Genomic DNA, 115,142 nt, shown 5'->3' with positions numbered 1-115,142 from the left:
CCCCCCCCCCCCCCCCGCCTCCCGCGGAGCACCAGCCCCATGCAGGATCCCCTTCCCCCCACAATTTTCCAAGGAGATGAGGTGGGAATGGAGAGAGTGCTGAGTGTCTCTTATATGCTTCAGGTTCCTATGGCCCAGGCTACCCAGGGGAGGTGGAGGGGCTATGGACATTTGAAGCTGGAGAAAAAAGCCTCTGTTCTACTTGGGAGACCTCTTGGAAGGCTTCCTGGAGGAGGTGGCCTTTTAGACAAGCCCTGAAGGTTGGGAAGAAGCACAGATGCAGATTAGGAGGAAGGAAGCTGCCTGGGCTGAAGAGCCGATTTGGAGTCCAGTCGCAGCCGACTCCACCATTTACGTGCTGTGGCTTCAGCTGGGCGGCGCCTCTCTTGGGCAGTGGGGGGCCCCGGGGGCCCCTTCCCCCAATCTCACAGTACCTCAGTGAGAATCCAAAGTGCTACGTGGCCAAGGAGGGACCTGGGACACGAGGGTGGTCGGTCAGTAATGGGGGGTAGTCCCTTTATACGCATGACGCAGCCCCCTGGATAGGACCCTCCCCCGGGCACGACCCTCAATGATAAGGGGGTGGCCCCCAGGCTTGGGGCTTCCTGGCCTCTGGGGAAGAGTGGGGGCTCACCAGCCGCCGCCGTGAGTCTGTCTGTCGCCTCCACGCCTCCCCCCCTCCAGCGTCCCGCGCCTGCAGCTTTCCCCGAAGACATTTGGTGTCAGTATAAGGACGGCTTTGCCTCGCACGCGGCGCGGCTCGGTCTCGCCGCCGCCGCACGTCCCCGCACCGCTGGGCGCTCCGGCTCCTCCGCAGCCCCCGCCGCGCGCAGACCCCGCGCCTCGAGCCCGCGGCCGGAGGCGCCAGCCGAGCCGACCCCCGCGAGGGACCAGCCCCGACCCCGCGCCGCCGCCGCGCAGTCCTCCCCGGCCACTTGCCGGCTGCTCGGTGCCCGCAGCGCCCCCGCCCCCGGCCCCGGCCCCGGAGCGCCGCGCTCCCGCCCGCCCGCCGCCCGCCGCCCGCCGCGCGCTCCAACTCCGGCGCGGTCCGCGGCTCGTCCGCGCCGCCGGCACCTCGCCGCCCGCCCCAGCCTTGCCGACCGTCCGGCCGCCCGCCGTCTCCTCCCGCCATGGCCCGGGCCCCGGGGCCCGCCGCCCACCGCCCGCCGCCCCGCGCGCCCCAGGGGCTCAGCTGATCCTGAATTGGCGGGGGGTGGGGGTGCGGCTGGCGGGGCCGGGGGTCCCCTCGATTTCCGGCTTCGGGGGGCACGCGGCGTCCCCGCGGCTCTGACCCGGACGACCCCCTGCTGCCCTGCCAAGTCCATGCCAAGGTAGGTGGGGGTGGGGGGGGGAAGGGAGGGCTCCGCTCCGAGGCCAGTTTCTTAGCGCGTCGGGTGCTTTCTTTACCGAGGCGTTTATTTGTTTTTTTCTGGGGACCGGTCCCCCCGCCACCCCCACATGCGTGCCCAGCAGGTTGGGCCCCCATCCAGTGCTTTTGGGCAGGTGCCTTGGGGGGAAGGACGGGAAACTTTGACCGGTCCCTTCTCCAAGGCCACGAAAGTTCTCTCGGTGCCAATGCTGAAGCCGGCTGAGCCAGCGCTGCAGAAATTTATTCAACAAGTCGGGCTGCCGGCCGGGGGGGCCCAGTGTGTGTCTGTCTGTCCCGCGGCCCCTCCATTGCTGCGGCTTTGTGGCCAGCTGGACCAGCGCTGGTGTCAGTCTCCAGAGGGCTGAGCTGGGAGTACTTGCACAGGGAGAGGAGCGGTAGGGGGATAGAATGGGGGAATCCCAGGCAGCGGTAACTTTCCTGGAGGCAGAGGCGGTAGTGGGCCCCCTCCTGGGCCAGCCCCCCCGGGGTACTCAAGGCTTAGCTGCTTGAAGCCAGGCCAGGGGCTGGAGCTGGGACTCTGGGGGGTAAAAGGAATCCTCAGCAGGTTGGGGCTGGTTATATAATGAGTGTTTATGATGATTGGGTTTTAATTGTCTGCTAGGTGGTGTGTGGGGGGGATGTGGGGGGCAAAAGGCCTTGGCAGGCGGTGGGAAGGCCTCTGAGGGGGGGCATGGTGCTGGGGGAGGGGGCTTTTTGGATGGGTTCAGGCTGAAGCAGCAGTCAGTCCGTCTGCTTGTGTCTTTCTCCTTTCTTGGGTCCTGGGGGCTCTGAGCCGGGGATGAGACTGGCATGTGGGAAGACCCCCGAGCTACACTGTGGCCGTGCGAGTCTGTGTTCTGTGTCCAGGTGTGTGTGTGTGTGTGTGAGAGAGAGAGAGAGAGAGAGAGAGAGACAGAGAGAAAGCTTGCTTGCGTCTGTGCCCGTATGGTGTGATGGGGTCTGACACGCCATGTCAGGAACCACTGAGGACTGGAGGGCTCAGGTTGGCCTGAGCCGGGAGCCCGTCCATCCTTCTGTCTCTCACGCCCTGAGGATTCACCCAGCAGATCCCGGCACCACCCAGGAACTGGGGTGCTGGGCCCATAGGGATGTGGGTCCATGGGCTGGGCCCGTGGGAAAGGGTCTGGCCGAGCAGTTGGGGCCTGCTTCCCGAGGCTGCGAACCTCAGGCCCTGCCCACACTGTCAGGTCGCCTCTTGGATCAATATTTCCCCCTCGGCCCCACGGACTGGCTTTGGAAACTCTTGTCCACCCTTCAGGGTAAACTTTTTGTTCAGACTGCAGGACCTGGGCTGGGCTGGAGACGGTGGGGAGTCTAGCTACCTCCCTGTCCCCTTCCCGCCTCCACCCTTAGGGCTGAGCCAGAGGGAGGGGATGCCAGTGGGTGACAGGGTAGGGCGACACAGAGTGGGGACCAGTTCTGAGGCTGCAGTCGGGGGAGGAAGAGGAAGAGGGAGGAGCACATCCTGGGGCTTGGTGCTGAGCCAGTCTGGCACCAAATTCTCCAGCTCCAGGCACACACGCCCCAGAGGGCCTGGGCACCACACTGAAACCCTGCACTCTCTTCCTGGCTGCTCACAGCAGCCCGGCCTGCCCCCGGCACCCTGAGGGGCAGCCCTGGGGAGGGGCTACAAGCTTGGCAGAAGGCTCCTCCCAGTCCCTCCCCCCAACCCCCATTCCAGGTGCTTCTGAGAGGGCATCTTCTAGGCCCACCAGAAGGCACCAAGCAGCATTTCCCGAGTCCCTGAGCCCTGACTCCCCTTGACCTTGGGTGGGGAGGTGGGGACGGAGGTGGCCATGAGAGCGGCTTCTCTCTCACCCTCCATCACCAGCTCCAGACAGACTCCTCCGGAGAGCCCACAGCCAAGCTGGGAGCAGTTCGGGGGATGGCTGGGATTATAGCTCCTCTGTGCCCCGACCCAGAGCCACAAGGAGTACAGGGCATCGCCACCTGTGACTCTCTCAGTCCCCTTCCTCATGCCACCCTGCCCCCACTGCTGTCTCCACCACCCACACCCCATGTGGGACTCCCCTAGGTTTCAGCCCTCTCAGGAAAGGCGGTTTCTGGACGCCACTCGGTTCTCCCCCACCTTGGAAGAGCTCCCGCCCCCAGGCAGCTTGAGTTCTTTCCAAGGTAACAAAGCAGGCTCTCGTGGGGCTCCCGGATTCCTGTCTGTCTCCCTCTCCTCCAGCTTGTTCTCTGAGTTCCCCAGCTCCCAGCTCAGGGTGCTCTAACACTACGTCTAGAAAGATGGGATGCCAGGCTGGGGGTGGGACATACAGGGAGCCCCCCACCCCCACCCCCGCTGCAGGGAGAGCAGGGTCCTCCTTCCCTCTTCTCCATCCCTTTCTCTCCTCCCTGCTTCCTTTCTCAGTCCCTTCCCCACTGCTCCTTTCTGACCCCTTCTCTCCCCCCAGCTCTTTTCTGCAGAATGCTTCCTTCAAATACGTTCCCAGGATCTGCTCTTGCCTCGTGCCCTCAGCCCCTGTGCCCACAGTGAAGGGAGCTATGGGTGTACAGGTGGTGTCTGTGCTCCATGCTGCACGGTCTGTGGCTCTCTGGAACTGTGCGTGTGTGGGTCTGTGGGTCTGCAGACACATGGGTCTGAGGATCTATAAGTATGTGGGCGTACGTGTCTGTGGATCTGGGGACGTGTGGATATTGAGATCCACGGGCCAGTAGGTCCGTGGGCTTGTGGATCCTGATATCCAGGAAGATGTGGGCTGAGTCGCTCCCCTCATGACTACTAGCCTGGGGAAGGAAGAAAACACATCTGATTTCCTTTTCTCTCTCTTATATTTATTAAGCACCTACTATGTGCCAAGCTCTATTCTGGTTACTTGGGGACACAGAGGTGAACAAAAGGGAGCAGACCAGTTCTGCGCTGTTGGGGCTTCTGTGCCCCTGAGAGGGGGCCTGGGGCTCCCCCCTGCCGGGGGCTGTGTGGGCATACGGCTACAAGTCCTTGTTTTCTCCTGTGCCCTTGCCGGGGAGAATGGAGCTCTGTTGTGTATGTGGGCGGTGCAGATTGTGGAGGGCTTAAAAGGACCAGGTGTTTGGATGTCCTTGAACAAGTGTGAGGGGTTTGGGGGGCTCGTTGAGCAGGAGAGGATAAGAGGGAAGTGGTTTCTTCAGGATGGAAGCCATGGTCTTTCAGGGCTGGAAGTCAGCACAGACCCAGTCCTGCCTTCATCTCGGGGGCCCTGCCTCTGCCAGTTCCCCCTCTTCCTGGACTCTGGCCACAGTGGTCTCACTGATCATGCATTTCGAGAACAGTGTCAGGCTTTTCTCTGTCCTCCTTACTGACCGCTGGCCCTGATGAGCAGTGAGGGTCCCAGGCAGCTCTCTGCTGGTCCAGGGACTTACGCCTTCTCCCCGCACCACTCAGCTCTTGTCCCCAGGTGGGAAAGACATGAGCACGTTCACCGTCATGGGTATGGCCCAGGGAGGGAGGACACTTAGCCTCACGGGGGGACTCAGCTTCTTAAAGGATTTTTGTGAGGCTTAGACGTGTCTCTGCAGTGCCCAGCACAGGGCCTGGTACAGTGAATGGAAGCTGTTTCTCTTTCATGAAGGTACTTTCCAGTTCTTTCCCCCTGTCTGTTATCCCTTTGGGGAGGTGGCGAAGGGGTCCCGTTCTGCATTTTATACAAGAGGACATGAAGCTTGGGGAGACTGTATGTTGTGGTGAGTGCGGGCTGGGACCCGACCCTGGGCCCCGAGACTCCCGATCCAGTGCTCTCCCTTCCTTGCACAACTTTTCTCCCTCTAGGGACCGCATCCACTCTCATTTTTTAGCTGAAGTAAGACCGAGGGCCCTCATTACTGCAGAATGAGCAAAAAATGATCACCAGCGTCGCCTGCTGGGAAATGTTCAAACACACTGATAGAGATTCAGTTACAGTCTTGCTGGCTGGCACTAGTCGTGAGGCTGAGAGCTGGCAAACAGCGACAATGTCTAGTGACAGGCATGTGGACAGGTACCGGAGCACAGGTGGGCGGGCTACAGTATCCTGTCCACCGCCTGGATGGCCCTTCATATGGTAGCATGGATCAGGGCCTTCCAGAGCTGACCCGTAGCTCTTTCACCAAGCAGCCCTTGACCCTGGGAAAATCCCTTAGCCTCCCTGGGCCTCAGTTTCCTTACCTGTAAAGTGGAGAGAGCAAAAACACTTACGTTGCTGGATTGTAATGAGGTGCCTGGCCCACAAGAAGCACTCCGCTATTAATGTTGGCTGTGACTCTTGGTAGCCATCGTGGGAAGGGGTTCTGATTCCCTTCATTGAACGTTGCAAAGCAGGGAGGGCTGGCTGTTGGTTTTGGTGACAGAACCAAGATGCCTGTGGTGTATGCAGACCCGGCTGGGCAGACCAGATCAAGCTTTTCCTCAGGTCATGCATCTGGGGCCATCCTTGAGCACTCATCTTTAGGTTAGAGGAGACTTGCTTGGCTGCAGTTTCTCTGAAGAGGATCTGAGGGCACTAGTGGACCACATGCACCCTAGATGCTGCAGTCTGACTGAGTTGCCAGCCAGGTGCTGGGGCTCCCAGGCTGCTTCAAGAGACGGCCCCACTGCAGAATTAGGCACGTGACCTCCTGCTCTACTCTGGGTTATTCGGTGCCATTCAGGTCCTACTCTTGCAGGGGAGCATAGGCAAACTTGAGTATGACTGGGGACAGGTCCCGAGGAGTAGATGATCTGGAAATATCATCCTGGGAGGGGTTGAGGGAGCTGGCAACAAGAGGCCCGGGGCAGACGAGGCTCTGGGGCGGGCGGGCTGTCGTCATGCATCTGCAGGGCTGTCGTGCGGAAGAGGGAGCAGACAGAGGGTTCCAGGGGTTCTGGGATGCTGGCAGGAGGATTCTGGGAGGCACGTGTCCCCCAGCCTCACAAAGACTTTCCTGCAGGCTGCCAGATGCGGGCTCTGCCTTGGCATTGTGTGTTTGTGAGTGTGTGTCTATGCGAATCTGATGAGTATGTGAAGGGTGTGTTTGGGTTTGTGTGAGCAGACGCTGTGTGTGTGTGTGCGTGTGTGTGTGTGTCCATGCCCGGCTGTTTACATCTGTGAGTGTGTGGGTGTGTTTGTGTGGGTGGATGTGTGTGTGAGCGTGAGTATGCGTGTGAGTGCATGATCTCTGGGCTGACGAGCACATGGTGACCCACTGTGCCCCTTTGGAGACCCCATTCTTTTCAGAGACTCCCCGTGTGGAAATCTGGGGCCCACAGGAGTCGAAAACCAGGCACTGTGTCTCTGGGTCTCCAACGTGGCGGGATTCTGGAATTCCACAGCCAACGGCGCTCACGGGCGTGGGGGACGGTCACAGGCCCACTGTGCATTGGCCTGGTGTCTGTCTGGTGGTGCGGCCGGGGGCTGGTGGGTATCACCCCACTCCATCCTCCCGGCAGTCCTGCCACAGCGCAGTCGTCACCCTCCCTTTATAGTCAGAGTCACCATAGGCCACTGCTGGGCTGCGTGGGGCGCCGGGGGTAGTGATGCAGAGCTGGGACGGCACCTCAGGGCTTGGCTTGCAGCCTGGGCTCTGAAATGCCACATTATGGAAGTCCGAGGTTATTGTAGCTAATATGTCGGGCCTCTAAAGTTCTGGGTGATTCTAAGATGCTCTGATTCTGAGATTCCTAGATTCTAGTATTCCCAGAATGAATTTGTTGCTTATTCTCCTAGCTGTGACGTTAGTTGGTATGTGGTTGTTGGTAAAGGAATAAGCAGGTTGTCTGCTTGTGTTTGCTGGTGAATACACAAACACACATGTATGTATATGCATACACACACACACAAACACACACACTGACGCACTCACGCACTCGCGCACTCAAGCAGGGTCTGGGATGACCAGGAGAGCCCTCGTGTCTTTCTCCACCAACCAGGTTCTGAGCTCTGCAGACACAAGGCCTCTCCACACCATACTCCAAGGGCTCTGGAAGATTCTGGGAGGCAGATTTCCCCACAGACTCGCAGGGTCTTTGTCCACACTGGGGGTCTTGGTTGCATCAGCAGCTATGTTGGCACTGTCTGGGGATCCAGCTTGTGGGGGAAGGCCTGGTTCCAGGGCACCTTTCCCTGTCCCAAGCTGGTGTCTGTGAAGGTTTAGTGCTTAGGCTTGGGAGTGGCAGGCCTGAACTGGGACCTTGGCTTTGTCCTCTAATAGCAGAGTGACAATGGGCACTGCTGGACTTCTCTGGGCCCCAGTTTCTGTCTTCACAAAGCAGAAATAAGGATGGTTTGTACTTTAGAGGGTGATGGTAGAAATTGACATGTAAGTGATGCCTAGAAAGCCCTTTGCTTGTTACCTAGCACAGTCAGACTCAGAGCCTCTGTGATGCTGTGATGATGATGGTGGTGATGGTGGTGGTGATGATGATGATGATGATGATGATGATGGTGATGGTGGTGGTGATGATGATGATGATGGTGGTGGTGGTGATGGTGGTGATGGTGGTGATGATGGTGATAGTGGTAGTGTTGATGGTCATGATGGTGGTGGTGGTGGTGATGATGGTGGTGATGCTGGTGTTGATGGTGATGATGGTGTTGATAGTGATGATGGTGTTGATGATGATGATGATGATGGTGGTGGTGATGGTGGTGATAATGGTGGTGATGGTGATAGCAGTGATGGTGGTGGTGGTGGTGATGGTGGTGGTGATGATGATGATATTGGTAGTGGTGATGGTAGTGGTGGTAGTTATGGCAGAGGGAGGGCTGGGGTGCAGCGCCTGGGGATGGCACAGCTGGCCTCATGCATGTTTAGACATCTACCTTCATGAGTTTTAGAGAGCTTTCCCATCCACATGATGTGGGGCCTGCTGACATAGGCAGGAGGAGGCCTGAGCTTTACAGAGGGAAAGACCGAGGCTCCAAGAGGCCAGTGGAGTCAAGAGAGGGGGTGTGTGTTCCCAACACAGTGGGGTTCTGCTCCTGCCCCTGCACTTGCTCACAGAGGCCAGTCCAGTCACCACACCACTGCCTGGTGGCCCCATCCTGGGAGTGCTTAGAGGGAGGAGGTTCCAGGACGTGGAGGCAGCTCAGAGTCTGGGGCCAGATGGACCTGAGTTTGAATCCATCAGTGCTGTCACCTAAAGCCAGACCTCTCATCTCTGTGAGGCTCCATTTGGAGACAGGTTGGAGCCCAAGGGGCCCAGCTGCCAACACCTCAAGAGCTTCTAGCCCTAGGCAGTGGGGCAGCTGGGGACAGGAGCAGGGCTTTGGGCACAGGGCAGAGGGAATTTGGACTATGGGGAGCAGGTGAGAGGGTGGCACCCTGAGTGGGCACTGGGGAACAAGTGAGAGTTTGGAGGCTGGGTGGGCACTGGAGAGCAGGTCAGAGGGTGGAGGCTGCATGGGCACTGAGGAACAGGTCAGAGAGTGGAGGTTGGGTGGACACTGGAGAGCAGGTCAGAGGGTGGAGGCTGGGTGGGCATGGGGAGTGGGTTGGGGGTGGTGGTCTTGGCAATTGTGGTCTCTAGGAGTCCCACAGTGAGGCAGGAAAGCTGTGAGGACAAAGGACTACAGCCTTGTGACAGCCTTAAAGGGGACCAAGTGAGGCGAAAAGCAAGTTAGGATGGAGTGGGCGGAGCTGAGAGGGAGGAGAGGGGTGGTCTCGGACGGTTCCAGGGGCTGCGGCAGCTGCAGGAAGGGTTTTGGTGGCACCTGGTTGGGGTGCCATCGGGGCCAAGGTAGAGCCAGGCTTTTCCGCCCCTAAAACATGTCTCAAGTCCACCCCACTCTTCCTGCCTCCACTGGTATCCCAGGCCAGGCCAGCCCATCCTTCCCACCTCCTTTTGGCCTTCCCAGCCCCACCCCTGCCCCACATCTCACTCTCCCTTTAGTCCTTAGAGGACTGGCTTAAAAGCACAGACCAGAGCACACCACTTCCTGCCTAAAACCCTCCCGCGGATTCCTGTTGCACTTGGAATAAAAAGCAAACTCCTTCCCGGGCTCTCAGTGGGGCCTGCCAAGCACTCCACTCATCCCCTCCCTGCCCTCGGCTCGGCACACTGGCCTCGTTTCTCTTCCTTAAATGCACCGAGCTCGTTCCAGCCCCCCAGTCTCTACACATGCTGTTCCTTCTACCTGGAGAGCTCGTCCTACAGATCACGCATGGCTGGTGCCTTCTGCTTCCTATTTTTATCTTTGATGTCTCTTTCCTTCCACTAGGTGCCTTTCCGCCTTTCTCCCTTGTTTGTTTACTTCCCAGCACATTTTATTAATTTGTCCAATGTGGATTTGTTGAGCCCCTAAAATGTTGCAGGCACTGTTCTAGGCACTGGTGCGGGGGGGAATGCAGCGTGAAAGAAGCGCACAGTCCCTGCTCTCCTACAGCCTCCTTCCCGGTTGGGCAGACAGGCGCTAAATCATAAAGATATAAATACATAAATTATACGGTATGTGTGTTGGTGATAAGGGCTCTGGAACCCAGAGGGAGAGAAATTAATTGACTCGTGTGTCTCCCTCCCTTGCTTGGAGCATCAGCTGAAATGAGGGCTGGTGCCAAGCCTGCCTTCTTCACTGGCGGAGCCACTGTGCTGGCCCCGTGCCTGCACATAGTAGGTGCTCAGGAAATAGTTCCTGGACAAATGAATGCATCATCAAGCCTGGGGACCAGGGCGTGCGGCTGGAGAAGAGGGTGTTCTGGGGAGAGAGGAGGGTGTGAGCACAGGTCTAGAGAAGGCAGCTGGAGCTCTAGGACTGAGGGAGGTCCAGTGTGCTAGAAGCAAGGGGCCGGCAGAGGGACGGTGGGCTCAGAGGCTGGCCCTGTGGTGGGCAGGCCCGGAGCCACCCCAGGGAAGGTGTTTTTCAGCCCAGGGGTTGACACGTGGCAGGCCGAGTCGCCTACAAGCTTATGTAAGGCCCATGGCTGTTTTTCTGGAACCAAGAGCGAAGCCTGGAGCTTGGGAGAAAACTCTGCCTCCCTGACCAGCCGGGTAAAGTGGCAGGAGGTGCCAACTCCCGCCTGTTGCCCCCGGGAGCCAGAGAAATGTCCAAACGCATCAGCTCTGGGCAGCTCGGCAGCCGCGGGCAGCAGTCCGCGGAGCCCCGGGAGCTCGCGTTCTGTCTCCAACTCCCATTGCCCAGCCCAGCCCTGTCGGGATCCTAAGCCCTGGGAGACCCCACTGCGTGGCGATTTGGGGACGGGTGGCCTCTTGGATGAGGTGGGGAGGGGGCAGGCCCTGACAAGTGGCTGTCCTTCCTCCTTCACCGTTGGCTGTCTGTGCAGAGGGGGCTAGGCAAGGTCATGGCCAGCCATCACGGAATCTGGAGGGCCAGTGCTGGGGCTCTGGCATCGAAGCGTGCCCTAGTCTTGGTGCGCCACTTCCTTCCCTGGCTCTGATTGTCCATGCGCAGGGGAACGCTCCTGGGCTTGTTGGAATCATTAGAGAAGACCGGAATGTGGAAGTGCCCCCCGTGCTGAAGCCAGGAGCTTACCCTGTTTAGACTGTGTAACGTAATTTGCAGAGCTCGCTGCCGGATGGAAACGTGGGCCCCAGATCACAAACGATGAAGAATTTCAAGTTGGTGACAGCCGAGCGTTAAACCCAGAGCAGGGCCCTTCTGAGTGTGGAGCCCTGGGTGACCACGCTGGTCACACTCCTAAGAAGCCAGCCCTGGTAGCGTTCTCCCCTGCTGTTGCTGGACTGTGTGTCTGTCCTGTCTGTTCTCTGGGCCTCAGTTTCTCCAGCTGTAAAGCAAAGAGGTTGGTGTGTAAGGTCCTGAGTTCTCACCTTTGTGAGGTGGTGGGGGAGATCCCTGGGCTCACTGCCTCAGGGAAGCCTGCTCGGATTTCCTCCTGGCTTGCCCAGCTCCCTTGGTGTCCGGCTCCACAGCCCTCCAACCTCTCCTCTGTTAACGCCTGTCATCCTGGTAATGATGTCTGACTTGACAGTAACTTCCCTGTTTTCTTGCAAATTTTCTTGTCTTCAATGATATGGTAAATATACAACCGCGGTCTCATAAAAACAAAACCAAACCCAACTAATATCACAGCTACATTCTAGATAGGTCTTATTCTCACTCTTCATCTCCCCAAGCTGAGCCTGCGCGGAGTTGACCAGACTTGCCCCAGGACCCCTCCCTGGAAGTGGATTCCGACTCGGATGCATCGGGGGCCCTCGGCTTGCTCCTAACCGTTGTGGCAGAGTGAGAGCGAGGGGCTATGGGCTGTCTGGGCTGTGTCCCCTTGTTGGGGCAGGGGGGGTGCCAGGCAGCCCCAGCCACGTGCCACCCTTCTTCCTCCCCTAGGGCTCCTTGCGCGGCGCCGACATGGCTGAGAGCTCCCCGCCGCCCTCCTCCTCTGCCACTGCCGCTGCTGCCCCAGCAGCTGAGCCCGGAGTCACGGAGCAGCCGGGGCCCCAGAGCCCGCCTCCCTCCCCTCCAGGCCTGGAGGAGCCCCTGGATGGAGCCGATCCTGAAGTCCCTCACCCGGACCTGGCGCCCGTTGCCTTCTTCTGTCTGCGACAGACCACCAGCCCCCGGAACTGGTGCATCAAGATGGTGTGTAACCCATATCCTTTGTGTGGGGGGCAGGGGCAAGCTGTTCCCTGACTGAGCCCTGCCTGCCACACTGTCCTCTGGTTTGGAGGCCGTGGTGGCAGTGGTGGTGGTGGTCGAGCTCTGATTTGGGGTCTGGGGGAACACGGGGGCACGGAGAGAGCCGACTGATAAGGACCTGGTGTCCTGCTGACGTGAGCGTCATTGATGACTTTGAGGGTTGCCTCCTGCAGGGTCCCGTCAGGTGAGCAGGACGTGGGCCGAGCCTGTCTCTGCTGCCGGACCCCAGCCCCCCAGCACGAAGTCTGGCCATCCGCGCATGCTCCCTCAGTGCTCGCTGGGCACATATTGGCCATGTCGGAGCTGAGCCTCCAGTAATGAGCGGTGTTGGGGAGGGGGTACATCAGGAGCAAAGGCCTGGGGAAGAGAGGAACCGAGGGCAGTTTGTTGTGGCTGGAGTGGAAGAGGGAGGGCCAGTGTGGGGCTGGACAGGGAGAGGGAGGCTCGCGGGGCCGCGAGAGGAGCTGGCCTGTGTTCTCAGGGCAAGGCGACCAGGAGAAGTTTGCAGCTGGGATGTGATGTGCAGCCATCAGTGTTTTAGAAGGACCGATGGCTCAGTGCAGTGTGGAAATGGATCGTGGGCTGAGCTGAGGGCTGGGGGCTGGTGAGGAGGTGGCTTTGGGACCCAGACATGGTGGCCTCTGGGTTTGGGGGCTTGCCCAGCAGAACAGAGTCTCTGCCAGTGCTCAAGGCTACACAGGGTAGTACCTGAGCCCAGCTCTGGACACCTGGGCTAGCTGGGATGCTGGCTGGGGTGGCAAGGTGGCCCCCAGGAAGGCTGCGGGAGGCAGCCATGTGGAGCCCAGGGTGCTGGTCTCCCTGCTGGGGAGGGGGCTGGGTGATGACCTTGGAAACTGGAGGGTCTCTGCTGGCATGGGTGGAGTGTGGGTCTGGGTGCCCTTAGCTGGGTGGAGGGCCAAAAGTCAGGTGTTCCTTCTGTAGGACGGCTGGTTAGAGGGTCTGTTCAATAACTCTGTTCACCCAGGTCTCCCCGGCATCAGCCCCGGAATCATGGAGGACAGAGAAATATAGCTAGCTGCCCTGCCCTGAGAAGCTGCCAGGAATGGGGGGCGCAGACATAATCCATGGGAACGGTTTTAGTACAGTATTTTGGGGAAACCTTAGGGGCCTGTAGCATGTGAGCTGGGAGGTGGGCAGGCCAGGAAAAGGGGGAACCACAGGAGGTTTGAGGGAGAGAGAGGCTCGCTGGAAGACCAGGGACACAATGGAACCACGTCACGGGTACCTTGCCTGCACGGGACTAGGGTTGATTCTGGCTCTGCCATTTGGGTGCTGTGTGACCTTGGCAAAGTTACTTTACCTGTCTGAGCCTCATATGTCTGGACTGACAAGATCTGGGCTGGGCTGGAGGCAGAAGCATGGCTCAGATGGCCTTGGTCTGGGAGTGTGACTCAGCTTACCCTCTGACAGGCTCTGGCATGTCTGGCTGGGGAGAAGCATCCCTAAGCTGGTCCTGATGTCTTGGAAGCCCTTGGATAGAGAGCCATCTAGGGTAGACTCCTATCTACGGTAGAGTCCCACCTACCATAAACTAGATGTGTGACTTTGGGCAGCTCCTTCTCTCTGAGCCTCATAGCCTCTACCTAAAAACAAGGGCCTGGATAAGATGGCCTCCTCCAGCCCTGGGAGTCAGGGGTGCCCTCACCCCTGATCTCAGGCACTCTGGGCTCTGGTCACTGAGCAGCCCATAGAGACCCTTCCAGTTTGCCACATTTCTGGTGTGTTGGGGAAACTGAGTCCCTGGGATCCTCTGGCCTTAGTTCTCACCCTCCCTTCGCGCCTCCCCCCGACCCCGCCCAGGGCATGTGGGAGCCTGGGCTTGGAGCAACCGTGGGCCTGGCCCCTGGAGGGGAGGGAAAGTGTTCTGCTCCTGGACGAGCTGGGCTTGGTCCTCCTCTGTCTCAGGGAGAGTCCTGCGTCCAAGCGTGTGGAAGCTGCCCAGGGGAGGAGGGCTGCCAAATTCAGCCCCCGCCTTCGGGAGGGACTCCCCAACACTGGGAGCCGCTCAGAGCGTGTAGGGCTCCCCGGGCCCCGTGACAGAGGCTGCTGAGGCTGGGGCGCAGGTCTCTGTCTGAACTGGCTGCCTCGCTTCCAAGCTCCCTTCTGGACCAGAGATCCAGTGACTCTGGAGTGGAGCGGCTTTGCAAGTCAGGTCTGGGTCTCTCAACCTGGAAGCTTTTGGGATTGAGTCTCAGGGTTCAGAGTTTCGATGTAAGGCTAACTGACAATCTAATTCCAAGCCTCTGTGATTCACAGCCTGTAAAACTCGGTGTTTCAAAGAGGGCGTGAAGGGGCGCCTGGGTGGCTCAGTGGGTTAAAGCCTCTGCCTTTGGCTCGGGTCATGGTCTCGGGGTCCTGGGATCGAGCCCGCATCAGGCTCTCTGCTCAGCGGGGAGCCTGCTTCCTCCTCTCTCTCTCTCTCTCTCTGGCTGCCTCTCTGCCTACCTGTGATCTCTGTCTGTCAAATAAATAAATAAAATCTTTACAAAACAACCCAAAAAACCAAAGAGGGCTTGAATCAGGATCTGGCGGCCGCGATGGTATGTGTTTGGAAGTCCAGGGACCCGAGATTCCAGGTTCTGTGAATAGAATGGCTCATCGTTCAGATTCCATAGCCTGAGTCGGGCTCATGGGAGAGAGGTCAAGGCAGGTTTCTGCAAATGCAGGCCCAGGTGAACTTGGCTGGTGTCAGCAGGGGCCCCGGATCAGAGACTTGACCGTGGGCACGCTCAGGCCCAGCTTTAGAGTCTTGCTGTGTGTGTGTGTGTGGGGGGGGTGGTGTCTTTGATCAGGTGCTGAGGGCTCTAGGATTCTTCCCTGGCCAGAAACCTCCCTTCCCCCACCTCCTCCTTGGGAGGGAGGTCCTGGAAGGGGCAGTGCTCAAGCGAGTGCTCCTCAGTGGGGACATGGCTGGCATTTGGGGCGTGATGGTATTTGTGGTCTAGACTGTGTTGCATATTACATATTTGGTGTTCTTGGTCCCTAAATCTTAGGAGGTAGTGGCCCCTGATCTCTGTGGCAACCACAAATAACCTTTCTCATCTCTAGACTCTATACCATTCCGCTTCCCATCAAGAACCCAAAGTTATGATAGACGTGTTGGCATCTGAGTCAGACTTGTGGGAGCAGCTCTCAGGCCCGGCGGGCCCAGGGCTGGGGCAGGGAAGGATGGCAGGGTCTGCTCAGAAGGACTGTTCTGAGCGCTCGAGTCCCTGGGGTGTGAGGAGCCCTGGCTGGGAGCCTCTTGTCCTTTGAAGCCTGGTGATCCCTGACTCGGCTCCTCACCCAGCCCGGAGCTCAACCCTGCGTCGCCACCCGACTCCCCAACTCACCAGAGAGCCAGAAGAGGCTGCTGGGACCGAGTGGGGCTGGCACGCTGGGAGGGAGGGCCACACCACCTCCGGCCAGGCCTGGGCCTTGAGCAACGCACCGCCAGCCAGGGCTTCAGCGGGCAAGTCTCCGGGTCTGAAATGTCAGGGGACCGGTTGCGCGGGTTGACTCACGGGTAGGTGGCAAGTGGAAAATGCTGGGGCCCTGAGGCAGACCCAGGGGCTCATTCTGCCTTTTATTTGCTGTGTGATCATGGGCCAAGTTTTTTTTTTTTTTTTTAAGATTTTATTTATCTATTTGAGAAGAAAACAGAGGAGAAGAAGCGTATGAGAAGCGGGGAGGGGCAGAGGGAGAGGGAGAAGCAGACTCCCCGCTGAGCAGGGAACCCGATGCAGGTCTCGATCCCAGGATCCCGAGATCACGACCTGAGCTGAAGGCAGACGCTTCCCATCTGAGCCACCCAGGCGCCCCCATGGGGCAGTTTTTTATATCTCTCGGAGCCCCGTTCTCTCTGCTGTCAGATGGGGGTGGTAGTACCCCCTCTCAGGAGGCACTGAAGACCAAGCAACACACAGGGCGAGTGTGGACATGGGGTTCCGTAGATAGAGACCCCTGCGGTTCTCACTTACACCTGTGCTCACGGGTGAACAGGGCCTCATAGATAACCGAGCCAACGCTCTGCTCTGGGAGATGCAGTGAGACGGTAGGCATCAGGCCTGTAGAAAGTACATAACGCCCCCAGAGGACATTGTTTCCAGGGAAAATCAGATTCGATCTCCGTTACTTAGGGAAACCTGCGCCAGTTACGCCACCGGTCGTCACGCCCCCATCCACGCTCACGTTGTTGCCAGGCGGCCGCAGCACGACCCATCGGCCGGAAACCTACCTATTTTCTCCCCCGGCTTCGATGTGGGAGCCTTTCTGGGGAGCCAGCCCAGCTGCCTGGGGGAGAAGGGCCCATGCTGGGCTATCTGTGCCCTGGTTTTCCCGGCTCTGTAATGGACAATTACAGGTGATTGGAGATAACGACTTGGAAGCAGCCAGCAGTGTGTCGGCCCAGGGGAGGGGCTTGGGGTGATGATAAGGGCTGGCACTCCTGGCACTCAGCCCTCTGCTGCCTTGACACCTGTAGCCACCGCCCACCCCGGGGCTGTCCCACCCCATTGCACCCACAGGAAAACTGAGGCTCTGAGAGGTTGACTGACTTTTCCCCCCGCGCCGCGCACAGCCAGGGTGTAGTAGAGCTGGGATGAAAGCTTCAATTCCTCCGAATCCCCAGCTTCAGCTTGTATCCAGGACACTGCGGACACCTGCCGAGTTTGGAGAAGCGCCATGCTCCATCCGGTGCGGGGAGATTTGCTCCACGGTTCCAGGAGGCAGTGGGGAGGGTCTCCCTGGGTTCAGCACCTACATCGGACAGCCACCTCTGCGGCCCGCCTGGGGCCATCCCCTGAGGGGCATGCAGCCCCTTCCCTTTGGGCTTGCTGCTCCAGGGCTGCTGCCTCCCCCGCGCCAGCCAGTGGGGAGCCAGCACTTCTGCGGCGGGGAGAAGCAGCCACGCGTGGAGGGAAGCCAGTGGGCTGTGAAGGCGGCCTCTCTGCTGGGCATGGCTGGGAGGAAGGAGACTCCAGCTGCCAGTGACTTTGGATAGGTCACCACCACCCCGCCCCCTGACCCTCGGTCTCCCCGTCTGCAGGATGGGAGAGTTGGCCAGTGAGGTTGGGAAGGGGCTGGTGGGGGACCCACTTCTGGCCCTCTCAGAAGCATGTCAGTGGTGTCTTCGGGAAACCCCCCGGGCGCCGGGTTCCTTGTGGGTGGGCTCCCTTGCTCCGTGCTTGTGGCTGTGGTCCTTGCTCTCATCTGTCCCTCTGGGCCCCTTCTGTCTGCTTCCGGTCCCCTACGTGGCTCCGGCCCTCTGCTTCCTCTTGCTTCGAGGTCCAGCTGGCCAACACCCCCGCCGTACAGACCCTCTGACCTTGTCGGTCACCAGGCCCATGGTCTCATCATAGCTCAAGCCTTGTGCTATTCAATCTGGGGGTTCAGCATGTTTGTTGGAGGTGAATGGGCCCTCGTTTATCTCTCAGTCATTCACGAGATCATTTGACCCAATCATTCGACAGCTATGACCATTTTGTGCAAGGGAAGGTGACTCTGACTCCCCGGGAAAGATGTCGGTCGGAAGCCGCTCCAGGGAAGGCTCCTGTCGGGCGGTGATGAGAACTGATGATGGCCCTGGGGCACCGGCGGGGCCTGGAAAGGGGGGTTCAGGTGCTGGTGTTGGTGCCTTGGGGGTGATGTTGGGAGAGCGCTTTGGTGACCGCAGGGACTGTGGCTTATGTGAGTGTGAACGCAGACCTGCTCCTGGCTTCTTGGCCAAGAGGCCTTTGCCGTTGCTGAACCTCTGTTTGCTCATCTGAGAGGTGGGGCCACAGCAGCGGCTGGGGGAAAATGTCAGGTGTCAAGTGACAATCCCCAGGCCAGCGCTGGCTGGGCTCCTAGGTGGGTTAAGTGGCGAGCGGCAGCTGTGGGCACACTGGGGCCAATGGGGAAACTGTGGGGAGCCACCAAGAGTCCTGGAGTTGGCGGCAGCTGGGCCCCCAGTCTTTGATGATGGTTTGAGAAGCCTGTGGGCCAGGCTGCTCCTGGGGAGGGAGGGCATGAAGGGTGGGCAGTGGGAGGAGAAGAAATCCTGGGGAGCCCCAAATGGATTGAAGGAGAAAAGGGGGTGTCGCCTGCAGGAAGAAGACCCCCTCCCATCACCCTGTTATGCCTGATGCAATCACTTGGGCCACCCCCCATCTCTAGACCTGCTCCCTCTCAGTCTTACCACTCCAGACAGGGCATCTGACCCCCTAGATCAAGATCTCTAGGACCTATCCGAGGGTCTTTATCAGGAAGCCCTGCCTTAATCTAACCTCCACCCTTCCTGGGCTGAGCCCATCCCTGTGGCTGGGCTATTTGGAACATCTGAGTCTTTCCACCTCCTTCTGTCTAAACACACGGCTTCTGGATCTCACCTCAAATGTCCACTGACGAGGTGGGGTGCCCTCCCTCCCCGGCACGGTGAAGAGAGCACCCAGGATCCTGGAGCTGTGCAACATGGGCTGTCTCCTCTGCCTTGGACCCTGTCTCCCCCACCTCCACCCTCCCCAGCACGGGCTCCTGGGGCCCCCTTCATGGAAGGAGTTTGTCACCCACAGAGTGCTGCGTGCCCAGGAGAGGCTGTTGTCTCCCTCCCTGCCTGCCTCCTTTCATTTGTTTACTCATTCTTCCCTCACTCAGAAACCTCCCATGGCTCCCTGTCACCCCCAGAATAGTCTCACTTGGCCTGGATTTGGGTCCTTCTATGGTTCCCGCAACCGCCGCCCCCCACCCCACCCCACTGGCTGTCCTCCAGCCACCTTCCTGCACTTTCCCTTCATGCTTTCTGTTCTGAAGCCCAAACGACTGCTGATGTTTCCGGACGTGCCCTCCTCTCCTGCCTTGGCATCTGCTGGGTCTGCCCCCGGCCCCCAGAAGCCCTCTCCCTGCCTCCATGGCTACCAATCCTCCCGGCCCCCCAGGCCCAGCTGCCTGACCCCCACCTTCAGGGAGTGATCCTGGATCTCCAGCTTCTTCCTCTCTTGACCCTGTGGCTCTTTATCTTACAACTTTCTTCCTGCTTCAGGGGACTTGTCTGTGGTTGGCTTTGTCTCTATCTGGCTGAGGCCCCAGAGGGCACGGTGCTGCGGCTCTCACTGGACTGTGTGGCCCAACCTGGGCCTGGCGTGGATGGGTTCCTGCCTGGCTTTCCAGTTCCTTCGGTACTTCCCTGCCTGCCTTGGCCTCTCAGGTTCTCTCAGCACCTCCTGTGAGCTGGCAGGGCTGGGACTATGGTAACCTCCATTCTCCAGCTGGGGAGACTGAGGCCCAGGAAGGGGGCATGCGTTGCCCAGGGGCCCACATTGAGTCATCAGAAAGCCAGGGCAGACTGGAGCCTAGCATTCTAGACTCTGAGGGCTGTGCTGATGGCCTGCCTGTGGCTGGGGAAGGGGCTCTTTAGGGGAGAGTATCCCCTCCTCCTTCGGCCCGGGGCCAATGGGAATGCCCAGATGGGTGGCTAGTGTCGCTGGAAGAAACGACACATGTTGGGGAAATTGTCTGTTTCCCTCCATCTGGTGGAGAGGAGATTTGTTTTTCTCAAAAGTCAAAGTCAGCATTGAGCCGTGTCCTAGGGAGGCTTCTCGGGGCCAGAGTGGCTGTTGCACTCTCGACAGGTCAACAGGGTGGGCTTGACAGCCAGTTGGAGGAGTCCGGCTGGGCCAGAGAGGGCCTGATCCTCAGGGCAACCTCTGGTTTCATCACATGGAGATTTCTGTGTGAAGAGAGCTGTAGGTGAAGAAGCTGCCTCTGATCCAGCCTGGGAGCATTGTCAAAGCCTGCCTGGAGGAGGAGGCATTTGGTTTGGGTCTTGCTGTGTGAGTAGGAGTTTTGCAGAAGCACAGTGGCGGGATAGTGTTCCAGGCAGAGAGAGTCGTGTAGAGAACAGTGAGTTTAGTGTGGCTGGAACAGGGTGAGGCACGTTCCGGATAGCAGGTGTCGAATGCCTGTTGAGGGCTTGTTCTTGACCTTGGGGGCGGTGGGGAGCCATTGGAGGGTGTCCAGCAGAGATGGGATGTGAGTAAATTCCTTTGTTAGAATGGTCACTCCTGGAGCAGAATGGAGGATGCTTGAGGGAGAGAGAGGCCTGGAGACCAAGCTGTAGACTTCTGAAGCAAATATTGATTGGCGATTGTTGACTGATTGATGGATTGAACAAGTGTTGACTGCAGGGCAGCTTCGGAAGTGTTTTGGCCACTATTCCACGCTGGAGTGCGGTGCCCTCGGGCTGTTGAGCCATGGTGGGTGGAGCCTTGCAATACCAGGCCTGGATCCTCGGTTGTGACCCTGAGGAGGCCCTAGCCTGGTGGGTGAGGCAGGGCCAGACCCACATCACACACCTGTGAAGCAAAGCTGGGTACAGGCTGGGTGGAATGATCCTGATGGGGGGCCCGTGGCCACCAGGAGGATGGAGTGGTCAGTCTGTCTGGACTGGGGATGCCGCAGGAGCCTTCCGATGAAGAAGGAGGCTTCTTCAAGCCAGGGCAGCAGAGCATCTGATGGGTGAGAGGTGGGGGGAAGGGGGATGGCATCCCCACTGAGGTAAGTGCCTTTTCAAGGGCCCTGGGGTCACCCAGGATGCTGGTAATAGCCTGGCGTGGGGGCTGGGAGAAGAGCGGGGTGGGAGCTGAGCAGGGAAGGACAGTTGGGGTCTGGATTTGGAGGACAAAGCCGGAGACTGCACCGGGAGGGCACTGGCGTTCGCTAAGCACCACCTGTGTGCGGGGAGCATTCCATCTTCCCGCAGCTCAGACAGCTCTAGGGAGGCCCAGAGAGGTGGAGCGCTCGTCCAGGGCCACGGTGGCCAAGGGGGGCTTGGGCGGGAGCCCAGGGCGGGAGCCCAGGACGTGCACAGTCCCGGGAGAGCTGACCGCAAGGCTAGTTGTAATTGATAGTGAGCCGGAGAATTAGGAAGAGGGCTGTCTGGCTAATGAAGTGTCAGCCCCCTCCTGGGGCGTTTAAAACATGATTGGATTTTTATTCGTCCATCCTGCCCGGGCTTCTGCGTCTGTGTCAGAAGTCAGCTTTGACCTGCCACCTCCCTCGGATCTCCTCGCCATCCTGTTGGGAGACAAACAGCCCCGTTTGTTTCTCTCCGAGAGAAATCGATCCGTCTTTTTAATCAGCCAGAATGTCTCCCTGCTAATCTCTCTCCAGCTCTCCTGTGGGGCTGCCTTCCGCACTTCTGGCCCCGTCTGCCCTGTGGATCTGTGCTCTGGTCTCCCTCTTCTCTCCCCAAGTTCAAATCCTGATGTGGGTACTTCCTGCTGTGTGGTGCTGAGCACACAGCTCGACCTCTCTGGACAACAGTTTCTGTCTGTCTGAGAAAGCAGCAGGAGAAGGCTTGGCTAACTGTGAGGGGCTGTAGGAATGTGAGAGTGTGGGGTGCTGGCATGGAGAGTGCCAGGGTGGAGGTGAGGAGAGCGGGTGCCCAAGGTCTGCACCTGGATTCCCCCCAGAGAGTGGCAAGAGAGGCTCTCCACCGCACCCCTCCGTTGAATGAGGAGGTGATTGGGGATTGACTGTCCCCCAAGATCTGGTCTGGGTTCTGCTAAGTGCAAGTTTGTGAGCTCAGGCAGGTCGCTCCTCCTCTCTGGGTGTCAGCTGTCTCATCTATAAAATTGTGGGGTGGGGGAAGTTAGGCTGTATCAGTGATTTTCACTTGGGATGATTTTGCCCCTAGATTTGGCCATGTCTGGAGGCATTCTTGGTTGTCACAACTTGGGAGGGTGTTCTATTGGCTTCTAGTGGATAGAGCCCAAATATCCTACAATGCAGGAGACAGCATCCCGTGAGGAGACAGCATCCTGTGACAAAGAATTATCATGTCCTAAATGTCAATAGTGCTGAGGCCCAAAACCCCTGGCCTAGGTGGTTCCCGGGATCTCTTGAAGTTCTGAAAGTGTGAGCAAAGCATGGAGCCCATTGGGGCGAGGAGGGTAGGGACCGAGAGGGGGGATCTCTGGGGCAGGAAGAGGAGACAGTGCTGAGTCCCAACCTGAAGGTTTCCTGTGGTCAAATAAACTTGGGTTTGAACCCTGGAGCTGCCATTTATAAGAGCATCACGTTTTCAACGCTTTCCCATACACCTACGCATCCATCTCCCCATTCCCCATCTCCGTCCGTCTATCCATCCATCCATCCATCTTTCCATCTCTTCATCCATTCATATGCCCATCAACCCATCATCCGTCTACCTAACCTTTACATTCATGCATTCATTCCCCCCTCCCAGACCATGAAACCATTCATTCAACCATTGACCCAAGGCCCCACCCCCATGCTCCTATCTATCCATCTATCAACCCATCCACTCATCCATCCATTCACTTGTGTGGCAGATACTGGTTGATCAACACACCTGCCCCAGTCTCCCATCCACCCTGCCACCCACCTGTTCAATGTCCACTCAATCCCTCCTCTTATACATTGTTGACAAGGCTTTTTGTACCTGACTTGTTCTCCTCACCTTCTAGACTGTAGGCTCCATGTTCCATTCGTGCCTGTCTCTTCTTTAGGCCATGGCCCTCAGCCCTGCACATAGTAGGTGTGCAGCGAAGCTTTCAGTGACGTGCATCCTAGCAAGCGAGGTGGGAGGTGGAGGGTGTGTGGATAGAGATGAGGCTGACTGAGAGAACTTACACAAGGGGCCTTCAGTGTCAAGCCAAGGAGTTTGGAAACTGTCTGGAAGGCAGTGGGGAGCCACGGAAGGCTTTTGGTTCTGGAGGAACCCTCTGGCTGTGATTCAGATCAGGGGTGAGGGAGAACAGCCTGCCTGGGGCCGTGGAGGTGCAGAATTGCATCTGGAGGGGCGAGGTTTAGGTGGTGAAATGGACAGGTTTCTGAGAGGCACAAGGGGATGATGAGGAGGGAGCCTCTGGAAGGTTCTCCTGTGGGCAACGTCCAGCATTGGTGGTGGTTAGGGAACATCATTCACTGGGGTTGGGAAAGCAGAAAACTTGGTGTCTGGGGGAGAATAGGACGTACTCCATTATGATGAATTTGAGGGTCCCAGAGACATCCTAGAGGGTGTCTGTTTTGCTTGGCAGTGAGTGGGCCTGGGGCTGGGACAGATTTTTGGACCTGGTCGGCTTGCTGACCCTCATATGGGCAGAGTTGGGGCCGTGGGAGTAGGTGTGTGGTCAAGGAGAGGAGAGGAGAGACCAGAGGGTGGGGAGCATTTGAGGGACACAGCCAAGAAGTAGGAGGAGGACCTGCCTAGGTCCTTGTGCTGTCCTTGGGGCCCAAGAGGAAGAGAGTTTCTAGAATAAGGATCTTCACCTGGGGTTCTTGAACTTGGATGGGGACAGGTTGCATGTTTGTTTTCATGGGTGTCTGAGTGAAATTGAGCCTTTCTGTTGTGACGGAGGTGAGAGACCGCGGGTGAGTATGGGCAGCTCCTGTGACTCACTAGTGGTGATCGCCTGTCCCGCTGGGGTGGTTGTGGACTTCCTCGGGGCTCTAAGCTTGCACATATCTGACCAGCTGCTGGCTCTGGCTCTTTGTGTCGATAATGGATCTCGTGTGGTGCTCCATCCCTTTTTTTTTTTTTTTTAATGTTTTGACAACTATTTTAACATAACTGGCTTCCTTCCTTTCTAATTCTAGGCATTAAAAAAATGTATGCATTGAAAACGTGATTGTGAGAAGGGGCTCGTGAACTTCCCTAGGGGTCCAGAAAAGCCTCAGAACTGCTTTTGCAGGAGAGTGGCCTGGCCGTGCCCAGGGCTGCTGGCCAGATGGACAAAGAGGAGGGTGCCCGAAGGGCTGTGGCGCTCCGTGGGAGTGCATATGTGGGGCACGCCCGTGTGTGGTCACTGGCAGGCAGGGGAGACGTGTGGTGGAGGACAGGCCCCCAGGAGACCGAGCAAGAATGCCCGTGTCTCCACCAAGTGTCTGCTTGTGTTTCTGGAGGGCAGGGACTGTGTCTTCTTCATGTGGGGTTCCCAGAGCCACGGTGGGCCAGACCTGGGGGGTGGTCTCGGTGAGGGGGTGCAGAGTAAAGGGACAGGGAGTGATGGATGTTAAAAGGGAGAAGAGGTGGGTAAAGGGCAGGAAAAGAGGCTGTAAATCCCTCCAGTACAGAAATCCCTCCTTTGGCTCCTTGATACCTCCAGGTGATGGGGACCTCACTCCTTTCTGAGGCTGCTGTGCTCATGGGCAGCTGTTCCAGGTAGAGCTCTGGGCACAGAGAGGGATGGATACCCTCTGCCCTGAGACAGCACAGCCTGGTTGGTGGTGAGAAACCAGGACAGACCACGTTCAGTTCGATAGCTGATATAATGGGGAGGGTGACATCCGAGACATTGTGAGGGCTCGGGGGAGGCATCTGTACCTCCTGCCCAGGACTCCAGGAGGGTTTCTGGTGGCACATCTTCTTTGCAGGTGGGCTCTTGAGGCTGGATCAGCCCCCAGACCGTGGGATCCTGGGCCCCAACGGTCTGCCCCGCGTTCCCCTTTTCATCAGCGGGGGCTGAAGCCTCCTTGGCTGGAGTTCCCATCCCATGGACCGTCCGCCCTGGGTTTTCTTCCAAGCTGGCAGCCCCTGTTCCCTCGCCTCCCCCACTCCGGCTGTCTGCACTGGGCACCGAGGCCTGCTGGGCATCTGGGAATCAGAGACTTTGGCCAAATTCAATGCGTTCTCAAATTAAGGGGCCTCTAAGAAGTGGGATTGGGAGCAGGGAAGGAAGCGAGTGCTCACTCCCTCATCTGGACCCTGTAAGTGTTCTCAGCCCACCAAGACTCTAGCATATAAGCAGAACCAGTCCAGCCCAGGCAGGGCTGTGTGTCATGTGGGGAGCTCCCCACTGCTGGAGGCATGTAAGTAGAGAGGTCTAGGACCATCTGCCCAGCAAGTCTGTCCACTTTATGGAGGAGCTTTTTGTCCCAGCTCAACCAGTGTGTGACCTTGGGCAAACATCTGGCCCTTCATTTTTGTGTCTCTGAAGTGGGTGTAACAATGTTTGCCATGCCTAGCTCCCGAAGTTGCTATGGGCATGGGAGGAATGAATCTTTTTTTTTTTTTTTTTTTTTTTTTGAGAGGGAGAGAGAGAGTCCCAAGCAGGCTCCATGCCCAATGAGGAGCCCGAGGTGGGGCTCAATCTCGAAACTTTGAGATCATGACCTGAGCGGAAATCAAAGTTGGACGCTTACCTGACCCAACTACCCAGGCGCCCCAGGAGGAATGAATCCTTAAACAAACAAGAGACAGGAGATATGATGGTGGGAAGTTCAAATCCCTCACTAGCTTTGGCCTCGGCAAATCAGTCGCTCTCTCCTGTGCAGGGTTGTGATGAAGGTTGACATGGTGATGGGGGTGTGGTCTGTGACAGTGACCACCCCAGCAGGTGCTTGTGTGGTTTTCATTGTTGCATTTTATTTTTCCTTATAGCAATTGCCCTTCATCATGTTTTGTTGTCCCCACTCCCTTTCTTTTCTTTAAAAAACATTTTATTTATTTATTTGACAGGATCACAAGTAGGCAGAGAGGCAGGCAGAGAGAGAGAGAGAGGAGGAAGCAGGTTCCCTGCTGAGCAGAGAGCCCGATGCAGGACTCGATCCCAGGACACTGGGATCATGACCAGAGCAGAAGACAGAGGTTTTAACCCACTGAGCCTCCAAGGCGCCCCCCAACTCCCCTTTTTAAGTAGGCTCCACACACAGCCTGGAGCCCCACTTGGGACTCAAAATCATGCCCCTGAGATCAAGACCTGAACTGAGATCAAGGGTCGGGAGCTTAGCTGCTGAGCCAGCCAGGCGCCCCTTTGTTGCCCTTTTTAATCTTTGTGTCCAGCTCAGGGCATTTTCCCATAGCAATATACTCCAGTGACCGCACTCATGCCAATAAGAACTTCTCCAAAAGATGGAGGGCTCCCCGGAAGCTCCCTCACGCCCCACCCTGGAAGCTCCCTCACGCCCCGCCCCGGAAGGGCGCTCCCCCGGCGTCACCACTGCACTGAGCTCCATCACTGCCGGGTTTGCATTGCCTGATTTTCCACACGCTCTTTGCCCTTGCCCAGCTTCGGCTACCCAGCGTTAGGCCTGTGAGCTCCGTCTCTGCTGTTGTGCCTGTCGGTGGTTTGCTCTTTGTCATGGCTGGGGGATGTTCCACGAACGGCTGTGCCACTGGCTTTCTCGGTCCGCCTCGGCACTGCTGACCCGTGGGGCTGTGCATCGTAGGATGTCCATCAGCGTCTCTGGTCTCCACCCATTAGATGCCAGTGCCCTGCTTCCCCCTACTGGGGCCATCAAAAATGTCTCTAGACATGGCCACCTGTCCCCCAGGGGTCAGAATCATCCCTGGTTGAAATTTGCTGCCCGACTCATTCTCCCGATGACGTATACTTGGGCCATTACGGATGCTGTGAGCATTCTGCCACAGGCCTTTGTGTGGACTTCTGTCAGAATTTCTCCGGTGTGCGCACCCAGGAGTGGCCTAGCTGGCTCCTAACAGGGGCCTCTGCTTCACTTCAGTAGATGCCGGACAGCTTTCCAGAGTGGTTTTTGCTCATAAGACAGGTTAAATGAATCAATTCACGAATCTAGAGCATAGTCGTCATTCAGAATGGTAGCCACACACCGCAGCCAGGCCCTAGGACAAGGATGTGCTCTGGGGACCTCGAGGGCGGGTGTCAGCCTGGTTCATCTCAGAGCCCTGATGCACGGGCCAGGATACAGCAGGTGCTCCATGGAGGCCTGTGGACCTGGCCTTGGAGAAGCTGCCCTAAGAACTGGGATCTGGAACCTTAGGCCGCAGCATTTGAGGACTGGAGGACTGAGCTCCTATCCTGGGACACGCTGAGGACCAGTAAGGGAAGGACCCCCATGTCAGGGCTGGCTCACCTTCCCTGCCTCTCTGGTCTGGGATGATGCCGCTTCCAGCCTTTCCTTCCACTTGATTTATTTAGACAACTGAGGTGCACCCTGGGAAATGGATTAGATTTCAGATTTGACAAAAATAAAAACAAATTTGGCTGCCTCAGCCAAACCCAGCGCTCATGCCCCCACCCCCCCTCCCAGAGCCCTCCGAATTACAGAAACTGTGACTGTCATCTGGGCCTACGGGATGGAGGGTGGTGGTCACCATGGTAACCGTGCTGGCCTCCGGCTCTGGCTCCTGGAGAGGACACTGCCCCGAGGGGCCTGCTGGGGTGTCAGGCACTGTCCCTCTAGCCGGTCACTCTTCTCCCCAGGAAGTGGCAGGTTTGAGGAGGCCTTTGGCCTGGTGGGCTTCCCAGGTGACCCTGTCCCTCCAGTTTTTGAGACAGCGGCTGAGACATGGAGTGGAGTGATGACTGTGGTCCAGCTGGACTTCTCACTGACTGGGGACTTTGAGACCAGCACCCTCCCCTTACAGGCTTGCCCTCCCAGTAGCCCTGCCTCCCAGCCCTATGTGTCGTCCTTCCTGACTCCCAGCTCACCTGTGACCCTGGTCCAATTGGGAGGAGATGATGTGGGTGAGAATTAAAAAGCAAATATTCCACTGAGCACATGCCAGTCGAGGGCCTCTTGTGTTCCAGGCTCCATGTCTGGGGCGGGGGGGGGCAGGGCACAGGGCTGGGAATGCAGGATTAGGAGTCAGTGGGTGCGGGGGGGGGGGGGGGGGGGGGGGGGGGAGCAGATTCAAATCCCGCTGCTGTCACATGACAGCTGTGTGACCTTCAATGGCTGTGGCAGGAGCCCTTGGAGCCACAGCTCCTTCTCAACTTCCTCCTCTGTAAGATGGGGATAATGGCAGCACTTGCCAGTTCTAGGGGACTTTGCTGAAGTTTCAGTGGGGGGCAGCTCAGTGTTGCCTGGCCTGAACTGATTGATTCTTTTTAGAAGGCTGTTAGTGAAGATTCAGCTCTTGGGCGGCAGACACGGGTCCGAAAGTGACAGCTTCTCTTCTTCTTCACTCAAGATCATACTAGGTAGTCAGCAGGCAGGGAGAGCAGGGGATTTCGGTCCTCTGCTGGTGACTTGGCTTTCCCCTGCCACAAGCCAAAGGATGGGAGACCCTGGCCCCTGTTATGGGAGAGGCTGACAAAGAGGGCTTTCCGTGCCGTCCACCGCGTGACGAGCCCTGGGCCCGAGCCCACGGCTGCACAGGCTCTCTGTTTTGCGGCACGTGCTTGTTGGAGGGTTCAAATGAGATAGTGCGAGCTGTTTGGAAGGTGCTTTGGCAAACAGACATTGCAGCGCACTTGAGAAATGTTTCATCGCTGCTGCTGACCCAGGGCCAGCACACAGGAGACGCTCAGTATGTGCTCATCAATTCGCTGCTGGGCTCTGAGGACCACGGGAGGCGCGGCCAGCAGAGCAGGGGGAACAGGGTGGGGGCTGGCTGTAGGGGGAGCTGAGGCTTCTGCTGGGGCCGGAGGTGGGGTGGTGGTGCCTCTGCAGCCCCCAAGAACCCTTCGTTTCTTTTGAAGGGCTGCGAAGGATGAGTAGGAGTTTGCCCCCAGCCGGGGGGTGGGGGTCTGGGAAGGTTTTGTCTGCCAAGGAAGCTTCGTTGGGGCCATTGATCTGTCCCGTCATCCCTGTTCCTCTGAGGTGCCCATGGCTGCCCGTCTTGGGTCGAATCCCCTGGCTGAGCTGAGCAGGTGTGACACCTGCGAGCCTGGACCTTTGGGGAAACATGGGGTTTTGGTGTCTGTTTGAAATCCAGCCTTGGCTCAGGGACCCCCGCTGTTGTGTGAGGGTCCCTTTTGCTTCTGGCTTGCTGTGTTGCAAGGAAGGCTCTCTGTCTGTCCGCTTCCCATCTGCGCAGTGGGGGATTGGAGCAGCTCCTTCCTGCAGACCTTGGTGGGACTGTTCTGTGACAAGGTAGTCTGGCAGGCGCGGGGGTCTGGCCAATGAAGCAGGACAGGTGATGGGGTCCCTGCTGCAGGGTCTCAGGCGCTGTGTGGTGGCTTTGAGCCTCGCTGTGAGAGGCAGCGGGAGCCACGGAAGACTCTTGGCCCTCACGGAGCCAGCACTCAAGTCTTGGCCTGCCCTGTTACCTAGAAATCCTGACTGCCCTCTTGGGGCCTCTGTCCTCCCTCAAACGGCCCTGGAACCTCGGAGTTGTGCCAGTGTTATGTTCCTCACCGCTTATGACTGATGGTGGAAACATGAGGCATGGGGCCAGGCCACGGACTTCCTCAGCCTGGAGACCTTGACTCCCTCTGACAGTCCTCCTTCCCCATGCTGCGGGGTCTGGTTCGACTGCAAGGAGGGCTGGTGCCTTTGATCCCTGAGCCAGTGGGGAGCATGTCAGGAACTGTGGGCACCAATGCCAGCTCTGGCCTGACTTCTGAACCTCCCAACCTCTTGGAAAGGACCCAGGCTCCGCCATCTGGGATTTCCCCGAGTGCCTCAGGGCAGGGCTGGGACTGTCCACTTCTGAATGTCTGAGCTGAGCAAGCTAGAGGGGAAACCACTCCGTCTGCCTCCTCGAGAGACTGTGCGCAGCGGGCGGCACCAGAGGCAGCACCACACAGTGGCTCTGGGCACCACTGAGTCAGGTCCTTTGGGCTGCTTACTGGCTGTGTGACCTTGGGCAGGTCACTCCAGCTCTCCAGGCCTGTTTCCCCATCTGCCCCCAGTGAGAAGTGATGAGAGCCGGGGCCATGTCCCTAGGGACTTGGCACACAGTAGTCGTGGTTACTGCCAGGTTCATTACTGTGGTACAAGCTAGACCACGTGGATAGGGAGCACTTCCAGAGAGGAGGCTGAGCCACCACTCTGTGAATGGGGAAAGGTGCTTCAAGGGAAGTTTCAAGAAGAAGGGACAAATGAACAGGGCTGTGAAGGATGAGTAGGAGTTTGCCTGGTAGCGACAGTAGAAGGAAGTACATGCAAAGGGTATGTTTGGGGACAGCAAGAAGTTCAGTGCATGCCAAGGCCAATGGGTGGGAGGTAAGGCCAGAAGAACTCGCTGAGTTCAGGGTGTGGGCAGCCTTGGGTGTCAGGCTAAGGAGAGTGCAAGAGCTATGGAAGGTTTTGGAACCGCGGAAAGGCATAATCAGAGTTGGGCTTCAGGCAGATTAATCTGGTGGTGGCCCAATGGCCCGGGGGCAAGCAAAGCAGGTCCTGGTTCTGAATCTCAGCTCTGTTCTTTTCCAGGGGGTGACCTGGGGCAAATCAGGTTCCCCTTTGTGTCTCAGCCTCCTCATTTCTCAGTGGGACTTCCAACAGCACTCTGAGAATTAACTGAGACGATGCTTGCAAAGTGCTCAGATAGTACTGGACACACAGCACTCGCCTGGTGACCGTGTGGGGCAGATTGGAGGGGCAGAGATCAGAGCTGGAGGCTGGGAGGTTCGGGACAGGGCCCAGGCGAGAGACACTGGGGATGGTCCGAGACCTCAGGGGAGGGAGGGGGAAGTCACAGGCAGAGACAGACCATGTATCACAGAGGAGAGCCCTGGCTTGGAGTCCAGCAGGCCTGGGGTGAATCTCAGCTCTGGTACTTCCCAGCTGTGAGACCTAGGTGAGGCCCTTAGTTTCTCTGAGCCTCATTTCCCTCATCTGTACAATGGGCCTGCTGACCTCCATTACTCAGGGCCCCAGTGAGTAAGAAGTGGGGGTTCTGGGCTCTGGGGAGATACCTGCTAAGAGTCCTTTGAACTTGAAGCTGGCAGGGAGGGCAGAGGGAATCGAGAAGGCAGCTGGGAGGAGAGAAAGTGTGGCAGGCAAGGGGAAAAGCAAGGGGGAAGGGGGATGTTCACTGGTAATTAGAACGCTTGAACTTCAAAAAAGTTAATTAATGACGAGGCTGCTGTTCAGAGCAGTCTCAGGCTAGAAGGGGGCCCTGGCAGGGACTATGCTTAATTACAGGCTATGGCAGGAGAGTGGTGGTGGGATGGGGAGTGGGGGTAGGAAGGAGCAGGGGTGGGCCAGGAAGGTCTGAAGGAGAGGTAGGAAGGAAGGCAACATCCCAAGGTGAGCGAGGGCCCAGGGATGAGAGGGAGGCCATTGCCAGGGAAACCAGGTCCATTCTCCGTCAGGCAAGAAGAGGTGTTTACCCCTAGTGGGTGGGGTCTGGCTAGCGTGGCTACATCCCAGTTTAGAGCAAGGGGCCAGGGTTTTCATTTGGAGACACACAAGAATCACAGGATATCAGAATGGACTTATTCATGCAACGGACGTTTATGGAGCTCCTACTAGGTGCCTGTCGCTGTTAGAGGGATGAATGCAAAACCCTTGTCCCCTTGGAATGGAGGTTCTGGTTGGGGTAAAGACCACAAGCATGCCAACAAGACAACTTTAGACATAAAAGTGCCTCAGAGTCCCTGCCTAAAGCTGGTGGCTGCACGAGACTTTCTGCCTGGCCGGGCCTCTGGAGACTGAGTTCCATTCCTCTTGCTTCAGAAGCCGGTGAGGGCCTAGGCTCAGATATTCCAGAATCTAGTGATGAGTTCTAATCCCGGTCGTGGAAGAGGAGGGAAGGACGGGGGTGTCCACCGCATCCCAGCCACACTGCATAGGCCATCTATAGGCGCCAGCCTCAGCCCTGGGGCAGACTCGGAGGAGGCATAGGTCAGGGGAGGGGAGGGGTGGTCAGAGAAGAGAGGCAATGACGGTCAGAAGGAGGTGGTCAGAGATGGATAGGCAGGGATAGCCCAGAGATGGCCTGCCAACTGGGCCTCTCTGGATTTCTCATTTCCTGGCCCTAAAGGGAACACTCAGGCTGGGGCGAGGAAATGGGGGAGGGGTCCTCAAGAGTGGGGGCTTGGTAGGATTTGGGTCCTCTGGTGGGTCCCACACCGGCAGCCCTGTCTGTTGAGAGGTGGCTAGGCTGGGCTTGTCTCCAAGGGTTTTGCAAACTTGGGCATTGACCCACTCAGGGGAGGCATCTGGAGGGCACCGGGGTATGTGCCTGCATTTGTGGTGGGCGGGGTATTACACTCCAGGGAGCATTCAGCCCTCCCTTGGCTTCCGTCTTCCCGACTGTTTTGTCCTTGACTCGGTGTGTACATGGTTTGAATGTGTCAGCATGCTGGTGATCCTGCTGAACTGCGTGACACTTGGCATGTACCAGCCCTGCGACGACATGGACTGCCTGTCCGACCGCTGCAAGATCCTGCAGGTGAGGCGGCCCACTCGGCTAGGCTTGCTACGCCCCGCCCATGAGGCCCCGCCCAGCCCATGAGGCCCCGCCCCCAGCAGCCTTGCCCCGCCCGCCTGTCATACCCCGCCCACTAGCTCGGTGCACCACACCTCGCCCTACCTTCCATACCCCGCCCACCCGCCCCGCCCCGCCTCGTCCCATGTGCTATACTCCGCCCCTTCTGCCATACATTGCGTACTTGCCCCTGCCCCGCCCTGCCTGCAGACCTCCTGCCCACCACGTGGCCTGCTCTCGCTCAACTGGCTGTCCTCTTCATTGTTCTCAATTGGTCTTACCCATTCCCCTTCTTGATCCTTTCTCCCCTTCATGCCCTCTATATTTTGGAGCCTCTGCCCTAGGCTAGGGCCCCATCTTCCCAACCTAGATGCCTCCCCAAGCCTTCTCCTGGTCTCCCCAATCCCAGACTAACCATACTGTCCCATGCCACCGGAGTGCCAGTGACCCTGACACTCCTCTGCTCAAAGCCTGTCCTTAGCTCCTGGTGCTCTTGGAATGAAGGCTAAACTCTGTAATTTGCTGTCAGTTCCTGTCAGGAGCCAGCCTCCTGTATCTCTCCTGTTCTCATCTCCCAGGTCCAGGTGGGGTCCTAAACCTGGGTACCTACCATGACCCCATGCAGCGCTTGTCTACCTGTAGTGCAAGGTGTTAGGGTTATACCCATTTTACAGATGTGTATAAACATCCTCATCCCATGTCCTGTCCCTGGAAAAGCCAGATTCCTCCTGGGAGGAGTTGCCTTCTACGTCTTGTGTTTCCATGGGACTCAGGAGTTCTGAGCTGCCTTCAAGCAGCCCAGGGTCTCAGAATCACCCCCCGGGGCATTTGTTAAAGATGCAGACCTGGCCCATTTCAAATCTGCAGAATCAGAATCTCTGGGGTAGTAGTTCCTGGGTCTGAGAGGGTGACAAGCTCCTCATCCAGCTCCAGGCCCCTGAGGGGAGTTAGAACCGATTAGCCTCATTGGGTACCAGGCTGGCTTCCCAACCAGCTGGTGAATTCATCAAGGACTCCTTTCTATGTCAGTGACACCCAGCCTCCCTCCCAGCACACAGGAAGTGGGCCCATTTGTTGAATTGACCACAGCCCTCAATGATCTGGAAAGAGGAATTCCACCCAGGCCTTGTGCTCAGGAAATACCTACTCCCTTGAGCCCATACTTAGGGACGCATTTGGGGTCTTCTTTCTAAACAGAGGAAGGCAGCCCTGAAACCTGCCCACAGGGGCATCAGGTCTGTTTTGAGAAACCTCCTTCCACATGGGCTTTGGAATCAGACAGACCTGATTCTGCCACTTGTGTTCTGCAATATGTTCTTATGTTCTGGGGCAAGTTGCTTGACCTCTCTGAGTCTGTTTCTGCCCCTAAAATGGGGCTATCCATGGGGTTGCTGTGGGAATTAGGAAAGAGAATGCAGGTCAGATATCTAGCCCAGTGCTTGGCTGCTGTTATCAGGGAGAGCCCTTTGCCCTGCCCCTATCGGGGGCCCTTGTCAGTAGGCCTGACTTTCGGGAACAAAAGAATGGGCTGTATGACCTTAGGCCTGTTCCTTCCCCTGTCTCTTCATTTGTGAAATGACTCCACTGGACCAGGATCTCTGAGGTTCTCTTCCTGCCCAAGAGGGGATGTCTCCAGGTCTCTTCCAGGCCCTTCATGTCCATGCCTTTGTCCCCACCCCACACTGTGGCTCCAACCCTGTGGTTCTGCTCCAGAGCCTCATACTGTCCCTTGCTTCTTGCCTTCCTCCCGTCCCTGCAGGTCTTTGATGACTTCATCTTCGTCTTCTTTGCCATGGAGATGGTGCTCAAGATGGTGGCCCTGGGCATTTTTGGCAAGAAGTGCTACCTTGGGGACACATGGAATCGACTGGATTTCTTCATTGTCATGGCAGGGTAGGTAGTATATATCACAGGTCTTAGCGTCTGGTGCACACCAGACATAATGTAATTAATCTGTGGGGCTTCTTGGTGTTTATGAGGAGGTTGCATTGGGTAGGGCCTTCCTGGACTCCTGGGGTGGGAGGAATGATGGCCCTTTGCTGAATGGCCTAGACAGACATACCTTCCTCCCCTCTCTGGTAAGACATGTGTCCTCCTGCACTGTCTGCTGATACTGGGTCTGTTTCACACTAACTGTAGGACCTTGAGAAAGAAACTTAACCTGAGCCTCAGTTTCCTCATCTGTAAAATGGGGATAAGTATGGCTCTATCAAAATGAGCACCCAATCAATGTTAACTATTACCCTAAATCGCTCAGAAGGTCAGAGACAGCCCCAACTCAGGCACTGTGTGACTCCAAACTGTGGTTATTTCTGTCAAGACACAAACTACAGCCAGAGAGAAGCCAGGTTGCAGGTTAGCCCATTTGGAGCCTCTTGGACCCTGCTTTGTACCTTGTTCCTGCTTTCCTGGGTCAGACTGGGCTGGTGGCTACTCCTGCATTCATCTAACAGCCAAGGGTCGAATGAGCTCCTTCGAAGCACTGTCCTAGGCGTGGGGTAGGAAGAACAGCAAACACAGAAAGGCCTTGTCCTTCCCAGCTACTGTGCAGGGAGAGACATCCGCCAGTTATGGAGGCGAACGTGCCACACACACAGAGACAAGAGCTCTGGGAGAAGCTCTGTGGTTTTCTGAGAGCATCTCTGAGACAACATGGTGGCTTGGGGGCTTGAGGACTTTCCTGAGGAGGTGACACACAAGGGGGGGGAGGACAAGCAGGTGTTCATCATGCCCGGTAATGGGTCAACAGGGCAGAACTGAGCGGGGCAAGAGACAGAGGGGGAGAGGGAAAGGCTGGAGGCCTGCGGGTGTGCACACAAGTGTGCACGTGTGGGTGTCTGTGACAGTGCGAGTACTCACGTATGTGTGTCAGTGTGTGTGCATGTGTGCGTGCTTGCGTGCGAGGTGCCCCTGGGACAGGGTAAGGAGGGAGGACAGGCACCCAGCCGAGATGGGAAATCAGTACCACTAAGTGTATGCTGAAATGAAATGATTTGTCCACCAGTGTTTTAAAAAAAAAATTACACCTCTGCTCAGCAGGCTTTCCTGAGAACAGAGTTCAACTTCACCACCACCCTGTCAATTACTTGGACCTTGCTGGAAGCTGTGCTGGGTTCATACGGTTTCTTGTGAACTGTGCCCCTCCTGTGGTCAAGTCTTTCATTCTCCTTCTCATTTTGCTTTGGCTGGAGGCCATCCTTAAGTCGTTTGTTGTTGTTTTCAGGACAAGGTGTTTGGATAGTGTAATTTTTCAGAGTTGTCTCTCCAAACCTACATTCCTTTGATCTTCTTGTGCGAAGGACAGTTTTTGCCTGCTTCACTCTGGAATCATAATTTCTCTCCTCAGAGCCCTGCGTGTGGTCCCATTGAAATCCACAAGCTCGATTGCCGGTGAGTCCAGGACAGGTCTGACTCCTCTTCCTGGCTGTTTCCCTGCCAGATCCTTGTAGGGTTTTCTCCTCCCCTTCAGAATTCAGACAGTTCACTAGGGCAAGTTTAGGCATAGAACTGCTCCCCATGGAGCCTTTTAGAACTGGTATTTTCCTTCACATCAAAAAATATATATATTTCTTTTATTGGCTTTTTGGGTTTTGTCCATTCTTCTCTGCTGCCTGCTGGCAGTCCCATGAAGTGGATATTTCCCTCCTGTATCTGTTCTCTGCATTTACCCTCTTTTCCCTCAAAGGTTTCGTCCTTACTAGGGGAGAATTTGTTGACTTGTCTTCTGAGTCACCAACGATGTCCTTTCCTCTAGTTACTGCCCCTCCTGGAATCATTCGTCTCCCCTGTGTCTTGTTAATTCCCAAGATCATTTCTTGTTCCTGGGTTTCTCAGACCCATTCTTGTTTTATGGGTGTGATATTCATTCGACTCTCATCTTATGGATACGAAGTAGGCTTCTTAACAGTCCTTTCCTGACCTTGAAGTCAAAGCATAATCTCCAAAGAGTTAAAAAAAAAAAAATGACCTGCACACAAATCTTAAAAGGCACGTGATTTAGCCCCCGTCTTAATGAGGAACCGGCAAGTTGGTAGTCAGCAGAATTAGGAAAACAGGCATTGGAGAGAAAATGTGGGGATGAGAGAGTTAGGTTGGAATCAAAACTGGTTAATGACCTATAGGGTCATAAAACGATACCTTGGGTTATCTTTTCTGTTGTGCAGAAATCACTTACAAAACTGCAGGTTAATGTGATTCCACAGCAGCCAGACCTTTAATTACCAGTCAGTAGTGAATGAACCAAGGGATATTCCCCCAGATAGTGAAATAATCTTTAGCTGGGTTTGTTAAGTAATGCTCCTAAATGACACGGTGAGAAATACTGCCCTCCCTGTGCCTTACTTCCAGGTTTTAGGATAATTGTTCTTGACTCCTGCTTGGGGGAAGGCATTTGCTTTGCCGGTTCCACTCAGTGCCTCCTACAAGCACCCCCACCTTGCCCTTTTGACTTGAAGAGTCTCTGTTGCTTACTGAGTTCCCCCCTCTGCTCAGTTAAGACACTGAAAATCCAAGCTGAGCAGAGTGAGGACTGGTGAGGTCCCTGGTATCTTCTCTTGGTCCTTGGGTGGGGTCCATAGGCCAGCATCCCGCTGGGCAGGTGTGGGGTCGGTGGCGGGGGCGGGGAGAGCAAGGGCTGCACGCATGCGCAGTCACGGGGCGGGGGCGTGCCGGGTTTAAGGCTCTGCTATGTCACCGTTTTGAAATTCTTTCTAGGTTTTGAAGGGGGGCCCTGCATTTACGTTTAGCACTGGGTCCCACAAATTATGTAGCTGGTCCTGGTTGGGGGGAGGTTCAATGGAGACTTTTTTTTTTTTTTTAAAGATTTTGTTTATTTATTTGACAGACAGAGATCACAAGTAGGCAGAAAGGCAGGCAGAGAGAGAGGAGGAAGCAGGCTCCCCGCCGAGCAGGGAGCCTGATGCGGGGCTCGATCCCAGGACTCTGGGATCATGACCTGAGCTGAAGGCAGAGGCTTCAACCCACTGAGCCACCCAGGCGCCCCTCAATGGAGACTTTTTTACTAGAGTCATGAACACATTTGGGTGACCCAGACCTGTCTTATTCTAAAGGTCGTCCTTGTCCTTTGTGCCTAGGGATGGTGTGGGTGCGGAGGGCAGGATGGGAAGCCACAACCCGAGGCTCCACAGCCCAGCTCCCCAGTCCCAGCCCTGCTTGGTGCTATAAATGTTAGGTTTCCTGAGTAACGGGCCTGACATCCCAAGGACGTTTTCTTCCTTCCTGCTCCTCCCCTTCCCCAAATTACTGGCTCCTTTTTCAAGCTGTGGAGGAGACAGTCTCCACGCTGGAAGGTTCCTTCGAGGTCAGAGCCTTCACCTCCACATCCAGTCAGCCCCTGCTTGCATGCTGTCGCTGTGGGGAACTCACCTAGCAGCCGATACCAAATGGGGACAGCCCGATGTGCTAGAAAATTCTTTCTTTCGCTGAGCCAAATTTGTCTTCCTGTAGTTCCCATCTGCTGGGAACATTCACTCACTTGTTTATTTACAAAATCAGTATTTATTGAGCACCTACTACATGCCGGGCCTTGGGTTGAACAAGATAGATGCCGTTATGATCTCATGGTTTAGAAAACAGATGTAAAACAGAGAATATGATGCTAAGTAAATTCTAAATTGGGATCAGTGCTATTGCAAGGAAGTGTAGAGGACCATGATGTCGTGGAACGGGGACCGGATTTACACAGGGGGGTGGTGGATGCCCCCTGAAGAAGAGAGGCCCGGGCGGGGAGTAAGAGCTGAACGGGCAGAGGATGAGGACAGAGTGTCTAAAGGAGAGGGGATGGCCTGCAGAGGGCCCCTGGGGCTGTTTGGGGAAGGTGTGTGAGGGGAATTTGGGAGCCTAAGGATCCCCGGGGGTGGGCGGGTGCTCAAAGATGGGGACAGAGAGGGAGGCAGGGGCCTGATAACAGAGTTCCCCAGAACCTGCAGGGGAGGTCATCTCTGACAGACTCATGACAGTCCTTCAGAATTTGGAAGGCGGTTCCTTTCCTCCTTGAGGCTCCCTCTCATTTTCCTTTTCCTTTCCTTTTTTTTTTTTTTTAGATTTTATTTATCTGAGAGAGAATGAGAGAAAGAGAAAGCACACAAATAGGGGGAGGGGTAGAGGGGGAGAAAGCGAGAGAAGCAGACACCCTTCTGGGCAAGGAGCCCAATGCAGGGCTCTATCCCAGGACCCTGAGATCATGACCTGAGCGGAAGGCAGATGCTTAACTGACTGAGCCACCCAGGCGCCCTCCCTTTCTTCACATGGAATGTCCCCAACACCTGCCATCATCGGTTAGAGGACAGCTGAGGCCACCTCATCTGCTGGGCTCACTTGAGGCTGTCATGGTGCCTGGCCTGGGGTAGGTCCCCAAACTCCCAATGACAGCTCACGGGGCAGAGAGAATGGGCCTTGTCCTTGTCCCCGTGCCACGTGGTGACCTGCTGAGTGGCTGTGCTCCCTGCCATGCCCTTTGTGTTCACTTTCCAAGCCAGGTCTCTCCCACCCTGGAACTAGACACGGTTGACCTTTTCTTAACCCAAGTACCAAACTTTGTTTGTTTTGCCATTAATTTTCTCTTACAGTGATCCCTTGGAGTCCTGATTCAATCACTCATTACACTTACTTCCTGTGCTTGATCTGCTCAGGAGAGCGAGCCTTGGGGCACCTCGCTATAGACTCTCTTTCAGTGTGGGACAAACCTCCAGTAAGCATGGGTTATGCTTGAACCCACCTTACTGTCTTATCTGAACTACACTTTTCTGCTCTTGTCTATTAGGAAGTCATGAAACAGTCAATGACATTACTGTTGAACTTGAGATATTCTTTATGTCTATATCTCTCTCAGTGCATTGTGTTGGTAATTCTACCTCCTCCCCCAACCAAAAACCTGAATGGCCATTGCCATCTGTGGGGAGGGGCCTGGTCACTTCTGTTAAAAGCTTCCCCAGGAATTCCAGTGATGATTTTCTTAGGTGAACCAGGGCTGGGGGACTGGGCTGCAGGGACCTCTCCAGAATGAGGCTGAGGCAGAGTCTTGCCAAGGGCATGGCTGGTGAGGACCCCGTCTTGGATGAATGCAGGGGACAGGAGCTGCCTTGAGTCAGAAAGCCCTTGAAAACTTCCAACTGTGATGGCATCCCAGAGAGGGCCTAGGTGTAGGAAAGTGACAAAGCTAAGGGATGACCACGAGCAGACCAGGAATGGGCAACCAACCTCTCCACTCCTCAGACACATGCACAGCCTTGTCCCCCTTTTTAGTGCTCCTCAAAGTTCAAGGAGCAACAGGATCTCTGGGGGGGGGGGGTCGATGTTAAAATGCAGATTCCCGGGCCTCCCACCCCAAGGATCCAGACCCAGGGATCTGGGTATGGAGGGCCTAGGAATTTGCGTTTTAACCAAACACCTGGGTGGCCCCAGTGCAGGTGCTCTCACTCATTTGACCCTCAAGATGCCCTTGACTGGGCGGGGGGGATTCCAGTGGAGATGACAATTCCCAGTTCTGGGGAAGAAGCACGAGGAGTGCCCCATCTCTGATCTGGGGCCAGGATCTGAGTATTATGACAGATCATGACAGGCAGACGTACTTCGTGAACAGAAGTGTGGGGACTCCCCCTAAGAATTTCTTATCATCATTAAAAATATTAACACAGGGGCGCCTGGGTGGCTCGGTGGGTTAAGCCGCTGCCTTCGGCTCGGGTCATGATCTCAGGGTCCTGGGATCGAGCCCCGCGTCGGGCTCTCTGCTCAGCGGGGAGCCTGCTTCCTCCTCTCTCTCTGCCTGCCTCTCTGCCTGCTTTGTGATCTCTGTCAAATAAATAAACTCTTTAAAAAAAAATATTAACACAGATAGCAGTAATGTCAGTAACTCAGCCCCTCAGCCGGGGAGCGAGAAGGAGGGGCTGGTCTGTGTCCATCAGACCCTGGGAACCTCTTTTCGGGTGCGAATGAGCACACACAGGGAACAGCTTGCCCATCCTGACTTTTACAGGCTCTGGGGAAACAAAATGTCAATAAGAATTGTTCCTCAACCCCAGACTGGAGCTTTCTAAAAAGAGCAGGCAGGCACATCCCCTCTGCAGTTGCTTGCTGGGAGGTCCTTTTGTCTGAAGTGCCCGTCCATGGTTCTTTAGAAAGCAAAGGGAATTGAATCTTCCTCGGCTCCATCTGGGGTGTGATAAAAAGTAAGAACATCTACTGTTTGCTGAGTGCTCACTGCGGGGCCAAGCTGGGCATCTGCTGGTTTCATCTTCAGACTGGCTCTGCGAGGGATGGACCGTGGTGAGTTGCATTTCACAGATGAGGCACGGTAGCAGGGAGAGTCCTGCCCACGGTCACGGGCTGGTAAGGGAAAGGGCCGGAAGGTGAACCCAGGGAGCAAGGCTCCAGAGGCTGGAGTTGAGTCCTGGTTTTGTTTAACTTGCTGGGGAGCATTTGGCTGCAAGTAACAGAAGACTCAACCAGCGATGGCTCAAGCAAATCCTGGGGTGTTTTTTCCAATATAACATGAAGTTCTGAAGTTGATGTGTGCTGATGATGGCTCTGTGATCTGTGGGCTAATGTCCGTGATTTTCCAGGCCTTCCTTTCATGGTCACAAGGTAGCTGATGAAGCTGTGGGCTTCGTGCCTGCATCAGAGGAGGGAAGGATGAAAGGAAACAGGGCTGTGCCAGTCGTGCCTGTCTACTTGGATCAGGAAGACATTTTCTTTCCTAGATCTTTCCTCCGTGCTAGCATACTTGGCCAGAACTGGGTCTTGTGGCCACGTTTAGCTGCAAGGATAGCCAGCAAAATAGAAAACATCATTGAATTTGGCTCCATCAGCCAAGAATTGTTCCCTGGGGCCAGGCAGGATTGGAAGAAGAGAGAGTGCACATTATGTGGGCAACTCTCAGCGTGTGCCACATTCCTCTCCTAGGGTCTGAGTTTCTCTGTCTGCTCTTGGCCAAAGCTGTGGCCCTGTCATGTTACCAAGCCTCACTGGAGCCTCTGAAGCTCTGCCTGGGCTGACAGGGCAAGGTGTGTGATCTGTTGAGAAGTCTAAAGTCAAATTCAACCCATGCAGGCTGTGCAGAGGCCTGTCCCTGCTCACAGACTGGGCTGCGGTTATGGGAGTCAGAGTGTCATCATTGTGGCTGTTTCCAGGAGCCTTTGGAGCTGGCCTCCCTCCGGCATGACTCTGTATGCATCATCTGTGAGTCAGGGAAGCACTCCTTATGTCAACAAGACCTGGGCACCCTCCTGGTCTTCCTGTCTTTACATCCTGATTTATCCTGGGCTCTACAGGTCTGTCTGCTCCAAGCACTGGGGCTCTGAGGGCAGGGCTGAGGCTGACTCATCATCCCAGAGTCCCCAGAGCTTGGCTCTGGGCCAGCATGGAGGGGGAGTCTCCATGACTTGTTTGTTTGGAATCTGTTGTGACCAGGCACTGTGGAGCTGCAGGAGAGGGCATCTGGAGCCATTTTCTTCCTTCTCTTCCTTCCCTCCCTTTCTTTCCTACCCTTCTCTCCATCCCTCTCTCCATCCCTCCTCCCTTCCCTTCCTTCCTTCCTTCCAAGATTTTTTTTTTTTTTTAATTCATTTGAGAGTGAGAGAGAGCATAGGAGCGAGAGTATGAGCAGGGGGGAGGGTCAGAGGGAGAGGGAGAAGCAGACTTCCTGCTGAGCAGGGAGCCCAGCGCTGGGCTCAGTTCCAGGACCCTGGGATCATGAACTGAGCCCAAGGCAGGTGCTTAACCGACTGAGCCACCCATGTGTAGAGCCACTTTCTTTAAGCTGAACTGGCGCTGGGTGGGTGTGGACTGGGAAGATTCCAGTGGGAACCTTGGGATGGATGTTTTTCTCATTTGCTGTGGAGTAGAGTGGATGAGACCAATGATAACCACTCAGGTTTGTTTCCATGGAAACAAGATGCTACACGCTATGAGGGCTGAGGGTTAAGTTGCCAGAGATTCTCAGGCCACAGGCTGACAAGCCGACACCAGTCAATCATGAATCCGGAAGGCCTCTCTCGGTTACACGGGATAGAAACCTGCCGAACCTGGTTTAGGGGAGTTTATCATTTCCTTTCCTGAAAGCCGCGGGTTTTCTGGCTTCAGGGCCCATTTGATCCAGAATCCTGGAAGAGATCACTAGACACTGTGTCCTTCCATCTTACAGCTCTGCTCCTTGCTCTGTGCTGACATACATCCCGGCAGCTTTCCTGCCAGGGTGCGGGTGGCAGAGGGCAGCCCGGCCTCAGAGTCCTCTCTTGGACTCACTGGAAGGGGACCTTCCCTTTCACAGTCCCTCCAAGGAGTGTGGAACGTAGCTTCCTTGACTTGGAGTGGCCGGCGTGGGTCATGTGCTCATTCCTGAACCAATCACTGCGGCTGGGATGAAGCTGTGCTCTGATTGGCGATTGCGAGTCCGGGGCCCCACCCATGCCACGTGGCCTGAGAGTGGGAAGCCTAGACTTTGCAAAATGCCAGGATTGTTCGCCCAAGAGCTGGGAAGGGAGCTCCGGTAGGCAGAAATCGGGTTTACCAGAAGTGGTGTTTATTGACGGCGTTGCGCTCCCTTACGTCCTCACAATCCCGAGAACTTGGGAGAAGGGGTGCTTAATGCCATGTTGCACATTTGGAAATGGAGGTTCAGAGAGAGTAGCAACCTGCCCCAGGTCACACAGCTTGTAGGGCCCAGATCTGGGATGTGCTCACATACGGCTGGCCTAGAGCCCATGCTGACTCACAGCGCAAAGGGTTTTACCTTTTCAGAGGCCAGAATATTCCAGTCCACCTGCCCCTGAGGACCTGGGCAACTTACCAGCCCTCAGAGGGCTGCCGGCTGAGTCCTCTGAGAGGGACATTTACTCCCCTAAAGTCTGGTAGAGCCTAGGGTGTCTGGCTCCCAGCAGCTGTGTCCACTGGTTGTACCCAGAGGAGGCTAGTGTAATGTGTAAAATTTCATGAAGCAGACATCGGGAGGCATATTTGGGACCTATACTTAAAAATGACTTGTTATTGTTTATCTGAAATTCTGATTTACCTGGGAATCCTGTATTTGTGTGGCAGCTATACCTAGAGATGAAGTCACTGGAGTATTGTCATCGAGCGGAGGCTTGCGTGGAGGAGATGTGGGTCTCCTGCTGCTGTGGTCCCTGGGGCTACCCTGGGTCCCACCTGCCTGGGGTCTGTGTATGCAGCCTTTCCTTCGACTTTGAGGCCCCAGAACTTTCTTTGACTCTGAACTTGGCCCAAATTGGTTTCAGAATCCCTGTTTTCTGGTTTCATAGGATTTGTGTGAGGGTGTATGGGTGGAAGTGACCTGTAAACCAGAAAGTGCTGGCCAAAGTCAAGGGTTAATGTGACTGCTCCCTAATTCTCTCTTTCCATTATTTCCTCCCTCCGTAACCTCCCTCAGCTGCACACCTACTATGTGCTAAGTGCGGGGTAGCGGTGTGGGCTGGTGGTCTAGTCACCCGCTAGAGCATGCCTGAGTCATCACAGGGATGCCTCCTGACAGATGATCTGCCATTTCCAGGATCTCAGCTTCCTTTCCATTAGCTACATCTTAAATTACATTTTAAGAAAGCCCCCGTGGGCCCCTTGCAAAGATTGAGGAAACACCCTATTTTTATCAGCAACACACAGAAATCATCTCCTGGGAGGGGTATTTCCTGGAAAGATGTTAAATCTCAGTCATTTTATGTTGCTTCTTGTCAGCTCCAGGCTTTTCTTTTCCTGATCTTGTCCCTCAAGTTCTGTGTTTGACAAGTTGGCATGGAGAGCCCACCCTGGGCTGGGACACCGGGGACCTAGCTGGGACTCTGAGCCAGGCCCTGCCCTGAGGAATTGGGACATGACAGAGCACATGTCAGAGCCAGAGGTGCCCTCCTAGAGGACACTGGGACACAGGGCAGACGAGCTTAGTTCAGGAGTGGGCCCTGGGCCTTTCTGGGGCCCCCGGGTAGGTCGGGCAGATGCAAAGGCAGGTATCCTGGAAAAAGCCCAGGGCACTGTGGGAATGTGGGGTGCGCACACCGTCCTGGAAGGCAGGGCATGTGGCAGACGGTGCTAGGGTCACGTCAGAGCTTCCAGAGGCCCTTCCTGCTGGGCTTTCTCAGGTAGGAGGTGGGATTCAGGGAGGGGTGTAGGCAGGCACGTGCAATTCGTGGGCAGGTGTGAGCTGAGGCAGGGAATGAGGCTGTGACAAAGGAAGGAGCTGTCAGCGCTTCTTTGGCTCCTCCTTGGGCCAGGCCCTGTTTTTTTTTTTTTTTTTTTTTTTTTAAGATTTATTTATTTGAGAGAGCGAGAGAGCACACACACACCTGTGAGAGAGAGAGTGAGAGTGAGAGTGTGTGCAAGCGGGTGGAGGGGCAGAGAGAGAGAGGGAGAGAAACTCAAGCAGATACCCCGCTGAGCAGGAACCCAATGCGGGGCTTGATCTCAGGACCCTGAGATCATGACCTGAGCTGAAATCAAGAGTCCAGTGCTCAATCGACTGAGCCACCCAGGCGCCCCAGGGCCAAGCCCTGTTCTAAGCACTGACTCCATATAGGAGCCCATATCATTTCCCCCACAGCCCTGGGAGGTCAGTTCAGTGACTTGCCCAGGATCACACAGTACACTGGGATTAGGATCCGGGCTCCATGCTCTAACCACCGGGGAAAACTGCCCCCAGGGTGCTTGCCCGATTCTAGGCACTGCCGTGTGTGGGGGGGCTTCCTGGCTACCTGGCCAGCTGAGGCGGGGGTGCTTGGGAGCCAGAAGGCGGCTGGCCTGATGCCTGATGAGGAGAGGGGCGGGCTGTGCAGAGTTCCCGAATCCCACGCTCCCTGACTGTGTGATCTGGCCTCTTTCTGAGTCTCAGCTTCCAAATCTGGCAGTGGGGGCCGGAACCCCTCTACGGGAAGGTGTGTCAAGTGCCCGGCACATAGTGCTCAGGAAACCCTTGTGAACCAGCCAGGACACTTGAGTCGTCAGTGGGAGAAACCAAAGGCAAGTGGGGCCCAAGCCTCAGAGGGAGTGTATTGGCTCACAACTGGAGAAAGCAGAGGGCAGATCTGGGATTTGGATGGAGGGAGTGCTCGAACCATATGGCCAGGCTCCTGCTTCTCTCCAGCTCTGGACTCAGCCTTCTTTTGAGTTGGCAGAATTCTTAGGCCACCATGGAGGCAAGATGGCTGTTAGCGCCTAAGGGTTTCCAGGCGGTAGCTTAGCCAGGGAAAGCCCTCTTCCCTGTTATCCCAGCTCAGCAGCCGGGCTGCCCCTCACGGCCCACCTGGGGTCCCATGCCCATCCTGAACTAGTCACGGGGTTGGGGGTTGGTGTCTGCCAGATGACCCGGCCTGGGCCTCTAGGGCTCTCTTGGGAGCCAGGGGATCTGGGGGTGGGGGAGGAAGGCTCCTCAGCAGGAATAGGTAGGGCTTTGCCCTGAAGACCCAGGGTCTCCTCTCCCAGCCCACTCCTGCACCTGAGCCCCTCTCCTCAAGGACAGCCCCGGAACTGGGTTTAGCTACTCTCCTCCTGGGGTGATGTCAGGACAGAAGTGTTCGCTTTAAAGCAAAATTACTTACCTAATTAGGTGCTTGGGAGCTGGCAGGAGGTAGTGGGGGTTTTTGTTGATTTTTTTTTTAGACTTTTAGCACCGAAAGCTGTGTGATAAAGTAACTGTGTAATTAGGAATTAATTTCTCACTCCCGTAAGTGATGTCTTACTTGGGGCCTGAGGGAAGTCAGCCCAGTGGTTATTTACCCATAGAGTGACCCCTCTTCGCCCTCTCTTTTTTGGAAGGGGGCGTGTCTCCCATAGCTGTCATCCAGGGTGTGGAGGGAAGTAGCTTCTTTCATCACATGTGTTATTCATGCAAAGCAGATCCCTGAGTGCCTACTGTATGCTGTGTGGGGTTGGTGTGGGGGTATGTCTCAGAAGGAGGGGTGACTGGCCAGCCCTGACCCCCTCTGGTCCCATTCTGAGGCCCACTCCACATAGTCTCTCAGGGCATCCCGATTGTGTCCCCATTGTCCACATCAGTGACCTGCTCACGAACAGCCCCTCATTGGCTTTTCTCTGTTTCCTCCCCTCCCTTGCCACACTCCTTGGGATCACCTCCGGAGCTCTTGGCTCAGGGTCTGCTGTGGGAGAACCCACGCTAGACAGGAGGTATGAACAGAGTGTGGAATAAGCCAGAGCAGAGAGGGGCTTAGACTTTGTTTTGAGAACAATGGGGAGCCACTGAGAGTTTAAGTCGGGGAGCAATACAGCTAGATTGGAATTTTAGGAGGTTTTAGCTGACTGAAGAAGGGATTGGGGGGAGGAAGCAAGAGACAGGAGAATAGTCAGGAGGCTGCTGTACCTGTCAGAAGAGAGGGATGGTGACCAGACTAGGGCAGGGGTCAGGGAGCTGTGAGCAGACTGTCCCAAGTTGGTGAAGTCACCATCAAGACATCATGGTTCCTGTGAGATAGACTCAAACCCGCATTTCCACCCTTCTAGTTACATGTTCTGCCCATCTTTCTCCATCCTTGTCCAGTATCCACCTTTCTGTCCTCTTCCCCTCAGAGAAGAATGAGAACTCCTGGATTCTTCACTGTTTACTTACTATGTGTTCTTTATCACTGAATGCGTTTATACCCTGTCTGGTTCCCCCAGAGGAGATGTAGGTGCAATATAACACCCCCAAGTAGAAACATAGAAGAGAGGTATAGAACCTGGGAGAAATGTTTAGGCCAGTGGATTTCCTGGAAGGATCTTTCTTGCTAAGAACTCAGTAACTCATTACCTTTCCTCCTTGACTGGATTGTCAGGAAGCTCAGAGCTAAGATTCCTAACACTAAATTATCTAAGAAATTTCTCATGGGAGCTTTTCAGTGGACCCCCTGAGGGCTGCAAGTGATGAGGTCTCAGGGACATTTCTGTAGTAGACTGTGAAGGTGTGTTCCCACACTGAAGCCCTGGAGGGTTGGGTCAGGGGGAAGGGAAGAGGCTGGGCTAGTGCCTCTCTCTGGGCCTGCCAGACAATGTGGCTGCTTCAGTCCACCTCAGAGACGGGCATGAGTCTGATCAGCTTCCCATGAGCTGCTTGGGATCTGAGAGGTGCTCAGATTCTAAAACTTCCTGACTCTGGCTAATTATGGGCCTTGGTGACATTCACCTACACCCTGTGGCTCACTCAGAACGCAGGGCCCTGTCCCCTTCCTGTTTTAGAGAACACAGAGGGAACACTTGAGCCTGACTTCATACCCAGAGGCCAGAATAGGCCCTGTATCTGTAGATGTTTCCAGTTCTTGGTCCTGGCCTGTCCCAGGGCAGGGCCGGGGGTGTGGTCTCAGTGGGCAGCCTTGCTTATTGAAGAACCACGGGTTCCAGTCTCCCACAGGTTCTTCTTGGGGGGACATGGAGCCCCTGGAGCAGTGTGAGGCAGGGCCAGGGGTCAGGCAAGGTTGGCCGGATGGCGCCTGCCGTGGGGAGCCCCCAGTGGAGCATGGGGAATGGCGTGGTGGGTTCCGAGGAATGGGGGCGCTCAAACGGGTTAACGCAGGTACGGAATGAGAACTGGCGGCAGCAGCAGGCCCTCCGACACCCTGTGCTGTTTCTGTCTAGCCCTCAGTCTGGGAAGCATCTATTTATTTTATTGCGAGACTTTGTGGGGGTGGGAACAAATCCTGGGCTGTTACCTGCCAGAGCTCAGCATGTGTGCCCTGGGGCTCCCGAAACAAAGGATCCTGGTGGGTTCAGTCTGGCAGAGGCTGGGCACCCCCACCCCGGCACCCCCACCCCAGCACCCCCAGCAAAGCCTACACGGAGCCTGGGGAGCCCAGCTGTGTCCAGGGCATGGTGCTGCCCCTGCTGACAGGATGGAGGGAGCCAGGGCAGGAGGAAGAGGACAGGTGGGGGAGGGGCGTGGGGGAGGGGCGGGCTGGAGTTGGGGCAGCTCTCCCTGGCCCGGGTGTGTGTGTGTGCGCGCCTGTGTGTGTGCCCGAATCAGTGTGAGCGCCTGTTTGTGTGCCTGTGTGTGCCGCCCCCACAGTGCCTTCATCACACACGTCTCCCTGGCTGCCTGGAGAGCTCTTTCTACAAAATATGAAAATGACAGTTGGCTCACCCACGCACGGAATCCTCAGAGAGCTCCACTCCCTCCATGCCCCGTCACACATCACCCTCTCTCCCCACCCACTGCCCCTGGGCCGGCCTCAGCCTGCAGCACCCTTTCTGCCTGGCGGCTGCCCCTACCACCCCTCTCTCCTCCTCCTCCCCCCTTCCTCCTTCCCCTTCTGCCTCTTCCTCCCCTCCCCCTCCCCCTTCAGCCTCCTTTTCCTCCCCCTCCTCTCCCCTCTCCTTTTCCTCCCCCTCGCTCCCTCCCTCTTCCTCCTCTACCTTCCCTCCTTGGTCCTCCAGGTCTCCATCTCTCATTCTAATTCTCTGTCACTTTTTGGGTCACGCCCCGTCTTCTGAATTTGGTCTCTGGTAGGAGTGTGTGTGGATGAGGGTGTCCAAGAAGTGAGTGTGCGTGCATGCACCAACGGTTGTGTGCAGGTGTGTGACTCTGTGTGCGAGAGAGAGCATGGGAGCCAGAGCCTGTGCCCCAGAAAGCTGGGGGATGGATGGAGGCATTTCAGGCAAAGAAGCTTTTACTCAATTATTCTTCAAGCAGCGGGAGGGGGCGGTGGCTTCCCAACAGTTGGACAGGTTTGCCTGGTGTGTGGGAAAAGCCTTCATTTCCCCCTGATGGTAGTGACAGGTGGAGCTGGTGGCCGTGCTGGAGCCCCAGGGTGGAGGATGGTGGGGGGAGAGGGTGGGAGGGTCTGCTGAGCCACAACCCGGGTCAGGCTGAGGCTGAGGGCCGAGTAGGGGGAGAGCAGGGACAGGTAGGAACTGAGCAGGACAGGCAGGATCTGATGGAAGCTGGGAAACCACAGAGGGGACCTCAGAGAACTGCCTCCAGTGGAGATCTGGGAAGACTTCCTGGAGGACACAAAATTCCTCCAAGGTGTTTCAGGGCCGGTTGCACGTGGTGAGGGGGGGTGGACCTCTTGATTGAGGTCCTGGAGGATCGGTGAGGGCTCCAGTGTCATCTCTGCCTTTGGGTCTTTCCCTGGCTTGAGTGGCTACTCCTGAGGGCGGGGGCCAGCTCTGAGTCCTTCTTGGGCCTGTAGCATCCATACTGGCTTGGTTCATTGCAGACTCTGGTGTGGAAAAACTTCCAGGACTCTAAGGGGCATCACCAGATTCTTAAAGCATGAGAAAGGTTTTAGTGGACAGATGAGAGAGAGCATCCCAGGCAGGAGGGACAGAGGGCAGAGAGACCTGGTGTGATGGGTGCAGTGAGCCCGTGAGGCTGGAGCCTGGGTGCCTTGCGGGGAGTGTGCCTGGGAGAGCGTGGATTTTTCCTGCAAGCCAAGTACAGCATGCCTGTCGCATCCCCGGAGATGACACCTGGACTGCTGGGAGTCCATGGTTGGGCTCAGAGGACTGGAGAGCAGACAGGGAGGGGCAGATGTGGTGTGACCCTGGCTGGGCGACCTGGGACATGTGATGTCACCTCTGTCTGGCTCCTCTCCTCGTCTGTGACTTTGGGCATCAAAGCCAGGCTTACTGGGGACCTGGGGGCTGGGGGAGATGTAAGGACTGGGAGCCCGGCTCTAGGCCTCTGCCGGCAGCCAGGACCTGACACTGCAGCTGTGATTTTGCCTTCTGGTGACTGCCTGGGGTCAGCCGCCCCCCACCCCCGCCTTGGTTCTCCCCTGCTAGCCTTCCCTGCTTCAGAGGCTGCTGGGGAAGCACGGGCAAGAGCCACCCGGCAAGTGCTGGGTTGCAGCTGGGATCCTGACCCCGTTCCTTCCTCTCCTCTCCAGGCAGCTATGGGCACGGATGGATGTGCGTGGCTGGCTAGATGGCTGTGGCCTGCTCCGTGGCCTTGTGTCCCTCCTGCTCCGTCCCTCACTGTCCGCCTTTCTCTGCAGGATGGTGGAGTACTCCCTGGACCTCCAGAACATCAACCTGTCGGCCATCCGCACCGTGCGCGTCCTGAGGCCCCTCAAAGCCATCAACCGTGTGCCCAGTGAGTTGGCCCCCCCGTTGCCTCCCCCCCCCCGCAGCCATTCCTGCACTAAGACAAGACTGACCAGCACCTTCCAGCGCCTGTGTTGGGCATGGGGATCCCTCAGTGACTGGACAGATATGGGTCCTGCTCCCACCAGGCTCCTGGGCCCATTTTGGGCCAGAAGACGCGGGAGGGAGGTCCTGGTAGCTCTGAGTTCCATAAGAACTGGAACAGCAGGATTCTGGGGAGTCTGGTTTTTCGGGGACAAGGCTCCTTGTGGGGGGCGGCTGTCAAGGAGGACACGCATGTGAAAAGAAGCTGCTTAGTTTAAGGGAGAGCAGTACCAGCTTTCGCAGGGGAGGGGATCCTCAGAGCCCTCACTGGTGCCCACTTAGAACTCAAGCTCTGTCCCCCAACCACGTGCCTGCGCACCTGCCCACATCAGGACCCAACCATCCGTCTGTTTGTCCACCCGCCCAGTGTTGAGAGGTTATGTTATGACAGGCCCTGGCATCTGCCCATATAAGTAATCGTCAGAGCTTTTCCATCTCCATGATTTTCGTGAGCTTATGATCCCTCCGTGAGGGAGGTGGGCTGTTCTCACGGAAAACGGAGGCGAAAAGACCAAGACTCGGAGAGGCCAAGTAACTTGCTCAAGAGGCCTCCTGACTTCCTGAGCAGTGTTTTTTCTAGGACCCTGAGTTTAGAGCAGGATGGGGGATGGGGAAGGAGAGAAGGACAGAGCACCCAGCCGGCTCCTGCCTGGGGTTTAGCTCTATCAGCAAAGGGCAGGAAGTTTCGTGAGCACCTACTCACCTCCTGCGTGGCATTTGATGCACTGACGGCTGACTGAATCCTCTGACAACCCTGGTGAGGCTCAGGTCGGTGGCGAGTGCCCGTGGGGCTGGCCTGACTCTGGGCCGGTGGGGTAGGGCAGCGGAGGCCACACTTAAGGGTATTTGTGGAGCAGGCTGGGTGGCCCAACCGTAACTTCATTCTGAGATGGGCAGACCGGGCCAAGTACGGAGGGGGTCCCGGGGGTGCACGTACAGGGTCAGGTCCCCACATGTGAAAGTTGACATGGTAGGAACCTCCAGGGAGCCCCGAGTGCTACTCTGAAGGTCCTGAGGGAAGGATGGGGGGGAGGCTGGGGTGGGGTAGGGGTGAGTGAAGAGGAGCAAAGCTGTGAGGGGAGTGGGGAGGAGCAGTTCAGCATTGTGCCCTTGGCGCCCTCCCAGTGCTCTTCGGAGACTCCACTGGGGGCAGGGGGGGGGTGGTTTCCCAGCTTCTCTCTGTGCTCCCCACCCCCACCAATCCTATAAGACTCCTTCTAGATCACCTAGTTCAAAACCGTCTTTAGCCCATCGAAAGGTCACACAGCCGGCACCTTGGCGCCCAGGCGTCTAACCAGTATACTCGCCACAGTGCATGCCCCCTCCCTGATGCCCCCCCACCCTTTCCTGGGGTGCCGGCCACGGGATGGGTTTCCTTCATGGAGTGCCCACAGCTACCCTGGTACATGGAAGCCGCGCGAGAACTACGTGTCAGGGACACACTGAGCAAGTGTGTTGAGCGGCTGTCCCGTGCCAGGGCCACGGGGCCGTCAGTGCTCAGACACAGAGGTGTCCCGGCATCATGGAGCATGTGGGGCATGACATGGGGAAGGCGGGGGCCTGGCGGTCCAAGACGGTGTCTGAATGGAGACCCCGTGCGGCCTGGGGACTAGCTAGGCCACGGAGTGTTTCAGAAATGCCTGGCAGGAGTGGGGAGCATGGGTGGGGCAAGCCGGCCTCAGGGTGTTTCTGTGACTGCAGGTCAGTGATGGCCGTGACCGTGAGTGGGTAGGGTGGGACTGAGGGAGCACATGCCCAGAAGGCCCAGGTCTCACCTTGGGGAGTGAGGGGGGAAGCCCAGTGTCTTGTCTGAGCCTCCTCAGAGGGAGGGCGTGGGAGGGGCCCCGTTTCTCCTGCCCATCCCACTCCATGGCCCTGGCCTTCCCCATTGTTGTCCCAGGGCAAGCAGGGACAGCTCTCAGGAGGTAGCCCCCCCATGGCCACTGAGTCCATGGGCCGGGACCCCTTCCCAGCGGTGTGTGTGGCTGTGCCGGGAGTCACATGCAGGTGTTTGTACATTGTCCCGCATTCTGAACCTCCAGGTCTTGGGAGCAGTGACATAAAGGGACATTTGAGAAGAGAAGGTCTGGGGGGAGGGGATAGGGTGTGGGTCTCTCTCTGGGGGCGGGTTCTGTACATCTCTGTGTAGATGCATGTGGGTCTGAGAGTCTACATGACCACAGGAGACCACGTGTGTGTACATGCGTGTGCATGTGGCATGTGTGGCGCCTGTGTCTCTCCCTGCCACCCTCCCCCCGACCCAGGACTGAGTGAGGAGCTCATTAGGCAGCTCCTGGCTGTGGAGGTCACTTCCCAGTCCCCAGTGCCAGCCTGCCTGGTTCTCCAGAGAATGGCAGGGATGGGCCCTGTGCTCCTGAAGCTTCCAGTTTTGGAGGCTGCGTGGCCGGGAGCGCCGGGGGAGGAGTTCGGGTCGTCTCAGGGGCCTCCCGCCTGCTAATAGGCGTGACTGGGAGGCCCAGGCAGCCAGAGCTGGGGGATGGTTTCCTGCTCGGGGAGCTGACTGTCCCTCTCAGCTGACAGAAAGAATCTCGCTGCCTCAGAACCTGGCTTGGGGGGGCGGTGTTGGGAGCACAGACCCTCTGGGAGCCAAAATAGACCCAGGGCGTCCCCTCCCCCAACTTAGAAACCACCCCGTGCTCCCCTTGGAAAGAAACCATAAGATCAATGCATATTCATGAGGAATCCAGTTAATAGGAGCCTCAGGCTGTTAGAGCAGGTTGGCTGGTCCGTCCCCACCTTTGTGGGAGGGGCCGCTTTGGTCCCAGATGCCACCTCCTCTGCCCAGAGTCACTGAGGAATGGTGGCATGGCAGGGGGCGGGGCACAAGTTCTTACAAGTGTCTCCTAGAGAGATTTGGTTGGTTCCCTCCTTTTTTTCTAGATGCTTCCCTAAAACATTCCAAGTCCTCCTGTTCATTTTCGGAGTTCCTTCTGCCCTGGGACTCCCCTCTTTTCAACAATAGCCTGTAGCTCTCAGTGTTGCCACTAGATGGCAGGCTAGAGACCCAGGAATGGTGAAAGGATGGGCTATTAATTGCAAAACCTTGGAGAGTGGGCAGCTCCTTGCAATTGGAAAAATATAGCAATGGCTGCAAAGCCTTAGCGCGATCAGCCCGGAAGACTTAGTTGGGTTCGCAGGGGATGCAAGGTCTGGTTGTTGGCTCTGCCAGGACCCCTCTCTGTGATCCGGGAAGTCCCTTGGTGTCACTGGACCTCACTTCCTCTACTTGCACAAATCAAGAGGAGGACTGGATTCGATGTGTAGTTCTCAACTTTGTGCATGAAGGATGGGGCACCTGGGAGTCACAGTGTTGTTTACAAACCTTATAAAATATGTCCCTCCACGCTTCCATGCCGGGCTCTATCCTGGCCATTCAGCCTTTGATGGATAAAGGTAGCACAGCGTGGAGGAGAAGGTGGGGGAGGGAGAGAGGAAGGCACCAGATTGTGAGTCAGGAGGCGGGGTTCTGGCTCCTTACTGTGGCTTTCATAAGTCACTGTCTGTTTCTGGGCCTTGGTAAGACGGGGCTGATTATCTCTAATAGTGCCCCATCCTGGCTCAGGGCAACTCCAGGCCTGCACCCCCAGTAAGCCCGTGGCAGTGCCTTCCAAAGCCCACTGGCCACACTATTTAAATATGAAAAGTGCCCTTTGTTTCTCCAATAAGAAACTAGGGAAGTCACTGCTAGGCTGTGAGCCAGCTGAGTCTGACCTGTGGGCCCACATCTGTAGCTCACTGACCATGACGCCCCTCAGCCCAGGCTGTGGAGGGGGGCGGGAGGGAGGTCTGGGGAGCTCAGGGGCAGCTGCTGGGGATGCTGGGCCTGGCCTGGGTCACTGCGCGCCCGCAGAGTCCTGTCCAGCTCACGGTCCCCGGTGCAACGATCACCCGCTGCTGTGCAGGGGCATTTGGGCTGGGCCTGCGGTGGGGGTGAGGCAGAGAGGTGGAGGACACGCTCCCAGGGCAGGGAGGCAAAGCCAACAGCTGCGGAGGAAGCCACTGTCAGGTCCCAGCTGTGGGACCTGGAACTGAGGCTTCGCTCTACACAGACAGGCCCAGGTTTGAGTCCCGGGGCTCTACTTGCCCGCTGTGGGACCTTGGGCCTCTATGCTCTTCTCCCGGCCCCCATTTCCCCAACAATAAGATGAGGCTGATAAGACCAATTTCTTTACAGTTTTGTAAGAACAAAATGCTGTAACATGCATAAAGGGCTTAGCACAGAGGTCGATGTGCTGTAGATGGTCCGGTAGGTGTTACTGTTGTGAGGAAGGTGCTGGAACATTGAGGACAGAGGGGAGGGGCCTTGGGGCATCCTGGCAGAGGCTGAGGTGGGGAGACAGTCCCCGAGTTGGGGACTGGGCAGGAGGGCTGCGTGGCAGAGCGGGGCGGGACCTGAACTCTGCGCATGCTCTGTGGACTGACCGAGAGTGATAAATGGCCGAAATCCATCAAGGGCTTTACGTGGCTGCTTTCTTTGGTTTCCTAACAGCTGTAGGATGGTGGAACCGCTATGATGCCCACTTTACAGATGGGGAAACTGAGGCACAGAGTGGTTGAATAAATTGCCCCAGGCCGCCCAGTTGGCTGGGGGCAGAGGCAGGATTTGAACCTGGGCTCCCAAGACCCCAGGGCTTTTGGCTCCTTTCTGCCACCCCTTCCTCTTCCCGGAACTTGTAGGTGCCCCAGCTAGCCACCCCGTCTGCAGGGCATCAGGAAAGCCCCTGCCCACATCCAGCATCAAAGCAGAAGTGATGTTGTCAGGACCCTTCCCGAACACCTTTCACTGGCAAAGCACAGAGCTCCTGGGGTACCGGGCACTGTGTGACCTGACAGGGACAAGTCAGGGTGGGAGGCAGGGAGGCACAGTGGTTCTGCACAGAGCACTGCTGCCAGGATTCAAAGGTTGGTCCTATGTTGATTAGCTTTGTGACCCCAGGAAAGTTTCCTCTCTTGCTCGTTCTCCTGCCTGCACAGTGAGGATGGCACGTAGCATCTCCCGTGGGTTTGCCTGTACCCCAGGCACAGAACAGGTGCCCAGTGACCAGCCCCCACCCTGCGTCTCACGGAGGGAGGGCCCTGGTGTTGGGGCCTCAGAGGGTGGTGTCCAGAGCAGTAGACTGGGGTTTGGACCTGGGATCTTGGCCAGTTGCTCCACCTCTCAGGCCTCAGTTTTCCCATCCCTAAAATGGGGCTCCAGCCCTCCCTTGCTAGACTGTGGGGCTGCAGATATCCACACAGCATCCTCTCCTGACAGGTGCCTGTACCATACGTTGATTGCGTCGGATGCTTATACTCTTGGGATATTGGAATTAGCCTTGGGGAAAGTCATGGAGAATCTTAGACTCATCGAGCCTCAGAATCCCAGACTTTTGTTTTCAGTGGTTCTCAGGGTTCTGGTCTTAGAAGAAGAAGTCTTCGAATGACCTGGTTTTGCAGGCACGTCTTTGATTGCCCATCAGGCGGAGGGGCTCTGGGCTCATGGCTGGCACCTTGTGTCTTATCCCAAGCCTGCTCTGGCCCTTTCTGCCCAGGTTCATGTCCATCTGGGTCGTGGTTAGGCCAGCCATGCTGAGGATAGATGAAGAAGGCCCCAGGATTCCTTCTTAGATCCTGCCTTGTGAGGCATCTGTTGGACAGGAAGCTGGGAGACTCACTTTGAAACAGGGAGGCAAGTTTACTTGGGCTTTGGGGGCCGCTGCAGGAGGGTCCGACCCCAGGCCATAACTTAGACCTCGGGGCTGACAGTCTTCGGCACCCACAGGGCCTCCCAGAGAAAGGACTGGCAGCCCCCATGGGGAAGGTAGGGAGGGGAGGAGTGTGGCAGCGGAGAGAGGAGGGGCCCAATTTCCCCAGGGCTGCTGCCTTCTCAGAAGAGATGGAGGTAGGTGGGAAAACATCTGGGCCAGACATCTAGTGAGAACCTGACTTGGGAACAAGAAGAGAAGCCAAGTGTGTGGAAGGAGAAATGCCCGGGGGTGGGGCGGGGTGAAGATGTTCTTCCCCTCCCCCACCATCAAGCTCAAGGTCTCCTCTACAAATCCGGAAGGAGCAATTCCTGGTTGGGATACCAGGTCAAGGGAGGGCACTACGTATTCATTCATTCATTCATTCATTCCTCCACAGTAGCGTCCACTAAGGGGCCATGGAGATTTGGACGCAGCCCCTTCTCAGGAAGATCCTCAAGCCAGGATCTGTGGGCCGGGGGACCCGTGCTCTAATGGAGGCAGCAGGGGGCTGCAGGGAAGGGCCACTCACATGTCCTTTGAGGAGGTTTTACACAGAAGGGGTGCCAAGAATGAGTGGGAGTTCTTAGGGCCCCAGTGGATTCAGGGACGTTCCGCGGGACTGGAGCTAGGACCACCCTCTCGTGCGTGAACTCTCCTGGGATGGAGGGTATCGGGGTGCACACTCGTAGGCTGGCATTCGTTTCCCCCGAGGCCCCCTCATCAGCCCGCAGGCCCCTCCCCCGCTGGGCTGCGGCCAGCAGCTGTGTCCCCGGCAGCACGGCCGTATGCCGCCTGGCCCGGCCTCCCCGGCGCCCACTGTGCCCCTGATTAGCTGGCGTTGGCGGCAGCAGGCATGGCAGACGGCCTCTCCGCTCGCTCAGCACCCTCTGCTGACCTAGCCAGGCCACGGAGAGGAGGGGAGCCCCTGGGCCGGCCACAGCCTCGGCCCCTCCTGTCCTCAGCCCCGCACCCTTTCTCCCGGCTGCAGCGGCTGGCGACGGTCCGACTACTTCTGCCTGAGCTAGTCCGGCGGGGTGGCTGCCTAATCGGGGCTGACAGCTGCTGTCGGTAGACAGCACCTCGGACCTCCAGGGGAGATGCCCATCAGGAAGCCTGGCCCTGTCCCTCCCGCTCCAGCTCCCCCACCGCCACCAGGGGCCTCTGGTCCCACTGCAGCCCAGCTTCCCTTAGAGCAGGGGGTCTGGTCGAGGGGTCCCCGGTGAAAGCGGGAGAACGGGTTGAACACAGTTTGCCCCTCTGCCGTCTGTCTCCTGCTGGCACCCGGGTTTAAGTGCCATCTAGAGACTGTCTGTACCCTGAGGACACCCACCTGACACTTCGAGGCCACCCTCCTCTCCCCTAACTCCAGACCCCACGAGCTTATGAAATGCCTTCACGTCGACGTCCACCAGGCCCTCCAAACGCCACGTGTCCAAACCGAGTCCTGTGTCCTCGTGACGGTAGCTCCATGGCTCTGGCCTTAGGCTCCTGACCTGGGAGATCCCCCGACTCCTCCTTCCTCCGCCCCCCACCCCTCCATCCCATCAGTCGCTTGACCTTCAGAAAGCTCCAGAATTTAGCCATGTCCCCAGCCTCCACTGTCACTGTCATCTGGACCCAGCCAGATGTGGATTATCATCATGGCAGGTGAGCGATGGCCGGGTGGGGTGGGGTGGGGAGGAACAGATGGACGGGAGGCTCCGTCCCCCTGAGAGTCACGCAGAAGCCCGGCGTCTGGCAGGGAGGACATGGGGAGGGCAAGAGCAGGGCCACATCTCTCGTGGGCTCCCCTCAGTGCTCCCTGTTTCTGTCCCAGAGGAAGGCAGGGCTGTCCTCAGGAGGCAGCAACCATATGGCTGCTGTCACGCCCCTGGCCTCGGAGCCTGCAGGCTAGGGCCCCCGTCCCAAGATGTGTGCGAGTGCCGGGGGCGACACACAGGCGATTGTACACCGTCCCGCAGGCTGAACTCTTCCACCTTGGCCCCCCAGAGTCCATGCTGCCCCCACAGCTGGGGTGATCTTTCCAACCATCGTAGGACCGCATCTCCCTTCTGCCCATGACCCTCAGGGGAACAGAGGCCAGAGTCCTCGCCCCTGCGGGGCAGCCCAGTTTCCACAACCCCTCCTCCCTCCACTTCCCTGCAGCCACACTGGCCTCCTGGCTGTTCCCTGAGCGTGCCTGCCTCACCCCCACCGCGGGTCCTGCTCTGGCTGCTCCATCTGCCGGGAGAAATCTTCCCCAGATGTGCGCGCCGCAGATGCCCTCAGCTCCCGTGAACCTGTGACCTGCATCATCTTGCTGGCGAGGCCTTTCCTGGCCCCTGTTCGTACCTTCATATCGACCATGTCCCTGGCCCAGCCTGGCGCTCCCCATCCCTTTCTCCTTATGAAAACTTATGAAAGTTTTCATAACACTTTCATAACAGTTACCACCCAACAAATAAGGAAAGGGATTATTTATTATGTTTGTGGTTTTCTATCTCCCCTTCCCCCATCTAGAATGTCCCACCTCTGGAGGGTAGGGGACTTGGTCTGCTTATCCATTTGTTTGTTTTAACTGATGCACCCCCTAGAGCCTGGAAGTGCCCGGCACATAGTAGGTCATCACTAAATATTAGTCGAATGGCTCCATCCACCCATTCATCACTCCTTCCTGGCTGTCCTTCGGGGGGCCACTCTGTGCCAGACCCTGGGCTGGATTGGAGGATGCAGAACACCCACTGGGGGGGCTTATGCTCAGGACACTGTCCATTTTGGGGGGCATGGGTGGAGCCAGGAATGGATGAAGGCCAGAAGCGTGCAAAGTGCTGTGACAGAGGGAGGGTGGGGCAGTGGTGCTCCCATCAGGGGGACCAGGCTGGCCTGGGGACCAGAAGAGACACTCACCCAACTGTGGTCTAAGAAAGGAGGAGAGATGGCCTTGTGAGTGTGTGTGAGGGCTTTCCAGGGGCCGGCAGGGGATCGGCCTGGCTGTGTCACAACAACCTGGAGCCCTGCGGCCCTGTGGCCCTGGGGAGGGGACCCAGCACGACTGACTGCCCAATGGCGGAGGAGGGCCACAGAGGTGGGGCAGAGTGTGCGCAAAGGTAAGGAGTAGGGATGTTGGGGGGGAGGCATCTCCATTCTGGCTGGAACAGCAGGTGTAGGTGTGGCCTGGGGGACACAGGGAGGTGTGACTGGGGGAAAAGGCTGGGGGCCGTGAGTAGGAGCTGGCGGTACTTTCCCTGTGGGGGTGGATGGACTGCTAGCAGCTTCTGCTTTTGTCCCCCTCAGAGGTGTCTTGACCCTGTGTTTTTCTGGAGCAGCTGGTTGGACTGTCTCCTTAGACGAGGCCGCTGGGGCCCAAAGAGGGCAAGCTCTGTGTCAAGGCTGCCTGACCAGAACTGGCACCCGCATATCCTGTCCTGGGTTGGCGCTCTAGGCAAAGTAGAGACTGCACTGGCTGTCCCGGGGACTCTGGGATCCTCTTTCCCTTCTTGGCTGGGGAAACAGGGCCTTCAGCCACACTCATGGGTTGCCTGGAGCCTATTTCTGGACTCACCCCAGGCTGAAGGCCTGAGAAGTCACACTAGAAGGCAGAACCAGATAAGCTCACCCTGAGAGATGGCGAGTGAGAGCCTGCGGGAAGTGGAAGCAGGATGGCTTCATGACTAACGGGGGGTGGAAACCAGAGAAGACTGCCTGGAGGAGGAGGGCTGGGTGGGGGATAGGTGTGGAGGAACATGAGTAGGAAGGATGGTCTGAGGCAGATGTCTCTGTCTCCTTGTCCCTTGCTCTCCATCTCTGTCCCCTGTCTCCATTTCTTGTTCTCCCTCTCCTCCTTGCCTCCACCTCCCTTGGCCAGTGCCAGGGGAACAGAGGGCAGAGAGGAACCGGCTGACTTGCCTTAGCTAATTACTTGACTGTGGGCATAAAAGGAGGATTAGCTGGGGTCTCTTGGGGTCCTCCCTGACTCCCCAATCCTGTGGCCCCTTTTCCCTGGCACGGAAACGAGGGATTCGTTCTGAGTCCCTAATTAGCTAATTATGCCTTGGCTCAGTGGCCCTGGGACTCCCTGGGCCCAAGGGAGGGCTGTGGAGTGAGCTGGGGCCTGGCTCGGCAGAGGGAAGAGAGGAGGGGGGAACGGGCTGCCATTCAGGGAAGCCAGCCGAGCAGGTTTTGAGGAGCCTTTCAGAATTTCAATATCCTGGAGAACAAGGAAATGTAATTAATTGAGCAACAAAGGCCGCCCCGGGGAACAGCCAGGCTGGAATTGAGCAGAGCCACCTGCCTCCTCGCCCTCTTTCTGACCCAGCCTCTTCTCCCGTGGCCGCTGGCCGCCAGCGCTTGCATCCTGCCTCTGTCCCTGCCCCGTCCAAGGGCTCAGCCTGCTCAGAATCTGCCCGTGGGCCTCCCAGATCCGTCACCTAGCATAAAGCCTCACACTCCTTGGACTCTGCTTTGCAGCCGCCCCCAAGCATGGCCTCTCCGAATGGTCACATACCTTTGTGCCTTTGCCATGGCTTTGCCTGGCTCAAGTCAGTCCCTCCAGGAAGGTCCCAGAGCTGCCACCACTCCCCAGGCTTGGTTGTGTTTCCCAGCACCGTGTCCTCCCCAACCCCCACTGGACTGTAAGCTCTGAAGGGCTGAGATGTGGAATGTTCGCGTTTGGCTTCCTCCGTGCCCAGTACTGTGCTGGGCAGACAACAGCATCTGGAAGTGTTGGATAGGCGAATGAATGATGGGGCCCCAGAAAGGCCTGCAACCGCCTAAGGTCACATTTGTGTGGATTTGGATGGATGGCATGGGTGCTTGACCTGTTTCCTTGCTTCCCTCCCTTGCACACCCTTGGCTACCCCCTTGGGGGTGGGGGTAGTCCTCACTCGCCCTGTCCTGCTCTCAGCTAGAGGTCGAAGCCTACTAGGGATCCCCCTGCCTTTCCCCGGAAGAGGCTGACCTAGTTTTGTGGGGAGGGAGGATGGGGTAGGCATTAATTATTGATTGGAAATCACACCACACAGAGCTCGTGATGCAAATCCCAAATTACCCTCGTTTAACAACCACCTTAGCATCACCCCTAGAATAAGCAAAAATCTGGATAGGGCCTCTGCTCTCCTTGTCACCAGCTTTTCATCCTCCCCTCTCCAATCTTCCATTCTTTCCTCATGACCTGTCACATCATTCAGCAAATGTTAGCCAAGTCTTTGTTCTGGGCTAGGGCCCGCTGGGTTCTGAGAATGCTGACACAGGCACAGGCCCTGCTCCCAGGAGCTAACAGCCCATGGAAGAGGCAGGAGGGCAAACCTAATTATACAGTAGGGCTAGAAGATTGCCTAGTGAATGGGACCTTCAAGGTTGTGCAGTATGCAACCTATACAACTGTCCAAGGCAGCTTAGGCTAGGTCAGAGGTGCTGAGATTGCTCAGAGCAGAAGAGAAAGGGATGAACTCCACCTGGGAAGGAGTGAGAAAGAATAGGGGAAAGCTTTACACACAGAAAGTAGAGCTTCAACTGGGTGGTGGTGGCTGAATAGGGATTTGCCAGGCATAAGAGACATGGAAGGTTGTTCCAGGAAGAATAGCATGAGTAAAAGCATGGAGGTGTGAAATCCTATAGTATATTTAGGAAATTTGGTATTGAGAGAGAAATAGGCAAAGGTGAAGGGTAGAGAGAGAGAGAGAGAGAAAGCTAGAGAGGTAGGTAGAGTCAGACCTCACAGGATCTTGGAAGGTATGCACTCAAGAATGATCTACCAGCTTCTGACCCATGTTGGGACCACAGACATTTGTGTGGACCTTCCCCTAAGAAAAATTCATGTTGTCATACTCGCACATGTTCATAAGGTTCATGGACCTCCTGCGGCCCTTTCAGGCTGTTGTCAGGAATTGCCCCCATTCTGTCCTGGGCTCTGTTTTCCCTTGGCTGGCTTCAATCACAGGCAGGCACTGCCCTGCTAAGGCAAGACGGTCCCAGCAGTGGTCCCAGTAGTTCCAGGTGTAACTCTTCCCAGCTTCCAAGCTCTGCAGAAAGCGAGCATTTCCCTCCCCGGGTAGTTCCAGCACAAGTCTCAGGGCTGACACTCATTAGTCCTGGACGGGGTCACATGCCCATCTTAGACCAACCCCTGGGGCTAGGGGAACAGAATGTGCCAATCTGCCCCTGATTGGTCAGGCCCAGGTCATGTGATCTCCATGGCAGCCCAGCCAAACCACAGGGACTGGAGAGGGGGAGTGGGGCTGTTTTTTGTTTTGTTTGTTTGTTTTTTTAAGATTTATGTATTTATTTGAGAGAGCAAGATAGAATGTGTGCACCAAACAGGGGGGAGAAGAGGGAGAGGGAGAAGCAGACTGCCCACTGAGCAGGGAGCCTGATGTGGGACTCGATCCCAGGACCCGGAGATCATGACCTGAGCCAAAGATAGGTGCTTAATGGATTGAGCCACCCCAATGCCCCATGGGGCTGGGTTCACAGGGCTGGGAAAGGAGTCTGGGTCAAACCGAAGTCAGAGATGACCCATCTGCCTGGGGTTTGTACTCCTGTGGATTCTCCAGTTACTGGGGTGGCTGGATCTTCCTCCGTAGAGTCAAGGGGGAGTGGGTGGCATACAGATGGGTAATGAGGTCGTAATGATGGATGACATCACCCAGACTTGGGAGAGCAGGTCAGTTTCACAGGCAGGGGCTGGGGGGTGGGACTGAGCCTGTGGAAGGGAGGAGGGCATGGAGGGTGTGGACAGTGGTGTGGATCAGCCCAGGGTAGGAGGGACAGAAGGGAAGGACAGGGATGTAGATGTGCCGGTTGGTAAGTGTGTGGGGGGTGGGGCTGCAAGCTGTGAGGTGGGAGCTCCAGGGTTTGCTGTGATAGGGGTGTGGCCCTGGAGCTGGGGAACTTCTGCAGGGTGGCTGCTGTCTTCTTGGGCCCCTTTGCTGAAAGGCCTCATCTTCCAAGAGGGGAAGGGACTGGCCCAAGTTCACATAGGAAATAGGGCAGGATTTGAACCTGGATCTCTCTAAATCAGAGGTTGCATGCTTTCCACAGGCTTTCTTTTCCTACCTGCCGGGGTTCCAGATATCAGGCCCCTCCAGGATGTAACCAACACATTCTGCTCCCCTTCCCATACTTGCCTAAAACCCCCCTCATTCACCCTGATTCCCACCCTGCCTCCAGCACTCACACAGAGGGGCTTCTGTCTCCATTCCTCTTTCCTCTGGGTTGGCTGGTGCTTTGTAGCTATTCCTCGGGAAGGAAAGTCCTCTTCTGCTCTCCGGCCAGATCTGAGTCCACTGCTGCTGGTATGGCTCTTCTGTAGGTTGTCTGAGAGCTCTGCCTGGTTCTACCATGTGGTGGGGTGAGTCAGCGGAGTGGTTCGGGCTGGAACTGCCCCAGCGATGAAGGACATTTGGGCACATTCATTAGACACCTACTGTGTTCATCTGGGTGGGTTCTGCACAGAGTGGGATGAGCCAGCTCGGTCTCAAGCTGCCAGATAATGGGGGATTGTGGAGGGAAGGCCAGACTTGGTGTCAGGACCCCTGGTTTAAATCCAGACCCTGCTGCTTCCCAGCTATGTGACTTTAGGCAAGTAGCTTTAGTTCTATGGACCTCCAGTCGCCCCTTCTATAAAATAAGGATAATATCACCAGCTTCACAGATTTGTCATGAAGGCTGAAGGAGATCATATTTGTGCATTGCCCAGAAGAGAGTTTGGCATATAAATTGTGCTCCATAATTAATAGCTGCTTATTCATCCGGAATCTGGTGGAAGTGCGGTGGGGCCCAGAGCCATTTCCATGGCCTCTGGGTGGAAGGGCCGACACCAAGGGGAACGTCTGTTTAATGGCCACTGAGCAGGCTGGGAGCAGTTAGGAGCCCCTGCCCATGTGTCCCCACCTCTCCTCCGTGGGCCCCTCACTGTTTCTCTGAGCCTGCTCTCCCTTTCTCCTCTGGGGCCCTCTGCTCCCAAGTCTGACAGTCTCTCCACCCACAGGTATGCGGATCCTGGTGAACCTGCTCCTGGACACGCTGCCCATGCTGGGAAATGTCCTCCTGCTCTGCTTCTTTGTCTTCTTCATCTTTGGCATCATCGGCGTACAGCTCTGGGCGGGCCTGCTGCGTAACCGCTGCTTCCTGGAGGAGAACTTCACCATGTGAGTCTGGCCCCTGCCACCCTGGTGGCCGCCAGCCATCTTTGCCTGGGGCGGCAGTGGTTCCGATGTTTGAGGGGTTGGTCTCCTCACTGAGCCCCTGGTCCCAGTCCTTATTCCCAGTGGGGCAGAGAAGTCAAGAAATGTGCTCAGGTGTGTCGGTTGTGGGTCTCCTGTGAATGGCTGGGCACTAAAAGGGGCACAGAAGGCCAGTGCGGCCTCAAAATGGGCATCACAAAGTCCTAGACTAAAATAGGTCCTTAGATGCTAATTCAGCTCCCAGTGACTCTTACTTAACACACAGTTTGAACTTACTCGGTAACTGGGAATGGGGCTGAGTGGAAGCTGCCTACCAGGAGGTCAAAGAAGAGGGGAAAGGACAGTCAAGACCCAAGCAGACGTGATGTCAACAGGGAAGAGGGAGACAGAAAACCTCAAAAGCAGACGCAGAACTTGGCCCAATGACAGACATTCCTCTCCATGACTCTGAGTCATCAAGGAAAGGTCATCTCTCAGTCGGCCAATGCCCTGATGAGCAGGTGGGCAGACTCCCCCTCAGGGAGGCGATTGTCAAAGCCATCCAAACAGAAGTCAAGCTTTGGCTCTTGGAGCAGCTGTGTTGCGCTGTCTGAGAGATCTGACATCTATGGAATGCCCGTGGTGAGAGGTGAGCCGTGTCTTGGAGTGTGCGTACCTACACAGATGCGTTTGGACAGGAGCCTACTACCACTTTACTGTGTGTTAGCGTGCTCCTGCCTAGTGCCAGGCCCCGGGGAGACAGAAATAGGGAAGTGTGTTCATTCAGCCTCTCGCTCGACAAAAGCACTCAAGTGGCTGCTCTTGCCGAGCCCGTGCTTAGTGCAGAGGACCCAGCAGAAGATGGACTTCCTGCCCTGGGGGAGCCGGTCACAGATGTGTCCACTGAGTGACTCTTGTGGACCGAGGAGGAGGCATGGGGGCACTGCTTGGAGTGGGCTGAGCTTTCTCCCTCACAGCCTGTCAGTCATGGAGATGAAGTTAAAACCCAGAGCCAGGGTGAGGACTGGGGAGGGGCCTGGGTCACTTGCCCATTGCTGGGGGGACTCGTGGGACACCTGGTAGACCAGAGAAGGGGCATCCTTGTGGGAAGGGCCCTGTGGGATGGGTGGGGGGTCTACTCTTGTGTCAGTCACTCAGAAGAGGTGGGCCCTGAGGCAGCAGGAGAAGGAGGCACCTGCTTCTCCTGGTCTGGGCTTCAAAGATGGAGATGTACAGGCATGAGCTCTCAGCTCTAGGGGTTCAGGACATGTCCAGACCACTCTGTCCCACGTGGATCTTCCCCTAGGTCATTCTGTGGCCACCCCGTTCTCATTATCCCACTGCAGCCCCAGTGTCACACCCTGCTGGAGGCTTTCCCTCACCACCCCCCACTGTCCCCCACTCCCAGACACCCTATTGCATTATCTGGTTTGATTTCCTCTAGACACCATCTCTGTGTGAAATCACACTTGTGAGTTTATTTAACTTGGTCATCGAGTGTCTCTAGACCGGTTTATTTACTTGGCTAACGGTGATGAAGTGCCCCAGAGTAACAGGTGTGACTGAGGTGACGCTGAAATTTGACCCTAGTTGGAGGCCCGGCGGCCGAGGCTGAGCGTGGGGTACTGAGCTCTAGGGCAAGCCTGACAAAGCCAGAGCTGGAATTCGAACTCAGGTCCCCCTGCCTGCAGAGACTGCTGTGACTGCCCCCGGTGAGCGTGCTCCCAGCACGCAGAAGCCCCTGCGGAGACCCTAAATGGTCGGTCTGGGGGGTCTTGAGCACAGAATCAAGACAGTATCGCCCAGCTAGGAAGTGGCAGAGGCCAGAATGTGGACTGGTGTCCTCTGCAAAGCGTCTGGTCCCTTCTTCCAGTTTCTGTCTAAGCATTAACATGCACACACACGCCCGTTCCCATCCCAGGCAGGTTTTCAAACAGGGTAGCTTGAGGGTGTTTTCACACCAGTATTTCTTACTCCGTGGAGAAGCGACGGTTCATCCAGCCAGTCCCTGTTGATGGACCTTGCGTGGTTTCCAAGGTGTTGCTCCTGCATACAAGAGTGCATCGTGCACACACGTGATCCGTATGGACACAGCGATCAATGGCTAGGCTCATAATTCCTAAGAAAATGTATGTCTGTTTTTTTGATTTTATTTATTTATTTATTTGACAGATAGAGATCACAAGTAGGCAGAGAGGCAGGCAGAGAGAGAGAGAGGGAGGAAGCAGGCTCCCCGCTGAGCAGAGAGCCCGATGCAGGGCTCGATCCCCAGACCCTGGGATCATGACCTGAGCCAAGGGCAGAGGCTTTAACCCACTGAGCCACCCACGTGCCCCAATGTATGTCTGTTTTTATACTTTATTGGTTAAGATACAAATTGCATTCAGTCGTGGGCACAACTACTAAGTACACAGCTTTATGAAGTTTTCCCTGTAAGGAGGCTCCCTCCTGCCCCTGGCCGGTTCCTATCCCCGTCACCCCAAGGTAGCCACTATTCAGACCTCTATCGCTGTAGATTTGTGTTGCCTGTTTTTGAGGTTTCTCTCAGTGGAATCAAACAGGAAGCCACCTTTTGTGTCTGCCTCTTTGGCGTAGGGTAATGTGTCTTTGAGAGTCACCCACGTGCTTGCGGGCGGCAGTCGCTTTCTTGTTTCTCGTTGCTGTGGGTAGATATTGAGCAAATATACAAGTATTTATCTTTTTCATGCCACTGTTGATTTGGGCTGTTTCGGGGTTTTTTTTGGCTCTTATGACTCATGCGTATTCTTGGACATATCTTCGGTGGATAGAGCCATCCTTTCTTTGGGGTAGATACCCAGGAATGGAATCGTGAAGGGCGCACGTGTGTTCAGCTTGTGTAGATTTTGTTGCATGCGTTTCTGGATTGATCGCATTAAATGTCTGCTGGCAAATTCGGAGAGTTCCAGGGGCTCGGCATTCTTAGCAACATTTGGTATTGTCCGTCCTTTTAATTTTAACTCTTCCAGGGAGAGGGCGGTGGTATCTTTTTGTGGTTTTAATTAATACTGTCCGCATGTCTAGTGATTAGCACTTTTCATATACTTATGGGCCAATTGTGCATCTTCTTACACGGTGTCTGTTATGGTCTTTAGCTATTTTTAGATTGGGTTGTCCTTTTATTATAACTTTGTAGTGGCTGGTTCTTTGTATGCAGGATTATGTCTCCTTTGGTGGCAGATATATATATATATTATGTATATAATCATACATATAATTGCAGATATTTTATGTGTATATATGATATATATAGAAATTATATATTTGGTATATATATGTGTGTATATACATACATACTACATATCTATCTATATATGTATATATAATTTGTGTATTTATATATATATTGCACATATTTTATTCTAGCCTGTTCCATTTTCACTCTCTTAATGGTGTTATTTGATTTGAAAAGAAGCTCTTAGTTGTGATGATCTGGATTACCAAATTTTTTAAAAGATTTTATTTATTTATTTGAAAGACAGAGATCACAAGTAGATAGAGAGGCAGGCAGAGAGTGGGGGGAAGCAGGCCCCCCGCCGAGCAGAGAGCCCGATGCGGTTCTCGATCCCAGGACCCTGAGATCATGACTTGAGCCGAAGGCAGAGGCTTAACCCACTGAGCCACCCAGGTGCCCCCCCATCATTTTTTTAGTATTGCTTTTCGTGTCCAGTTTAATCTTTTCTTAAGCCAAGGTGATGAAAATATCCTCCGGTGTCTTTTCTTAGAAGCTTCCCATTTTATCTTTCACATTTAGGTCTGTATTCCATCTCAAATAATTTTCAGTAAGCTGTGTGGTTGGGGTCAAGATTTCCCCTCTGTAGAGTACTCGATCGTCCCAGCACCATTGACTAAGAAGTCCATCCCCGCTCTGCGAGTCGCAGTGCTGTCTTTCTGACTGTCAGGTGGCCATTTGATGTGGGGTGGGTGTGTACATGTTAATTGTTGATGGAGGTTGCCAAATTGCCTTCTAAAAAGTTTGTATCAGCACACATTCCCACCCTCAGCGTGTGCTCATGTCTGTTTGTACTCACTCTTTTCCACACTTAGTACTGTTAACACCAATACACTTCCATTTCGTTGGGTATAAAGTGATCTCGATGTTATTTTTGTTTGCATTTTCCCATTACTAGCTAAGTGAGCAACTCTTCCTATATATTGATATATTGGTTCCCCCCCTTTTTTCAAGTACATTGGCCATTTTTATTTCTTCTGTGAATTTTTTTTAAAGATTTTATTTATTTATTTGATCACAAAGTAGGCAGGGATCACAAGTAGGCAGAGAGGCAGGCAGAGAGAGAGAGGGGGAAGCAGGCTCCCCGCCGAGCAGAAAGCCTGATGCGGGGCTTGATCCCAGGACCCTGGGATCACGACCTGAGCTGAAGGCAGAGGCCTAACCCACTGAGCCACCTAAGCGCCCCTCTTCTGTGAATTTTTTTCTTTGCATTTTTATGTCTTTTCTCCCCTAGTGGTTATTTTTCTTTTTCTTACTGAGTTATAGGTGATTTTAACATGCTGTAGTTATCTTTTTTTTTTTAAAGTTTATTTACCTATTGTTATTATTATTATTTTTAGTAATTTCTACACCCAGGGTAGGGCTTGAACTCAAAATCCTGGAATCAAGAATCACCTACTCTTCCAACTGAGCCAGCCGGTGCCCCTCTTTTATTTGTATTATATGTTGCCAGGATTCATCTCAGGGGAATGGCAATTGCTGGTTTGTTTTTGTAAATAAAGTTTTATTGGAACACAGTCATGCCACTTGTTTACCTATTTCCTATGACTGTTTCTCAGTCATTTCTCACTCACCATTACAATGGTGCAGTTGAGTAACTGGCACAGAGACTATATGGTCTGCAAAAAATATTCTCTATCTGGCCCTTTACACAAAAAGCTTGCCTACCTCTGCTTTATCCCAGTTTGTTCCTTTTTACTTAGTATGCTCCCTCTTTGTCTCATAGAAATTTTACATTTGGGGATGCCTGGGTGGCTTAGTCGCTTAAATGTCTGACACTTGCTTTTGGCTCAGGTTATGATTTCAGGGTTGTGAGATTGAGCCCTGTGTCAGATTCCATGTTGTGCATGGAGCCTGCTGAAGATTCTCTCTCTCCCTCTCTCTCTCTGCCCTACTGCCTCCTCTCCCTCTCTCTCAAAAAAAAAAAAGGAAGAAGAAGAAAGAAAGACATTTTACATTTGTATATAGGACCTCTTGACTTTTTCCTTTGTAGCATTTGGATTTTGTGTATTTTATCCAGAAGGCCTCATATATCTTGAGTTAACAAAAATGTTCCCTGTTCTCTTGTAATACTTCTGTGGTTATGTTTGTTGCATTTATGATTTTTAATCCACTAGAAGTTTATTATTTTAAATTCTGTAATATATTTTACTTAACCTAATATATCCAAAAGATTATTATTATTATTATTTTAAGATTGATTTACTTATTTTAAAGATTTTATTTTATTTATTTATTTGACAGAAAGAGAGAGATCACAGGCAGGTGGAGAGGCAGGCAGAGAGAGAGGAGGAAGCAGGCTCCCTGCTGAACAGAGAGCCTGATGTGGGGCTTGATCCCAGGACCCTGGATCATGACCTGAGCTGAAGGCAGAGGCTTTAACCCACTGAGCCACCCAGGCACCCCTTGATTTACTTATTTTAAACAGAGAGAGCAGGAGATGCAAAGGAAGGACAGAGAATCCCAAGCAGACTCCACACTCAGTAGAGTCTAACATGGGGCTCGATCCCAGGACCCCGAGATCACGGCCTGAGCCAAAATCAACAATGAGACATTTAACTGACTGCACCACTCACGTGCCCAAAAGATGATTATTTTCAATGTGCAATCAAGATAAATAATGAGATAGTTTACATTCTTTTTTTCTTTTGATACCAAGTCTTCAAGAAGTCTGTTTTTGTATATGGAGTGAGGTAGGGATCTAGCTTTATTATCTTCCAAACAGACAACAATTATCTCAACACCATTTATTGCTTAGTTCTTCCATCCCCCATGGATCTGAAAAGGTGTTTCTATAATAGATTAAGTTCTGTTTTATGTATGCGTTTGTCCCTGTGCTCTGTGGTGTTCCATGAATCTTTCTGTTCCTGCTGCAATATCACGCTCCAGTAATAACTGTAGTTGTATTTTGCTCTCTTGTCGGGTCGGACTCCTCTCCTCCTCCTCCTTTTAAAAAAGACTCCTCTCCCGTCCAGATAAATCCTAGAATTGAAGGGCCAGGTTCCACGGGAAAAAACAAGTTGGGATTTTGATTGTATTGCAGTGGATCATCGTTTTGCCGCACAGGATGGGCAGGGCAGTGATTGTCGTCTCTGTCTTACAGATGAGGAAACTGAGGTCTGGGGAGAGAGGAAGTTAACAGTCCAAGGTCACATAGATGGGAAAGGGTGGGGCAGGCAGAGGATCAGCTCCTCATCTCTTGGATCAGTAAAAGTCGGCATCTGTGGATTAAACATGTCCCCTGGGCTGACCAAACAGTGTGTGCGGACTGGGGAGGCTGAGACCCCGTCCTTGCCCCAGCAGAGCTGCAGCCCCCCAGAGAAGTTGGATGCTTATGGCCCAGGAGCAATATATGGGTATATGCAGGGCACAGTCTGGCCACGGAGGACCAAGGACTAGCCCTTAGGGAAGGCTCCCAGGGGGAGGTACCCTGGCACTGACCACAGTGGGTCAGTGGGAGATTTTTTGACCCTGGGGAAGGAAGGGTGTCCCAGGTGGGGGAACAATGTGGGCAAAGGCCTGAAGGTAACAATAGGACCTGTTGGGACAGTTCCAACACACTGCATTGCCTCTCCCCTTTCTGCTCCTCCTGGCGGTGACCCCTCCTCTTCTCTCTTTTCCCCACCATCCCCTGTGCACAGACAAGGGGATGTGGCCCTGCCCCCCTACTACCAGCCGGAGGAGGATGATGAGATGCCTTTCATCTGCTCCCTTTCGGGGGACAATGGCATCATGGGCTGCCACGAGATTCCCCCGCTCAAGGAGCAGGGCCGCGAGTGCTGCCTGTCCAAGGATGATGTCTACGACTTCGGGGGAGGGCGCCAGGACCTCAATGCCAGCGGGCTCTGTGTCAACTGGAACCGCTACTACAACGTGTGCCGCACGGGCAGCGCCAACCCTCACAAGGGCGCCATCAATTTTGACAATATCGGCTATGCCTGGATTGTCATCTTCCAGGTGAGGCCACTCAGGCCCTGCCGGGGGCCCAGGAGACCAGAGTGGGACTGAGGGGTGGAGCAAACAGCTTCCTCGGGCAGGTGGGGCTTGGTGCTGGGGTTTTGTTGAAATCTGCCCAGCTCGCTGGCACAGGGGGCATTATCAAGCCCCGATCACAGACAGAGCAGCTGAGGTTGGAAAGAAAGGAAGCGAGCCATGTGAGGGTCACACGCTCTTTCATGGAGACTTGGGATTTTAGTCCAGGTCTGGGTGACCCCAAAGCCTGTGCTCTTTGTGGAATCCCAGGTGGCCCAGGGGCAGATGGATCCCAGCAGGGAGGTCTGTTCAGAGAGGGGAGAGGCCAGACCTGTGCCTTGTTTAAGGGGCTGACCAGGCAAGGCCCACACGTAGGATGTGGGGGCAGACACATTCCTGGTGGGGTTGAGCACTGGAGCGAAGGCCGGGGTACAGGGAAGCCCCAGGGTTGTACAGAGAGCACCAAGGAGCTGTTTGTGGGGTTGGGCAAGGTCTCTTGGACGGTTCTCTTGATCAGTCACTAAGAAATACATTTTACTCAATGCATGCATATACACACATATATGCACACAAAGCAGCCTTTTTATTTTCTTTGTTTAAGAATTTATTTATCAGGGAGAGAGAGAGGGAGAGGGAGAGAGTACAAGCAGGGGGACCGGCAGGCAGAGGGAGAAGCAGGCTCCCCACTGAGCAAGGAGGCTGATGTGGGACTGGATCCCAGAACCCTGGGATCATGACCTGAGCCAAGGGCAGATGCTTAACAACTGAGCCACCCAGGTGCCCCTGCAAGAAGCAGTTTAACGTTACTGTGTGCAAAGGCTTGATGGCCTTACATGGCCCCCGTGCGTTGCCGAGGATAGGGATGGGGTATGTTGAGGGAACTAGGGCTGTGGGGCCTTGGGTGTACTTCTTGACGTCTCTGAGCCTCAAATTCCACACCCCCCCCACCTAATGTTGGGGTAATAACAGCTCTTTTACCGTGAGCATCTGGGAAGGAGAAACCAGACGATGTGAGCAGAGCCATCAGCCCAGCGTAGAGCGAGGGCTCGGTCAAGGTCACCTGCGTGCTGCTGTCAGAGGGAAGAACAGGGCTAGAGCAGAGAGAGGGCAGTGGCTGAGAGGCCCCGAGAAGATGGGAAGGCCCTACTGAGGTGGCTGCTTTGTGGCTTTGGTCTGGGGAGCAGTGAGATCCCGGGATTCAGAGCTGCAAGCTGTGATGTGATGTGATCACAGCCCAGCGGCTGCGTTTGGAGACCCTTGGCTCCAAGAGGGTGAGTGGGCTGCCGAGGGGCTCCTGCTCCAGAGGCGGACAAGAGGGCGGCACTGGGGAGGGCTCAGCATTTGTTGTGCCCAAGGCTGCTCTGCCTCGCTCTCTGGGAAGGAGAACGGGGACAACGTCACACCAGCCTCATCACAGCTACGCTTCCGGGTTCAGCAGAACCGCACCCTAGCCCTGCCTACCAGGTGGCCTGCTAGCCCGAGTCCTAGAAGAAGAAGCAGCAGCTGAGGTTCAGAGAATGGCCCAGCTGGTGAGCTGCGGCCAGAGCCCAGGGCCCCCTGCTTCCAGCCCTCCTGCCTTCATGTGGGAGACTGGAGGGGGCGTTCTGGAGCAAGAGGCACCAGGTTTAAGTTTGGCTTCTCCCGCCTACTGGGCTGTGTGACAGTGGGCAAATACCTAACCTCTCTGAGCTTCTGTTTCCTCACGTGTGTGCCAGGGGTGAGAATGGCTGGCCTGCTGAGCCTTGTGAGGAGTCTGAGGGAGAATGTGTATAAAGCCGTCGGGTGCACGGTAGGGCCTCTGCCTGGGACGATGCATTTGCTGCGTGCCTTCCCCAGGGGTCCTGCCTGCCCTGTCTCGGGCTCACTCCCGCCCCACTCTGTTCTGGCTGCAGGTGATCACTCTGGAAGGCTGGGTGGAGATCATGTACTATGTCATGGACGCTCATTCCTTCTACAACTTCATCTATTTTATCCTGCTTATCATAGTAAGTGTCAGGGAAGCTGGGGCTTTCTGGGCCAGCTCAAGGACCCCTGGACGAAGGATGGGGCTAGGGGGGTCCCCAGGGAACCCCGCAGAGCCAGGGGACCTGAGTGGGAGGGAGCAGGAGGGACAATTCTTTAAGATGTCATTGTTGAGTGATCTCTACACCCAGCGTGGGGCTCAGACTCATAACCCGGAGATCAGGAGTCTCGGGCTCCACTGCCTGAGCCAGCAGGGCTCCCCAGGAGGGGCGATTTTTAAATGCCTCCGAGCCGCGGGTGATGGAAGGGAGTCGTCAAGGTGGCGGCGGGAAGCATTCATCATTTTCTATTGCTTTCGTTTCTCATTTCTGGGCATTTAAGTCTATCTAGTCGCTTCTGCTCATGTTTCTCTGCCTCGTGGTCACGGGGAGTGCGTTCTTCTCCTCACCTGAACCAGGGGCAGCCCCTGGAAGGAAGCTTCTCTAGGGCTCCGGCTTACTTCTCTCTTCCTGGGGTGGGAATAGGAGATGCCCTGAGATGGAAGCCCCCCCCGCCCCGACTGCTTCTCCACGGGGCTTCCTGAATTCTCGGAGGGATCCCCAACTCTCAGGTGGCTCTGCTTTGTGGGGGTCGCTTCGGGATGGAGGCGGGGCTCTGCCTCACAGAGCAGGGCCCTTCCCCAGCCGACAGCCCCTCCTGCCTTCCCCCACAGCCTGCCCAAAGCGAGCTCATCCACCTTGTCATGCCTGACTGCAGCCCCGGTACAATCCCCCAAATGTCAAGGTGATTCACTCCCGGGAGAGTCAGCGCCGGCTGGCTCCCTGCTGCTTTGAGGCTGAGTTCTCTGGCGTCCTGGTGGTGGGAGAGAGCACGCTTGGCTCTCTGGGACAGCACCCCATTCTGAGCTGGGGGGACCTTGACCTAGGGGTTCAGGACAAGCTGTCAAGTGACCTGAGACATCCCTGCTGTCAGCTTTGCTCTGATGCCTTCCTGGGGAGGCCTGGGCCGTAGACACCTAAGGAGACAGCTGGATAAAAGGAGAGGGGTCCGGGCTTTGATCAGCATTGTGGTTCACCCACTGGTCTGCCCACTTCGCCAGCACAGCCAGGGAAGCCTGTGCTGCTCGGGGGCCTGAGCCTGAGCACTGGGAACTGAGCCCTGAGGGGGGCCCGGCTCTGCTCTCCAGGAGCTTGGTCTGGGGGCCGGGGTCGGTGGTGGGGGGGATGGGCTGTAGCTGACAGCGACTGGGCAGCATGTTAGGAGCCGTGACAGAAGGAAGCCTGAGAGGCTGAGGGAGCCCAGAGGATCTTTCGAATCTAGCTTGGAGGAGGGATGGGGGAGTGGGAAGCTTCCCGGAGGAGGTGATCCCAGAATTGAGCCTTAAAGGCTCAGGGCTGGCAGCTATGGGGAGAGACTTCTGGGCAGGGGGCTGCGCACAGAGACCTTGAAATGGGCAGAGTCCTGAGGGAGGGACCTCAAACACTGGGGTTGCTTAGGGGAGCCTTGAATTTCAGGGAGGGGCTGGAGAATGTGGTCTGTCCCTCCGGATGGAGTCAGGGGTGGGAATGTGGGGTCGGTGACTCCCAGCGTGACCCAAGGCAGGCCCCTCAGCTCCCCCGACCCTCAGTAAAGTAGGGGACAGTGATAGCACCCAGGCTTCTGGGCTGGCATACAGGAAACTCCCTGTCAGTGTGCCTGCTGCTGTTACTGGGTCCCAGGTGGCCCTGTCTTAAGAGAGGGGGCACTGGCAGGGGGCGGACGGTGCTGAGTTTTTCCAGGCGCTGGGAAGGGCCCAGAGAGCAGAGTCTGAGTGACCTTGCTGTCATTTTGCCCTGACAACCCTGGCCCTGCTGGCCCACCTGGCCACTCTGTTCCTCAGGTGAGGACCCGGAGCCCCAGCAAGGCGAGAGGTCCTCAGGGTTCCCCTTAAGACTGGAAAAGTCTTAAGCTTGTCTCTCCTGAGCTTTCAGCTTTACAGATGGGGAAACAGAGGTCCAGAAGGGATGGGGTAGGGGGGCCCCGCGGCCACAGGGCAGCAGCTGTGGAGGTAGGCTGGGTAGAAGCCTGACAGGTGTGAGCTCCCAGAGGGAAGGGGCTGTGCCTTCTTCTTCCCGGTGACCCCTCCCATGGGCCTGGTGCAGGGCAGGGCCCTAGGAGATGCTCCTGGAAGACATGACCAAGAAAGCCAATGAAGGGCATCTTCTTACTGGGGAATTTTTCCAGAATCTTCCAGCCAGGAAGGCCCCCCCCCCCATAACCCCAGAAGCCCAGGTCCCTATTTTGGCCTGGGGGACAGGAGGGAAGGGTGAATCAGTAGCTGGGTCTGCTGTCTACAGGAAGGCAGCCTGGAGGAGGAGGCAAAGCCACTCCCCTTGCTGATGGGCCTGCAGATCCCCTTCAAAGGCTTAGCTAAGACCAGGGTAGCAGCCTGCCCTCTGGAAACCAGGGCAGGAAGGGCTCTGCTCCCTGTGGTGGCTGCTGGAACTGGGCCCTGAGTCAGGAGGTGGCAAGATTCCTAGGACTAACTGGGCAGCCTCTCCCTGCCTCCTCCACCCAAACAGCAGTAAAGCCACACAAGTAAATGCTTTCTGAAGGAACCTTCTCTTTTGTCTGGGTGCCCAGCCGAGGCCAAAGTCAAGCCAGAGAGAGGGAAGAGCTGGAATGGGACTCAGGGCCTGGATGGCCTGATCGGGGCTAGGCCGCCCTCCCCGGCCTCTGTGCTGGTGTCCCAGGTGGGAGGGCAGCTGTGGCCCTGGGCCTGAGGGCCTGTGGGAGCAGGTTTGGAAGCAGGTCCCAGTGGGGCCTAGGGAGCTGCCCGGGCCACCGCTGTCCTGGGGCCCTGGCCTCCTGTCGGAGCAAGGCCTCAGCAATCTTTTCCTGTCCCTATCTGTGCCCGTGCCTCTCCGTCTCTCTGGGCTCTCCACCCTCTGCCCCTCTCTCTCCCTGCCTCCCCGTGCCCCATTGCTGTGTCTGCTGTGCCCTCTGCCCCTGTACTCTCTGAGCCTGTGTCACTCTCTCTCGGTGTTTCTCCTGTCGCCTCTCTGTCCTCCTGGCCATCTCTGGCTGTCTGCCTCCTGGCTCTGTCCCGTCCCCGTCTGGTGCCTCCGATCTGTCCCTTCTCCCCTTCCTGTCTTCCTTACTGCCTCTGGGTCTCTCTGCTTCTCCCCTGCCACTGTCACTCCGGCTCCATCTCTGCCCCCTGCCCCTGCCCCTGCCTCCGTTTCTCTTTCTCTTTCTCTTCATTTTCCTCTCCCCCATCTCTGCCTACCCCCCTCCACCAATCTGTCCCCTCTGTTCCTGTCCCTGTCCTCTCCTCCCGTTGGTCACAGGTGGGCTCCTTCTTCATGATCAACCTGTGCCTCGTTGTCATAGCGACCCAGTTCTCGGAGACCAAGCAGCGGGAGCACCGCCTGATGCTGGAGCAGCGGCAGCGCTACCTGTCCTCCAGCACGGTGGCCAGCTACGCGGAGCCCGGTGACTGCTACGAGGAGATCTTTCAGTACGTCTGCCACATCCTGCGCAAGGCCAGGCGCCGGGCCCTGGGCCTCTACCAGACCCTGCAGAGCCGGCGCCAGGCCTCGGCCCCAGGCGCGCCCACCAGCATCAAGCCCGGGCCCCACGCCAAGGAGCCCAGGCACTATAGTAAGTGGCCCGCCCTCGCGGCCTCAGGGGATGCCCCAGGGCCCCCTCCCACCCCTGCGGCCTCCGGGGCACCCCACAGCCTCCCAGCTCCTCAGTGCCAGCAGAGCTGTCTGGCAGGGGGAGGCCAGGCGGAGCTCCAGTCCGTGCCCCTTGTTCCTTCCCCGCTTTCCTTTTCCTGACCTCCTGCTGGGGCCTGGCCGGGGCTGGCCTTGGGCTAGGGTGGTGGGTGCAGCACCCTGCCCCCTGGAGGGGTTCCCCTTGGGGTCCCAGTGTGTGGTCTTGTGCACTCAGACTCCACCCTGGGCTTCACACTTGAGAGAAATGAACACTTGTCCGTCCTGTCCAGTAAAACCCTGAAACTCCCGTCCGCTCAGCCCGCCTCACCCCCCGCACGGGTTCCTGCTGCCCCCATGTGCTTGCTAGCACACCAGAGCAGTGACGACCGGCCACCTGGAATAAAGGGGGTGTGCCCCCTCTGCAAAGGCATGGTTTGTAAGGGACACCTATGCCATTTTGTGATCTCCTGTTTCCTGGCTGTTAGGTTCAGAAAGGGCTCTCCATTTATTTTCTCATCTGTTCTAGAAAATAGTACTAAGAAGGGGGCCCAGCGAGTGACATGATCCCATTTTTGGATGGGAAAACTAAGGTCCAGATAGATGAAGGGGGTCACTTAAGGTCACACGATGTGTCAGGGACAAAAACAGCATCAGGGACATCTGAGTTGGGTTTGCTGAGCCCGCCTCCAGGGGGTAATGAAAAATGAACGCTCCTGTTCCCACAGAAGGCAAATGCACCCTGGCAGATGCCCCCCCCCCCCAGTCTAACACCCCCTCCCCCCCCCCACCAGCCGCTGGTATTACGGAAGTCTGCAGGGACTGGACCGCAGAGCAGGTGCACAGTGTGTGACCTTGGAGAGCCTGGGCCCCTCAGTAGGTCTCAAGCTCCTGCTCTGTAAATTGGGGTGGGGGAGGCTCAAGGAGCAGTGGGAGTCAGCCACCCCCAGGCCCTGCTCCCACGGCTCTGACGTCCTGGGAATCTGAGATTCTTGGGAGGCAAGCCGGAGAGCTGGTGCTCAGAGCTGCCGCCCACCCATCTCTGGGTGCCAGCCGTCCAGGCATGGTCTTGGAGGAGGCTCCAGGTGGCCCGTGGGCTGGCCCAGCATGTGGACGGGGGAGCTGGGGTCTGGCGAGGCCGGGAGATGTGGGGAGGGCTTCCTGCTGCTGTCCCGCTCCCCCCGGGAACCTGTGTGGACGGAAGTTCAGGGGGCCATCTGGAAGGAGAACGTGCCCCTGGTCCTGGGGCTTCCATGCCTTCCCCCATCCTTTCCCCCTTCCCTGGAAAGCAAGTTTCAGGGGCCCAGCCCCACGTACAAGTGGGGCCGAGCAGGGCTTGGCTGAGATGGGACCGACCCCTGGGATTCTGGCTGTCCCCCTCAGGCTCCAGGGGATGAATGTGTCCGAGGGCCTCGCCCAGGCCGTTGGGAGATATTTGGAGGCAAAATCTGGAAAGGAAGGGTACGCATTACATGTTTTTCTTTCCCTTTAATGTTATTTATTTATTTATTTGTGGCTTACATAAGCAAAACACGTTTATTCTAGGAAAATATAGGCAAACATGAAGAAACCAAACCCGGAAAGAACCTCCCTCACACCTGTTTGAAAGGGTTCACGGGTCACAGAACTCTGGCCCATGACTGGCCCAGGCTTCTGAAACTCTCCTTGGGGTGGCAAAGGGAATGGAAGCTTCTATGCCCCACTCCCTGCTGTGCCTTCTCCCCCAGGAGCCAGCCCGACGCTCAGCTTGTGAGGAGGGAAGTGTCAGGCAGTTTCTAGAGCGAGGTTCTGCCCCTGCCCTGGGCTCCGGCCTCCTTCCCTCCCCGGGACATAAGCCCCACATAAGGGTGGGACAACGGACAATGGACAGGCCATCTGGGCTCCCCCTGAGGGGCGTCCATCTTCCATACCGGCTTGACTCTTCTAGAAGCTGTTCCTCAGCCATTTCCCCAGCTCCGATGTCAGCAAGCAGGACGGTGGGAGGGCTGGGCCTCGGGCCAGAGAATGATGGAACAAGGCTGGGTAACAGGCACGTGTGCCCCAGGCGCGGTTCCAGATACACCACATGCAGCACTGTTGAACCCTCCCCATAGCCCTGCAAGGAGGCACTCCGAGTCCTGGCTTTACACAGGGGCAGACAGATCCCAGAGAGCTGAAGCTGATCCCCCAGGAGCCACAGGCCCCTTGGTTTCCTGCTGGGCCCCATGAGTCCCAGGCACAGCCTGGGGCCCGGGAGCCTGAGGCACACACATGGGGCTGTGTCCCAGGGTCAGGCTGGGGCCTGGTGTGGGCAGGGACTGTGCCTCTGAGACCCTCCGACCTGCGTGACCCGAGGCAACAACACCCCTGCCTTGTGCTTGCCTTGCAGAGCTGTGCCCTCAACACAGTCCGCTGGAACCGACGGCCCACGCGCTGGTGCAGCCCATCTCCGCCATGGTGGCCTCCGACCCTGCCAGCTGCCCCCGCTGCCAGCACGAGGCGAGCCGCCGGCCCTCGGGCCTGGGCAGCACCGACTCGGGCCAGGAGGGCTCGGGCTCTGGTGGCTCTTGTGGTGGCTCGGAGGAGGCGGATGGGGACGGAGCCCGGAGCAGCGAGGATGGGGCCTCCTCAGGGCTGGGGAAGGAGGACGAGGAGGAGCGGGCGGCCGGGGCCACCCGGCTGTGCGGGGAAGTGTGGCGGGAGACTCGAGCCAAGCTCCGAGGTATCGTGGACAGCAAGTACTTCAACCGGGGCATCATGATGGCCATCCTGGTCAACACCGTCAGCATGGGCATCGAGCACCACGAGCAGGCCAGTGGGCGTGGGCGCCGGGTGCAGGGCTGGGCGCGGGTGGGGAGGGAGGGCCAGGTGCCTGTGCCCAAGCGGGACCCATGCAGCCCGGGGTGTGGAACGCCCCCTGTGTGTCTGTCTCCCACCCAACAGGGACTAGGTCCAGGTCATCCCTGTGGCCTCAGCGACGAGCCCCGGGGCCCAGCCCAGAGGGAGGGAGAAGCTCTGGGGGTCTGCACAGTGGGTGAGCGAGTGAGCAAGGGGAGCCACGCGAGTCCCAGGACTGCGGGGCTCAGATCCAGCTCGTTTCTCCTGAGCAGCTCAGCCTGGACACCAGGCACCCACGGCCCTTCCTGTCAGTCCCTGCCAAACCTGACTTCTGGTCGTCAGTTTCCCCGTGAGCCCTCCTGTCCATTCTCTGCCATACAGGTGGAATGATCTTTCCCAAGGCCGGGCTCTCCCCTGCCCCAAACTGCCATAGCTCCCTATTGCCCTTGGCACAAAATCCAGACCTTTCCTCTGACAGCCACGGCTCTTTTGTGGGCAGTGTCTTCAGCCAGTGGGGCATCCTCCTATCCCCGATGCCCCACCACTTAGTCCACCATCCACACCACCCCACTGAGCGTGGCCCCGATGTTGCCCTGCAAAGACTGTCCCCTGTCTCCCTCCTCTGCCAGCCCCGTGGTTTCTTCTGTCTTCAGCGCTGGGTGCAGAGAGGGCAGAGTGAGTGTTGGCCGAGTTGAATGGTGTGTCCCAGGCCCCTTGGGCCCTCGGGGATACTTCTGGGGCTTTGGGGGTGAGAGGAATTTGGAGACAGAGTCCTAAGGGGGTAAAACACATGGAAGAGGTGGCAGGAGCTCAGGGAGGGGACATTAAGAGTTAAGAGGCACTTGTAGGGACATAGGATGGAAGGCTTAGCACATATCTCCAGGACATAGGTCACACCCTGGGGTGACAGCCTTCATAACAAGTCCAGTCCTGGCCCTATTTGAAAACAAAAAACAAAAAACCAACACCATTTTCTGGTTCCCCCCAGCCCCTGGGTGGGTACCCTCCCTTGACCTGTGCGCCAGGCCTGTGAGGACACCCCATTTGTTAGCTAGTGACCCTGAGGCCTAGGGTGGGGATGTCACTGACCTGAGGTCCCACAGCCAGTGAGGGGTCATATCTGCACCCACATCTTACTGTGGCAAGAATGACACCCCCACTGGCTTAGAACGAAGTCCCCCTTGGCTTCTGTGCCGCCCTCTTTCCGTGTCAGCCCTCCACCCGCCCTCCATGCCCCGTGGTGGGCCACGCTCTCATTTCCCTCTTCATTAGCTCGACAAGCCTTGGCTCCATTCAATTTACTGAAATGCGGCCCCTGGGGCTGCAGCGACACTCTGTTTGGAGCTGCCGGCTTGCCAGCCAGTTCCGGCTTAATTAAAAAGGTCTCTGGGGGGGAGGACTGGGCCGGGACGGCTCTCTGCAGGGTGAAGCTGGGTAGACAGGCGGCCCAGAGCCCCTTCGCCTCCGGCTCAGACTTCTGGCCTTTCCTGGCCTCGGCCTGCCAGGAGGGGCAGGAGCCTGGCTGGGCCAGTGGTCCTAGAGGGGGGCTCCGCGGGGGACCAGTGATGTTGGGGCGCTGGCTCTCTTTTCTGAGCCGGTGGCACCGAGAGGGCTTGTCACGGCGCTGCTGCCGCAGTGGAGCCTGGGCCCCGTTCCCGCTGGGGCTTGGGAGAAGCAGCTTGCGAGAGCCAATTTTCTAACACTTAGGAATGTCGGAAGCTTGTTTTTAAACAGTTGGTAGCTTAAACTTGGCTGTGGTGAGAGTATTTACACCATAGAGATCGGCATGCGCTGAGGATCAGGGCACTTTGTCAGAGGCCTGTTGTCGGGTTCTCTGGGACACAGCCTCGCCCCCTACCCAGAGACCTGGCTTCTACCCCACACACCTCCCCTGCCACCTGCCCCTACTCCCCACCGGGCTCCTTCTCTGGTTCTGTGACTGGCCAGCTGGGGCCCTCGGGCAAGTCCCTTGGCCTCCCCCAGCCGGCGGCTCCATCTGGAAGTGGGCACACGGACCCTGGTCACAGAGGGGCTGGCGGGTTGACTAGGAAGCGAGACACACGGTAGGTTCTCACTGATTTGCAACCATTTAGGAATCTTCTGACTGAGCCTCCCATCACCGCCCTTGGGGTGAGGTTACCTTCTGCTGTCTGGAGCCTGGAAAAATTAATTAATTAAATAAAAAGTGAGGGGGAGGGAGAATTTTTTAAAATGTTCTTTTTAAAGCTGCCCTGAGTGGCAGGCATTGTTCCCCCCAGCTCTGCGTGGGGCCTGCTGCGGGCCGCTGGCGGGTTTGCTCCACTCCCCTCGGCTCCCAGACGCTTCTTGGCGGGAAATGGTCCGCCCCCGTGTTTATTCTGGGCAATCCTGTCTGATGTGGTGTCTGCAGAGAGAGGTGGCCCAGGGCCGCTGGGAGGCAGGGAGAGCGGGCAGGAGCTGGAGAAGGTGGACGAAGGTTCACAGCCCCTTTCCTGCAGGGGTGGTGACTGCGGCGGGGAGGCATCGTGGGGACCTGGCAGGGGGACTGGGAGGGTCGTGGGGGTGCTAGGGAGTGAGAAGGGGGCAAAGCCTGTGCGCTGCTCTCCTGCTCCGTCTGCCACCCCTGCCTCTGTAGTCACAGGTGCTCCCACGAGAGGTAAGATTGTGAGTGCCCCTGGCCTTTAGGTAGCCATGTCTGCCCCAGTCACAAGGGACACCAACATCCCCAGGTTCCTCAAGGGCAAAGATGCTGTTCTTTGCAGGGACTGGCTTGGGAGGAGGTGACAGGTAAAAGGGGGTCATCCGGGGAGGGGCCTGCTTGTGACCCATGAGGTGGTCAGATAGAGCTCAAGTCTGCTCTCCCGAGTAGCCCAAGGGAAGAGAGGGGAGGCCCCAAGTGGTCTATGACGGAGGCTACATGACGAGCAGGTGGGTGGGGGTTAGCTGGGGGGCCCAGATCCCTCCATCATCATCCGCTGTCCTGTGTTGTCACATTCCTTGTGATCCTCATGGCAGCCCTATGGGGCAGGCAAGGCCAGTGTCTTAGATCCACTGGGCAGGTGGCGAAACTGAGGCTTGCCAGGTGACCTGGTAAGCAGCTGTCAGAGCAAGGCTCCAGGGTGCTCAGGCAGAGGCGGAGCCTCTGTGAAGAGGACAGGAGGCACTGGGGAAGCCTGGGTGGGGAGGCCGGGCTCCGGTGGCAATTTCTCCCTCTCCTGGCACTCACCTGTCCGGGTGCACGACTCTTCCCAAGCTGGGCAAGGCTGCTCTCAGCCCCATCCTGTATGGGAACTGAAGGATGGTCATCGAGTTGGACAAGAAGAAACAGAGGGTTACACTGACCAGGCAGCAGGGCCGGGGTGCATGCAACCTCCTGGGGCAGGCTAGTGTATGTCCACTGACCCCTGCTCCCAGGGGACAGCATTCAAGACCTCCAGATCAGTGGATGGCTCAAAGCAATCTTTATTTTCCCTGTGGCAGCCAGTCTGGCATGACTCTGGGAAGAGGAGGACGGGCTGGCTTGGTGCCTAGTATTCCAGCTCTGTGGGGACTTAAGGGAGAGAGTCTACATGGGATGCAGTCATGGAAGGCTTCCCAGAGGCAGTGGCCCTGGAGATGGATCCTGAAGGTTGATGAGGAGTTCATCAGTGAGACAGAGGAGGGGCAGGTACAGGGACCAGGAGCACAGGCATTCTCCTGAAGGCCCCTGAGCCCTCAAGGAGGATGTGCGTGAAGGGCAGGAGACAGCCCAGGAGGCTGGGGGTTCTGTCCATTCATAAAGTGTCTTCAGGCAGGGTTTGTCCTCAAGGCAGTGGGGAGTCACAGAAGGCTTGTGAGGAGGGCAGTGACATGTCTGTATACTGAGCTGGAGCCTCAAGTCAGAAAAGTGGGGCAGTTGAAGCTGTCAGGGCCATGGGAGGGGACAGGCCAGAGGGAGAATTCCTCTGATTCAGATTAAGATCTGATTCCACCGCTTCCTGGCCTGGCCCTGAGTCGTCACTTCCCTCTGAGCCTCAGTGTTCCCGTCTATGAGATGGGGATACTGTGGGGTAATGTTTGAGATCTAGATGAGATAATTTGAGGGAAGTGCTCGGCGCCAGCTGGGGGAGGGGAGACCCTTAATACCAGCCACCATCATTACCATGGGGCGGCACCGGGCTCCAAGGCTTCCTGCAGACATCGGAGGGACCCCTGCCCAGCAGGACCTTATTTATGCCTGCAGAAACGGCCAGAGGCTGGGTGGCCTCATGCCTCCATGGCGTTGGGCCAGGAGGAGTGAGGCCCCTGTCCCTCTCCCGCCACTTCAGGCCTCCAGTTTGCAGCTCCTCCTAACCTGCCCTCTACTCTCCTGCCTCCTGCCTAACATGGTTTTCCGCCCTTTTTTGCCTCCCTCTTCCACTGGTTGGGTCTCTGCTGCCCCTGCCCCATGGTCTGTCTGCCTGCTGTCGCTCATGTTTCTGGCCCCCCCACCCACTCCCGCAAGGTCCTGATCTTGGGCCTTCATTATGTTTTCACATGTGTTTTTCTTCCTGTCTCCACACCCCACCTTTGCCTCTCACTCCCTGTGTCCCTGTTTGTCTGTCCATCTCCCTCACAGTTGCCCCCGTCCCCGTCCACACACCCTCCCCCCTCATCTCACCATACAGAAGAGTCTGTGTTCATCCATCTGTCTTCGCTCCCTGTCTCTCTCCCAGAAAAATGCTTGCGGGAGTGATGGATGGTCCATTAGAGAAAGATTAACAGGTGTGCGCTGGACTAGAGAAACAGCTGCTGTGATTGGGGGGGCAGGGGGCGAGCAGGTGACCTTTCCCTGAGAGCGGCGGTCCCACATCAGTTACGGGGCGGGAGTGTGTGTGGGGGGGCATTGTGGGGCCCAGAGCGGGCTGACCCTCATTATGGACTGTCAGACTGCCAGCGGCCCCGTTTTCCATTTCTGCTGCCACCGTCGTTCTGGCAGGCTGGGAAATTGGTGTCTCTGAGCAGCATCTGGGCCCAGCCCCTCCCCACCCAGGGCCCCTCTCTGGGTCCCACTCCTCTTTTGGGGTCATTTTGTGAGTCAAATGTAATTACAGTTGGAAGTGGGCCTTCGCCTTTTCTCTGGGCTTGAGAGGACCTGGCAGTTTTATTAGTTTTCCCAAGCACTGGTTGCAAGTGGGTGGTTGTGTGCATTTCCCCCCACCCTTCTCCTTTTAACCCAAATGGAATCAGAGTCAGGCTAGAGAAGCACCCTGTCACCCTGTTGCCTGGTGGAGGGACTGGGCTGGGGGATGGGGACGCCAGTGGACGGCGCTCTCTCTCACATCCCACTCTTGCTCTGGCTGTTCTCTGGGCCCCCCCCTCTCAGCTTCGGGGTCTCTGCAGAGAGGTCCCTTCCTCCAGGAAGCTGCCCCTGACTGCAGGGTCACCACTGCCTCAAGGCACCCTCAGCTTTTCTCTGTCAGCTTGGGTGTTGGGCTTTGCTTGCTGGGGACAGGGACAATGTCCCGACGCATTCACCCCCCGCAGCCCCGGGGAGTGCACGCACCTGGCCCGTTAATGACCGCTCAGCAGACCTGTGGACGGTGTGAACCATGGGGGCGTGTGAAGGCGTGGCTGAGTGGGTTCTGGGGGCCTCTGTGTGTGTGTCCGGGGAGAACAGTTTGGGGCTTGGTTCCATGGCTCTGGTGCATCTTGGCTGGGGGGCTCAGAGCGTCAGCACACTCCTTGGAGCCTCCGTGTCCTTCTCTGTGAACCGGAGATGCCAGCGGCGACCTTGCATGTTGTTGGAGGGGTCAGTAATTGTGTTGGGTATCGGGCTCAGTGTGGGCACGTGGTCAGGCGGGAGCATCGTGGCTTGGTGGTGAGAAGAAACCAGACACTTCATGCTGCTAGAGGGCTCATGGAAGAGGGGCTGGAGCCCTGTGTGGCACTTAGCAGAGAGGGCCGGAGTGAATGTCATCTTATTTCACGCCGTTGTTTTATGGATGAAGAACTGAGGTGGGGGTGGGGTGGCGGAAGCCCCTGGGACCCTCCCTCCTAGTCATGGCCCAGAAGGTGGCCTGTTTTATACACCAGCATTGCTCGCATGGTTCCATTTGTCAGGTGTCACCTGCTGCTAAAAACCAGGAGGTAATCACGTCTGGGCTCAGAGGGTGGCTGTCCAGCCAGGGGTACTAGTCGCCTTCTGAACAGCTAGTGACTCTAACCCCTGACCTCCCTGGGTTCTAGTGTCTTCCACTGAGAAACACGTGTAGTACAGGAAAGAGCCGTCGTGGGACCCAGTAGGTGCCCGGTCTCTGTCTCTTCTTCGCACAGTGCTCTCTAGCCACCCACAATCCTGAACTGACCATTGCCGGGGAAGGGAAGCATGGGGAGGACTCGGGAGGGAGGTCTGCACAGGCAGGGATGAAGGGTGGAGCCTTGGAGCTGGGCTGCCCGTGTTCGCATCTTGGCTCCCCTCCTTACCTGCTCCGCAGTCCAAGGCAGGGGACTTGGCCTTCTCTGAACCTGCTTCCTCCTCTGAGAGATGGGCGCTTGTGTGGGATTAAGTGACATGAGTCCTGTAAAGTTCAAAGGACAGGTCCTGCACATGGTAAGTGCTTCCTAAGTGGGGTCATGGGCAGACAGGGACTCTCTAGCAATGACTGGCCTGTCGTCTTGCCTTGCTCTGCATCAAGCCATGTGACCTTGAGTCAGCTTCTGGTCCTGTTTCCTGATCTGTAAAATGGGTGTCACGATAGCTCCCTCAGTGCACAGGGTACCAGCGTCATTTCCGAATGTGTGGAAGGTCAGCCCGGCGGTGTCCCGCCCTCTTGGTGGACTCTCAGGGCGGCAGCAGAAGGCCAGCCCCCCTGTAAGATTCTCAAGGCCATGTGCTCCAGCAAGGATTCTGCCCCGCCTCCCTGGGGGTCCTGGAGCTGCCGGGCATCCAGAGAGGATCCGTGGCTGTGCTCTGGCCTCACGGGGTCCCTGTCCTCTGTCTTAACGCCTCCACAGCCCGAGGAGCTGACCAACATCCTGGAGATCTGCAACGTGGTCTTCACCAGCATGTTTGCCCTGGAGATGCTCCTGAAGCTGGCTGCCTTCGGGCTCTTTGACTACCTGCGCAACCCTTACAACATCTTTGACAGCATCATTGTGATCATCAGGTGCCACCCCCCCGCCCCGCTCCCCGCAGGCTGCAGGCCCACAGGCCCAGAGTGGGGAGGAGGGGGATCTAAGGCACCCACCCCCGGCCGGGAAACAAAGTGCATAAGAACACAAAGGAAATCAATTACACCCAAACACAGTTATCGAATATTTAAACATCTGTCATTCAGTAATCTACGCGCTTCTAGATTAATGCATAAAATAGTAAGATCCAGCGGTGGATCTCGTGACTACCGTTGTTCCCAAGAAAGAATGAGAGTCAGTAATATTTGGAGATATGTACATCAACGGTTATGAGACAGAAAATTATCGGCGATTTTGACCGGCCAGAAAATCAAAGGGACCACTGGTTCTCTGTGGCCTGTTTACATTCATAGCCAAAAGAATGTTAAGTCTCAAAAAGAGGTCGGTGGGTACACCTCCTGACTTCTAGCCCCAGACATGTCGTAGGGGGGGTGTCCACGGACTCCAGGTCAGGAGCCCCTGACTTAGCGTCTCCGTCCTCCCTCTGCCTTCCTCCCCACCCCCACCCGCCCTCTGCTGAGCCCTCCTGCCTCTCTGCCTCCTCCCCCCGCTCGCCCCCTCCCAGCATCTGGGAGATCGTGGGGCAGGCGGACGGTGGGCTGTCGGTGCTGCGGACCTTCCGGCTGCTGCGGGTGTTGAAGCTGGTGCGCTTCATGCCGGCGCTGCGGCGCCAGCTGGTGGTGCTCATGAAGACCATGGACAACGTGGCCACCTTCTGCATGCTGCTCATGCTTTTCATCTTCATCTTCAGGTAAGCCCCGCCCACCCGTGCAGGTGCAGGAGGCTGCGGGAGCACGGCTGGCCGAGCTTCTCCGGGCAGCACCCTGGACCTGGGTGTGAATCCTGACCCCATCGTTTCATCTCTGATGGCTCGGGGCGAGTCCTTGCCCTCTGAGGCTCAGTGTTCGCCTCTGCAAAATGGAGCCAGTGCTGCCCTCCCCGCCCCTGCCATCTTATCCTGGGGGTTCTGAGAATTAAACAAGGTGGATGGGTCCCTTGAGCCACCTCCGCTTCTCCCCCAGTATCCTCGGGATGCACATCTTTGGCTGCAAATTCAGCCTCCGCACAGACACGGGAGACACCGTCCCCGACAGGAAGAACTTTGACTCCCTGCTCTGGGCCATCGTCACGGTGTTCCAGGTGAGCGACCGCATGTCTTCCTGTGTGTGTTGGTGGAAGGGGTTTCTCCCAGGACAGCTGCTTGGGTGGTTTTTTCAGAGGTGGCCCCTCGGAGAATCCAGAGAAGAGGAGTGACCTGCCAGGGAGGCCCCTCAGTTCTGGCCTCCAGCAGACAGGTCCGGGTGCCAGGTCGGGGGGTACTGCACGGGCTCTGGGAGCTGGAGTGACCGCCTAGGGTCCGTCCCTGCCCCTCCACTCCTGCCCAAGACTTGGGCACCTTGGGATTCTCCTCTGAGACTGTTTCTTCACCCATGCAGCCTGCCACCTGGTGGATTCCATCTGCCCCCCCAGGCTGGGCTGGGGCTTGGGGTTGCCCCCAGGCTGAGCTGTCTTCCCACTTCCCCCACAGATCCTCACCCAGGAGGACTGGAACGTTGTCCTCTACAATGGCATGGCCTCCACCTCCCCCTGGGCCTCCCTCTACTTTGTCGCCCTCATGACCTTCGGCAACTATGTGCTCTTCAACCTCCTAGTGGCCATCCTGGTGGAGGGCTTCCAGGCAGAGGTGACTGCAGCCCTGGCAGAGGCAGCACCCCCTGGGGCCCGCACTGGGTGTGTGGGGGGGGTCTGGATGGAGGAGGGCTGCAACTCAAACATCCAGCAAGTAACAAGGTACCAAGGAGGGGGTTGCCAATTAGATGGTGAGCTTCCTATCGCAGGAAGCATGCAAATGGAGGCTGCCTCTCAGATCCCTGCCTTTCCCCTAGGGGTGTAGGACTAGGTCTCTCCATTTCTGAAATTCGAAAGCCCCTAACGTCTGGATTCTGCCTCCTCCCTTCTCTGAGGCTCAGGGGATACCTGTAGTCAGGCAGATGTGCGTTTATGGCCTCTCACTTTCCTTTTCTGGGCCTCTGTTTCCCATATCTGTAAAATGGGGGTGAAAAATTCAAGAGGGAGGGACTGGCTGAGCCAGCCTGCATTCCAACAAGAGGGATGGTCTCTCAGGGTGATGCCAATCGCTCCTACTCGGACGAGGACCAGAGCTCATCCAACATGGAGGAGTTTGACAAGCTTCAGGAAGGCCTGGACGGTGGCGCAGGTAAGCAGGTCTCCACTGGCACCTAGGGGACCAGAATTCTTCCCCAGTGATACAGGTGGGCGAAGGGCGTGGCATCGGGTTTCCCCTCAAGCCCAGGCTCCTGAACTCTAATTCTCTGTGGTTTATTCACATGCACAATGGAAAGAAACACATAAATGCCCCAAAAGAGGTCAGTGACATTCACAGCCCTCCTGAATTCTAGCCAGTGTTCACCCAAACCCGTCCACAGCATGCCTGTTAGGAAGAGGCTCGAACCTCAGAACACCTGGGTTCTGGTCCTGTTGGCACCACTGGGCAGCTTGGAAGGAAGCCTCCCCCACCCTGAGCCAGTGTCCTCCGTGGTAATTGGGCTGGACTGTCTTTGCCTTGCTTCCTGAAGTGGGCCCAGGAGTGAGGTTCCCAGGCTGGGTGAAGCTTGGGGCTGGTGCTGAACACAGGAGACAAAGAATCTGCTCATCCAGAAAGAAAGCTGACATGGGGCACCTGGGTGGCTCAGTGGTTAAGTGTTTGCCTTCGACTCAGGTCATGATCCCAGGGTCCTGGGGTCGAGCCCCACATCGGGCTCCCTGCTCAGCGGGAGGCCTGTTTCTCCCTCTCCCACTCCCCCTGCTTCTTTTCCCTCTCTTGCTGTGTCTCTCTCTGTCAAATAAATAAATAAAATCTTGAGGAAAAAAAAAAAAAAGGAAATACAACTTAATAGAAAACAGGACTTAGAGCCCATTCCTTAAAAAAAAAAAAAAAGAAAGAAAGCAAGCAAGCTAGGGGCGCCTGGGTGGCTCAGTGGGTTAAAGCCTCTGCCTTTGGCTCAGCTCATGATCCCAGGGTCCTGGGATCGAGTCCCGCATTGGGCTCTCTGCCTAGCGGGGAGCCTGCTTCCCGCTCTCTCTCTGCCTGCCTCTCTGCCTACTTGTGATCTCTGTCAAATAAATAAATAAAATCTTAAAAAAAAAAAAAAAGGCTGACATGACAAGCTCTGAGGAACAATGTATAGAATTGTTGAGTTACTTGTATTATACACCCCAAACTAAGAAACACTGTATGTTAACTATACTTAATTAAAGAAAAAAAAGCAAGCTGACCGCTCTCCAGGAAGGGTGGAAGAGAGACACATGACTTATGGTCCAACCCAGAAGGTGGAGGAGATCTCCCCAGGAAGACTGTTTGCTCTTGTTCTTTGTTTGTCCCCCTTCTGTCTTCATCTCACCCCTCCAGATCCTAAGCTCTGCCCGATCCCCATGACCCCCAATGGGCACCTGGACCCCAGTCTCCCGCTGGGTGGACATCTGGGCCCCGCCGGAGCTGCAGCACCTGCCCCCCGCCTCTCGCTGCAGCCAGACCCTGTCCTGGTGGCCCTGGGCTCCCGCAAGAGCAGTGTCATGTCACTGGGCAGAATGAGCTATGACCAGCGCTCCCTGGTGAGTCCTTGTGGGGTGCTCTGGATGGGTGCTCCCTGCTGGGGCACGTGGTGAGGGACCCTGGGGAGAAGTGCCCGTCAGTCCAGCCTCTGGCTGGTACCCAGATTTAGGGGACCAGACTCCCTAGCTAGAACCAGGCAGGGAGCATGTCTGTTGCATTCCTGGGTACCCAGTGCCAGAGTAGGACTTGGCAACAAAGAATGAATGAATGAATGAATGAATGAGTAGTGCCAGTAGGTCCCTTAGGAGAATTTTCTTCTTGGCTGCAAGGTGTAGGGTAAAGAGCTGGGCTTTGGGGTCAGGCACATCAGAATTCAAATCTGGCCCCTGCCATTTTCAAGCTGTGTGACCACGAGCAAGTTACAGCCCTCTCGGAACCTTTTTCCTTACCTGTGCAATTAGAAGACCACCCTGAGGTGCTGTAGCTTCCTCGGGGGGAAATGAGGGGGCAGGAGGAGATGTAGCCACATCCTAGAGGTGCCCCCATGTCCAAGAGTGAGAGCCAGGCAGGGAGAGGACCCCTGGGGCCTAGCCTGTTCTGTAACCCACTAGCCAGGCCAGTGGCCCTCGTAGGGCCTCAGCGGGTGTGCGGGCTGCCTTCAGTCACCACAGTGGCTGGTGTGGGTGGTGGCTTCCTTCCAGTCCAGCTCCCGGAGCTCCTACTACGGGCCGTGGGGCCGCAGCGGGGCCTGGGCCAGCCGCCGCTCCAGCTGGAACAGCCTCAAGCACAAGCCGCTGTCGGCCGAGCACGAGTCGCTGCTCTCGGCCGAGCGCGGCAGCGGCCCCCGGGCCTGCGAGGGCGCCAGGGAGGAGGGGCCGCCGCGCGCCGCGCCGCCGCATGCCCCGCACGCCCACCACGCGCACCACGGCCCCCACCCGGCGCACCGTCACCGCCACCACCGCCGGACGCTGTCCCTCGACACCAGAGACTCGATGGACCTGGCCGAGCTGGTGCCTACCGTGGGCGCCCACCCCCGGGCGGCCTGGCGGGCGGTGGGCCCGGCCCCGGGGCACGAAGACTGCAATGGCAGGATGCCCAGCATCGCCAAGGACGTCTTTACCAAGATGGACGACCGCCGGGATCGCGGGGAGGATGAAGAGGAGATGGACTACGTGAGTGGGGGCGGGGCCGGGGGGCCCCCCCGGAGCCGAGGGGCAGGGCTAGCGGGGGACCGTACTGCAGGAGAGCGCGCAGGGGGCGGACCGGCACTGCTCCCCCCTACCCCCAGGTGGTAGCGGCCCCCCTTGCCTGGTCTGGGACAGTTCGCAGGTCATCCAGGGGCCCCAATCTAGTTTGTGGCCGGGGTGGGCGGCGATGGGCAGCTCTGCGCAGCGCTGACCCGTCTGTGCTCCGTCCTTGCCTTGCCAGACCCTGTGTTTCCGCGTCCGCAAGATGATCGACGTCTATAAGCCGAACTGGTGCGAGGTCCGCGAGGACTGGTCTGTCTACCTCTTCTCTCCCGAGAACAGGTGCGCAAGGCCAGGCTTGCTGTGAGGTTAGAGCAGTGGTTGGCATGTCTGGGAGGGAGAGATTTCTGCCAAGCCAGGCAAAGCTAGTGGTGGAGGGTCTTCCATATCTTAGAGGGCCATTGTGGTCCAGCGTGAAGGTTAAGCAGGCAAGGGGGAGGATCCAGGTGTCCTATTATCCCTAGTCTAGGCCAGTCCTGTGCTGGTACCAGGTTGGACAAATCCTCAAGTCACCTGGGGTGCTCCCCAGGCGGGGGCATCAATAGACCTTCTGGAGGAGGAGGCCTGTATGCTGGGTGTTGGAGGCAGCTAGCATTCCAGTAGGTGAAGCAGGGGTTGTGAACACGTAGAGACTGGTCCAGGGAGAAGGAGCAGCCTGAGGGAACACCTGGGGGCATAAGGGGAGGGTATCAGGCCATGTGTGTCCAAGTGGCTGGGAGTTTGGACTCAGAGATTTGCACCTGTGTTTGGAGGGCCTGAGTACCAGAGCAAAGGGGATGCCCTTTGTCCTGTGGTGCCAGTTTTTGCCGCGTGCTCGGGGGAGGCAGCTTTGAGTGGGCACCCTGAGCATACACGAAGACCAGAGAAGAGAGATGTCAACTTCTCTAGGTTGTCCTAGTCCTCTTGTGTGCCTGGGCCCACTGCCTTTTTTCCTGGCTGGGGCGTGGGACAAACTGACACTCATGTGATGCCCTGCCCACCCCACCCAGGTTCCGGGTCCTGTGTCAGACCATCATCGCCCACAAGCTCTTTGACTATGTCGTCCTGGCTTTCATCTTTCTCAACTGCATCACCATCGCCCTGGAGAGGCCCCAGATTGAGGCTGGCAGCACCGTGAGTGGCTACAGCCTTCGGGCAGGGCAAGGGACAAGGCAGAGGGGCAGGCCACGAGGGCCTGCCCTGGGACATTGTCCCCTGGGACCTCAGAGGGCTAGGAGAGCTTAGCCAGGCCCAACACCACACCCCATGGAGGGACATGTGGTAGGAGCTCGCCTCTGGGGAGGGGAATGACTCCTAAGACTGTGGCCCTTGGCTAAAGGGAAGAGGCTGACCAGGTGGCAGGGCGGTTCTGGGAGCCCCTGGGCCCACGAGAGCTCTCTTCTTTCAGGAACGTATCTTCCTCACTGTGTCGAACTACATTTTCACGGCCATCTTTGTAGGCGAGATGACACTGAAGGTAGCTCCAGGCTTCACCTGGGACCCTCTCCCACCCCCAGCTTTGGACCCCTGGCTCTGGGCCAGCCTCTCCAAAAGCTTGTCACTCACCTGCCCCTCAGCCACGTTCCACCCGAGGCCCCTGAGGCCGGTCCCTGCGAGGTGCCTGCCCCTAGGTTGGGCTCCAGGGGCTCAGAGGGGTTCAGCCACGTCCTTAACTCTCCAGGAGCTCACATCCCCCGTGAAAGGCTAATGTAGGGAAATGTTGACGGTGCAATGCAGGTACTTGCTGCAGGTGTGGGGCGGGGTGAAGGGTTCCCTCCAGGCTACTTCCCAGAGTGCTGGGCTTTGAGTTGGGTTAGCCAGATGTGCTGGGAGCAGGGAACGGGGTGGCCCGCTGGGCCTGTTTCAGGGGGCGGTGGGGCACGTGTCCCCTGTCAGACCATCCGCCCTGCCCTCTGCGGGACTGGTCCCCACATGTCCCACCTGACCTCACCGCGCCCCTTCGCAGAGGCTGGCCACACCCCGCCCCATCCCCAATCGCCATCTGGCTGACTCAGCCCATCGCCCTGCTCCCAGGTGGTCTCGCTGGGCCTGTACTTTGGTGAGCAGGCGTACCTGCGCAGTAGCTGGAACGTGCTGGACGGCTTTCTCGTCTTCGTGTCCATCATCGACATTGTGGTTTCTGTGGCCTCAGCCGGGGGAGCCAAGATCCTAGGGGTCCTTCGGGTCCTACGGCTCCTGCGCACCCTACGCCCCCTGCGGTGAGGACTCCTCCCCTGCGGATGGGGGAATCCCTGCACGGTCTAGTGAGCTCCTGGGGTCTAAGTGGACCCCTCCCTCTGGCCCTTCTTACGCACTCAGCCCTCTGATAGCCAGATTTGTGCGGACAGGGACCAGACTGTTGATGCTGCTCCTGGGAGAAGAGCCCGGAGACCCTGGCTGGAGCAGGGTGCTGGAAAGGCGGGGCTGAAGGTGGCCCCCAGGACTGCTACCCACTTTCTGTGTGTCCCTGGGTGGCTCGCTGCCATCTCTGGCCTTCAGCCTCTAGATGATGGTGTGGTGTGGACCCCAAGGGGACGGGCTTAGGGCATAGCACACTGCTGTGCATATAGATCTGAGGTTTGGGGTTCTCCTCCCTGGTGACTCTGGGAAGAAGTGGGTGCTTTCTCCAGACATGGCTGTGGGCTTATGGTGCCCCCGGCCCCTGTCTGCCTCCAGGGTCATCAGCCGAGCACCTGGTCTGAAGCTGGTAGTGGAGACGCTTATCTCTTCCCTCAAACCCATTGGCAACATCGTCCTCATCTGCTGTGCCTTCTTCATCATTTTCGGCATCCTGGGGGTGCAGGTGAGGGGTGCTCAGGCTGGGCAGGCACTGCGGTGAGCTTTGGGGTCGGGCAAGGGACTCTGCATTCCTGTTCAACTCTCCCGACCTGTGTTGACCAATCTGGGGGCTCAGGTGGCCCTGCCAGAACACCCATGTCCCTGCCAGCCGCAAGCTCCCAGTCCAGGGAGAAGGGCGGACACAGACCTAAATGTCCGAGCGCAAAGAAGCCTGGGTAAATGGGATTCCAGGGGTCCAAGCTACACAGAAACACAGGGCTGGGCTGGCAAGAGGAAAAGCATCCTGGAGGAAGTGGCCTGGGCACTGGGCCTTGAAGGGGAAGTGATTCCACAGGTCATGGCTGGTGGAAGGTGTTTCAGGGGAGGGCAGGCACATGTGTGCAGGTGAGCTCAGGAGCTAGGGCTGGCACAGAGCCAGGAGCCAGATGGTGGGCTGGGCCAAGGTGGGAGAGACCTGGAATGGCAGTTAAGAAGTTGGGGCCAGTTGGGGTGCATGGGTAGCTCAGTCAGTTAAATGGCTGCCTTTGACTCAGGTCATGATCCCAGGGTCCTGGGATCGAGCCCCACATCAGTCTCCCTGTTCAGCAGAGAGCCTGCTTCTCCCTCTCCCTCTCCCTGCTGCTCTGCCTACTTGTGCTCTCTTTATTTTTCTAATAAATAAATAAAATCTTAAAAGAAAATAAAAGAAGTTGGGGCCAGTTTCTGTGGAGGTAGAGACCATGGAGAGGCTCTGACACAGGGACGGACTTGAGCTAACTCGAATTTTGGCTTGGAGCCCAGGAATAAGATGGGGCCTTAGGGCTGGACAGGGAGAAGGAATGAAGCACATCATAAAAGTGTGCGGCAGGGTGATGGCTAGAATGACCTGGACCTTCTGGGGTCTGAGCTGCAGCTGGGAACTTCCTCTTTCTTGTCTGAGTCCTGAGCTGAGACCTCCAGGCTTCTCACCTGGTCCTGGGTTTGGGGCTGGAGCTGCAGAGAGGAAGGGCTTGATGCGGCCTCCATGTGGACAGTGGCCCTGCCCCTTCCAGGCAGGGTGCTTGGATCCCTAGAGAGGGTCCCTTTACCTCTCTCTCCCCCCTTGGGGATATGCAGGCATCTTTCTCCTGTGGAGTCCCTGCCCATATTCTCAGGACTGAGGTCTGCGGAAGAGCCCAGGAATCAGACAGACGTTGGATCTGCCTCTTCATTTTTTTTTTTTTAAGATTTTATTTATTTGACAGAGAGAGAGAGACAGCGAGAGAGGGAACACAAGCAGGGGAAGTGGGAGAGGGAGAAGCAGGCTTCCTGCCAAGCAAGGAACCTGGTGCGGGGCTGGATCCCAGGACCCCGGGATCATGACCTGAGCTGAAGGCAGATGCTTAACCAATTGAGCCACCCAGGCGCCCTGATTCTGCCCCTTCCTAAACCTCATATGACTTTGGGAAAATTACCTAGCACCACCGCGCCTCAGTCTCCTCATCGGTGAGATGGGCTGAGAGCAGCCGAACCCCATGTTGGGGGACTTGGTGAGATGCTGTGCTGAGCGCTTTGTCCAGGTTGTGCACAGAGGAAGTGCCCCCTGTGGGGCGGGTCCCTTCCCGATTTGCATTCCCCCCCCACCCCCAGCCTGGGTAGACTGGTCCGCTAACCCTGTGGTCCTTCCTCCCCACTACCCCCAGCTCTTCAAGGGCAAGTTCTACCACTGTCTGGGCGTGGACACCCGCAACATCACCAACCGCTCTGACTGCGTGGCCGCCAACTACCGCTGGGTCCACCACAAGTACAACTTCGACAACCTGGGCCAGGTGAGCCCTGCCTGCGTACCCGTGCCCTGACCCCCCGCTCCCCAGTGGATGGGGGTACGAGCTCTTTGGTGCCAACATCCCGGGATCACAGATCAGGCTCTGGTCCAGCTCTGCAGGGACTGACCCTGTGACTTCTTTCTAGGGCTCGGTTTTTCCCTCCTGCAAAATGGGTATGGGGGGAGCTCACGTCACCGGCAGTGCGAGGCTCAGAGATCCCGAGTGCTGCGTGTCTTGGGAGTGTGAGGTGTTTGGAGGGGTTTCAGTGAACACTGGTTCCTGGCCTCCACCTCCCCACCCCGGGGACCCGGACAGGAGTTTTAGAGACAACCAGACCTGGGTGTGAATCCCGGCTCTGTGCCAGTTACTGTGGGCCTTCTGAGCCTCCATTTTCTCATCTGTAAAATGGGAATGTGACGGCCTAGCAGGCAGGCAATGGTACAGAAAGTAGCAAGCCCCTGGTCCAGAGTGGGTTTCCTCTCCCAGCACCCATCTACTCTGCTCTCCACCTCAGTGGGCAGGCAGGCCCCCTGCCCAGTTCCTGCCTTGCCCATGATCTCCTGTCCTTGGGGCCTGCCAGGCGTGGCCCATCTGGTCGTGCCCCAGATGAGAAGAGCTTGAGGGCAGCTAGGTGTGATCAGATGGGGAATGCCTTCCCCAGGTCACACGAGGAGGGAACGACATCTGGGTCTGTGGGACCCTGGGCCTGTGCCCCGCTCCTCTACCAGGGACGCTCTGGCTGGATGCCACCGAAGCTGTCCCCTCACGTGACCAGGGATCCCACTCTCCATGCCCCCTGGGAGCGGAGCCATGGGCCCTAGGGCAGCAGCGAGTGGGCAGGGAAAGGGAAGTCAGGAACTGGGACACAGGAGCTCCCCTAGCCCCTCCAGATTTTCTAGAAGCAGTGCCTTTCAAGTTGTTAATGACTCAGTGGTTGATAAAACAAGAGGTTTGAAAAAAAAAAACTGTTCCGGGAAGCTGAGGGAAAGCCTGCGGAGGCCTTCTATGAACCTGTTCCCAACTCCCTGAGCTCAGCGCCAGGCCCAGGGCCCCGTTCCCAGGGAGCATCCCCAGCCCTTTCCCATTCTGGGCCTGCTTGATGCCAGGCTAACACCCCAGTAAGGTGTTTTTGAAGTAAGGTGTTCTCAGTGCCCATATGGGGGAGTTAGAGCGTGGCCCAGAGCCTTTGGCTGCTTGCCAGGCCACTCAGGAAGGTTTTAGTGTCTATGCTTTGGTGCCCTCCCCTGTAAAGGGGGAAGTGACAGCAGCTGTGTGTTTCCCGGGGCCCAGGCTCTGCACTTCAGGCCTCTGTGACCCCAGAGTCCCCAGGAACATTTGCCTCTTGGCATGTGAGGGCTTCGTGACCTTGCCTGGCCACGAGGGCTCCCTCTGTGTCTCTTGCTCTGTCGTCCTTCTGGGCCCGAGCCCTTTCCAGGCAGCCCTCAGCACCATTCCCAGCTGGAGGGGAAGAGGTGGAGTCTGTGCCCTGGGGGCTGGGAAGGAGGGGCCCGCACCTGCAGGGCAGGAGACCCATCCCAGAACACCATTCCCCTGCTGGGGTCCCTGGGCCACAACAAAGGAGCCAGTGTGAGCTTCTGGAGTGGGTGTGTGACCTCTGGTCAGCCGCAAGGACGGCACTGCTGCTGCTGTCCACCTCTGAAAACCTCTATTGAGTACCTACTGTGTGCAGGGCACTGTGCTAGTGCTGCAGGACCAGCCCGTCAACCTGGTGAGGGGACATGTGTGTGTTTTGGCCTGCCCTCTGTGTAGGAGCCTTGGCTCATGTCTCCTGGGCATTCCTTCCATTTAAAAAGTCTCACACTAGTGAAGGCAATTATTACCATTCACAGACAAGGAAGCTGGGGCCCAGAGAAGTTGAGGAAATTGCCCTGCGTCACAGCCACTGAGTGGCAGAGCTTGGGCGGTGCTCAGGGCTCCTGACTTCTCTCATAAGCTCCTGCTTTCAGGTGCTAGAGGCAAGCTTGGGTGATGGTGGCAGAGCCTCTCATGCTTGTCAGGAACCTTCCAGTTTAGTCTCAGCAGACCCAGCTGGCAGGCACTTAAGCATTAGCTCCATTCTGTGGGCGAGGGGACAAGAGCTCATGAATCTTCTCGAATTAATTTTCAGAGCCAAGCCCAGGACTCCTGGTTTAGTGCTCACTCACCTGCAAGAGTGTCTGTGGGGTTAACGGCAGGCACTTAGTAGGTTCTCAGGAACGGTTTGTTATCATTCTCAGGGAAGACCTCTGTGTCTCTGCCTCCTGAGGGCAGAAAAATGGAGAACTGTCTACACCTACCACCCCAGGTCCTCTCCCTCCTGTGTCTTCCAGGCCCTGATGTCCCTCTTTGTCCTGGCCTCTAAGGACGGCTGGGTGAACATCATGTACAATGGACTGGACGCTGTCGCTGTGGACCAACAGGTGGGGGTGGGCTGGGGCCAGTGCAGGGGGCAGTGAGGGAGGGACAAGGTATCTCTGGGGCCCAGTTGTCTAAAACTGGCATCAGCAGGATCCCCAGCCTGGGTGTCTCCCCCTGTCAGCCATGGCCCACCCCCCACCGTCCTAGCCTGAATCTTCCACCATTAAGCTGCTCTGAGGTAGCATAAGTCATTGTGCCATTTGCTTCACAAACCCCCTGCTATGCAGGAAGAAGATGCTAGACTGGCTTCTGCATGGAGGGTCAGAGCCTTGTGCCTCTAGAACCAAGTGCAGGCAGAGGAGAGAGGGTGAGCCAGTTGGCAGAGGGACAGCAGGGGCAGGCCCGACGTGAGAGAGCACCATGTTCAGGGAGTTGTGAGTTGAGGGTAGGAGGTGGTGGAGGGGCTGGGCAGGGCTGAAAGGTCAGGAGGCCCCTGTGTGTGCCAGGGCATAGGGCTGGAGTTTAGCTGAGGGCAGTGGGAGTCAGGGAGGGTGTTACGGCCCGGTCCGCTGTGGAAGCTCCCGGAGGCTCATTATCGAGGTGCCCTGTGGTCGGCCTGCCTCAGCCCCATCTGCTGCTTCCCGCAGCCCGTGCCCAACCACAACCCCTGGATGCTGCTCTACTTCATCTCCTTCCTGCTCATCGTCAGCTTCTTCGTGCTCAACATGTTTGTGGGCGTCGTGGTGGAGAACTTCCACAAGTGCCGGCAGCACCAGGAGGCCGAGGAGGCTCGGCGGCGCGAGGAGAAGCGGCTGCGGCGCCTGGAGAAGAAGCGCCGGAGTGAGTGGGTGGCTGCGGAGGGTGGGGCCTCCCCGGCCTGGGCCACCCCGCCTGTGTGCGCCCCATCCTGTGTGCGCCCTGCCTACGTGAGCCCCATCTCTTCCTGGTGCAACAACTGATTTTCCCTGTGCATCCTCTGGGCCTCGGGGGCTGGAAGGGAACAGAGGGTTGACTCTGGACCGCTGGCCCTGCCCCGCCCTTCAGAATCTGCCTGTCCAGGTGACCCGATCCCCTGTTGCTGTCCACTGACTCCACTGGTGGCCCCCTGCTGGCTCAGTTCTTGAGGGCAAAGGCCTGGACGCTTAGCCATGAGCTGCGGGACCCCTTCCTTACCCCCAGCAGATCCAGAGCCCCTGCCATGGGCATATTTGGAGGAGATGGGGACAGTCATTGTCCTGCCCTCCACCACCTCCTACCCCTTTTCCTTGTGTCCCCACCATCAACTGGGCAGAAGAGACCTAACTCTGACTCTCGGGGCCTGGGGTGTTCTGACGTCTCTCCCCTTGCTTTCTCCCTCCCCTGTGCTGTTCCCTCCATGTGCTCTGTTCCCTACCTGGGCCCCAACCCTCTGTGGTTTGTGCCACCCCCCCCATCCCCCTGCAGAGGCCCAGCGGCTGCCCTACTATGCCACCTATTGTCCCACCCGGCTGCTCATCCACTCCATGTGCACCAGCCACTACCTGGACATCTTCATCACCTTCATCATCTGCCTCAATGTGGTTACCATGTCCCTGGAGCACTACAATCAGCCCACGGTGAGCCCTGGCCCCAGCCCCAGCCTGAGGTCACATGGTAGGGTTGGGTTCTCAGCAGGACCCAGGGACAGGGTGAGGCAGGAGGGTCTGAGCAGCACCCCCATTTGGGGCCCTGGGCCCAGGAAGCTCATGGCCTGGAAGGACAAATGAGAGAAAGGGAAATGTCACTTGCTCTTGGTGAGTGGGGAGGTGACATTCGGGCCCAGCCTTGAACATGGGTGCCAGTGGCAGTGGTGTGTGCAATGTGACTCCACAAGAGAGGCTACAGATATTAACTCTAATGCTCACAGCAACCAAAGGTGGGGGAGGAGCCTTTCTACAGATTTTGTAGAGGAAGAAACTGAGGCTCAGAGGACATATGCTACCCAGAATACTTAGCCTATAAGTAGCAGAGCCAGAACTGGGACTCAGATTTGCATTCAAGGCCTACCATGTGGCCTCCACTACTGCCCAGGCATATGGAGCCTGGGGGAAGGGCATTCCTGTGGCAGGACCATTGGAGGCAAACACTGGCCTGGAGGGAAATGACCAGTTGCCAGCAGCACTGGTGAGGGGCATGCAAGCAGCATGTAGGGACAAGTGCATTCTAAAAGCCTCAACATTTTGGAGCTAGGGGGATGAAGGGTGAAGCTGAGCCTCTAGGTGAGGTTTTGGTATCTTGTTTTAAATGACAGGAGAGGTATATTATAAATGCAGGGAAAAGGAAGGCAACCATTGGCAGAATGAACAATAAATGTAGAACTTCCAAATTAATATGAAGAAGTAGGGTAACGATGCTGACTATTTCTTGTGTGTCCAGCACTGGACTATTACCTCACTTAAATTGTACAGCAACTCTTTGAGGTAGGTACTCTTATCATCCCCCATGCATAGATTTGGGAACTAAATCCCAGAGAAGTCAAGTGACTTGCCTAAGGACACATAGTGAATAGGGAGTGTGTGCTGGGCCAGGATTTATATCTAAGCAGCCTTGTTCTTAATCATGATCTTTAGCCATTGCCTCATACTGCCTCCAGAGAGGTAACGACCAAACCAGCAGAAATAAGGAAGAAGAAACAGCAATGTAAAACAAATAGTGCATGTTAATTAAAATGGGGGGGGGGATCTGCTATAGAAGCCATTGCACTAAATGTGCAAATTCTCCCCTTAAAAGACAGAGATTTTCGGGGTGCCTGGGTGGCTCAGTGGGTTAGGCCTCTGCCTTTGGCTCGGGTCATGGTCTCGGGGTCCTGGGATCGAGTCCTGCGTCGGGCTCTCTGCTCAGTGGGGAGCCTGCTTCCCCCCACCACCACCTGCCTCTCTCCCCACTTGTGATCTCTGTCTGTCAAATAAATAGGTAAAATCTTAAAAAAAAAAAAAGGCAGAGACTTTCTGAATGAAGGAAGGTAGGGGGCAGCCCTGGGGTCTGGATCATGCTTCTCTCTGCCCTCCATAGTCCCTGGAGACAGCCCTCAAGTACTGCAACTACATGTTCACCACTGTGTTTGTGCTGGAGGCTGTGCTGAAGCTGGTGGCGTTTGGGTTGAGGCGCTTCTTCAAGGATCGGTGAGCAGCTTGGCTGGGCTGGGGCAGCATGGAGTGGGCTGCTGGGCTGGGGCAGCATGGAGTGGACGGGGAAGGGGTCCTGACCCCTGGGGAAGCCTGGAACAGCCAGAGGAGGGAAACCAATAAGTGGACACTGACGGCCAGGGTCCCCCAGGTGCTGCCTGCAGCTCTGAACAGGGAGTGATTATGGTCCCACCTGACAGATACAGGGCACTCTCTTATGTCTCTTCAGTTCATCTTTCATGGGTCCTCCATAACTCACAGGCAGAATGGGGCGTACCTCACGCCAGTCCTTCTTTTCAGAGGGAACAAGTGAGGTTCAGAGAAGTTGATGGACTAGCCCAAGGTCACATGGAGGGAGCAGGCTCAGGATTCCAATCTAGAAGGCATAGCTCATTCCTCCTCCTCTTCAGGAGGCCAGAGATGTTTATTTAACATGGTCAGCCTCTCGCTTGAGGGATTGGAGGCTGTGGGGGTCAAAGGGGGAGCCAGACTCAGTGGGGTCTGGTGGTGCTGGTAGGGAGGGTGACCACACATAGCCGTGGGCCTCAGCAGGAGGGTGGATATCTGTGACACTCCTCCCAACCTAGGCATTTCTAAGCCAGAGCGTTTCTTGCCCTGCCTCCCACTCTTGCCCTCTCCTGCCCGGCTGAGCAGGTGGAACCAGCTGGACCTGGCCATTGTGCTGCTGTCAGTCATGGGCATCACGCTGGAGGAGATTGAGATCAACGCAGCATTGCCCATCAACCCCACCATCATCCGCATAATGCGGGTTTTGCGCATCGCCCGGGGTGAGGGGCACGGGGGATGGGGTGGGGCTGGGCAGGGGCTGGGTGGGACTCCCAGGGGTGGGGTGGGGAGAGGCATGTGGGCATAATGGGCTTTCTGCTGAGCAGCGAGAACAGCAGCCAGGAGGAGCACACACCAGACATATACACTTGCCCCCTGTGTGTACACTCTCATGTGCCCTTGTCCACAGACTGCTCTGTATGGCACACTGTACCTCCACCTCCTTAATTTTTTAAAGATTTTATTTATTTGGGAGGGGGAGACAAGCCAGAGGAGAGGCAGAGAGAGAGGGAGAAGCAGACACCCTACTGAACAAGGAGCCTGATGCGGGACTTGATCCCAGGACCTGGGGATCATGACCTGAGCCAAAGGCAGAAATTTAACCAACAGAGCCGCCCAGGCATCCCATCCCTTCTCCCTATAACACCATGACCCATGTGGACCAGCCTCAGGTTGGGATGAAAGGAACTCAGGGCAGCTGGGAAGGCACCGGGAACTCTAGTTCCTTGTGGGCGTGAGTCCAGCACTGGCTAAGATGTGCAGTCCTTGATGCTTATCACAACCTTTGCTTTCCCCAGAAGTCCCTCTCTCACCCTGAGGCTGGGCCTAGACGCCCTTCACAAACCTCCCGCCTCTGGCCTGGTGCCTCCTGGTCTTTTGCTTCTCCACCTGCAACAGCTTGTTGCCTCCAGGCTCCCAGGTGGGGACAGTGTGGAGAAATTCAGCACAGAAGTCTGGAGCTTTCTTTTTTAGCCTGAGGGAAGGGAGAGATGTGGGCACTCAGGTACGTTGGCCTCATCTCAGTGAACTGTGCTCACGGACACACTTTGGTCCCACTGTGTGGGTGCCCGCCTTCTCTTGGACACATTCCCACCGACACCTGCACCTCGTGAATGCACCATTGTGCACACCCTTGTTCAGGGACACCCATGTACTTACGGTGTGGCATCCCAGAGCTGTCCCTTTTGCTCACATGCTCCTCTGGCTTCTCCCTTCTCCACCTCACTTTTGCGCACACACGCACACACATACACACACACCTCCACCACCACCCCCGCCCCTCACACACACTCTGCCTGCCCCTGGGCTGAGTGGGCCGGGCTGGGTCTCGCCTGCAGTGCTGAAGCTGTTGAAGATGGCTACGGGGATGCGGGCCCTGCTGGACACGGTGGTGCAGGCTCTGCCCCAGGTAAGAGCGCCCCCTTCTGGCGGCCTGCTTGGCTGTCACTGGGGTCTCACAGGTCCTGGGTTCCCTTCTCCAGCCTGCCCAGAGCCAGGGCAGAATCCTGTCTCCAGGGTCGAGGTTTGAGCCCGGGGCTGTGACAGAGGGAGAGGGCCTTCTGTGCCTCTTTCTTCCTGACTTCAAGTGCTCACAGAGCCTGTTCCATTCCAGGCCCTGAGCTGGGTTCTGACAACTCTTATGGGGCCCTCAGGAGTGTCCAGGCTAGTGGGAAGACAGATGGCTCTGGACAATGTGGGGAGGAGAAGGAGGGGTCCTGACACTCCCTGGGGAAATCAGGGCGGACATCAGGGGACTGTGAACTTGACCTTGTGGGGTGGCTTGGCAGAAGGAGGTGGTGATGTGGATGGGAGGTTCAGATAGGACCTGTTTGGTGGGGACAGCATGAGATGCTGACCTGGGTGGAAACCCCAGCAAGTAGGAAAGCGCACATCGCCTCATCCCAATGGCCAGTGGAAGGATCAGGGCCACACAGGATGTGACTTTCATCTTCCTGGGAAATCCGAAATCCCAGTCTTCCCTTCCCCCTCTGTCCTGACTCCTTAGGACTCCCCTTCTCCCTCACCTCAGGGTGGCCTCTGCACTGGGGAGAGCCTCATACACATTTGTTTAGTCATGATGACTCATCTAGTCTTCAGGAATTTTAGGCATCTTAAAGGGCACAATCCAGCATGATAAAAATGAGGATAAAAAATTAACCCGCCCAGGGAAGGTGGAAGCAGAGCTAATTCTCTCATGCACATGGGCCAAGGAAGCTCTCGAGTTTGCTGTGAGTGTCCCAGCAGCCTCCTTACAAAGGGAAAGCGACACGGCTCTCATCAGGTCTGGAGGGAAAGCAAGCAGGGATGTTCATTCAAACAGATGTGGCTTTTCTTAACATGCAGTCCCTTCGGAGGAATTTGTCACTTAGAGATGCCCGGGAGGTCCCAGCTTCAAGTAGGAAACATGATAGTAATGACAGTCACATCAGCACTTTTAAGAGACGTGCACATCAAGTACCACGTAGGATGGGGGACTTATCCTCAAAATCTTTTAGCTGTCATATGGACATCAGACATTTTCTCCATTCTGTGTAAAGTGCTATGAAAATGACACTTCCACCAGTCTCTGCCCCCTGCAGAGAGAGGAGGCAACAAGGAAGTCTTCTCAGAGGAGGTGACTCTTGACCTGGGCTTTGAGGGGTCGGGCAGAGGCACTTACTAGGCAAAGACAGAGAAAGAGTCTTCCCTGCATGGGGAACAGAATGTGCGAATGGAGTCTGGTTTCTGTGCGGCTGGAGTCTGCGGTGGGAAGATCAGGCCGGGGTGGGGGCTAGTCCACGGGGCTAGGTCGCAAAGGGCTTCGATGCCAGGACAGCAAACTCGGGCTTTATCCTGTGGGCAGTGGGCATCATAAGAGGTTCTGGACAGGGGAGGCCTCAAGCAGGACGGCCTTTAAGGAATGGGTTAAAGGAGAGGCTGGAGGCAGGGAGGCCAATGCGGAGGCTGCTGGGCTGTGCAGTCTCTAGGAGGTGCCGTGGGTGGAAGGTGAGGTCCACCCTGGTTAAGAAGCGCTGCTCACCTGGGCCTGCAGAGGGCCGGAAGCTGACTGGAGGTCCAGGGCCACACTCACTCCCTGGCTTCGGAGGTGCGCAGTACGTGCCTACGCTGTTAATGAGCAGAGTGTCTTCTAGTGAGTCAGATGCTATTGGTGTGGTTGTACAACAGCTCGGAAGGAAATCCTCCTGCAGAGCAGAGAAACATTAGGGGGCTGCGGTTAACATGGTTTACTTTTCAGCAATTAATGCAAACCCTCTTCTGATTCTGTGCATGCAGGACTTCTGAGGGTTCCGGGAGGTAGTCCGTTTCTAGGGCAGGAATGTTCTCGAGGCTTATCTCATCCACAGCATGCGTTAGAGGCCATCTCCCGTGTATGGCTGGATTTGAAATAGCTTTATAATCAGGGACATTTTGTTCCCACAGGAGCCGTAGGACCAGGGTGGCTGGGTTTGTGGGAAGCTTCTGGGGCTCACGACCCTGCGTGATTCCTCTGTTCTCTTCCCTCCACGGCCAGGCCCTGTGCGGGCTGGAGGAGGCAGACCCAACCTAACCCAGTCCCGTCCCGGCTCTCAAGGACTTCTCGGCCCTGCAGAGGCCGGTGGTGGGGACACGGGCAGCAGCACTGTTGCTGAGAACCCCCCCCCCCCACACACACTCTCTGCATTCATTCGCGGGATGTGGCCTAGCACACGCGTGGGTGGAGGGGTGATTGTGCCTGCCGGGTTTGAATCCTAGTCCTCCCGCTTACTAGCTGTGTGACCTCGGCAAGCCGCTTCCCCACTCAGTGCGGGTCTTTGTCATCTCCAGGATGGGGTAACGTGTAGCTCGTAGATGGCTGTGCGGGGTAAGCGAGCTTACAAATCAGAGGTGTTTGAAACCGGCAGCTCGGGGGAAGGGCTCTACCCGCATTTTGTTATTCTGTGTCCTTGCGGGACCTGGCCTCCTCCCCGGGGGGCGGCTGCGGGGTGAAGGCCCGGGGCACAGAGCCCGACCCTCAGGCTGGCCCCGCCCTGCCTGCTCTCCCTGACAGGTGGGCAACTTGGGCCTTCTCTTCATGCTGCTTTTCTTCATCTACGCCGCGCTGGGCGTGGAGCTGTTCGGAAAGCTGGGTGAGTGCCTCCCGAAGCAGGCCTGGGCTGGTGAGGGGGCAGAACAGGCCCGGAGGAGGGCGTTAGCAGGGTGGGGAGGCCGCAGACGTGGCTGAGTGTCCCATCAGGGTCTTTGTAGTGGGGGATGTCCCCACAGCTGGCCCGCGTGGGGACAGAGGGGTGACCCTCAGCCCTCGACGCCCGCCCCCGGGATGGGTGGTACTTTTGAGAGACACCAGCCTGGATGCAGCGGCATATGTGAGGCCTGCGCAGCAGAGCCCTGACTGGGAGCTCCCCCCACCCCCCCGCTGTCTGAGCTCCCAAGGATGACCCTTCTGGCCTCGTGTGCCAGTGCTCGTCCTGAGCCAGCGCGGCCCCAGCGAGCAGAGCGAATGGGGCACAGGCCGAGGGCAACATAGCCCGTGCCGAGCCGGCCCTGCATGGAGTTGGTTTCAGAAAGCGGGGCTCCCTCGGGGGCTGGCCCTCACCCCTGCTTCCCTTCTCTCAGGACCTGATACACCAGTGACGGGAGGAGCCAGGCTCCCAGAGTCTGAGTGCCAGCTGGTGTGCCCCTCCCTCAGCCTCAGTTTCTCCATCTGTGGGCTGAGCACAGTCCACACGCACCTCCAAGGATTGGGGATCCTGAGATGAGGCTGGGAGGCCCTGGTGCAGGGTGGGCCGGGCAGGCGACTCTGCAGTGGGACAGGGCTGACCTCTTCTCACCTTTCAGTCTGCAATGATGAGAACCCCTGTGAGGGCATGAGCCGGCATGCCACCTTCGAGAACTTCGGCATGGCCTTCCTCACGCTCTTCCAGGTCTCCACCGGCGACAACTGGAATGGGATCATGAAGGTACCCGGGGACGGGCTGGGGAGGGAGCCAGCGGGTTGGGGTCTGGGGGCAAGGGTCCTGACAGCTAGGGCTCCCACCCAGCGCTCCACCGCCGGGAGGGGAGAGCAGGGCAGCGGGAAGCAGAGGGACCTGCTTGGGGCTTTGAAGCCCAGCGAGGTGGAGATGAGCCCAGAAATCGTTCTCTGGGTACCTCTGTCTGCTGCTCTGGGATCAGGGCTCTGCCCAGGGCCAGAGGGGACTTGGGGCCCACAGCCCAGGGTCAGGGGCTGCAGGCACCGGTCCTCCTCGCCTGTCCACCCCGGGGAGGCTCCCTGGCTGCGGCCCACGGCCCGGTCTGGGCGGGACGGGGCTCAGGGAGCGCAGAGCGGAGGCGCCGGGGCCCGCGCCGGGGCCCTCGCCGGGCCCTCACAGAGCCTCGCCGCCCCCGGGGCAGGACACGCTGCGCGACTGCACCCACGACGAGCGCAGCTGCCTGAGCAGCCTGCAGTTCGTGTCGCCGCTGTACTTCGTCAGCTTCGTGCTCACGGCCCAGTTCGTGCTCATCAACGTGGTGGTGGCCGTGCTCATGAAGCACCTGGACGACAGCAACAAGGAGGCCCAGGAGGACGCCGAGATGGACGCCGAGCTGGAGCTCGAGATGGCCCACGGCCTGGGTCCCAGCCCGAGGCCGCCCGCCAGCTCCCCGGGGGCCCCCGGCCGGGGCCTGGGCGGGGCGGGCGGCGGGGGCGACGCCGAGGGCCGCCTGTGCCGGCGCTGCTACTCTCCGGCCCAGGTGGGCAGGGGTGCAGAGGGCGGCACCTCGGGGCTGGAGGGGGCAGTTGGGCGTCCGAGGCCTCAGGCAGAGACCTGGGTCGTTTTGAGCCCCGCCCTGCCCAGCTCCGTTGAAGGGGTGACCCTGTGACGAGGGGGTTGGGTCCCGCCCGCCCCATAGTCCCCCCCGGAGCCAGCCGATAATCCCGCCTGTCCCCACCCCGTCCCCGTCCGCCTAGGAGAACCTGTGGCTGGACAGCGTCTCTTTAATCATCAAGGACTCCTTGGAGGGGGAGCTGACCATCATCGACAACCTGTCTGGCTCCATCTTCCACCACTACTCCTCGCCGGCCGGCTGTGAGAAGTGTCACCACGACAAGCAAGAGGTAATGGCGGCCTCAGTGGGAGCTGGTGCCTCGTGGTGGGGGCAACATGAAGTCTGGCAGAAGACAGCCCAAGGGAAGAGCCTGGGCCCCCCTGACCAGCGCTGTTCAGCTTCCAGGGGTGCTGAGTCTGGGGGCAAGTGGACCAGCGTTGGCGTTCACAGTCTGACAATGAGGCTGCCCGAGGGCCCGGCCCCAGCCTAGCACTGTGCTGACCGTCACACCATCGTGTGTCCCCCACCCCCTGCTCAGACTGGGTCCCCAGTGCGTGGAGGCATAGCTTCCATGCTCAGCAAATCTCTGCCCCTCTAACCACCTGCTTGTATCTTACTGGAGGACCAGGCCTGCCCCCCCCCCAGCCCCCAGGGTGACCTGAGGCTGCCACCTCTCCCTGCAGGTGCAGCTGGCCGAGACGGAGGCCTTCTCCCTGAACTCAGACAAGTCCTCCTCCATCCTGCTGGGTGATGACCTGAGTCTCGAGGATCCCACAGCATGCCCGCTCGGCCCCAAGGACAGCAGGGTGAGCGGTCCCAGTGGGCTTCGTGGGGCTGTCCCTGGAGGCTGGCCTCTACCCGGCCAGCCAGGACACTGCTTCTTCCTCGTGCACCGAAATCAAAGCAGCATCTGCTGTGTGACAGGCCCTCCTCTGTTGTTGGTCGGATGAAGGCAGTGGGGCTCAGAGAGGTAGAGTGATGGACCTGAAGTCACACAGCAACCCCCAGCTGGGCTCCCAGGCATGGCATTCAGTGGCCTCAGCCACTCTTTGTTTCTTTGGATATTTTTTATCCATTTAATGGGGGTTGTTCCAAGCAGGACAAACTCACAGGTGGGGGTGGGGAAGGGGGCTCGAGGCTGAAGAGGACGGAGGACGGCAGCACCAGATGCACACACCTGCTGTGTGCCAGCCACTTGCGCTCCAGTTTGCCCGTCTTCCACTCCGGGTAGTAGGGATGACTCGGCCCCATTGAGCACCTTGAGTAAACCCGGGCTCTGAGGAGCGAAGCGGCTTGCTCCCCTCACACAGGAATGCCACTGTGTCCCTGTGGCCGACTTAGGCAGGAGAGGTCCGCCGCTGGGCTTGCGACCTCTGGGCTAAGAGGAGCTGTCGAGGGGAGGGCACTGTCTGGCCTGAGGTAGGGATGCGGCGGCCCTGCCTGTGAGAGCCTCTTTCCCCTAGACGGCAGGGCAGCCTGGGCCTCGCCCCACTGTCCTTCGGGGCCATCCTCCATCAGTCCCCTCACCGCGCTCTGTATCCCCTCCCTAATAGCTGGCAGCTTCTGTACCCCCGCCCCCCAGCCCCTTCCTGCCTCTCCCTGCACCCCTGCACTGCTCTCCCACACAGGATATTGGACGTGCTCCGCTTCTGGGGCCTGGCTGGGCCTCAGCAGGTATAGTTGGGTTTATTCTGGGCTTAAAGAGCAAGTCATGGAGGTCCATCTGCCTTGAAAGGGTGCCCTGAGGCAGCTCTGGAGTCGCTGCTGGGCAGGGGTCGCCTTGGGCTGCAGGGCTGAGGGAAGCCTGGGCCCAGAGAGGGCCACCAGGACTGCCAGGCAGCTTGTGGGGGCCAGACCCAGGGAGGAGGGCTTTCTCTCTCATTTATGGATGTGGCTGCCGGGGCTCGGCTCATAGGGAGGCCCCTGGGTCGCTCCACCTGTCTTCTGATACTTTCACCAACCTGAACTTGACTTTTGCACTGGGCCTAGGTCTTTACCAGGCACTTGGCTACAGGGATAAGGAAGACCCTTGGGATCTCAGGGCCAAGCCTGGAGTGAGCAGGAAACGGCAACCTGCCTAGGACACCAGAGAGGGCTTCCTGGAGGTGGGGCCCTTTCACCCGGGTTTTGGAAGATGACCATTGTTGGCCAGGTGGAAGAGGCGAGGAGAAGGCCATCTCGGGCGATGAGAGTGGCCCAAGCAAAGGCTGTGGAGCAGGGGCATAAAGGCAGCTGGGGCAGGGTCTTCCTCTGTTCCCCTCTCACCACCCTAACCCACCTCCCTTTCCTGCAGGGTGAGCCGGACACACCTGAGCCCATGCACGCAGGAGAGGTGGGCGATTGCTTCTTCCCCTTGCCCAACACAGCTGTCTCATCGGATCCGGAAAACTTCCTGTGGGAGAGGGAGGTGGCCCCATCCAATCCTGTCCGGTCCTGGCTGAAGCAGGAGAGCAGCCGAGGTGAGGAGGGGGAGCCCTCATCAGCTCCCCACGGCCCGGATCTCTGGCAGCTGCTGCAGAGGGGCTGGCCAAATGCTTTTCTTAGTGTCTCTGCCCAGACAATTCTACTGAGTCCAGAAAGAACCAGATGCTTAATGGACAATAAAAGATGGGATTCTCTGGTCTGATGTAACAATGATAAAAAGATCAAGATAATACAGGGAGGTGAGATAATAATTATCTGGCAACCTGATCTAATGGGAGGTTCATGCTGAGCTCCTAGAAGCTGTGGTGAAAAGGGAAACGGGTCACATAGAGTTCCCACTAGGCAGAAGGAAAGCTGCCAAATTATTGTGGTATTTTTCTAGAGCTGAATTTGAGACGTGTTTATCCACATCTTCACATGAGGTGATTTTGAACAACAGAAAGCCCATTGTAAAATGTTGGGACATTTATCCTTCGGCCCCACACTCAGCATCCCGCGTCTGTGCGCTGGGCTTGTGGGCAGAGGACAGAGGACCTAGTTCCCTTGTTCATCACTTGGGCTCACCTTCACCTTAAGTCCTCTTGGAGGGTGATGGGAATCTGGTTCCACAGCACTAGCTGGGGAAGAGGGCAGGGAGATGAGCTCAGCAGCAAAGAGACCTCTCCAGACCCTGAGTCCACCCGAGGTGCTTTCTGGAAGGCCTGGCATCGAGCTCCTTCCAGGAGCTGGGGGTAGAGTGACTTTTCTAAGGACTCTCCTTAAAGCCAGTGGTGTTGGTGGCTGAGGTGCCAAGACCCCAGGCTTCCTGGACCAGAGTGAGGATGCAGGACCCAAGAGCCACTCTGATTGAGTAAAAGCCTATCCCCTTTAGTTAACTCTTCATTTGTATAGTCCTTAAACAATAAGACAACACAGAACAGGAACCTCCCCCCACTCCCGCTGGAGACATTCCAGTTATCCAGCCTGGGATCCCTCTTTTGAAGAGGAAGGAGCTCAAGGGTCCTTGAGCCTGGGTCTACTGGCTCCAAAAGCTTGTCTTTGCCCAGTGGCCAGGAATCAGAGCGGCTGGCTCAGTATTTCTTTCTGGCTTTCGCAATGGAGACATCAACTCTCAGAGATTTACCCACAGTCCCACAGCCTGTTTGGCAGGAAGCCTCCTGCCTGCGGGTCTAGAAGGCATCCTCCAGGGGCCCACCAGCCCCAGCCCACTCCCCAGCCCCCTCTCCTCCTTCCCCAGCTGCACCCCCGAGGCCCTTCTCCCCGGATGCCTCCAGCCCTCTCCTGCCAATGCCCGCCGAGTTCTTTCACCCTGCTGTGTCTGCTAGCCAGAAAGGGCAGGAGAAGGGCCCTGGCACTGGGACCCTCCCCAAGATCGCCCTGCAGGGCTCCTGGGCATCCCTACGGTCGCCGAGTGTCAACTGCAGCCTCCTCCGGCAGGTATGGGCACCTCCTCATCTCCAAGAGCTTTCCTGCTGGGGGGGGGGTTGTATCTGAGAGGGGCCTTGATGTCCAGGTGGAGAAGGAGGGGCAGGTCTGGGAGAAGGGAGGTCTGGCCTACACGGCCACCAGTACTGCACTGGCTGGGGCTGCCTCCTGGGCATACAGAGGGTACGAAGCACAGAGCAGAAAGGCTACTCAGAGCCCGTAGCCCCAGAGCTCGGAGAAACAGGAGCTGCCCCAGCTCCTGTGTATATGGTGGAAGCAGAGCTGGTCCAGCGCTAGCCCAGCTGCTGGTCCCAGCTAGGTGCCTGGCTGTGTGTGAGGCTTGGGGGCAACAGATACAAAATCCCTGCCCCGTGGCTTACGCTGTACTGTTCAGTGTATGTGTTGCAGGGGTGCGAGAGGAGAGGGTAAGCCAAAGTAAGTGCGTGAAAATCATCTATTTGAGAGTGATACCTGGGCGGGAGAACATTGCCCCAGGAAGGGACTATGGGTGGTGGGGGGGCAGTTCTAGGTGCTGGGAAGGCAGTGAGGGGTGAGGTACATGGATGTCTGGGGAAGAGATTTCCAGGCAGCCTGGGGCCAGGGCTGAGGGGTCCTGGGGGGAGGGGGAGAGCGAGGGGAGGATGGTGAGAAGAAAGGTCCCAGAGGGCTGGAATGGGGTTCTCGGGCCACCACGTGAGTGTGTTTAAGTAAGCGGGGGGGGAGGGGGGGGGGGGGGTGGGCACAGGGATCGCAGCAGGAGGCCACTCCCAGTGACCACTGACAAAGGCCACCCAGAGGCTGGGATGGGTGGTGATGTAGTGGAAGGGCCGTGGGGTCCTGGGTGCATTCTGAAGGGAGCTCCCGAGGGATCAGAGGGGCTGCTGTGCCTGTGTCTCTGGGAGGGACAGCCTGCCCCAGCGGCAAACGGGGGACACCTGCTGCGGGCCCTCAGCTGCCCCCCCTTGCCGTCCCCTCCCCCCACCACCCCCAGGCCACAGGGAGCGACACGTCGTTGGAGGCCAGCCGCAGCAGCTCGGCGGGCAGCCTGCAGACCACGCTGGAGGACAGCCTGACCCTGAGCGACAGTCCCCGGCGCGCCCTGGGGCCCCCGGCCCCCGCCCCTGGCCCCCGAGCCGGCCTGTCGCCCGCCGCCCGCCGCCGGCTCAGCCTGCGGGGCCGGGGCCTGTTCAGCCTGCGCGGGCTGCGGGCGCACCAGCGCAGCCACAGCAGCGGCGGCTCCACCAGCCCGGGCTGCACCCACCACGACTCCATGGACCCCTCGGACGAGGAGGGCGCGGGCGGCCGCGGCGGCGCGGGCGGCGGGGGCGCGGGCAGCGAGCACTCGGAGACGCTCAGCAGCCTGTCGCTCACGTCGCTGTTCGGGCCGCCGCCGCCGCCGCCGGGGCTCCCGCCGGCCCGCAGGTTCAGCAGCACCAGCAGCCTGGCCGCCGGCCCCGGCCCCGGCCGCCCGCGCAACCCCGCCCGGCCCCGCGGCCTGGCCCGGAGCCCCTCCTGGGCGGCGGACCGCAGCAAGGACGCGGGCGGGGCCCCCTCGGCGCCCCCCGAGCCGCAGCCAGGCCCGGCGGAGCTGCAGCCGGCCGACGCGGCCAGCAAGCGGAAGAGATGAGGGCCGCAGGGGCCCAGCCGGACGCCCCGTCCCACCGTCTTTTACCTCAGGAGCCAGGGGGCAGGCAGCAATACTTTGGCCACAACCTGGGCGTCGCGCAGGGGCCAGCCAGCCAGCGCCGGGCCGCCGAGAGGGTGGGCTTGAGCAGGGTCTGGGTTCACCGAGGCCCAGCCGTGGCCCTGGCCGTGGACCCCAGCCGTGGTCCTTCCCGTGCATATACATATACATATATATATGCATATATATAGAGAGAGACAGACATATATATTTATTTATTTTTTTTACTGAGAGCTTATGATTTCCAGAAAGTGCTACAGTTGGAGGTGGGGCGGGTTGCAGGCTGGTGCCCAGATATAGGGCTTTTGCCGGATGCTTCGGACCCAGGCCAGACCTACCCCAGGGCGGATGGTCCAGCTGGGGCGTCAGCAGCCGAGCTCTTTGGTATCTCCCCCAGCCCGGGGCTGGGAGTAGCTTGGGAGAAGCTCTCAGGCCTCTGAAGTTACCGTGGCCGGGGAGACAGGCTCAGAAGAAGAGGTGAAATTCAGGGTGCGTTTTTTTTCCTTTAAAGAAGAAACGCCGCTAAGATCCTCCCCCCACGTATTGGGGTGTCTGTCTTGTTCCTGACTGTCTAGTTGTCGTGAACAGTCTTTTGTAGATGCCCCAGAGCACACTCTTAGTCAACCAGTTAGATGTCTTTCTTTAGGAAAACCAGGGGGGAATAGTCGTACTTTCTTAGGGCAGGGGTGGGGGGTGGAGGGTAGCTCCAGGGCTGGGCAGGGTCTTCAGCCAGTGGGTAGGGAACTTCCAGGGGTGGGGGTGGGGAGAGTCTGCGATGGCTTTGCCCCCCAGGGAGGCCAAGGGCAGGCATGGAGGCAGCAGGAGAGAGGAAGGGTAAAGGGTATTGAGCGGGGCGTGCAGAAGCTTGGAAGTCAAGGGTACCAGCCTGGTCTGTGCCGGCTAGGCTCCACTGCGGGCGCCCTGGACGAATGCAGTCAGTGGTGGCCATTACATGCCACCTTTTATCCATCCGCCAGGTGGGCACTGAGCCATGGTCATTCCGGGAGGTCATGCTCCCCCGGGCCCCTGGGCAGGTCTGTCCCCCTCCAGTGGAGTTCAGGGGAGAGCAGATTCAACAGGATTCTAAGCCCAGATGGGGTCACCTGTCTAGTCCTGGGACCAGCCTCGCTCTCCTCCCCCCACCACTTTCCCAGGCTGCAGATCAGGTTTTACTCTAGCTGTGCTTCCCAAATGGGTTCACAGATGGGTATTTTTTTCGTTGAATAGTTACGCATTTTTTTCGGTATTTATTAAGAAATAAACTGTACACCGAACCCATGATTTCACAGATATTGCTTAGGTCAAGGGGAAGTCTTCAGAAGTGAGTGGGCTTAAGGTCACTTTAAAGAAGCCGGTTGGGAAGGTAAAGGTAGAGGCCGTTGGTCTGCACACCCACGGGGTCCTGGGGTGGGAAAGGCTGCCAGTTCAGGAAATGCTACACTTCGAGCAATAACCCGGGTCCTTTGCCTTGGTGAGTTCCCCTCAG

The 115,142-nt window shown here is 57.2% G+C and overlaps 1 protein-coding gene across 3 annotated transcripts; it reads left to right on the top strand.

Moving 5' to 3' along the window:
- The first annotated feature begins 1,093 nt into the window (after nt 1-1,093).
- On the top strand, nt 1,094-114,575 carry CACNA1I (calcium voltage-gated channel subunit alpha1 I). Of its 3 annotated transcripts, none has more exons than XM_032882958.1 (37): nt 1,094-1,331; nt 11,650-11,912; nt 31,891-32,002; nt 33,798-33,931; nt 49,981-50,078; nt 63,887-64,046; nt 70,953-71,268; nt 73,176-73,268; nt 76,575-76,887; nt 79,309-79,730; nt 86,712-86,863; nt 87,454-87,639; nt 87,911-88,028; nt 88,417-88,572; nt 89,013-89,106; nt 90,319-90,521; nt 91,164-91,634; nt 91,891-91,991; nt 92,699-92,822; nt 93,097-93,165; nt 93,723-93,907; nt 94,365-94,491; nt 96,149-96,274; nt 98,602-98,691; nt 99,277-99,469; nt 100,073-100,224; nt 101,660-101,769; nt 102,427-102,560; nt 103,677-103,747; nt 106,367-106,445; nt 107,155-107,276; nt 107,710-108,048; nt 108,305-108,412; nt 108,807-108,929; nt 110,417-110,582; nt 111,785-111,984; nt 112,964-114,575. In XM_032882958.1, the coding sequence occupies exons 2-37, from the start codon at nt 11,671-11,673 to the stop codon at nt 113,597-113,599; spliced, it is 6,525 nt and encodes a 2,174-aa protein (XP_032738849.1). In that variant the 5' UTR covers nt 1,094-1,331; nt 11,650-11,670; the 3' UTR covers nt 113,600-114,575. The 3 variants fall into 3 exon arrangements, with proteins under 3 accessions (XP_032738849.1, XP_032738847.1, XP_032738848.1); XM_032882956.1 differs by having other exon boundaries at nt 108,266-108,412; nt 112,964-113,599; XM_032882957.1 differs by lacking the exon at nt 1,094-1,331 and having other exon boundaries at nt 11,671-11,912; nt 108,266-108,412.
- The last annotated feature ends 567 nt before the right edge of the window (nt 114,576-115,142 follow it).

Source organism: Lontra canadensis, unplaced genomic scaffold (genome assembly GCF_010015895.1).
Source record: "Lontra canadensis isolate GAN:19392208 unplaced genomic scaffold, GSC_riverotter_1.0 scaffold84, whole genome shotgun sequence".
NCBI classification, from domain to species: Eukaryota; Metazoa; Chordata; class Mammalia; order Carnivora; family Mustelidae; genus Lontra; species Lontra canadensis.
This window is presented reverse-complemented; position numbering and strand designations above follow the sequence as displayed.

What these genes read in the sequence shown, in the direction of transcription:
- CACNA1I (XM_032882957.1), top strand. Translation starts at nt 11,671, where the DNA reads ATGGCTGAGAGCTCCCCGCCGCCCTCCTCCTCTGCCACTGCCGCTGCT. An exon ending in TTCTTCATTGTCATGGCAGG is followed by an intron (nt 33,932 to 49,980) that starts GTAGGTAGTATA and finishes CTTTCTCTGCAG; the next exon opens with GATGGTGGAGTACTCCCTGG. An exon ending in ACTTCGACAACCTGGGCCAG is followed by an intron (nt 96,275 to 98,601) that starts GTGAGCCCTGCC and finishes TGTGTCTTCCAG; the next exon opens with GCCCTGATGTCCCTCTTTGT.